Source organism: Leuresthes tenuis, unplaced genomic scaffold (genome assembly GCF_036924035.1).
Source record: "Leuresthes tenuis unplaced genomic scaffold, fLeuTen1.0.hap1 SCAF_13, whole genome shotgun sequence".
Taxonomy (NCBI): domain Eukaryota; kingdom Metazoa; phylum Chordata; class Actinopteri; order Atheriniformes; family Atherinopsidae; genus Leuresthes; species Leuresthes tenuis.
Window position 1 is genome coordinate 7,866,774 of NW_027325367.1, and position 113,632 is coordinate 7,980,405.

The 113,632-nt window shown below is 39.5% G+C and overlaps 2 protein-coding genes across 2 annotated transcripts; both read right to left on the reverse strand.

Moving 5' to 3' along the window:
- Positions 1 to 8,770: 8,770 nt before the first annotated feature.
- rngtt (RNA guanylyltransferase and 5'-phosphatase) lies at positions 8,771 to 94,413 on the reverse strand. Its single transcript, XM_072362272.1, has 16 exons — positions 93,965 to 94,413; positions 92,953 to 93,062; positions 92,769 to 92,872; positions 92,588 to 92,676; positions 89,460 to 89,535; positions 87,100 to 87,349; positions 84,261 to 84,370; positions 82,516 to 82,617; positions 69,690 to 69,825; positions 66,320 to 66,391; positions 56,110 to 56,274; positions 37,961 to 38,029; positions 26,831 to 26,931; positions 19,907 to 19,973; positions 11,444 to 11,567; positions 8,771 to 9,155 (listed from the first exon to the last, which is right to left on the reverse strand). Exons 1-16 carry the CDS (start codon positions 94,026 to 94,028, stop codon positions 8,998 to 9,000), a joined length of 1,797 nt encoding a protein of 598 aa, XP_072218373.1. The 5' UTR covers positions 94,029 to 94,413; the 3' UTR covers positions 8,771 to 8,997.
- A 2,577-nt stretch (positions 94,414 to 96,990) lies between these two features.
- LOC140267593 (interleukin-31 receptor subunit alpha-like) lies at positions 96,991 to 112,279 on the reverse strand. Its single transcript, XM_072362905.1, has 16 exons — positions 112,062 to 112,279; positions 109,890 to 110,159; positions 109,660 to 109,795; positions 109,254 to 109,444; positions 109,028 to 109,143; positions 107,797 to 107,826; positions 106,638 to 106,791; positions 104,865 to 104,947; positions 104,540 to 104,744; positions 104,254 to 104,421; positions 102,794 to 102,895; positions 102,580 to 102,720; positions 102,356 to 102,493; positions 100,201 to 100,285; positions 99,932 to 100,013; positions 96,991 to 98,751 (listed from the first exon to the last, which is right to left on the reverse strand). Exons 1-16 carry the CDS (start codon positions 112,114 to 112,116, stop codon positions 98,332 to 98,334), a joined length of 2,376 nt encoding a protein of 791 aa, XP_072219006.1. The 5' UTR covers positions 112,117 to 112,279; the 3' UTR covers positions 96,991 to 98,331.
- Between the last annotated feature and the right edge of the window lie 1,353 nt (positions 112,280 to 113,632).

A 113,632-nucleotide genomic window follows, 5' to 3' on the forward strand; every position in this document is an offset into this window, starting at 1 on the left:
TTTCCTCCTTTTGGTCAGTGTACCTCTCTTTGGTGTCTTGTGCCAGTAATTTGGTGTTTTGTACATCTCTTCCTAGTCATCATTTAATTTTGGTCATTTTCTGTCTTTTTATGGACAGTCTGTGTTTAATTTTGAGTGTTTAACATCTCTCTGTGGGCCTCTATGCAAGCCTGGGCCCAGTGGGCCAGTTCAATATTCTGTACATAGATCTAAATCCCTTTTTGTGAAAATTTAATGGCTTTGAAGTGCTGAACTCAAACTGAGAGTGAGAATGTTACTTTGAAGGAAAGAGAGCATATATATATATCTATATAAAGAAGTGGATATATCTATATATATATATATATATTTTTGGCGCATTGGTTTGAGACCATTAATGTACTAACGTGCTGCTGTTAAGCACCCTCACCGTTGAAATGTAATCATCTAATGTCCCTGGATAAAAGTAATGCTGTGTGAAGTACTCAGCAGTGCAGGGACATTTTTTCACTTTCTGGAAAAACATCAAATTCTAATGTTAAAAGAGCTCTCCAACTGTTCAGTACTCCATAAAGCCCACAGACTCGATGAGAAAGGTTCAAATAAGTATAGGCAGACTCCTTGACTTTAAGTCTCTTGTATGTTCTATAAATTTAAAAAAGATGGACAACAGGTTTTTACTAGTGTCTTGCAGGGGGCTTTTTTGTCCTTGCATAACGCTGCACCCAGATATCTGTGATCATTATTGACGTCACATCCTCTTTACCTGTGATTAGCCAGCTGTGTAAAGCTGAGAAGATAAATTGGGTTTGAACTTGTCTCCCCAGCTCTCCTTTCTCAGTCTTGATAAGATTAAGTCTGTCACTTTTCACATTAAAGCATTATTCCTCCTCTGAGTCTTGCTGTTTGGAACAAAATCAAATAAGTGAAATTGGAACTTCGGCATTTAGCTCCAGGGCAAAGTTTGGAGCATTTGTTATTTTAAAATGAAAACATTTAATCAAATTTTTACTGCTATTTTGCATATATACCATTTCCAATAAGCCCGTAAGAAATTCTAGCTAAATGTCATGGCTCAACAGAGAAGACAAATCAATGAGTTGGTCAAGTTCGCAGCAAGATTGTTTTGGTTTAAGCTGCCAAATTCTGAGGGCATTAACCGTAGGGAGTGGATGGGACATAGCTTGTGGTGCTTCTAAAACAAACTCTCCTGATAAATTCAACAGATTCTATAACTTTTAAGAGGTCTCCTTTGTGTCTATGTATTCAAGTATACTCCAGTTTTCCTTTAATTACTTCACGGGCGACTTGAAAATGCAGCAACATGCATTACTACAGCTTCACCCTTTTGTCATGTTCATCAAAGAGGGAACTGACATGATAATGTCAGCCTCACTCACTGTGCTGCTGTTATAAATGATCCCAGCAGAGAGGTTGTCACAAACAACGAGTCCTCTGCCTGCTGCGTCTGATGGAAACGGAGAACAATTTCCCCAGAAATAAGAGGGGGGCTGCCATGCTTCCTCAGTTGAAAAATTTATGCAATTAAATTTCTAATTTCCAGTAAGGAACATCTGACTTAATTATCAAAAGAAGAGTGTGTTATTAAAATCAGTCGGATAAAGATTTGATTCACAGTTGAGACTTTGGGGTGCACTGGAGTTCAGGTTGCTCCTTTTTGGAGATTGGAGCAGAACCTTTAGATAAATGCTTCTAAATAACCACATAATTAAGGACTACTACGCACATTATTTAGATAATGTCGGTTGAGAGGTGGCAGAGGGGTCGATAAACAGCACGCACCACTTAACCTCTTTAGAAAGATTATGCACTCACTAATGCTACAATTAAAACTAAAGTTTTTACAGTAGTGACACCGTGGAGATGTACAATTTAATCAGAATCAGGATATTCTTAGGAATTCTTCTTATTGTCATTGTAACAAGTACAACAAAATAAAAAAAGATCTAAAAAAGGGTGTATAAAAAGTATTTACAAAGGATAAATTAAATTAGTTGAAACAGTCATCCAGCATATTTCACACAAAAGACACATTGCACATAATACCATCTATTGCATTTAAGGTGCTAGGTGGCGTTTAATGTGCTGATGGCTGTTAGAAAGGAGCTGACCTTCAGTCTGTTAGTATTTGTCTTAACATTCCTGTATCTACTGCCTGGTGGCAGGAGGTAGAAGAGGTTGTGACCTGTTTGAGGAGTCTGTTAAAATGCTTTTTGCTTTCCTGAGGCAGCGGGAGCTGTGCAGCTCCTCAAGAGAGGGTAAAGGACAGCCGATGATCTCCTGGGCAGTCATCACGATTCCCTGGAGTATTTTCATCTGTGCTGCTGTGCAGCTGGAAAACCACACACAGAGGCAGAAGCACAGGATGCTCTCGAAAAAGCAGTGATAGAAGGACACCAGCTGTTTTTGGGGGATGTTATTTGTCCTGAGGACTCTCAGAAAATAAAGTCTCTACTGGGCCTTCTTCGCCAGCTCTGCTGTGTTCACACCCCATGTCAGGTCCTCCATGATGTGGACTCCCAGGAAACGAACGTCTGACACCCTCTCCACACAGTCCCCATTAATGTAGAATGTCTGGATTTGTTTGCTTCTTCCTGAAGTCCACAACGAGCTCCTTGGTCTTAGTTGTGGAGAACTGGTGCTGAAGCTGATGGCTGAGGAGTGGCGTGTGTGTGGGGGCCCACCCTGACCCTTTGTGTGCCGTCCATCAGGAAGAACTTTATCCAATTACAGGTGGAATAGTGGAGTCCCAGGGCCAACAGTTTACACACCAGGTGTGTATAGATGTAATGTATTGAAAGCAGAGCTAAAGTCGATGAAGAGGAGACGTGTGTAGCTCCCCTGGTGCTCCAGGTGGGACAGAGCAGCGTGGAGTGCACCCGCAACGGTGTCCTCAGCTGACTTTTTGGCCCTGTAGGCAAACTGGTGAACTTTGAAAGTGGGAGGGATGAATGACATGATGTGACATGAAGTGACTTCGGACCAGTCTCTCAAAACGTTTCATCACCACTGGGGTGAATGCTACCAGCCGGTAGGTGATGGAAGATGTCTTGGATAGAGGGACGATGATGGATGACTTCAGACAGGGTGGGACTGTGGTCTGAGACAGTGACAAAGTAAAGATCTCGGTAAAAACCCCTGCCAACTGCTCTGCACAGCTCCTCAGCAGACGTCCAGAAACACCATCAGGTCCCGTAGCCTTCCTGGGATTGACAGCAGCATCAAAAATACTAAGGGAGGAGAAAAGGAAGCTCATTGTTTTGATTAGCTTTCTATATGCTCTGCAAAAATATTAAACCAACGCTCATTATATATTGACAGGATAATGGGAAATAGGTGCTGTGATCTTTTTTGATATGCAAACATAAATGGAAATGATCCCACACTGCTTCAATGAGGTCCAGGCTCTGGGGAGGATTCATCCCTCCATAAAACCTGTTGCCACTGATTTTCAGTCCACTTCTTGTGTCATTTGGCATAGCTCAGCCTTTTCTCCATTTCCCTTCCTTAACAATGGCTTATTGACAGCCACCCTCAAACCTTTTTAAGGACACACTGCACATCATGATGAGATATGCTAAGTTTTAAGCTAAGAGCTCTTTGGGAATCACCTTATTGTCTTTGTGACAGGCTGCTTGTAACAAAATGCCTAAAGATACAATTCAAAATTGGTGCATCAACACTACTTCTTCCCTTGAGTTAGGTTTTATGCTTAAATTATTCATAGGTCAGAGTTAAATGGCTTTCCAAAAAAAACCCCACATTCTTCAGAAAATGGTCAGGTACAAGGATTGGACTGCAAAAAAGTTAAAAAGCAGGAAATGGCCAAAGAAAAACTTTAAAGACCTTCAGAAAGCTTGAAAAACTATCGAGATCACGTTAAAAGATTAGAAGAAAGTCTGACTGATTGGAAGGGAAATATAAAGCTATAATTATGAAAAAGATATAATACTAAATAGAACTGAAATGTTATTTGTGCACATTGGATGTTTTAAAATGTGCTTTTCAAAAAGACAAAAAATTGTAGATGAGTGAATAGGTAAAAAAAAGGCAGAGCAGAAGCTGCACTGAGCTCCAGCAAAAGCCAGTGAGACCTGCATAACTGCATTATTCAAATTACAGATTATATCAGAGCCACGATGGCCAGTAACTTGTCTTTGTTAGTGTAATGTATTCTGTGAAGCATCGCTGCTTCCAACACCAGAGCCGAGAGTAAGCCTCAAAATGTCTGCTGCACCACCTGTGTTCATGCAAAGCCATCGAGCGTGTTTATATTTCCAGATCCATACAGCCTGCTCCACTCTGGGGCTCATACATACCCCGAGGAAACACTATTGATGTGCCTTCATACGTTTGTGTGTGTTTTTTGGAGCTCCAGTCTGGCCACGTTTTCATGAGGAGAATGATGCAAACAACACTGCATAGATGTGTTTGGAATAAAAAATGTTTATTGTCAAGTAGATTACACTAAAAGGATGAGTTTGAGTGAACTGAAGGAGCAGAAAAATAAGTACAAATGGCAACTTCTGCTGTGAATCCTGCACCTGCTGCATGAGAGGGGGGATTTTTCAGCAGCAGCAATATCAGGACAAAAAGGTGAGTGTGGCTTTGATGAGAATCAGCCAGCTTTTATGTGCAGCCGGAGGGAAAGAGAGTCCTGGGAGTACAGCCCATCCATCTCTGCTATAAGGAGACCAGTCGCCTCAGGCAACGTCAGAGAGGAAGTTTAAACTCACTCGCATGTAGGCAGGATTTTTTTTACTCTTGTATTATACTTCACTGACTTTCATTCATTAGTTGACTTCTGATCTAAAATCTTCATGCTACATGACTAACTTTTCATGATCCAGACTTAAATAGGCACAAATACTGACTCTCAAGCCTAAAAATAAGTTCCGAGTTAGTTCTGAAAGTTGAACTTTTAGTTAAACAGTCAGGAATAATCACTGAATGTTGAATCATTTCTGTAGCGTCATCCACTGTTGGTGTGGACAGATTGTCTTTGTAAAAATACAACAAAAAATGAGTCAAATATAAAACCGAGGAAGCCATTTCATTCTGCATTTGCTGTCTGCTGTTGAAATCATTCCTATAAACACTGCAATGGGGGGAAAATGCTGCTGAAGGGTAACACTCTTAGCAACAGGCAACAATGTGGGCAGCAAGTTAAGAAAGAAATCCAAATGTTTCCTGGCAACAACATTTTCCTTTGGAATTGAAATAAAGTAGCAATGATGAGGAGAGCATGCATAAAATCAGAGGGAATTTATCATCTTTTGCTTTCTTCTCAAAGGGAGGTCAGAGGTCAAGCACAGCACAATAGCAGCTGATGGAAAATGCTGCTAAAGGAGTCTTCAGCAGAGCTCTGACGGCAATCAATATTCATCAATTTTCTTTTCTTTTTTTTTTAATCAGCGCCACCTGTAACATGTAATAACATGTAACAACTGGCTCTGCACACACTGCTGATCACTAAAATACCAGCAGAGGGTTTCAGGTTAAGACAATAATGTGTACAGATGTGTAAACATGTGAACAGATGAAGCAACTGAAAAGTTTGAGCCTTTGTCATATGCTGCATTTTGTAATAACTCAAATATAAGGACAACATTTCTTGTGTATATGATACAAAAAAAAGGGTCAGCAACCTGTAGAATAATAACTGAAGAATCATGATTCATGTTTTCACAAATCAGCACTTTATGTGTCTGTAAAAACTTCCATGAAGCAGCTCAAAGTAACTGCCTGGGTGAGACAACAGCAGTTATGCCACTGAAAATGAGTATTTATACTGCATGTATGGCTGTAGCATCAATTATGACAACAGGACTAATGGCACAATGGATTACTGATGGACTTTACACTTTGTTTCTAAAAAAATCTGCTCAGTTACTTCAGATGGAGGAACAGTCAAATCAGGTTAAAGAGTCTATCCTAAAAATAAAGCTTTTTTTTTTTTTTTTTTAACATATAAATCAAATAAAAGCCAAACTGAAGGTGTTTTTATACAGAATCACCGATTCATGGATCAGAAGGTGACTGAGTTATTTCATGCAATAAAACAATGTCATTTTTAAAATAAGCAACACGGCAAGAAATGCGTTTATGTAAAGAAAACAGAAAAGAGAGGTAGAGATAGATGGCAGGGACTTGCTTCTGTTCTTTTCTCTGATGGTGAATGTCATCAGTGATTCCCAGCCAGGCGTACAAGTACCCCGGGGGGTACCATAGACTGCAGATAAAAGACAGGCGTAGCCATGGCGTTATTATTCATTGGGTTGTACACTTGTGTTTTAGTTTGTCTTTTGTCTTTCTCACTGACAGAGAACCTCAGAAACTACACACATCCACAAAGTAGAACTTGTCAGTTAGAGGGTTGTCATGCCCAAAAATGTCGCTCATTTTTCATCTATTTTGCTCTAAATGGAACCACAATAATTTACATAATTAACATCATGTTGTGCTGATGAAGACTCAAAACTAGTGAAAGACATAAACTCAAAGAAAATCCTTAGTGTAGCAAGAACTCGAGTGAGAACTTTGACACACAGTCTTTATGCAACCAAAGGCATTGCCCCCTACTATTGGCCTTAAGAGAGTTTAAAGTAATTCAACGTTGCCTTCTGTTTCAAGACAACAAAGAGTTGACCAATTTGTCTGGTGACATGGAATAAAAAGGTGGTCTCCTCTGTCGAGCTGTTGTTAGGTGTCATGGAGCTGTGTTTCCTGTTTTTGTCAGTCCTTCTGGGATGTGTCTACTAAATGCAAAACAGCAACATGCTGAGCTTCTTTTACTGTGAGGCTACGTCCAACATTTAAGTACAGCCTATGAGGGGTTTTCGAGCTGCAGTCATGAGCAATGTGGAAAAGCTGAGCTCAACTAATAGTGTGTACTGTTCAAGGTCTGTATTTTGCAATGTGGTATGACTCGGTGTTCTCAGCAAGCCGGTTATCTCACAATTTAATCTGTTGGCAGAAGTCTGGGCTGCTCAGTTTCCTTGAAAGTGCTAAAATTTGAAAAAGAGAGGCAGCCAGCTCATCGTCACTCATTGTCGCCATTTTCTGGGGGTCACATAAGTGCATCGTGTTTAATGTGAATATTATTTAGCAACATCATCTAGCAGCTTTCTATACATTTTTTCCCCTTTGCATCATCTATTTGTCTCATCCTGTACGTGTATAAACCTTAACAGTGGAAACTGTCTACAAACTATTTGCCCGAATATGAAGAGGGATTAATGGTGGACAAAATATGGCAACAGCAGAAACTGTTCGTACAAAGTATTCTTCAAATGGAGTTCAGAGCTATGGTTGAATAAAATACTTTTTTATATCAATCTAATTAGGTTTTCTGGTTTGGTGATGACAGAACTTGATTTGCTTGTTACCCACTGAAGAATTTTTTACAGAGTACGTCCATTAGTGGAATTTGTTGTCTAAAAGTATGGATAAACCATTGCTCATATTACAAGATAGAGTTGATATTGTAAGCTTAAAGTATGACTGACAGTTTAACTGTTAGATCAGAGTCCGAGCTTAATGACCAAGTTGTGAGCTAAAACAGTAAATGTGGTTAAATTAAAGAGTCAAATGTATGAAGTTGGTCAATAATTGTATTATTTACTGAACATAATCGAGAAACTCTACATCAATAACGTATTCCAATTGCACTGATAAAACAAAATGGTGTCATGGCCTTCTAAGTGGGCGTGGTCACATGTGGAGAATGCTTTGGGGATTGTTCAAAATAAATTTTAATGTGCTTTATGCGATTTTATATGTAGAGGTATGTAGGTGAATGAGTAAATGTCAAAATCCATATTCATCTCAGTGTCAAACCTCATGAGAATGTGCAGCAGGCACACAGACAGGCATCAACGTTTCGCCAGGTCTAAAAATGAACACACACACACACAAACAAAAAAACATGTGACTGAGGGTTGTGGTCCAACATTTCCCCCAGATATGATGGGATAAATGGATTTATCATAACCTGTGTATACTTTGAAGTACTGCGGCAGAGAAAGCAGTGCAGGTCTGCTTTAAAATGAGCAAACAAGACATGAACAAGGCGGTTTGAATGTAGATGCCTCAGTCCATCTGTCAGGCTTGAGGAGGCACAACAGATGGAATCAGTTGGGACCCTTTTGTATGTGCGTTTTAACTTTGATAAAACTTTGATTACTGCCACTCAGCGTGATCAAAACTTGAGAACCTCGGGCACATGACCAATGACAACGCAAAGTCAAGTTGATCATTCCCTATAATCAGTCACCCATCTGTGGCTGGACTTCACAGTTTTCTCGTCTTTGTAGTGCTTTAGTAGAGACTGTAATCCTGCCGTCATCTCCCTGCCCACCCATGTGGCCTTTAAAAGTCCACACAGATGGGCGGCGGCAGTGCATTGTGATCTAATCCTGATCTGTGTGGTGATTGTAGAAGTAAAGACATTTGGGAAATCCCCTCCACTAAACATTCCAGGTCTAGAACATTATTCTCATAACTGAATCTAGACCTCTAATCTCTGCAGCTTTGTGGTAATCTCAATAGGATCTTTGATGATGGAAAACTAAACGCATGAAGACAGCAGATGGAGATTTGATTATGTTTACTGCTTTCAAATCAATGTAAGGAACTGGTGGACAAAATGTAAACAAGGTCTGTCAGGTGTTTCTGTAGCCACAACAATATCCTCGTTGATAAATACCAATTAGCTCTGACATAAAAAAAAGAAATAAATAGGCAAACAGTAAAAATCATAACCTAAGCATGATGTTGAGCATTTTAATAAGAACACAAGCAATCGAAGCTACAAAGAAGTCTACAAGGTAAATTAAACACACTGAGGCAGACAGTTCTTGAAGTCCTTACATGTACAGGCTGATAAAGCAAATGTTGCTACGGAAAGAATGCCTTGAAATATCTGTTTTCTGTTGGGGGGTTTTGTGGCTGGTGATGTAGATGACTGTGGGGCAGTCCAGAGGGTTCAGCTGTGGGCTACGGGATGGCCCGGTTGGGTCTTTTTGGAGGGGGAGGGGGCATTAGCTCCGAATCAGGGCGTTTCCGGCTCTGGGCCTGGACTGCCTGAGCACAGCGGTCCAGATACTCCAAAAGGATTTCCTTAGTGACAGGTTCCTTGATGCTTTTACACACAGCTGGTGAGAGAAAAACAAACACACACAAAGGGAAGGAAGTTACGACAGATGCTGACAGACTTTTCCAGCAGCACTAAATTACTGTTTTTTTTGGGCAAATGACCCATTTAAATCGAATAACCAAAGATGTTCTAACATGCAAGTTAACTAACAGAGAATTTCATATTCATCTGAGTTGTAGAGGTACTTTTTTCTTTTTTTTTGGGCTATGAAACTAAACCTCATCTCAAAAGTGTTTCAACTTTGAGTCACCTCATTGTAAGTATGGGCAATTGAGTTAGATTTTCCTTCTGGGACCAAGGGTGCTGGAAATAACTCATTCTACTTCACAGCTCCCTTGGCACATTCATGACCGTGCCACAGCACTGACACAACACATGGATTATTATTTGCAGTTGCTAAATGGAACAAAGTGTTATCAGCCTGGGGAGAAAAGCAATACTATCTGTCAAGATTTTCGATAAAAGGCGCTTTTGCCATCTGGGTTCCAATGCAGCACCGCAGCCAACCTCAATATCCAAAGCTCAAAAACGCAGTCCTATTTCTTTCATCCTTTCATTTTCAGTCAGTGCTGCTCATTCTTTAAATGATTATTCTCCTCTTTCTCGTTTTTGTTGCCTTGTACAGCCCTGTTGTGTCAACATTTAGAACTAATGCTGCAATAACAAGGCTTCTTACAGTGCAAAAACGGTTATTTTCGCATGCATTCTCCATCACGCTCTCTATGTTGTTGTTCATCTGTTTACACCAAAGGCCGATGTAGCACTTTTTATAAGACAAAGGGCCATGTGTGAAGATGTTTACTTAAAAAAAAAAAAAAAAGTTAATCTCTTTTTTCGAGTTAGAAAGTGTGAAATTAAACTCATTTTTTAAACATTTAATACAAAATACCGGCAGTTCTTCTAATAACAACAAAAATAACATAAATTAGGGATTATACAACATCTAGGTCCTAATCATTAAAAAAGTTTTATGACCAACTTCCACGATGCAACTAAGCACAATAAGTAGCCATGGTGGAGTATAATTTCAGCTCTTTCCTGCTTCTTTAGCTGGCTAATGGTCCGTTACATCAACCACGAGCAGATTTTATTCTGCTTTTTAGCTGAAAAAGGGCAGGTGGGCGTGGGGAGAATGAGCCACAAGAGTGAAGTTACAGAAAATAAAAACATCCATAAAGCTGCAGAATAAGCTGGGAAATATTTGCGGGTGGATGCCTTACACACACACAGCCATTTGACTTAATTTATGGTCTGTCACAACTCAACGCTGGTTGGCCTGAGAACTTCAGATATTTGCTCCACACAAACATTTCTTACATCAGACCTGAGCCTGTCTCATTTGTCTTAAACCTCCAACCTGACCTCCTGGTTTCTGTGATCGCAGTTGGCTTTTTGCTTCACCGTCCAGTGTGGATGTCCCAAAAAAGAATTAGATCTGACAGATGAATAACTGGGGCTGGGTTAATGCTTACTCAAAGTAATTGACTTAAATCTCATATTTCTGACCTCATATTTCTGTTGATGCTATTAAAAGACTCATTATTCAGCAAAAGTTTACTGGCAAAAGTTGAACTACCATCAGTACAGGTAAACCATAATTTGTTAGTATGAAGATAAGCATTGTGTGTTTGTGTAAAACATGGCTGTTTAGGAGGAATAGGGGGAAACAGTTAAATCTCTGAGTTTATTGTTTGCTTGCTTAAAAAGGCTGATAAATTGTACCACTTCTCTTGTGGATTTGTGACATCCACGAGTCCAGAAACGCTGAAACTTAAATCTTTTTCTCTGTGTTAGGAGCTCAGCCACGCCACCAGAAACACCAACGGCTTTAGTGGTGTTTGTGCTTCGCAGCTTGCACCACATTATTAGATATAATCATCAGTAGAACCAAAACAATTATTCACTTTTCTTGTTTTTCACATCACAGAAATGTGTTAAAAAAAGAGAAAAGCGTTTGCGGGAATGGGTCGGTTTTTCTACTTCAAAAGAGGACGTGATGAAAACAGTTTGTCCAGGTCACCGAGTACGAGGCCAGAATGTGTGTTTTCTTATACAACAGAACATCTGCTGCTACACACACACACACGCACACACACACACACACACACACACACACATCTCATAACACAGATATTTTACCAAGACAACGAGTTGATGTAAAATACAGATAAAATAAACCATTAATCACTGGCTTACTGGTGCTTTTTTACTCTGATACAGACACAGATAGAGGAGACAGTGAAATATCAATAAATAACTGCTGGAGAGGGAAGAACAAAGGCTCACCCATGGCTGTGTCATAGGAGTTGGGGAAGCTCTTGTCGACTCTCTGCCTCATGAACACCCAGCTGTTGTTGGCAAAGGTGCACTCGATGATCTTGTTGTCGTATTGCTTCAGCTCTTTGGTTGCCTGCACAGGCAGAGATGAAAGATGTACCTTTAATGTGAGTGAATGAGAGAGTAATTTTGTTTTCCTCAGGCAACATTATTGCCCATGAAAATGAAAAACCAGTGAGGCAGTTTGTCCCAGTGACATTATCTGGTTTACTGGAGTTTTGATTTTTATCTCCGGGGAGAGACTAATGTCGATCACTGGAACAGCCTGAAAATGACGTATATGTTATATACCAATGTGCTTTGAATATGCAGCAAGATATCATCTTCACTATTTGCTTTTATTAAAATTAAATTAACATTAAACAGAGTTTTTTTTAATAGTTTTGGCACCATGCGACAGCAGCCATTTTAAACCCATTTCAACTTTAAGGAATCAGACGTATAAACAACACATTACAGCTCAAATATTTAACACCACTCATAATTAATGTGTTCAGCATGAAATTAAATTTCATTGTGATATTACTTGATTTGTTAAAAAAAAGCTATTACATCAAAGAGAGACAAACAAAGGCACACATTTCAGAAGCTGGAGCCAGCAGCTATTTGAAAATCTGTGCTTGTAAAATACAGATAAAATAAGCCATTACTTTACTTTACTCACATTTAGAGGGAATATTTAATACAATTATAAAGGTACACCGGTAACTTTATACTTTCTATATTAACCAATTCTTCCTTTAACATCATACAGTCACCGGTCACTTAAACATACATGCTCCTCACTGCTTCACTCACAAATGTCTGTGAAAGTGATGGAAAGAGCCCTGGTTCATGCCAGATATTCATCATTTGTGATACACTGAAAAGCACATCAGGTGAGGGACAAAGTCCTCATAGAGCCACGTTTTTCTCTCATGTCATATTACAATAACAATTCATATCACAGTGTAGCACAAATCAGCAGTAAATATCCCTTTTCTACAAGTTTAAGCTTGTCGTACAATTGTTGAGGAGCTCTGAAAGACTCCTGACAGGTGAGAGTTAAATAGCACTAAAGCAGCAACAAGCAGTTATCAGCTCAAGAAAAATGTGATCTTTTACATGACCTGAGGACAATGTCTCCACCGTGTGTGGGACACGAAGCTGCAGCATCACCCAAAACTCTGCACATCCTCACAGATGTACTTTTCACCATAACAATTCAAGCTTTGACATTACTGTTATTTACTGATGATCATTCAGAGCAGTCTGACCAGTTAAACTAAACCGTGAATGCTGATAATAATCCTCCCAGGATTAAGTTGTCATTATGGAGCTCAACTGTGGAATGGGATAAAACACAGTAGAAGAAGACAACCACATCATTCAGGTAGAAGCACATGGAGAAGAAGCAAGGCCTGTTTTATTCAGCACAAGCACAAAGTACCATATAATGACTTCAGGAAATCCTTTTTACAAATATGACCCAAGTGATGTTGTCTTCATGACTACTGGCAGAAGCAAACTGTCTTTTCTCTATTGCAGTTCTTCCAAAGGGCTTCGACTTAAACATTAGCACATACAAACACTAACAATGCGAGTGTGTGAATGGCTTTGATGCATCTCGAAACAAAGCAGTGCAACAGGTCCCGCTCCACCTACTGAGCTACACAGGTTCAATGACTTATTACATCATGCTCCGCCTTGAAAACAAAAACAGTGCTTGCACACTGTAACACCGCACAAGTGTATGAAAATGGCACATGATACTGAAGATCAACTATGAGTCAAAGAAGACATTTGAGCATCTGTTGTTTATTCGTCAAGGGACAGTGTCTCACCGAGAGGATTTTTGAGACTTGGAAAATGCAAATCCCCGAGCTGATGGAAACGCAGCAGACAAAAAAGTGCAGCTGAAATGGCCATTTAAATAAAGTAACTAAAATCGTTATAATGTGCTCATCTGTGACCTCTCACCTTGAGCTTCCACAGGGTAAAAAAACAAAACACATAAAGACATTGACAGTTTTGACAAGTGACCATGTGACCTCCAGCCAAAGTCTGACAGCGAATGCTGCCAGGAAAGCATCAATGCTTGGCAAGACACTACAAAGTAAGAGCTTATGTGATCATGGAGTGTGGGGCATCTGGGCTCACAGTGGGGGTTGAATTCACACAGGAAGCAAGAATGTGTGTGAGGAAGGAAGACAGAACGAGCGAAGAATGAATACAGCAGAAAGAGTGTGGCATTTAGAGCTTCATAAATCACAATTTCAGTGTGTAATTTCAATTACATTTTCTCACTTTGAAGACACGGACTGATGAGCCAAACATTTCTTCATGTGGAAAAGAATGGCAGATGATCTAAGGCAGCGACAGAATCTCTAAGATTTCCTAAAGCTCAACGCAGCAAACTGCCAGAAAACTGTGAAGGGCAACACAGGCAGGCGGGACGCACAGATACCGGCTGCATCTCTCCCTGCTGGTGAGGAGGGACACGTTGGCTGCCATTTTTCATCACCACTTGCTACTTAATCCGTCCAAATCTGTCTCATTATGGCAGAACACGTGTGCCACCAGTTGTCAGGGACGTTCAAAGTCTCTACCAGCGAGTGTTACACTACTGCAGAGCAGAAGAAAAGATGCAGAAAATACCACATTCAGAAAGAAGGAGATTCGAAGGAAATCTCAAAATATCACGACGAAAAAAGGAAAAGAAAACATGCATAATTAGAGTTTATTCTTATTAAATGATCACACGCTTATTAAGCACCGATGCTTTCCTGGCAGCATTCGCAGTCATAACTGGTGGCACTCTTTTCCATAAAAGAATGAAATATTTTCCGACAACAGCATGTGTTAATAGATCCAGAGTGGTGCCACAGCGCCAGAGTGTCATCTGATATTTTCAGTAAGGATTGCTTTTCACTCTAATATGTTAATTTCCCAGAAACATGTTCTAGTTTTCCAGGATTTCCAAGCCTTTCATAATCCGTTTTCACTGGATAGTTATCCATCTTTGCAGCTCAGTTAATTGCTGACCTGTCTCAATTTGTAGCAGTTGCCAAGAGAAATGTTATTGTAGGGTAGTTATTGTATTGAAGTTTATTACTTCTAATTGTTCAAGGATAATGGAAATCATTCTCAGATGTTTAAGTTGATGCTGTATTGGCTTTATCTGGAACTCCTGAGTAACAATTAACTGTGTTTATGCAACATTTTAGTCTGAAAATCAGCTGAACATTTCATTCAGTCATTCATATCCGTCTGTGGCAGCACCAATATGAACATCTGGAGAGGGAATCCATATTCCAGCACATAACAGTGTGCACTGCACAAACACCAAACTGCACCCAGACACACAACATAAAGGCTACAAATGAAACCTTTTCCACGATGCAGGGTGATCGTTTTAGTCTTATCAAGACAAGAGGATAAAGATGTAGCTTTCGCTAAAGAAAATCTCCAAACTAGTACAGCTTTGTGAATACTTTATCATCCAGGAGTGCAGAAATTGAGATCAAAACAAACTCAAGGCTACAGGAGTTTATGACATCCAACTTTTTTTCCAACCTGAACACAACACAGTTAACCTGCTTCTTCATAAATACTTCAGTTCCAAGGGGACTGTTGCATTAGCGCTCAGTGCCACGATATATTGCATTGAAGTGAGAATGCCACGGATGAAAAAACATTCAAAGTAAGTAATTTCCTTGAATAGGTGTTTTGTTCTCTCTGGTCGACCCTGCCTTTGTTTCACTCTGAACTTAATCAGAGCCGACTCTCACGTCTGCGACTCTGCGGCACTCGGGTCCCTTTTAATAATGAAAAACTCGATGAAACAATATATAAGTGGGAAAAAGGATGTAAGATGCAAAAGATGAATATGAACAAACCCCCTCAGAGGGCATAAAAATCAAAGTTGGCCAGTATGAAAGCATACACTGAATCTTTCATATACACTGTGAGACACAGCAGTTGTCTTCTGAACATGTATAACAGCTCCTGCAAAAGCAGAGAACTCAGCAGACAGTGAATTGATCATAAAGTTAACCGAGGTGCCTCAGATCTGTTGTTTTATCTGCAATGTTTCTGCTCAGGCCAAGTACAGCAAGACCTGGCATTGATCAGTCAAGTCAGAGAACAAATAAATAGGATTGCTCATTAACCAATATGAAGTCTGATTATGGACTCTGGTGAATATGCATAATGCTGATCATTATCTCACACATTCAAATTGACTGTAGGATCAGGCACACAGAGAAGAAAAACAAGTTAATAATGTGTAAGTGAGTCAAATGAAGAGAAAGCAGGTGTGCGGCACAGTGTCAAAGTCTGGCAGGTAAACAAGACTCTCCAAGACAGAGAGATGTGTTTTAACTTTACAAACTTCTAAAGGGTTGGGTTGTTTTGAGGTGCAGCATGACTCACTGGTTTCTGTTGGCAACACTTAATTATTCTGACATTATTCATGGTTTTTAATCCCAAATCCAAGACAATAGGCAAAACCTGAGCATAGCAAGGCATGAGGGAGTCACATAAATTGGGGAGTTCAGTGACAGAGGCAACAATCAAAGTCATTTCAGCTCACAGCAGGTGAAGTGCACACTGCTAAGCCATCACAGCTTCATCAAAGCTGACAGTCTTTGACGGAGAGCAGCTCTTATCCCCTTTGCTGGTGACTACACCTGCCAGGCGCCTTTTAGATTATTTATGATTAATGAGCTGAATGCACAGGCCACATATAGCTTTGCACAGGGAGTCTACAAAATGAAAGAAATCAATAGCAATTACTCTGACCAAACCATTTTTAAAAGTTCTGGTATCTTGAAAGAAGGTAAAAAAAAAAAAAAACAACTCTTAAATGATAGAACTAAATAAGCATATACTATGAATTTAATCATTTTCATTTTCTCAAAATCTAACACACTCACTGGTGTTTTCAGGAACTCATCCAGTTAAAACCTCTGGTCAGGATAACCTGGATTTTGGGCATATTACGAAATTATTGAGAGCTGCAACAAAACTGTTATACTGGAGTCAGTCAAGTCCAATTTGTACTCAACCGTATAGTTCAAAGAAGAGGTCCAACCAAGTAACGTGTGAAAACTGTAAGGGAAAAAAAAGTAAAACTTCTAGAAGCAGTCCTACAGCTTGTTACATGTATCAGACAATAGCATCACAGAGTGTCGCTCATCATGCTTCAAAACAGAATAAATAAATTGTCTAAAAGTGGTGTTTAAAGGCTTTTTCCAACTGCTAACAAGTGGTCTGTAGTTACAGCTTCACATTAGCTCATACATATTTTAGGTAGTTCCACGGAGAGGGGTGTAAGAAAACTGTAAAAACACATCCAACAGATGACTGGACAGGTTGTAAATAAGCTGAGCTGAGATATCGCTGCATGTGAAGATGAAGTGACAACAAAGGTTTAAATGTCTTTGTGAGGTATATTTACAACAGATAGCTTGAGTTTACCATTCTGTATCATTTCTGTCACGTTCTCTGTCAAATTCTACTGACCGACCTGAAAGGCTCCTCAGAGACTACTAACTGTTGACAATCTGCAAGACCCAGATAGCAACCGCTAGTGCTGAAACTGCAGTTCCTCAGGTGACCACTTGAGGCCAAACGCAAAAGTGAATCAATCCCGAACAGGCCACATTTATGGCATTTTTTTCCATTATATGCCATGGTTTAGCTCGCTTTTGTTGAATTTTCCATTAAAGGTAGTAACACGTAACTAACATTAGCTGCTACTTTTTTAGTGCTACCTTAGCTGAGGTTTCAAGCGAGCCAAACTGAGGCTACACAGTCACGTGGAAACCGTGCAGACTGCTCATTGGTCCAAGGAGAAGATCATCGGTGGGTGTAACGTAACAACTAATCTGCACACAGCAACACGCTGTCTTGTTCTTTAAATTCGTTTCATAGTCCAACACAAAAGTTACAACATAAATCAAGGAGATCTCATTTGTGGGCATGGAAAGAGATTCAGAAATATAGAAAGATATTCAAACCCCTGTGTACTGAAAGCGTGTTGCACACTCATTCAGTTTAATAACCACTCTACTCTCCTCTACACTCCTCACTTGTAAGTCACTTTGGATAAAAGCTTCTGCTAAATCAAATGAATAAAAACACACATAGAGGGAAGCTGCCTCTGTGTCCCCACAGCTTCACACACTGATTAACAGCCGATCCTGCCCACATTGAGGTTATGCAGTGGAAAACAAAGCATGGATTCATGCCGAGCTGAATCTTACTGTGCTGAACCATGTCATGGAAAAATGCCTTAACAGTCAAAACAGACATTTAGAACAAGGTGAAAAAGACCTACTCACAATTGAATAAGAAAAACTGTAACTAGAGCTGTGGGCTAATGGAGGCGTTTGGTGTTCCCAGGCATGTCTTTCCTTTACATGTCTCTAAGGATAGTAGTGGCAAAAAAACAAACTCATGGCTTTAGAGCAATAGTCCACAAATTTCTGGGTGACATCACGACACAGTGGCAGTATGTACAGTCTGTCGTTGGAACCAAATTCAACAGTGTTATTCTCCCTTTTCTTAGACTTCATAATGTCCAAAAACAAACTTCAATCATTGTTAGAAGTAATCTTACTAAAAAAAAAAAGCTGCATCTCACAGCCCTTTGCTACATTCCTGATCTTTCATTTCTAAAAACCTGCAACAGTAAATGTGTTCAGTAAGATGCTCATCACAATGACAACATCTTCAGGTGTGCTTGCTTCCAGCCAAAATGAATTTCCAGGGAGCTAACATAAATTACAATAATAAGGGGCAAAATTGGAAGAATTGCAGCTACAATGTAGGTTTTGATAAAGAATACAACGTTTTTCAAAGGACAGATAAAGCTGGTCTGATTTCCTGCATCCACTGCCAAATGCATTTCGATAAGCTGCCAACTGGATGTGCCTCAAACTGCATTTAATCGCCACATTGGAATTACTAGCATGGCCATTAGCATGGCAATGAATATTAAAACTACTGTGTAGTGGTGCACTGCAGACTTATCAGGAACAGCGTTACGGCCAAAACCACAAGTTTTCCTGGCGTCTGCTGGCATGCTATTACTTTTTTTTTTGGTAGCTTTTTCACACCGACTGACTGTAAAGCACATCTTACAGCAAAAATAGCAACATTAAAACCATCAGGGAACGACCCAAGTCCTTGCAGCTTTTGCTCATTTTTGTTTAGAGATCAAGCAGCAAACTGAAAATACACCATGAGGCTGACACACTGGAATCTGGTACCACAGTGACAATATCCGAGGGAGCAGAAACACTCATTTACTCTGCTTCTGACCCATGACTGTTGGGGAAACTCACACGTACCACAAACTGTTTAGATAAAATGAGAAATTTCCATATAATGCAAGAATATCATAGAAATCACATTAAAGTAGAGCAAAAGTAAAATCACTGTGTGTTCTCTAGGTAGCAGCCAAAAGCACTCACCTGTAGCTCAAAACAACCACAACATTAACCACAGATGACTTTTCACACTTAATATCATTTACAGTAAATAGTTGAGTAAAATAAAGATGTACGTACAGCTGCTTTGAATGAGGAAATCAGCCACAGAGACCTAACAGTTTTTGTACCAGACTGTAAACATGTTCATGCCTGCTTGAACACTCAGATCTATGGGAGCTGAATCACTTTTGGGATCCAGCCTTAAGAGGCCATTGGAGGAACTGCAGTTTCTGGCATTCGGGCATTTTGCTTCGTTCGGCAGACACATATTCACTCCCAGAGAATTCTGCGCAAATGAATAATGAATAACTATGTACTCTGGTGCCAGTACAGGATTAAAGATTTTAGCTTTTAGCAAAACACATCAATCGTTTTGAAATCTAAATGTTAGAAAAACAGTGAAAAATGCCTTTGATCATTTCTTCGAGGTTGAGGTTAACATCCTGGAACACCAATCTCAAGTCTAACAAACAGTTGGACAGTGAGTACGAGATAAAAATCACTTGTTGCAATGATGTAAATTATCAAGGCTACTGGATATGTAAACTTAAGAGGTGTTGCAAATAGGAATGGAAGAAATGGAAAACAAAGATGTTTCTTATCCATGTGTGATCAAATGCTCTTATGAGGTCAAAACTTCAGCCTGTTTGTTGACACAGAATCGGCAGAAGAAATTGAGTGTTTAACCTTGACTTGAAAGTTAATATGTGCACTCCTCATCTACCTTTGGGTATTCAAAGAGTTGATTTTGGTTTTGCACCACAAATCTAATGGGAAATTCATTTAGGATAAGACCTGCTTTGCAAAATGCATAGTGTGCACCTTTAATTCATGACACGGTTAACTTTGCTCCAAAAAGGAAGCTGGGGGAGCACTGGGGGCTTTGGCTTGGTGGCACATGGAGGAATTCAAAACAACACATTTATTTTCTCACCCTCATATTCGCAAAGGGCCTGTCATAGTTGCCAACGTAGAGCAAGCCGACAGTCTGTGGTAGCAGCCTGCAAAGACAAAAAAGAAAAAAAAATCACAGTTAACACCAGGAAAAACACCCTCAGCACAGGATCTCAACACAAGAGTATGTGAGTGTTAACAACGGTGCAAAGAAATCACTACTCCACTTCCATTTACCGGCTAGTAACAAAACGACAGAGATGTGAATTTACACCTCTCTGAGCCCTTCTGTCTCTCTGCACAGCTTGACGCTTTGCAACCTCCGGAGAAAACTACAGCACGGGCATCTCTACAGTCCAAGACTAGAATATTTCTGTAAAACTAAGACTGAGCTCAAGGTCTGGAACAGTGTACAACTCCATCTCTGTCAATGAACGCTAAAAACTCCACTGGGATTAAAACCCCGAGGTTAACAAATGTTTGTACATTACTGAGCTGTTTTAAACACATTCAAGATAGTTTACGATGATGAGCCTTCAGTGCAGATGCACAGCCTCATGTGTAGCTGTGTGCTATTCCTTTATCATGATTTTTTTTACAAATTAAGATAAAAGGTCAACAGTTGATTTCAAGTGTGGCTTCTGTACTGAGAAACTGTTACTGCCAAATGAGCCCTCCGTGGACTGCAGCAACAAATTCATTAAACAGAGAGCTGGAGCATTAGGAGGGGCCAGATAAACATTTCGGTGCATTATGAGAAGAAAGGAACACACTTTAACTCTAACAAAAAAAGGCCTTTGATGTCCATGGGTGACAAAGAGCAGTGGATGGTCACAGTATCCATTACTGGGTAAAGAAAAACCTTTTCACGACATACAGTGACGATGGCTCTCCAAGATATGGAAATTTAATTATATCGGTGTATTTTTAAGAATTCAGTGCAAACCACCCAAAAACCCCAAAATCAGAAAGGCCAAAAAAAGTATTCTCTGAACAATCCAAAATCAACCTGTGCCCGAATAACTGTTCAAAAAGGGCTTGAAATGGCAAACAACATCCTCTGTAAGACACATGGAGGCAGCATGATGGCACGAGCACGCATGACTTCCACTGACACGGAACCAGCAGTCTTTATTGATGATGTGTCAAAAAGCAGAAGCAGGAACTCTGAAGTGTTTAGGACAAACTGTCCCCTCAGACTCAGCTAAATGCTGCAAAGTTGATTGGATAGGGCCCTCGTAACACATGACCACGATCCTTTTTTTACAGGTAAAAAAAGTGGAACATTCTTCTGCTGATGTCAAGCTGTATTTCTCTAGCTGAGGACAAAACTATAAGCAGAGAGACTCACAAACAAACTAATAACTGAAGGCAGCTGCTGCAAAACTCTGGCAAAGGAAAACAAAAGGAGGGTCCAAACTTAAACTCTTGGCTTGAGGTAGTCTTTGGCTGCAAAAGACTCAAATGTTGGAGAAAATTTTATCTATTATGTAAGCAAGTGTGTCAGTGTCCAAATATTTCCAGACATCATTGTATGGGCAGTTTTGTGCCTCACAGATCCCAAAGCAGATGTCTTAATCACACACTGTTCACTCCCCCCCCCCCCCCCCCCCCCCCCCCCCCTTCAACAAAAATACCCACATGTGCCTGCTGTTCATTCCAGACACTGCAGCAACATGTGCCAGTGACTAAGTACATTAAACATTTTTAGCACCAAAATAAGGGGGACTGAGCTAAACTGACGGCTAAACAACAATGCGGCTACGCTGTCTGATGCAGCTCATTCAGAGATCTCAAACAGAGCTGAAATTGGACACCGCCTTCCCAGCCAAGCCACTCTCACCCCCTCCTGTGTAATGACAGCGAGCAGGAGGAGGAAGGAAGCAGCAGTACAGATTTAGGGAGCCAAATAGCCATGCTTTCAAGTATACTGTCCAGTGCCAAGCCATGTCCATTTCCTTCACTGGTTGGACTAATACGTAAGACTTAGCAACCTGCAGGACTCTCAAACAAGAAAATTACCCAGATGGTGGCGGCTTCTCTAGAACAACACTAAGTCTTTCCAAGGGGCTACGGAACAGAGGAAGAAACAGTTCAGTTTGTGCAAATTAGAGAGCTGCACATGAACAAGTTCTTGTGTTGATGCTTCCAAGCTCTCCCCCGACACTAGGTTGATGTTCCACTCAGAACCAAAATGCTTGAGGGTCATATGTGAGACTGCAGCTCCTCCTGTTTGAAATGACACCACAATTTCCTCTGACATGGGGTGAATCAATGTTGATTAAACAAAAGACCTTAACAGCCAAAATCAACCAGATAGACGAGGTTTGAAAAAAAAGAAAAGAGAAAAAACAGGTCAGGAGTTGCGTAATATCAATGTAGCAAAAGACTGCTTGGACTGAAGTAAACATTAGGCTAAAGACCTTTACTGCAGCAGACATTTTGACTTGAAATTGTAGGTCCAGCGCAGTTGTATTAATGAGGGCTGAATTCCACTGAGAGGAAGTTTTGCTTTTGTGAATGTTCTATAACTAACCAGCATGTGCAGGTGGAGAAATCGAACCCTCATTAACAGACCAGATACTGAAATATTTGTTTGTATATTGCAAGTCACGTCCTTATCACAATATTCAATGACGTGGACCCATAATGCATATTTCTAACGGTGTCAGTCCTGCAAGCACGAACCATGTGGTGTTAATACTCCATAATGTTCCACATCTGCTTTGGTAATCAGCTGAAAATAGTCCCCATATGCTTGAGCGTTGAAAATAATGAATATCTGGGAACACGAGTTGCGCTTAAAATGTCACCAGAGAAGTTAGTTTTTTTTACTATAGATGATGTGTTGTTGCAAGAGCTATTGAGCTACAGTAGTTCTGGCTTTATGAGAACAGTAAAGAGTTTTTTTTCTTATTCTGTTTGAAGAATCAATATGTGTAATGAAACCTCTGAGGAAACTACTAAGCTGGTCAAAAAGAGGGAAATAGGCATTAAGTCTAGCTTTCCTAGTGGATTTCACAATGGCTCAAACCAGCGGTGCAATGGGAAACAATAGACACCTTTGTCCAAGGCAGTGGGGAAAGAAATTTTAAGTTCCTCAAACATTTTGACATTTTGATTATGTACGGTCCAGTCACTGGAAATATTGATTTCTTGAAAAGGTTTTCTGTACTCTCATGCAGTGTAGAAATGTAATAAATCTTTAGTGGCATTTGAGACGTGCGACGTTCAGGGTTGGGGGGGTGAGGCTGAAGGAGGAAACCTTCAGTCCACCAGCTTATGAAAGTCGTATATGTGGATAAAGAGCATTGGTCTTTTAAATGCATATGTATTCCTTTTCTTTCTATTTTCTGTATAATGTAATGAGTGCTTGATGGTGCACTGTGAGACTGAAAGTCCCCTCGGGGAAGGGAAAGTCATTAGTAGGGTTGTGAAGTGTAAACCACTTTCGTTGATGAGGAAGGCTTGTATTAACATGGTCTATGGCATCAGTTCATGCTACACTTGTATCTATGAATGTAAATCAATATTAGTAGTAATGTAATCGTATTTGTCCTTTAAATGTCGACAAATCATTTGTAGAATGTAGAAAAAGAAAATGCACATGTCCCCGTTATCATTTTTCACTTGGAGGAGGTCATTATGGCTCCAACTAGAAATGATTTTGTTTTCACAGAGAGGGATTTGTTCACAAGGTGTCAGAGTCCAGAGAAAGGCTCCGTGTTTGTCCAGCAGAATCCTGAATGTTTGTTCGATGCTCAGACTCGTTGCTCTCTTGGCATCTAAGAACCTTCCAATCAAATCTTCTGCTGCTTCCAAAACTGGATGATAGCAACAGCTTAAACCTTATAACTGGCACAGCAGAAAATTGGTATTTACACACAACCCCTTGACAGCATGCAGCATCTCCATAATGGATGTCTAAATGTCTAAAGAGACTCTTTCTCTCCCACATTAAGTCTGCCATCTCTGCTGACCTCGACCAACATCAGTTTGCATTTCAAGCAAACACAGGATACAGTTATCACGGCTCCCCACTCAGGCTTTACAAAGGTGGACCAGGAAAATACCTACTGGATGTTTTGTGGATTTCAGGCCAGCTTTTAACTGTTCCCTACAAACTGGCTAAGAAACTCAGCAACCATGGCTTAGGCAGTCTACATGGATCCTGGACTTCCTGAGCAACATACCCCAGAATGTCAGGATGTGAGATCACACACCATGCACAGAGGTGTGTCGTCAGCCCCCTTCTTTCCTCCCTTTTGACCCAGGATCACATCTCCATTCACCTTACCAATTAAATTGTCAAATTTAATGATGACACCCCCACAGCAGGACTGAAATTGAACAATAGCCTACAGGGAGGAGGTTCAGCATCTGACATTATAGTGCTCTTGCAATAACCTTGATTTAAACATAAAAATGATTGTAGATTTCAGGAAATTTCAGCACACTGAGCACTTTGCTCTCTTCATACACAGGAAGGAGGTGGAGAGGGTAGAGAATATTAAATTCCTTTATGTAAGCATCTCGGTTGACCTCACCCGCTCCACAAACATATCCCATCAGGTGGGGAAGGAATAACAGAGGGCTTACTTTCTCAGGAAGTTAAAATGTGCTCAGCTCCCATGTCACCCGATGATGAAAAGGGAGGTGACTTATATTGGTCAGCAATAGAAAGGCTCCTGACCTGCTGCTGCACAGTGTGTTTCACCAGCTGCACAAAAGAGATCAGAAAGGTCCTGCAGCGGGTGGGGTCACAGGTACAAAACTCAGCCACCCCCTTCCTGAGGGACATTTACGCTGGAGACTCCAAAAGAAAAGCTGCTGTATCTTAAAGTACCCCACCCACCCCGTACTTCATCTGTCCTTTCTCCTAAACTCTGGGTAGAGATACAGAACCATCAGGGCAGAAACTGACATACTGCAAAACGGCTTCCTCCCACAAGCAGTCAAATGCTTTACTCCTACTCCCTCCACAAAACCTGAGATGAAAAAACTTCTTAACTGCTCACTTTGCATTTGTGGCGCTCACTCTTACCTTCATTTGCTCTATATTATCTCCATTTTTGTGTTATCTTCTTTAAAAAAAACAACATTAAAGATATGTTCCACTGAATACTTTCACCCTGGATACAAAAGTTTCTCAGCAACTTGCAACAAAAATACCATCAGTCAAAAGCAACAACTTTACATTGTTCTCATCTTCCGTGTTTTTCAGGGTGTGTACTCGATTGGATTGGATGCAATGCTGTAATGACAGTGTAAAAAAAAAAAAAAGAAAAGTAAGAAAAGATTGGACACGGTTTCTGGAGAGGCAATCAAATCCATTCAGACGCCTATAAAAACACTGAACACCTAAGGGATGATGATGTAACCATCCTGTCTTTAAAGGAAATAATAATACTGGCTCAAAATATCCAGAATCCAAGCAATCGATACAATATTTCAAGACACCTTGCTTTGGAGAAGTGCTTGCAATATCTCTGCAACGGCTTCATCTGTCCATTTTCATGTTTTCCACCTCTTCCCTCTCACTGACACACAATTATCACCGCATGCGTCCGTGCTATCCATCAGAGAGGGTAATAAACCTATCAAGGCGTATGTATCACTGGTACGCAAAGTTGTGCTCTTGGATTGATTGGGTGGGCTGATGAATAAACAGATGTTACCTGCAAACACGTCTGTCCACGTCTCCCTTTCAGACGGAAACTTACCACAGATCTGACAACCTACACCAAGACTGAGTGAGATCTACTCCGCTGCCAGCAAATTTGATCTTTTGGGGATTTATCAGAACGTTCTCTAATTGGCAACAATAATCATCTGTGTTCTCCCACGCATAAAGGAGGAGTCAAGAAGCTTCCAGGCTGTCTGTCTTTGGAGTAGAATGGGCGACTGTGCTCTGGTGTTATCCTCTCAGTCTGTTGCTGAATGGCTGAAGGCTCGTGGCTACAAACCTGGGACATTCTCGAAGGGCAATTGGCGAAAGGCAGCTTGACCAGAAAGCTGACAGCAACTCAGGTAACATTCACAGACTTGGCTGGAGGAACTCAGCACAAAAGCATCAGAGTTAACAGCCATGTTACCAGCTCTAAGAGAGTAATTAATCCTACAAGTGACATGATGAACTGCAAATGTCAGCATGTTCACATGCTCAAATTTACAATGCAAACCTGATGATACCTGAGCAGGCAGGAAACTAAGCAGGCCATCAGTTTTGTAGCAGTAAAACGTACGAGATCATGAGTCAACCCTGCAGGAACCTGATAAAAGATTTCATGGGAATCCATTCAACTGACACCCCACCCCCACCCATAAAAAAAACACAAGGTTGCATGAGTGGAAACAGGTTCACCAAAGTGACAGGAATTCATGATTTTTATCCAGCTGATGCTGAAATATTTCACTGCTACAGAAAACTTTTTTGAATAAAATGCACAGCATCATACTTTGAGACAATTCATTTTACAACAACTCTGCATTTCATATAGTATCTTATAAGCCCAAAGGAGTTGACCATTTTGTCTGAACCTGAATTGTTTTTGTTTCATCTTATCAGAAAATGTAGCAGTGGATCTGAATAACTTATTTAGTAGAGCATTAGAAACATAACAAAGTGAGAGAGAAGGGCAAAGCTCATGCGGTAAATAAGACGTATCCGACATGACAAAACCAAAGTGGACACACGCAACGATGAAGATACGATAAATTAACGTTTGCACGCCACGGCTGTGTTGCAGTAAAAGGAATTGAACCCCAAGGGGAAGAGAAAATACACGGGATGAAATTAAACATTTTAATGTCAAAAAGATTCAAAGCATGTCATTGACAGCGATGCACACAGAATGTCATGTGCGTTTGTGGATGTCTCAGAGTACACACCCTGGTGTGGAACGAAATGATAGGTGCTACTGGATTCGACAAGCAGAGTGTTTCCCAGGCAACGGCGACTTACCCCTCTCCTCCGACTTTGCTGATCTTGAGGCGAAAATCCACAGAGTTCAGGTTGGGGGGCTTCCACTTGAGGATTTCATCACACCTACCAGCCTTGTATCTCTGCAGGACAAAAAATGACAATATTGGAAAATTTGCTGCGATCAAAATATGTTTTCATAGAACAAAAGTGACGCTTGTTGCTCCATGAGCAGTTCTTCAGTTCTGTCAACCCAAATCACCCGCGAGCTGTGCTGAATTTTGAGCTAAGCAACCAAACACACTCACACAAATTACTGTCTATTATGAAGCCCTGAAGGTATCTAATTGATCTTTGGTTAAAAATGAGCTCCTGACAGGAATAAGAGAACAACTCCAGATTGGAAATTAAACAATTGGAGTCTAAGTGGAAAATTCATTGGCTGAATCACAAGAATAAGCAAGTAAATATAAATCTGACTAATTATTCACAATGATTCAACACGGCTGCATTTTCTCAAATCTTTACTGTGTTTCACCCCACACAAACATACCGTATGACAAAGACCAAGCAACATGCTTTCCTGCATCGCTTGGATTATTCATGTGTGCCTGACATTTCGAAGGACATGAATCAAGCGCACCGAAACATGAGAAAAGTAAAGACATGACGGTTGGAGGCGGGAACAGATGACCAGATTCTGTCACTGTCAGGTTGCCAGGTAACAGACGTGTACGCCAAGGAAATGTGTGGAAAACAGACAGGATTCCTCAGGAGAACCTGCGCTGTCACTGTACATGACTACAGAAGGAGGTCCTGACTCCACCCACATATGTCCCGTGTGGCAGGACTTTAGAAGTTTGAATCACCACGACCAGAGAAACATCTCCACTACTGATACAAATGAAAACTTCACTCCTCCACAAACACTGAACCTGTTGTCTGAGTTTGGCAAGCTGCTGGGCTTTCTGAATAGCTTTAAAGCCTGTGAAACATTTTCCTTTTTAATCATCTCATAATCGAGCACATCATTTGCAGAAATTCCAGGTTTATTCTGTGATTCTTCGGGCAGTGTTTCACGTCTCGTGTCACAGTTCAGAGCTAATGTAGGTGCTAATGGGTTCTTGAAATTAATCAGTTTGTACAAAGTGTTACAAATGAGCCCGTTTAATCACAGCTGCTTGACCTCTTTGAAAACATTTAATTTCATGTGTCCATTTAGTCTAGACAATAACTGTACAAAAGGAGAAAGCTGATGCAGACATTTAAACGGTTTCTCTCTTTGAAGAAAATGATGCCGTTGGTACAGACACAAAGTTTAAATGGGCACTAGAAACAATTCAAGCCTGGTGACAGAAATGTCTACACTTTTTTTCTGGCTGGAAACTGAAAGTATTTTTTCCACTGTAAGTGCTTCACATTGAGAGGAGTTCATACACTAATAGAGACAGTGTTTCTCAGAAGAGATGTAGCAGATTCAAAGCTTAAGCCACCACAAACAAAAACGCCTTTTGTGGCTAATTCCACATCTTTTGACCACATAAAAGCAGAACCAGTGGTTAAAAACTACAACAATGTTCAGGTGCAGTTATTATTGGCTGCTCTGCATATTCACAATTTTACTTTACTGTGGTAAAATTAGCAAATAATCATCTCCACAAAAACATTTCTAACACTACATTTGTAACAATACGCAAATAAGAACGTATTTTAAGTACTGATAATTTCCACCCTTTATTTAATTAATGATCATAAAAAACAGAACATGGCTACTAGAAGTTCTATCCTTTATTGAGGAATAAATTCATTCATTCTCATTATCATTTAACGCTCATAACGTGTACCAAAAATAGTTGTTACAGGGGCACAAAGGGCTCCAGAAGTGATGTTAAGAGACATATAGTGTAACAGCTAACTAATTAGATTAACTGGTAACATGCTAATAACGTGCTAATTAGCCAACCTGAAGTCCTGACCTGATAACATTTGGAGAATTATGAAACAAAAAGAACAACAAAGGAGTCGTTGAGCAGCTGGAATATGTTGAGCAGGTGTCAGGAGACATTTTTCTTTCAGAACTGAAGCAACTGAACGCCTCAGTTCCACAACACTCACAGAGCTGTTAAAGATGAAGCGATGCACCACAGAAGAAAACCAACATTTTGAATGTTGTGAATGCCATCAAGTTCAAAGTATTTGCATATTTTTCCTAAAAAACTTTTGTCAGAGTAAATATTTGACAGGCATTCCGTTTCCGTATATTTCAAATCAATGCTGCTATAATGCTCTGCAAGCCATTGTGGAATGCTAGTTACCTTTAAAAAATAAAAAATAAAATCTATGGCCCTGAGGATCTATTCAGCCTTTGCTCCAAACTCTACATGCTGAAATATGTCTGCCGCCATTTCAAACAGAAGCAATATTTGCTATAAATGAATTCATGCCAGCAGAACCATGGCAACAACTCCATGAGAGCTCAATCAAACTGCAGGTAGAATAAACAGACAACCTTCAAATTCATTTCTAAATGAAACGTTGCTGCTTGATGCACTCGCTCTTTCATTACCATTGTTAGTCTAGTCAATAAGTGACAGCACAAAAAAGACAAGAGCGTTATTATTGAAGTGCAAAACAGACCCCCACAGCCGACCTTCCCTTCAGGAACATATCTCTTGTCTATCAAATTCAATTTCGTGTAATGATGTGCCACTGCATATAAATTACCTGCTGTTTCAAGCTAGAAATTCAGAGACTGTGAATGTCGGGACTGCAGAGGAAAAAAAGGAAAAGCTGAGGTGTGTTTCTGTGGTGTCTAATGTTTGAAAGGTGCAGAGTGCCATACAGGACGAAACAAGCGCCGTAACGACTGTGTAACGTGAATTTCTTCAATAGTATTTATCGTAGGAACATTAAACCATTACAACGACAAAACTCTGCAGCTCAAAGGTGATGTAAAAGTTAGCATCTTCACGCCTACAAAGCAACAAAAGAGGTGTGGGTAAAAAGCGTCTCCTGAAATAAAATGCCATCACTGCACTAATATCGTGTGATACTGTTGGAAAAGGTAGTTAAAGCTGGCGCCTTTTCAGCTGTGGCTGAAATATTTCAGATTTCGCTGCATGCATCTCAGGAGCTGGAACAGGTCACTCTTAGTTTGAACAGTGCCCACACACTTTACACAGAACAGGACTCTGATTGTCAAACAACCAAACCATTTCAATATTACAGAGGTAATAACTCTTCAAATGTGATGAGTGACGGAGCCCACACGTTTTTCAATGCAAAAATGCCTAATTTTGATTTTAAAAAAAAAGGATATTTTTACAGAAGTGTGAACAGAGACAGACGGGTTGACTTCTTTTCCGCATAACAACAGCAAAAGAGCTTTGCAAGAGGTTTGTGATTCATGCACATTCATAATTCCTGTTAGCGTGAAGCGAAATTAACCGAGCACCGATATTATTAACCCACTAATACAGAACATTAGTCTTGCATGAATAGAGCACAAAGCATTGTCCAGATGCAAGAATTGGCTACGTGTTCAGATGGGACATGTCTGTCTTGTGTTTTGCAGTTCATGGCCACATTTGTGAAGTGTGTGCCAGGATTTCTACAATAACATCTTTAAAAAAAACAACAAGGAGATATGGCAGTGTATACGCATGTATGAGCATGTGTAAGAATTGAGGTCGAACCCACAGCAAACATTCATTTGACGAGCGACTGGAAAGCTTCAGATCGAAGTTGCCCAATTCTTATAATGTCCAAAATTACAAGAGTGTGACAGATTATTTCACACTGCAATATAAAGTCCGACAAACGTTTTTCAGAGCTTTAGATGCAAATGCTTGTATTGGCCAAACCAAACCGCATATGCTCTCAAATGCAAGCAAACTGTTCAACACACACTACTCCTTTGTTTAACAAAGTCCTGCTGGTAACTTCTGAGAATCTCTCCGATCTTTGAGAGTACACTCATCATTTCAACTGCCTGTGTTCAAAACATCCTTTTTTCTTTTTGGCCATTATTCAAGGTTCATTGGTGAGAGTAGAGGTTACAGCAACCGGTGACTCAAGAGATTTACTTCGTTCAGTAAAGTAAATATGCCAATCCTTGATAAAACAAAAGCTTTGTAAATGCAGAGTGCCCAACTCTGCAGGGGAAAAGAAAGCTTCCTGGAGAGTTTACTTCAAGCCCTTTGATTACAGTGTTTTTTCACAGTCTCATTTTAATAACAGCTTTTTGCTACAAGGCAGACTTAATGTTTAAGTGCGCTATGGATTATAACAAAAAAAGGGACAAGTCTAATAAAGTTGCTCCCCAGAGAAAAGCCCCCTCTGTTAAAGCTCAGACACGGGCTGGTTTCTTTGAGAGACACATTGACACAGTGTGTGTGTGTGTGTGTGCGTGCTTTTGAAGGGATTTGCTCTTAAAGTGCAAAAATGGTGCAGTGGAATAAAAAAGATATGTCTTGGGATAAATCCAAGTTTTAAAGAAAAGGGGGACAGTTGAAACCTAAAGAGCAAATCTTGTGGTAAATCGTCTACAGACACAATGCAATGCAAATCACGCCGATTTCTGGGCCTCATTTTAAATACTTATCACTGTTCATTTGTAACAGAATCATTCTGAAGCTTCAATTTCACAAGGCCCACAATAAATGTCCATACAGACTTTAGTTTTTGGGTAGAATTGAAATAATCGACTAAAAAAAAATAAGAAAACAAACATTCTTCTTTGTTTTCTTTGCACAGACATCTGTACATCTGGAGAGCTTTCATCAGCCATTCTGCCATCTGTAGCAGTGGTCTTGTTATCCATTTAAAATCTGCTTGATATTCCTGAAACAAAGAAAACATATCCCAAGGACACCATGTGTTGGGTGAGATAACACACCCGGTGACCGCGACTGCTGAGGTGGTAACCTTTATCAAATATAAATGCATGTTCGCATCAGCAAGAGCCTGGTAAGATTAACCCCGAGATCATCCTAATTCCATTCACACAAGAGATTAACTCAGCGCTGGCTAGTTTAAAGACAAAGAAAAATCAATGACTTATTGACAGCCTACACATTGTTGATGGCTAACAGCAAAATCTAAAATCCTCGTACTGCATTTGCTTCAAACTGTAGTGAAAGTGCCTTTAACTAAATGAGAAATGTTCATTTACTGAAAGATTAAACCTGATCAGATATTTACTTTGAGGATAAACTTGCCAAAGATCAGAATTCTTGTGCAGAAGCAAAGCCTCGTCTCCCAACCTGATTCTAACAGCAAACAGAGGTAATCTGCAGGGCACTGAGCAATGATCCAAAAAAGAGTGTCTCTTTGTCGCAGTGAGTCACTCTTTTCTATTTCTCTTCCAGAAACGACTTGATTTGCTTTGAGAAGAAGAAGAAAAAAAGAGCATTTCAGCAAAAAGCGGCAAGTTTACACATCCAGCGGAGTAGATGTGCACAAACGCACTGAAATAATGTTTCAGGTTAGCTTTTAGCGTAAATCAGTATGTTTGCTAGTATAAATGTACGCTTATGAAGAAAATATGCTCGCTGAGGATAGTTATTGTCTGGTCTGGTGTTATATCAGTCTCTATTTCTGACTCACTGTGCTGTCTGAACAGAAAAAAGGTGAAAGTTACAATCCAATAACTTGATTAGTTGTTGGAATACTTGATTACCTATAGAATAATTTGCTGTAGCCCAATACAATACAATACCTACACAGTAGATTGTCAGCTACAGGAAACGGTAACGTTTAACAAGAAGAAGCCTCAGAGTCTGAAGTTTGGCACACTATTTCATTTGAGGCTGATAAAGATGTTATCAATTATGCTTTCATTACCATAATCAACTTAAAGTTCTGGCTTGTGGCCCGCAATGGCACAAGAGTTTAGAAAAATAAAGGGTTTTACATGTATACAATTCAATCTATGTTATGTAATACAAAAGTGCGCACAGTGAGCTCCAGCATGTCCTTTATCCACTATCATCAAACTGAATCAGCAGTAAAAATATAGATTTTTTCTTAATAACAGATTGGTCACGTTTCTAATATTAATGCAGTAACTAAGGCTGGTATCCGAGCAGTAATTATCAGAATGGGTTTCACCTGCAGCTGGTCATTTCTTCTGTGAAAGCCCTGTCATGTGAAAATGAGAAAAACTATAAAAGCACCAAAGCCAGAGCCTCTCTGATCATTAACACTGGATTAATTCAACAAACGAAAGCACTGAACATCATTTCCTACAAATGAAGCAAAGATGGTGGAGCTCTGAAATGCCCCAAAGAATGATGTGATTTCAAATGCAGAACATCAAATGCTAACATTAGGGGGTGGCATTAAGAACTCCCCACAATCCAATATGCTAATCACTACAGCTCAGCGTCCTTCAGAAACACATTTTTGATTACAGAGGGGGGCATACCAGGGCAATTTCTACCACGAGCCACCAATAAATCTAATGAGGGTAAAAAATAAGGGCAACTTAATAAGCATTAATTCAGCAAACCTCTGTCTTTTTTTCTTTGTACATGCAAGTGATTGCTGCTATATTGAAGCATGAATGTTTTTTTTTTCACAGGCTGACTGTACATGGGTTACTACTACAGATAAAGGGTACTTCAAAAGTCACTTACTTATGCCTTTAAATCTAGCCCTATCAGAATGTACCTGCCATCAGTTCAATGGCCTATTTCAGTGCCGTTTAGTTCTCTGCTGCATTTGTTTTGTCTGCAAACAGATTGTTATCGGCCCTTCCTTCGATTTCCTTCTAGATCAGATGCAGAACCTTGTTGTAACAGAAAGGTCTCTTCTGTTTTTTAAATATCTAGAGAACGCAGACGCAGTTGGAAACTTTTGTCTTTTGCCAGAGCACAGTAAGCGGCAGGGCAGACTATTTTCATATTGACCGAGAAACAGCAGGCCCACATCATTCCCATTTGCCTTACATGTGATGTGTTGTGTCAGTGTTGAGTGTGCCACCCTGCTGTTATCACCGGGCTCGTTATTACCACTGAAAGAGCATGCAAGACATGCTGAGATGATACCCAGTCCACTGTTGCAGTGTTGTGTTGCTCATAGACAGAATGGTTAGAGGGATTTAAGTAAATCTAATCCAAAATTGCCTGAAATGCTTCAAATACTTTAGCCTGAATTGTCATGAACAGTTTTTTAATCCATTCGTTTTAATAAATCATCAAAAATCTGTAATTTGTCCAATTAAGTTTTTACCATGAAAAAAAAAAACCTTTCATCCTTTTAGTATTGCTTGAGATATGAGTCCCTCGTAAATGATTTATGAATAAGATAACCTGTAGCTGCACCCATCACTACCCACTACCAACTGACACCGCCTTTCCTCTCTCTGCTCAGAAATGAACAAACATCTCTGAACCTGAGAAGGATTCTCAAGAAAATCAAAGGAATTATACAAATTCATACTCATGAGGAAATAGCATAATGGTAGTCATTCTCATTTTCTTTGCGTTTAACAGTTGATGTTAGCTCCAGGAGCGGAGCTAAGTTACTAGCACTCCCTGAGGTAGTCCTGTTCCCAGGATTATGTGAGGAGCCGAGGTACTCTGAGCCAACTGAAAGCTCTGCTTCTTACGGAAGTTAGTGGCTCCAGAAGTGGGGGACGAGCCCAGGAGCTAGCAGAACAAAGTCTCAGCTGTGGCGCAGGTATACCAGAAGCTTGCTAATACTGTTTTGTGGGAGTTCACTCTGGCAGCTCCTAGGTTAGCCTGGTCCTAATGGCTTCCATGGTTAGTTGAACAGGAGCAAGATTCTTGCTGTCTCCAATGACTCACAGAGTGCTATTTCCTTGGCCTTGTTTGTGCTGTGTTCTCCACAAAGCTTGTACTATTTTCTCCTCAAAGCTTGCTAGCTTCAATTTGCAGATGCAAATTAGCTGTAGAGCTGCACCCTGCAAATAGTTGGGATTGGTTAGCTCTGATTGCTCCATGGGGTCTATGTAGCATTTACAAGCTGTTTGCCGTTGTTTACCTGCGGTTTTAAAAGGTGCACTGCAAAATATAGCATATAGATAGCAAGCCATAGCATTGGTGGCTGTTTTCTTTTGCTCATAATATTAACTATAACAGAAATATCTTATGGACATGGTGAAAAGGCTAAACAGGATTGTAACAGATCCATGTAGACTCTGTAGACAGAAAATTAAATCTATTAGCTGTAGTAATTCCACATCAGATGGCTGAGTATTTGCATAATCGTTTAGTCGCACAAGACATGCCCGACCCATTTGTTTGAGTGGCTATGCAGACTAAAGCCAGCTGTTAACCTTCAGAATTTGGAGAGATTTCCTTCTTTCTGATACATTAAACTGCTGTACAGCATTACTTTAAATAATTGGTGATTTAATCACAAATCACTGCGAGCACAAACAGCATAATTGGAAACATGAAAATGTGTTTTTTTTCTGAAATGAGCATCAGGAACAGTGTTGCAGTGCTGTGAAGACAAGACTAACATAATGGTGTTGATAAAAGGCACCTGAGAGTAAAAATGACTTGACTGAACAATGACCTGTCCAACCTATCCTGTTGACAGGATGTTTGTAGGCTGCCCCAGCAGATTCTGCTTCAGTTTGATGAACAGCAATAATGTCAGCTCAGTAAAATAAAGCTGCCAAAACAAATCAGAAACCCCGTTTGACAGTTAAGTCCTAATCCATGACTTGGATGCTGGCGATCTTGTTGCCATTTCCTTCGCAGGTCGAGTGAATGCGCAGACATATACATCTCAACATTTGACAACATTCAATTTGTCATGACCTATGAAATTCTAAGAGTAAACAGAAGATAAAATCATCACAAATCAAAGGTTGGCAGGATCAAAACAGCAAGGAACCGCTCTCAATCCAAAACCATTTTCTGGTCAGTCTCCAGACAATTTCTCTCAGGCATAATATGCACAATAATGTGCAGCTGAAAAAAGAAACTGATAATTATACCCCATTTTCACATAAATATTGACTTCCGCAAATATTTATATAATGTTCTCCACAGTTTTAGAAATTAATCTACCATAACTCTAAGTCTAATTGGCATTCTTTCATCCCTCTGAGTGATGCACCGTAAAGCAGGCAAATCATAAACAGATATAATCCAAATTCAAATATATCCAGAAATATAAAAAGTGATTATTATACAACAAGCACAACGGAGCAGCTGCAAAAAAAGATATCTATTTTGCATTACTGATTGAGACAGTGACGCATTAGTTGAGGAGTCTTGTGGAGACGCCTGCTTGGAAATGCAGATGGTCTCTGCTTGTGTTGTGGTGGACAGAAAGTGCAGCTGGGTAAACCTGCCATCGGCAAATTTCACAGTCGAGTGCACAGAGATCGTTTTTCTTTGTCTCTATCACGTAACATTTAGAGGGATCTTGTGGCGAGGAAGCCATTTGATAAATATAATCAGGTTTTTCTATGTCTAGACTGATATTTGAATTAAATTAGAACAATCTGTTTACATCTACAAACAGTGTGGATCATCTTCCTCACAGTCCACCATGTTGCACCAACAACGGCCTTTCATGGTGTTTGTGGCCACCATAATTTCACTGATAAGCCACTAAGGGCAGGATGAGGAAGTGGTATTTTATCTGGTTGCAATCTTTGACATCGCTGGTAGTTTAAATCATCTCCCACACACAATGCTGTTAGCATGAAGTAGGTTTAAGATGTTTTAGCTCTGGCATACACCAATACCATCAAAATCCTTATGCTAATAGTAATGCTTCCACCATATGGTGATAATTACAGGAAAGCCTTCATAAAATGACGTTCAGCTGCTTAATTCTTTTGATGGAAATTACCGACTTAGAGAAAAGGGCGGTAATGATGTTGGTTATCATAACATCTCTGATTATTCGCTTTAGGACCAGTGAGAAGTTGAAGTGACATAAAGTATATGTTGACTCCAGTTAGTCATGTCTGCGAGCTGAATTAAGGCAACACAAAAACTGTCTGCCTTTCTTGTTACGATTATGAAATACTCTCAACAGGCAGGTGAGTAAAATCAGAGGCTTCAGTGAACAAAGTCTTTGTTTATTAAGTTTCCAGCAGTGAATTTTACAAACGAGTTACCAGCTTGCTGTGAGGACACAGTTTGATTCGGCACCACCATCCTGTATTCTGCTGCACCAGTGCTGGGTGTTACAAACAGTGGGACTGGAGCTGTTCATCTAAGAAAACTGTGACTTTTAATTTACCATATCCAACTTTTTCTGAACCACATTTTCTTTAAAAACTCATTTTAAATCTGTGAAAGAGTGACAGAACAAATAATCAGCTGACCCATTAAATGGGTCGATATCTTTTATTTAGAGATCATCTGCATAAACCGATGATTTTACACCATTGGCTGGAGATTATTTCAACACAACAGCAACAAAACTATCATAAAAAGTGTATTTTTTATCATTTATGTACTAGATTTTGTGTTCTTTTCTTCTTTGCTTTATCATTTAACTTTATCTTTGTTGTGAATTTACTATATGATTGAATTAAAAATGGTCTTCTGGTGGCCTTGGTGTTTGTTGCACTTTAGTGTCTTAAACAGCCAAAAGAGAGAAAAATTTTTCAAAGGTCTAAAAGTCAAACCAGGCAGCTGCTTTGCCCAATACATTAAAATACATAGACTGGTTGCAATAGCTTAACATCAAGCTGAAACTAAAAATAACAAGCCGAAACTGTGGAGAATGTGCAAGACTCTTACCCCAGGTCCTTCCTGGATTAATGATATGCAGATTTATTTATATATTGCACAGAGGAGCATGGGCCCTTCAGCTCATCACAAAAGAAGAAAAGAGGAATGGTGTTACTGTCTGAGATGAAAGTAATTTTAATTTAATGTAAATTAGAATTCCACTGTTACACGACCCACCGTGAGTATGATTTAAGGTCCAGTGTCTCACAGAGAGGTCAGTGATTTTGTGAATTTATGTAGGAGTGAGTAGAGGTTGGAGTGTAGTTTCCTCTGTCATGATAGATGACAAAACTGGGACAGAAAGTGACAAATGGCTGCTGAGAGTGACAAGCTGTCCGATTCTGATGTAGAAGCAGGAAAAATCGATGTTTGACATTCAACCTGTGGCAACGGAGCTATGGGTATGACAAATGACAGGCTGACAGAGATGGATGCTTACCCCACACGGCTGGAAGATCAGCCCATCGACTTCATGGCTGACCTGGGACGTGAAGCTGCCTTCCAGGAGCTAAAAGAAAAATAAAGGAAAAGAAAATAGGTGTTAGGAGGGGACAGGATAACAGTCCAGCAAAACTGATAGATGACGAGAGTGGTAGCTGCAAGCTGTAGCTGGAATGACGTGAAATCACGTTGATTTATGAAGTGAACTACAGCCACAGAGCCTGCAAACAGCTGACAGTTTTTACTTTCAATACATCTGGAGGCAAACACTTAGAAAATCCTCAACTTTTAAGTGTACGTCTGATACATTTTATTCTTACATCCAGATATCCCTGAAACTAAACCCTAATCTTACTTTTTTTGGACAGACAATACATAACCGAGAGATTAAAATTTGTACCTTGACAGACCAGAAGGTGTCTGTCAATCTTGAATAATTTGCTTACTGACAGCTCTTTCAAATAAACACAACACTCCACTGTCAAGGCTTTGCTCTGTCACAGAGGAAACTTCAGGATATCTAACCGGCAGATTGTCTGCATGTAAGTCCAGTAACTACAGGAAATACAATTTACCTAAAACTATTTTCTAAAGATTTTGAGTAATGCATTTTAAAAACAGCATCTGCCCAATGTGGTCCCCAGAATCTGATAAACAAGATGCCTTTGAAAGCTTTATTCCCATCTGATAAACTTAAAAGTTGAAGCGCCGGCTCCATGAGGCCTGAAAAGCAAGTATACTAAAAGTTTCCTCAGGGCTGGTTGTGCCGCAAAAGCCAACAATGATCATTTCTGCCACATCAGAGACACTTAGTATTCATTGCCTGTAGCCCTACAACAACAAAGGATGACTTTACAGCTGCAAAATACTGAAACCTCCTCCCGATTTCCCTTGATGAGCAGTTAGATACCCCACAGTCTACTCATATCATGAGAGAATCTAAATTTGATCCACCTTCTTTGTCTGATGATGTCTAATTTGAAAGATGTAAACAAAAAGTGGATGGTTTTCAGAATTAGTAAACTAGCTGTGGTACACAATTTAAATAAAATAAAATCATATCATACCATATCACTTTATATGTGGCACACCTAAAAGTATGTAAATTACCCATGAATTATTTCCCCTTTGCACACATAGACGTACATGAAGCTGAACACTGAATTGTGTTAGTTACGATGATTACAAGGACTTCAGATCATTTATCATTACCATGATGACTACCATCATTAGCATCACAACACACAGAACAGGATTAACATCAACAAGCCTTTTAATCGTGTTTAAATACAATGAAAGGAGAGAAATAAAAACTTTTCACTCAAGAAGGACTCCTATATAATGAGTCTCTGAGGCTTTAGTGTGCTCGACAGAAGAGAAACAGCCAGGGTTAACTGAGTGCTCCACCTTCAACAATGTCTGAAAATGGAAGTGAATGAAATAAGACCTTCAAATCAATGTTTCTGAAGTGAAGAAGAGGTATGAGATTAAACTGCAACTGAATCTCAATCAGAAAAATAACATGAAAACAATCTTATGTGATGTTGGTATGTTTAGTTCGTGCTCATTGTGGGGAAAAAGACACATACTACACGGGCATGAACGTTGCTTGGAAAGTTATAAAAAAATAAATAAAAACAAGTAAAAACACATCCTCTACCTTGGGGAATGTCTGCTGTAATGTTGTGCCCAACTGCCAAACCTCCACAAAACATGGAGTAGAATTTAATATAAGATTTTCAAAGGGTACACTGTATGAGAGACTTTTATGAGGAAGAAATGTCAGTATAAGCAGTGCAAAATATGAATAATGTTAAACATGACTTGAATGATTAAGTATAGTGAGAATTGTGTCTCTCGAAAAACAAACTCTGCAGCTCCTCTCAGCTCAACAGAATCCTTTCAAATCATTGTTTTGGCAACATTCAGCATTGTTTTTACAGCTCACTGTGCTGGTCCCAGAAATAAATAGTATTAATAAGTTCATTTTTTGCTTGAACAAGAATATGTCATTTGAAAAAGCACCCGTCTTTCATCTATGATGGCTATTTTTGTCTTACTGTGAAAAGATTTGCACAACCTGGGGATGAGTCACACAAACTTCATCATATCTGTGGCAGAAATGTCAGAAAAGGAATTTCTGCAATGTTTTTTGTGAAAACTGAGCTTCCCTCTTCTGTATATTCATGCAGAGACTAAATATATGTAGTCATGCAGGAAATGGCCTTGGTCAATAAAAATGAAAGTGAATGCATTAGTGCACTGCAGTGGATATCAGGTATCATATCCAAGCCATCAGGATGAAATTAAGAAGAAAGCAACGCCTTTTACAATGCAGGAAGGTACTGGAACATGGATCAGGAGTGTTGTAAAAAAAACATCCTTTTAAAAGATTGAATCTTGTCTTCTGTCGGAATGAGAGACAAAAGAAACCCATCAGCTATACCCACTTTATCCTGCAGTGAGCCATTGGTGCTGGAGCCTGTCACGGCTGAAGCTGGGGCAGAGGCTGTGTACACCCTGGACAGGTTACCAGCTAGTTGCACAGACACACACAGACATCCCTTCAAGGTCGAGTTAGAACCACCAATAAACCCAACACAAATGTCTTTTTACTGTGGGAGCAGAACAAGAAGAAAACGCAGAAGCCCAGAAGGTTCAAAAGCAAAACAGCACTGCACTACGGACCGAATAACAATGATAAAAAAAATGTAAGAGTCTGCAGTAAAACCTTGGACAGTGGCATTAATGTGAATGGACACGTTTCTGCAGACCAAGGACACACGCTGCTCTTTACCCCACCCTTGAAAACTGCTCAGGAATGGTTCAGGGAACACAGCAAACGACCCGATGCACTGACCCTGCATCAAATCTCCCCCGATGCCAATTTGATTGCTCAACAGGATGCTGGGCAGGGCGCCTAAAACAAGCTAGATGCACAGAAGCCAAACGTTGAGAGCAGAGCAGCCAAAGCTCGCTCTTAAACATCCTTTTGCTAAATGCAGTTTTACTCACCAACAGAGGTCTCAAGTCCAGCAGACGTTTTGTCTAAACATTAACAATATTATGCAAATGGCTATAATGTTTTGGCTGATCGGTGTCAATTTGAGTAATTAAATCAACATCATCTGTGTAATATTTCTACTTATTTCCTGGTTTTGATATTCCAAGAGGCAGATATGGACATTAGCGAGATGGCAAATTATTCATAAAATATGAAGACCAAACCAAGTTATGTCTTCCATCACAAATACAACAAAGTGTGGAATAAAGTACAACATAATCTAATTTGGATTTGATGCAAGGCTGGTAAATCATGCCAAATATAGAAGCCCTGTGAGACTGAGAGAGACAGAGCCTCTGACGAAGGTTCGCTGTCCAGCGTAAGACCACAGCTCCTGCCTCTGTGATGACTGGTAATCTTTCAAAAGTCTCTTTGAAGTGAGCAGAATCCACTGTATAATACATCTAATTAAATTTGCCCTAAAGGAGATGTTTATGAAGCTTTGAAGAATGAACGAAGACAATCATAAATGTTAGACTTATCAGGTGAAAAACAGAAAGGGCCAAAGTACTGAGATCTCATCTGATATGCAGTTTGTGCCTCAAACTTTTGCAACTCTCTCACAAAACACATCTTTTACTCACTTTCTGAAAACAGACATTCTGGCATTCACGATAGCACTTATTAGAAATTTTAATCTTGATAAAAGGTTAAAGGAGCCTTGAATTTGGTGCTTCTCACCAAAACATTTGGAAAGCATTTTCTTCCTCAAACCGTTCCCAAAGCCAATTTTCAGGAATATTTCATAAAGCTTCTTTACAGAAAATAGTGTAAAGCTTTGAGAAGGTGCATCATGTATGCAGAGTCCAAACAACTTTCATTTTATCCAAAGACTGATTTGGTGACCCCTTTAGTCAAGGTCTGATGAACGATGCTTATTTTTGAAAGGAAGATTTTTTTTTTAGTCATTTGCCCTCCTAAAAATGTCTGTGATTCATTTTGGAAGAGGAAACCCCAAATTCTGGTTCCACTTTGGTTCTTCAAACCAAAGAGAGACCACACTCCCAAAAACACTTGGAAATATGAAATGATAAGCCAATCTGCTCCAGGAAGGCGAATGAAGTCATCAGCCCTTCGAGGAGTGTTGAACATATCAAACTGAAAGCTACAGAAAAATCCCCACTGCCTCCTACAATATCTACAAAGAAAGCAGAGCAACATCAGTGTTCTCCAGAATGACGAATGAGTCACAGCAGATCACACAAAGCTTGACAACCGTGCTGACATGGAGAAGGCAGATAGCCAGACTAAAAAGAAATGATGCCTTTATGAGGGAAGGGCATGTAGGCGGTAAGATCTGGGAGTTCCATTTCAGTTCTCTTGCCATTTTAGCACACCCACTCACCATCTTCGGCTCGTACAGTGAACCTTGGATGGAGCGATGAGCAGAAAGAAGACTTCCTCTCACACATCCTCCTACAGTAAGGAAGTTCCTTGGAGTGATCATGCAAAGGGGGCCAGAGACCCTGCTTTCATGCTAAACCTCTTCAGGAAGAAAGCGCAAAGCTGAGCCCACTAGATGTGGGATGTGTAGGCGGAGGTGAACAGCAAAGCCCCATTAAGAGATCAAGCTTTCGCTGCAGGCTCCAGGGTTGAGACGGGACAACGGAAGCACTCGGGGAGACAAATCAACTGCTAAAATGCTAAACAGTGCCTTTCCCTGGAGAGAATTACTGACGGGGTGATGGAAGTCATTGCAGTCACCTCTCCGGTGCTTTATGTTTGCACTCATTTCGCAGTGGGACACAATGATGACTGATACCCAATTTGCTGATAGCCTGATAGCATGGAAATGACAGAAACTATGACATTCACCTTCATTCTTATTCCCACTGTAAGCTGTCCTCTGCTGAGCAGGGGCGTGCTTTCCAAAGCCAACTAAAAAGAAACATCGCTTCGGCTTCTGTGCAACACTTAATCTCACTTAATAAAATATTATGAATAATTTTCAATTACAGCAAGCACAAAACTTCCTCATTCAAACTGAATCCACATGTAATTGATGACGAATCTATGTAAGATTGATAATAATAGATGGCAACGATCATAAGCTAGCATTTTATTTAGCACATTTGGAAGAGAGACCAGATACAGACACACAAGGAAGATTAAACGACAGCCACAGTGCAGTGACGGAAGTATCTTTCATGACTTTGGCGATAGTCCCTAAGGAAAGAGCAGTGGTTCAATCCCCTGCTTGTCCTAGCTCAAGTGTTGAAGTGTCACCTGGAAAAATAATGAGCAACATATTGCCCAAGACAAATGTAGAGACAGAGGAAAAGCCCTGCATGTGTAGACAGGGCTGATGGTTGCTGTCCGTGTCGTCTTCAGTCCACGCAGAGTGAAGGAACTTTAATTTAAACAGATGGACATGCGTGCAATCCTCTAAAAACCTAAAAGAGCGCAGTTCTCCCAGATGAAGCCCTGAAAGTAATCAGGGCAGACAACTGATTTTGTCTCAAAGAGGATGAAGCATGAAGACACGAAAAGTGAAAAGCACACATGACAGAGCACTTGAGACATCCTACAACTGGCAACAAAATGTGAAAACACGACGAGCAGATTTATGAAGCGCCAACAGAGAGGCTGCCGAAACATGTCCAAAGCATAAGATGGTGACCAAACTTTGGAAGGATATACAGTACATCTGTCTCAGTAACTTTGAAAAATGACAAACTTTAACAATTACTGAAAACTAGAAATGCACAAACAGCACAGACCTAAGCCAACTCAACTTTTGGATTAGAACGGCTCTATCGGCAGGTAGTGGCAGTGATATTCATCTGGGAAAAATTTGCAGCTCGATGTAAGCTCTGAAAAGTCATTTAGTTGGTTATGGTTTCGAGTATTTTTTTCTAAACAACTTCTATTTTATATAAAAGAGTGATAAAAAAGTTTTTAATTAATTTGTATGAAAAAAACAAAGAGTTTAACGGAGAGCTGGAATACTTTGAACTGTTATCTTTTACAATGTATAGCTTAGAGTTTCCCTGGCATTAACGGGGAAAATAATCACTGCACAGGCTGTAGGCCAACAACCTAATTATTATCTTTAACATCGGTATCAGTGCATCACTATAGAAAACTGCTACAAAAAACTAGGTGACAGACCCAGAAATTCTTGTCAGAGGAACTAGAATACAAACATCTCTTGTCAACAAAGAAGCACAATTGAAGCCTGTGATTATCTTTGTTTGTTCCTCACTTTGTGTTGCCAATCTAGAATATTCTCAACATTTACTCGCAGCAAAGCCAGACTCAACTGCAAAGACTAATTTAGAGTGAAACCTCAACAGAAAGTAAATAAAGGAAAAAGGTGGAACCACATTAATGCTAACGTGGCATTGCTTTTTGTCTGTGGAGCATCCTTGTAATTATACTTATTAAAGGATTAATTAACTTTTATGTGCTGTTAAATCAAAGTGTCTCATCAAGACTGAACAATTTATAGTTGCGCTACTACATTTCTGCTACCAGGCCATGTTTGTTTAGCTGTCTCGAAACCTCCCGCGAGGGTAAATTATGGCTGACTTGACCTTGAAACTGAATTACCACTTCTTGCTGTGGTGAACGATAATAGATTTCCTGATCTATATGCACAGGGCTGAAATACAGAATAAGTAAGAATGTGTGGAATGCAAACTAACGTCTCCATTATAGGTGCAATTTACTGGACCAACACCAAGGTCAACGCAAACGAGGAGGAGTCAAAGATTTACTCAGGACCCGATGGTGATGGTCCAGTGAACAGTTTTAGTTATGAGCTGCAGTGAATAATAAATTATAATAAGCAATATGTGGAGGTTTTACGGTTAGTTATGTATATGAAATATTTCTACCTTTTATGCTATGTTGGTGTATATAATGTTTGCATATAGGCTTATGCTGCATAATGCTAATAAAACAGCAAAGCTGTGTGTATTTTTCATGCAATATCATTACTTTCTTAGCACACCTGCACTGATATTATGCTCTCGCTATCCCCTCCTGAGGCCTTTGTGTTCTCCTGCTGTCTGCTCATCCTCACTGCTGTTTGGTGGTTTAGGCACAGGGGCTGAATCAAAGCTAGAAAAGTTGGATTGATATTCCAGTCAGACTATGGGGCCATTGCTCGAGAATCCTTTCAACCCTAAAGCCAATGGCCCCCTGTAGCCAGTGTGCAGTTGCGCATTAAATGAAAACCCACATCAGACTGTCTGGACAGGGCTGGAAAATCACCGACTGACCAGGAGTCAGACGTGGTTACGGAGAATTTCTTCAAAACAAAAGTCGTCTTTTGATGGATAATGGATGTTTCATAAAAATGATAAAGACAACATCGTATGCAATCATTTGGATTGACAAGGAAAGGCGGACAGGCAATTTAAGACCTGATGATTAAACTACTACGGGATGAGCTGAGACTCTACAATAATAACTGGACTAATAATAATAATAAATGACTCTCCTTTCAAATGGAGGGCATAAAGTCTATTTAACATTTTATATCATACTATATTTTCATATCATTATCACTTGTTCTGTTGACTATGAAAGAAAAATGTCTCTGGATGTAGAAAGGACAATAAAATCTTTTGTATCTTGAGAACTGTTTTTAGGACACTTGTGAAATATGCAACAATGCATGTGATGGAATCACAAGTGTCGTCACCACCACCAGAAAGGCTGCAGCCAAAAGGTGATGGCTGTTCAAAGATCCTCCAGACTTGAAAATAAAAATGTAAACTCGCCATCATCTGAGGTAATTACTGTATATTCCAAGCACAGTTACTGGAGCCTACACCATCTCTGATGCCCCACTCTTTAGCTCTAGCAGGCTTTAGGTTTGGGAACGTATTCCTGATAGGTTTAAAATGTAAGCTACTCTCTCCTGGACAGACTAAAATCTGAGAAATTCAGCAGGTTTCCATTCAATCAAGAGTTAAACTCCTGTAATACATCTGAAAAATCCAGACTAAAATAGCAAAACATAACATGACATCCAGGTGCGCCAAACCAAAGCTGTGCAACCAGGAAACTTTGATATTAGACCATTTTATTGTGTCTGCATGCTGCATCAGTGAGAACAGCTTTATAGAAAAACCATGGTGATGAAACTTCAGATTAATAAAGCTATGGTCACTGGTTAGGTTAGAAAGTACATGAATACAGAGATCCTGTAGTTTAGTAACAAGATAAATTAACTGCATTTCATTTATCAAAATTTGGTTGGATAACAGTTATCCCACATCAGCCATGGTAGATTTGAGCTGCAAGGCTGCGGCTTATTCTTTATATGTACCACCCCCATAATAGAATTCTTTGGAAACGGACAACTAATGACTTTAAAGGTAATATGAGGTAGAGAATAAACAAGACAAAATTGTAACGGTGGAGAACCTGTGAGAGCTTATGCTCAGCTATGCTACTGCCAGCTGAACACATCCCTCGCCAGTGTCTGAGAGAGGGAAGATAAACCAACTACCACAAAAGCAGTGTTGATATCAGCCCACACACTCAGAGACATTTAGCCACACTCATACGGACAGCAGACACACATTCAGTGTGAGGAGGCAACAACTGGGAGGCAGCCCTTCACTGAGCGCCAACAAAATACGGCTGGATTTAAGCGGTCAGTGGGAGAGGAAGTTGTCTGTCCTGAGGTAGAGCACTGGGGGGTGTGCAAGTGTCTGATAGTGTTTTCTGACAAATGAAGGTTAAGCCAGGACACAAAGACTGAGAGAAAAGGGTGAAGGGTGTGAAATCAAAAAAAGAAAAAAGGACATCCCGGCCAGTCGTCAAGCCATGGCTGCTGCAGTTACAGCACTGTCATGTTCATACATATCATGACATGAGAGTGACACGTTTACCTCTGTACACCGCCACAGTGGATTCTCTCTGATCTCTGAAGGAGGTTTAACAAGAATATTGCATTTTACCATTTAGGAATTAGTGTCTCTTTTTATTTTCTTTTAAATATGTTCTCTCAGTTTTCACAGGCTAAAAAATTAACTGAACAAAGTAAGTAAAAGAAAAGCAAACTAATTTGGCAGGATTAAAGGACTTATCTTTTACTGGGTATCGTGGGGTTTATTAATTCATGTCAGTGAGTGTTGGCCGGTGTTGTAAGAGCAATAAAACAGGTGCTAATGCAGTCGGCCTTCTTCACCTGTATCAACACGTGTTTCAAATTTATAATCATTAAGCTCCCCCGAGCAGCAGCCAAATACAAATTCAACACTTGGAATCAACTCCAAACTTTATTTCTCGTTAGTTGTCATGACGTGGCAAGAGAACAGGTCTCGATTGAAGGGGAAAGTGTGTTTGACTAACTCATGATTATTTGCAAAATAATCACACTTTTAATATATGTTCTAAATGCACCTTAAAGGGATATTTTTTAATATTCTAATCGACATAGGAGCAGAAAACTACGCTTGCTTTATGCAAATTCAATTATACTTTATTAATCTCCTCAGGGAAATTATATAGCTGCAGAATTAATTGTCATTAAGGATATTCTGTAGTTATAAATAGATAACAAAATAAAATATAAATCAGCTGACAAATTTAGAAAGTTGAAGTGTAGCAGAGAGGAAGGTGTGGTAGAAATCTTCAGAGTCCATCGGTGGGTTGGGATGCTGTTTCTGTAGCCTGGCAACAACGGAGTGCACATGCAGCAGTGGCAGGTAGCACAGGTCAACTGTCCATAGACAAAATGGACAGGAACTCACAGCCAACAGTTCAACATTTGGGGTGCAGACATGTTCCTCCTCGGTGACATGCCCAGGATTACACCATCTGTTGTTAACAAGCACTTTAATCGTCCTCCCTCACTTTTACCTCTCTGTCTGCAGTCTCTGTCTGCCCATAGACCGAAAGCTGAGGTGTAAGAGTTGTTCCTGCAACCCTGCCTCAATGAAAAAATAACATTGCCTTCCTGATATTCCTGCTTTGTCCTCACCAGAGGTCCAAGTTTGTCCATTTTATCAGGGTGTGATCTCAGGCTTCCAATGACGATCAAAGGAAGAAATGGTATAACCCTTTTTCTCCATTTTGTTCTTGTTCTGCATCCTCAAGGTCTTCTTTTCAACTCATCTTGATTTAGCATCTTATTCCAGGCATTACTTGGGCTTTAAAGAGCTCAGTTAGCTGTTTCAACAGGTTAACAACATTCCTGTTGCCATGGTTATGCATCATAACAGATGGTTGCCAGAGTTACAAGTAAAAGTCCTTCCAGTAGCGCAGCAACCAAACCGGCGTCGAAAAATGTTTCAGAAATCTGTGTTTTCACAGCAAAAAAAAAAAGAAAAAAAAAGCTCAAGAAGATGCGATGAAGGACACAGTACGTCCAGATCTATTTCAGCAGGCTGCCTGCCTCAAGGGCAGCACCACTCTGGCAGTGAATATAACATTCTTTCACACCTTAAGAAAATAATCTTACAGATTAGAACTGTGTAGGTAGGGTAGTCCAGGCATCTTTGTTGCAAACTACTCAGCGTGGTCTGCTTTTGGCAACAGGGGGTGGCGATCTCTGCATCAGCTGTGTGTTTTGCTTGCAAGTGATATTTAAGACTTGAAGTACTCCAATGATAATGCAATTCACATCGATAGTAGCGACATAACTTTGGTCTGGCTAATTATTTGCCAAAGTTTTGAAGATGAACTTGCCATTTAAAAGACCCTTTTTTTAAAAAAAAAATCTATTCTAGCTACATCCCTTCTTGATATCTTGCACTATGGGGAGGACCAATAATCATATTCACAGAACGTGCCTCTGTTAATCCCGTGGCATTAAGAGGAATCTTTCAGCCCAAATGAAAATATATTGTTTCCCATCCCGTACACCAATATTAAACAGAAAAGACTTTAAACTGAAAGAGGAATTTACTATTTCCTGGGATAAAAATGTCCAATGTCAAGTTTCATGAGAGCTGCAGCTCATTTTAACTTGTTTCTGAATATACTCTAGATTGTGTGCATGTTTCTGTGGAAAACAATCGCATTAGTTCTGTATATGTACATCGGCCAAGAGGCAAACTGCATGTTTTGTAAATTCAATTCGATTAGACTGACGAAATTATATTTATTTCAATAGTTCCACATTTAGCAAATAAAAAGTTTTTTAAGATTCTATATATTTGGATCAAATAGGATTTGTTTTCAGGAATTCAGTAAACTTTCCTGTTTATCTACTTTCTGAGAAAAACAACCTTAATAGCACTGCCTGTTCTGCCAAAAGCTACATTTTTCTCATGGAGCAGACAGTTTCAATGGTTGATTGCCAAAGCCCTGGAGCTCATTATATAAGGTAAAAAACTCATTTTGCACACATACAAGGTGATGTTCTCCAGTCTGTAGGGCAACACAGAAGTTGCTCGGGTCTCTATTATAATTTCACCTTTCAGTTTGAGTCAGTAAACAGTTGCCCATTTTAAACTTTAAGCACACATGCATTTTACATGATTATTATTAAAAAAACGCAGCTGCAGTTCCACTACTACCTCATATATTGTTTAAAAGCTTGGTATTGATTTACACAGAGCACAGAACTCATTAAAAAGCTTGAAAAGCAAAATATTCTGATTCAGTTTTTCCATCATTATAGAGTCAGCTGTGCTGGTTATCTCAGAAGGACCTTTTGATGACAGGGATGAAGGCAGGGATGTCATGACACGCTCATAGGTCAAATATAGGAAGTCAACATAAAGTGGAAGAAAGCTGAAACACAGAATTAACACAACATTTCAAAGAGGTTCTGAAGAAAAGCACCTGTTGCCCCGACCTGGAGGACGCACGCTTGAGTAACTCAACTCTGAGCCTGGGAGGAACAAAATGAGCAAGCAAGCTGTTACACTCGATATTGCCTCATTTTCAGCTGCTTTGCCAGTGAGTCCGACCTTTACTGTATAGATATGGCGTGCATCATCGGCTGTTGCATAATGTCTTGGAGGCTTTGACGAAATCTAAAAATTCTCAAGGCAACAGAGGTAAACAAACGTTAGTCATCAAGTCCATGTCGTGTGTTCAACCAAGCAGCATAAGCCCTTATACAACAGACAACATGTTTCCCTCTGCGAGTGGGTGCAGCAGCAGCAGGAGAAAGAAGGTGCAGGTTACAAAGAGCAGCTTGGTCTTGAACCTAACAGAGGAGGATGCGTGTATCACAAGGGGCAGAGGTGCAGCGTGATTTTCTTCTTCTTTTTGGTTGTGTACTCCATAAAGTAGGCAGGACATACAGCTGAGTGGTGAGATTTTAACTGTATCTCCAGCCAAATGATTCCCACGTTTCGGCTGTTAATTAGAAAAAAAATCTTTAGTGTAGGTTTAAAGGTCAATAACAGATTTTATATAATTAGTTCAGCTATTATCTTGCAATTAAATCAACACGGTAGCATGGCAGATACATATGCACTAAAGCCAACGCACCATATATAGATATAGAGAGAGATATATCTATATATGGTGCGTTGAAACAGCTAACTGACACATCTATCTTATTGACCACAAAAATCCCCATGGACTACAACAGCTCAGCTTACGACCTGTGATTCAAGAACAAAAAGTATGTTTGACGTTGTTTAAAGCACTAAGATAAATGAGGAAAAAATAATTAAAAAAATAAAATCTGTAGGCCCGGGGGTCTTGCTTCTCCAGTTTCAACAGCTGGAGAATTGACAGCTCATGAGGCGCGAGGTTAGTGAGCAACAAGGACACCAGCTGACTGACACCCTGCTATTAATGAGACATGATGCTCAGGAAGGAATACTTTCTTCTATCCTGACAACTACCCACCTGATTCAAGCGGAAAAGAAAGACTCTGACTTGTTTGTCCTCGTATAACAACAACAGAACTGTGGAGGGAGGTCTGCAAATAAAGAGTCCAGAGGACAGAAGTCTTGTTACAATTTGGACTCTCACTGTAACCAAGATGTGGATTCTCTAAACACAAACAAAAATAACAGCTTTACAAGAGAACCCATGGTGTACACTGACAAAAAAAAGGATCAAAACTGCCTTTAGACTTTCAGTTAAACTCTATAGAGATTACACTGTGTCCAGAAGCCATGTCTCTCCACATTTTCATGATAACCAAAGTCATTTGCTTTACTTAAAAATAACTTTTGGTTTATCTCACATCCTGCATGCAGAATATATCACAGATCTGATAAAGGTTGAAGTCATCTCTGAATCTGCAGCTGCTTGTCAGGTGAGGGTAGTGTTGAGGCCAAACACCGCTGACAGCGAGTGCAGCGATAATACATAAATCCAATAAACGCTGCTGTAGATAGTGTCTCTTCAACCTAATAACCAACTTGGCCTGGGTGTGACTATAACGGTGTCAGGAAACACACAGACAGAAGTATGAAACAGATACTGTCTAAATCGTATGAAAAGGAAAGGCAAAGAACCCAGAGGCATCTCACTGGAATGGATTCAATAAGTGTATACCCCAGAGGGAGAAATGTTTCGATATAAAATAAGAGCCATGCTGTCAGTTATAGATCGGTCACAACCTGTGCACTGCAGGACCGGGTGTGAAACTACAATGTGACAGATATCCCCGGCATGCCTGTCATAATCAGACACAACAGACTGATTGAAATTATTTGAGTTCGCCGCGATCCTTTAGCACAATTGTGAAAAATCCTTTTCATGGTTATTAGTGCCATTAGTGTTAATATAAACAAGTATTTGAATATGTGATGCTAAGAATGTAACAGGAATCCATCTGGTCTGAGAGCACATAAAAGTAATTTGAACTTTATGTCTTTGTACAGCGCCCCAAGATGATTTCTGTTGTGAAATGGCACAATACAGATGAACTAAATAACCGACTGTGACGAGCTAAAACACAACACATTTGCAAAAAAGCAATCTTGCAAACACTGGCAGCCGTCTAATGACCTTTTGGCTAATCAAAATGTATTTCCATTTAAACTATGACAGATGAAAGGACCAAACCACGCAGTGGAGTAAAGGTACAGTTTTAGTAGCTTACTGGTGGAAATGGATTCTGGGGAGCTTGCTGAAAGACAATATGTCTTCGAGGTCTGCGGCTGCATTCTAACCAGAGTGGGGCTCAAGCAACATTACAACCAGGCAGTGTTTGGGAGCAAGTCAAAATCCTGTTGTAATTCCAGCATCACCCTTTTAGGGTCATCATAAAACTAAGATGGTCCACAGCCTCTGGTGTAAAACAAAAAAGAGAGGGTAATGTTTCAATATAGAATAAAAGTTAATGTGTTCCGTAGTCCCTTCGACACACTTAAAAGACTACTAAAAATTCCACTTTTATCACCGTCCTGTTGACTATAGGCAACTTGGAGTCCAGTCAATTACATATTCAATAAATACACAGGCAGTAAAATAATTTAACTTACTGTTAAGTATGTAAAATATCAATTAAAACAAAAAGCTGCTCTAGTGGCAGCCTGCTGGATTAGCTCTGGGCAGATTTCATTGCATCTGGATGCTGTATATATGGAATGATTTATCATTTTCTTTACATATCTGTTATGATGTATAACCATGGCAACAGGAAAGTTGGACGTGGCAGCAGCTGATTGAGCTTTCCAAAGCCCATGTAATGCCTGGAAAAAGACCCAAAATCCAGATGAACTGAAGAGAAATGTCTAAGATGCAAAAAAAGAAAAAGAAAAAAGAATAAAAAGAGAGAGAGAAGATCTCATTTTTTTTTTCCTTTGGTCATCATGGGAAATGTGAGGTTAGTGGTGGATGAAATGGCCGAGCTTGGACACCTTACAAGGACACAACAGGGATATCAGGGTGACAATTTCTTTTTTTTAAGACTTTAATGGCTGCAGGAACAACTCTAACGCTTTTCTACAGATGGTTAATCCTACACATGCGACCGAGAAGCGTCTCTGCATTCCAGATGTTGAACTGCTGGCTATAAGTTGTTGCCAAGCTATAAAAACATTGAATCTCAGTTAATACCGTTTTAGGTGCTTTAGGGTCTCTCATTGACTGATTTCAGAGTGCATTAGCCTTGAAAACTCTTCACAATTTAGATTCTAAAGCAGGTAAATCCCATTAGCTGTTTTATATTCAGGGCATACACTAAATCTTCATCTTACCTGCTGTGAGAAGGTGAGCTCCCAGCTCTATGGAATAACTGCAGTCTAATCAAGTATTTAAGGAGGTCTATATCCAAGCTCAATCTTTGTTGAAAAAGAAATTCAAGCATGAGATCTCCTCTCAGGTTAGAAAAGTTATTCTTTTTTCCCTTCATCTGGTCTCCTCGGAGGAGCTGTGCGAGGTTCTGAGGTCATCGGAGGTCTTATGGGGGAAAGGGTTATTAAAACTGAGCCTAATTTCTTTCAAGATATGATGAATGAGTGTGGGATATTAGATGCAGTGGTGCCAGATTGTCTTTACTGACAATCTAATTTCCTTCAGTAATTTCAGCATCACCTAACTGTGACATTAAGTCAGGACACACCATTTATATTAATCATATGTAGTTACTGCATTTTCTGCAAATGTTTGACTCATTTCTCATTATTTTCTTGATGAGTTTAAGTATCTTCATAAATGTTTTAAAAGCCTTCGAATGGTTTGTATTAGTTATGTGGTGCATGATTAACAATGAAATTCCAGTGAGTCATTCCTTAACTTGGATTAAAAAAAAAAAAGAACTTTGAAACGAACAGCTACAGCTCTACATCTAAGTGCATTGTCCAGATAAAAACAAAGTCTAACAAGCAAAGAAGAAGGAGAAAATGAATAAATTAAAAAGTTTTTTGATATTTTTAAGTTATTTGACTTTCCCACAGGCTGTATGGAAATAGCAAACACCCTTATCAGCTTTTGGTTGCCTGAAAGTCTTATTACTACTTGCTGTAATCCAAGAGGGAACATTCATTTTTACCTTGTTAACTCATCCTCTGTAGAAATTATCAATACTATTCAATTCAGCATGCAGAAAAATTACCAGACATTCCAGTTTTGGCTTTATTTCTAATTCGGTGAGGGGAATAAGCGGGTCTCAAAAATATATTTGTCAGCCAATTTTCCAGGACATTTCCATTTAAGAAGCATGCAGAGCACATTTCTACATAAGTTGCCTCCACATCCTGGGTAAGACTTTATACTTTGTTAAAAGGCTAAGTTCAATATATTGCTAAGTCTAATATTTGCTCTGCCTGCTGGCCCACAGGAAAATAAAGCTATCGAGAAACGTCAGCATCAACATGGTTCTCCTCAGCCCTGACGTGTGACTGGATGGGTAATGTTTATTCTGCACTTCAGCATTCATGACATGTTTCCATCTTAAAAGACAAAAGGCTTGCATATACTTTCCCATAAAAACTAATCACATCTGCTTTGCATTTATTATTGGCTGGTCTGCACAACACTTTGTTCAACAACAATGAAATGCCAGCCATCACTGAGGTTATTTGATTTTAATGCGGCAGAGAAAATTCATGTCACGGCAAAAACTGATTAGTTTAGTTATCTAAGATAAAAGCTACTACATATTTTTTCCATTTAGCAAAGGAAATAAATGTCACCATAAAATACACATGATGATGGCTTTTGTGCTTTTTTGCCATAAATTTCTGCAGTGCTTTAGGTGACAGGTCTGGTCTGTATCCAGTAAAGTCTTTTTAGGATTTATTTCGCAAACTAAACCAAACCTCAACCAAGTCAATTCATCCGCAAAAGAGGGAAATTCCCCCGAATATATCTCATTATTATCTCATTGTCCAGATGTACAAATCCTATTAAACAAAAAAAAGGGGTCTTTGTAAGATAACTGCACAAATAGAGGAAGCAAAAAGAAAAAAACGGCCCCAACTGGGAGGGAAGTGGCAGCATGAATGTGTAAGTGTCTGACATGAAAAACAGCAGCTTAGCAACAGACAAAAGCCATCATACAACTCCAGCGTGTGACTGAAACATCCCTAGAAGGAATTTCTGGTTGATATGCCATGAACTGGAGGGCTGTGCTTCAATGAATTAATGAGCGACCTTCGAGTTTTCCTCAGTTAATGTCTCATAAAACAGAGATGGGACTGTATGGAGAGCAGATGGCCGTCGAGTAGCACAATAGAGCAGTCAGAAACCAGACGCGGTTCCAGTGACTTCATTTCCAGAATATCTTCATCTATATGCAGCTTGTGGGGGTGCTCACTTATAAAGGTTCTTAGAAATGTGGATAGCACAGGGTTAGACCAAAGGTAATACCAGCCTTCATTCTGAGAACTTTACAAAGTGCAAAAACACCAACATGTCCCAACATCACGCCCTCCCTGCAGTTTGATCATCTGTGAATATGCAGCGCCAAGATTTCCGACTAATCTTGGTCCAAGCAAGACATAAAATTAATTGTGTTCTAGCCTCCCACAGACCTGTGGAAAAAGGGCATGCGTACAGACCTTTGAGGAAGGCTTAACAGCATAAAAAAAGAAGAAGCCTTCCTGGGTTTTTTAAGCCTGTGAACATCACAGTGCTGCTGCCCAGTCCATTATCATTTATTTATTATAAAACTACCACCAAAAAAAGCACAAATAAAATTGATCGAAAGGGACGAGAAAAAAATACTTTTTGCATTACTGACCAAATTCAAGCCACGCAGGAACCAGGCTCTCAACAAAAGGTCATGAAACCCTGTTTTCTACAGTACCTACAAGCTCATAGGATAATAAACACCAGCAGTGTGCTGTAGCATTGGCTCCCACATCTCGAGGGTGTGTGAGTCCCGGTGGGTAAAGGTCTACATGCCAAGCACTCATTTGTGAGTTCCCTTCTTCCTTCCTTCCCTTGAGACTGTCCTTTCCATAAGATAAAAGTGCATGGATGTGTTTCAGCTGCTCTTACTCTGGCCTCTCTCCTGGGACCAATTTGCCCTTGAAGAACTGTTACTCTGGAAAAAAGCTCTTGGGAATATAAGAGCGTACTACTCACAGACTTCATTCGAGCATACAATACGTACAGCGTTTGGGTGCCTGTGTTTCATGTGTCTGAGTCTGTCTTTGTGTGAAAAGCAGGGATGGGCTATGACTGCGTCACTTCTATCAAAGTAATGGGGAGGGGTGCGGGTTGGAGAGTGAACAGAGCATTTTGGACCAGTTTACCTTGCGTGATGCATTAATGTCAAAGAAGGGTTTATTTCGGACACTGAAAGGCTCCTTGGTTTTGTCAATCTGTCCAGTCTTCATCTTTTCCATCCGGGGAGAAATGATTTCCTTTTCTATGCATAACAGCCGAATATTAAAATCACACTGGCCAACAGGCTGTCCCTGAAACAAACAAACAAGCAAAAAAGAATCTGTTATCTTAATGTACATTTGTAGTTCAAACAACCATGCAAGACAGTTTTTTGTACTTTGCTAATAACACAATGACAAATAATTACTATATACAAGATTTAGATAAATAAAGCAGTAAGCAGTCCTCAAACGGCCTTTCTTTGGATTTAATGGAAAATTCTATGGTTTCTATAGGCAAAAAAATCGAAGAAATCCCACCGATAGACACAAGAACATTATGACCAACAAACGCAAAATGGTGGCAATCTTTTAAGATGGCAAAGCAGAGCAAAACATTTGCAAGGATCATCTTAAACCCATCCACCCATCTATTCTCTATACTCGCTTAATCCAGTTCAGAGTCATGGTGGGGCTGGATCTCAGCTGCCGATGGGAGAAAAGGCGGGTCAACAGAGACAAACAACCGTGCGCACGCACACACACACACACACACACGCACACTCACACTCACACTCACACACACACACACACACTCACTCACACACTAAGGTAAACTTAAGGTAAGCCCAACTAAGGTAAATTTAGAATCAGCAATTAGCCAAACGTGCATGTCTTTGGACTGTTTGAGGAAGCTGGGCCCCAGCTGAGATTTAAACCAGGAACCTTCTTGCTGTGAGGCAACAGTGCTAACCGCCACACAACTGTGCAGCCTTTCAGGAAAATAGAAATGTTCTCTTTATTTTTCTGGCATTTAACAGACCACAACCAAGCAATGAATGAACTGATGAATACTGGAGTAAATATAGAGTGAAAGTGGACATGAAGGACAGCTTTTCGCAAGTATTAGCTCCCAACTAGACGTGGGGCTTAACAGACATCTTCTGTAGAACACTCATCTTCAGAGACTCAAGTTTAACTGACAATAAATATACTACATATACATTTTAATGCTTTATTGAGAAACCTTTGCATGTAAGCACTACTTGAAGTGAAGAACCCAAGACATCACCTGCTGAATGAGCTTCGCTCTTTACAATGTTTTGCCAGGACTTTACGGCACCTGTCTTCAGTGGTTGTTTGTGGGTCTTTCTGCATTTCATCTTATAACTCAGCAAGTGAAATCTACCTCAATAGGATAAATACAGAATTTTTCTTCTTTACGCTCAAAAGCTCCTGTGCTGCTTACAGTGGTTGCTGTCCCTCTAAATTGAACAGCAGTTGGTAAATGTAATTCAAATATGTTTTAGCAAATAGTAAAAATAAAATAATAAAACAAATAAAAATAAAAGTCTGTCTTTCTTTTCTTTTAACCCTCTATCTGTACCTGTTAACTGCATCCCTGAATAGCACTGTGAAGGCACAGAAGCATCCCAAATGCATCCACACAACTGACACTGGAGTAGATCTGTCCAATTTAAAGCTGGTGCGCCTGCAGCAAGTCTTCGAAGGACATCGCTTTTGCTCACGGGAATGTTGACATAAAAACTACACACTGCAATGGAATCAGGATTTGGTTATTTTTGGTCACTATGACGACAGCTTCCAATCATCAGACGCACGGTTGTCCTACAAAAAAAAAAAAAAAAAATTCACCACAAGCACGCCGACCTGAACCATCCCTGCCTTTCAAACAGACAGGGCCACTGAGGAAGAGCAAAGGTGTCGTCAAACCCATCTGGCGAACCGCTGCGACTGTTAACACAACCAGCAGAACAAAGCTCGAGTTCCTGCCCCCGGTTATAAATAGCAAAGCTTGGGTGGAAAATCAAAAACAGCATGTAACAGATAAAACAAACATGACAGCATGACTGTGTCGGAGTTTAAAATGGTGCAGAGGAGTTGTGATGAAACCAGCCTGGTACAGCTCTGTCAATTAGCAATTGCCGTCTCGTATCTCTGCTGCTCAGTTGGCAAAGTGATTCAAAACAATGACTCACAGATTTTAATTTTATGCGCACAGAAAATGGAATCCTGAAAGTCAGCCAGGTGGACATGGACTAAATGCGTGACAACAAGTTGACATTTAATGTTTCTCACAAGTTATTACAGGAAAGTAGTATTTTAAACTCCAAATAAACTGCAAACTCTTTGTTGCCAAGAAATGCTTAAAACAAAAAAAAATTCACTGTGTGAAAGGAAACAATTTAAAAGTCCTTCCATGCACGGTTAACAAAAAATGATCCCATCTCCCTACGGAAACAAGACGACTTCGATTTTGGAGGTTATCAGTGAACAATCTCAGGGCCCTTAATTCTTCTGAGGTGTCAAAAGTTTCCTGAATGCTCAGAAAACTGTGAAGAACTCAGTCAAAGAAAGACGTCTTCAGATCGCTACTTTTGTCCGATCAATAGTACGAAAACCCCAAATATCACAGATGAAAAAAAGAATCATAAAGCTGTAAATCAGCTGTTTTTCTAAATGCTTTGAAAATAAAGATGATTCAACTGATGAACCAAGCAGTTGCAGGTCTAATATAAACCTTTCATTAAAGCTGTGAAACACCCAAAAACATCTGATTTTGGGCTACTGCAAACTTAAAGAAAAATAATAGCAATAAATAATAATGATAAAACAATCAAAACATGGTGAAACATTTACAGCAGAGTGTTATTAATCAATATTCTCTGATATGTATCGACAGACTCTGAGCAGGAAGCTGTGACTTGGGGGCATTTGTATTCTGCTCTGACTGTTTGGTAAAGGCCATTTCTCTTCTAAAGAGCTTTTATCGTCTACAGATGGGAGGAGGAAAAGCATTTCTCTTCCAGCTGGATGAAGAGATGACCGATAGTTTGTTACGATTAGATGGAATTAGACTACATTGCCTTACATTAAAAACAGAAAAGGAGAATTAGTTTCAGTGTTCTAGTCTTTTGAAGGTGCATCAGTGTCCCAAAGTGTGGGAACATATGCACCTATGAAGAAATGAGTGATGAACACTTTTATGTCTTCCATCAACTATCCTAGTAACAGAATAAAGACTGTGGCATAAAAGAGTGAACTCAAGGGCTGGCCAAGGTGTTGTTTGAATTTTAATTCCCATCATTCCTGCATTTTCATTTCCATAACCATCTAATATTGTCAAGAATAAACAGCTGATTAACTGAGAGAGCAATAAAAAGTAATTATTGCTTGCCGGCTTGCAGTAATGATTTATTTTTTTTTTTTTTCAAATCTACTTAAGGAGTTGATGGTCCAAATCAAGCAGAGCAAATACTACATAAGACAGGGCAACCAAATGTTTGCCAGGAGATCAGCCGGAACAATTTGATAATCAAGCAACAAGCCATGACTGTGACCTAATAACTGTTTCGGTGTCTGTCTGTCCTGCTAAATGTAGCTTAACAACTTTGTACGGGCAATCAGGCAACTTCAAATTAGATCATGGGGGGGTTTTAGCCTGAGGAACTCTCATTTTTTGTACATCCCTGGAGGGACTTGGTTTTTCTTTCAGGGTGACAGCAGTAGCCACACTACATTCTCCTGGAGCAACAGCTGGTATCGTGTCCCACACATTCAACACCATCTGTCAGCTGTGTCATCAGGACAGAACAAGATGTAAGTGTGGATGATTCAAGGCATGTGCTGTCCACGATTGTTCACGAGGAAAACACGGCAGATAAAAATCTGAAAGCTCACTTATATCAGAGAAATTTGTATTTATTCATTTCTGCTGAGACTCTAATGTGGGTAATAGACCAAGCTTCACGTGAAAAAAAATTGAATAAACTATGCTTTCATCTTCTCTGACAGGGATTCCAAAGATCCCCTATAAAGACTTCTTATAGCCCTCATATACACATATATGCTTCAATTCACATCTTATTGGGCATTGATTCATACATTTCTATATTTCCAAACTGACTCTACTGAAGAGAATTCAGCAGAAGTTTTAAAGAGGAACATATTGTTGAACATCTACCACACAGAATAAATAATAATGAGGGTGAGGTAAATTTCAAGCCATGATATTCTGTCAGTTTAAGAGAGAAGCATATCCTTTGGTCCAACAATCAAATCATATAAAACTTGTGGGTGTATTAGCTCTTCAACATAAAAGTTATGAATTAAATGAAAAAGATAAAACACATGAAACCAAGTATATTTAATCTGGTTGATTTAGTAACATTCAAAGGTCAGAACACTTCAATTAAATATCCCAATCTATGAACTACCTGGAGTGAGAGCATGAAGAAACTATGAATATCTACACACACGTGAAAAGTTAATCACCGGTGAGCAATAGTATTCGACATGAAGGCTGCTCGAGCTGGAGGTTGGCTGAAGAATGGGCTCAAGAGGGAAGCCAAAATAGTTACAGTGCTGGAATTCCTGTCATAGTTAATTTGGGATGAACAACATTATACGCTGGTGTAAAATAATCAGCAGTGGGCTTAAGGTGTTGCCTCCCTGGTGATTTTTTTAAAAATAAAAATAAAAATAGAAGCTTTTAGACTGTTCAGACTAAAAGTGCATGTCTAAACACATTGTGCATCCTCATCTGTCTTAATCTTTAAAAGCAATGGTTAGGGCAGTTTTTAAGCGTGCATCTACTAATTTGTGTGAGGGTCTTTGTGTAGATGACATCGATTTTGGCTCAGATGATGGATATATTAATAAGAAGGATGAGCAGTGCCTTCATTTTATGAATTCCTCTCTCTTTCCAGTGGGTATGAAACACTGGGGGATCAATAAGTGAACACCTTCCTCTAAAAGGGCAGCTCCGAAGAGGATTTTTTTCCCCCCACATATTATTACATTTTTACATCCACAGCACACACTTTGAACACAACCTCTTCCTGTAATTAACTTTATTTCACCATCTTCCACCTTTACACTAAGAGCTGAAATATCTCTCTTTGGCTTTGGATGAAAGTCGATTTGTGTCCAAAAGGTGGACTGACTGTCTATCTGGTTAAAAAATGAGAGATTTCCTTAGCTGTTTTGCTGTTCTATGAGTCACTTTCATACTTGGGAGGCTTGCTTACGTCTTAGACAGAAGATCAAAAAGCAAAACTGCAACTCATATATAGCACAGACCTGTCAAATCACCATTTCTGATAACAGATATTTTAGACTTCTTAAAGCTTGAAGCTTAAAGCTTCGTGACGTCTCTTTGTACATACACCTCGTAAATTGAATTATCCTATTATCTAATATGCCACATAAATGCAAGAGCACAGCACTAACTGCATCCTGTGTTGAATTATCAGGCAATTTGGTCATGTAATCAGAAGAGTTATTACCTCATAATCAAGACTAGAACACAATTATCCCAACAAAAAACACCTTACTTCTTGTAATAAATGTCCATGTTTAGCAAGGCAATGAAGGTGAGGACCGGTGTCATAATCATGGGCAAAATGCAGAACAAAGTCCCAGCAGAATGACTTTGATGTTATTCATGAGCAGTATATAGTATCTGCAGTCGTCTGTGAATGCACTGTTGGCCACGAAGGTGACTGTTACTCACTACAGGCCTGTAATAGGCCTTTTCCACAGCAGATATTACGATTTAACATAGCAGAAAGGCAAAGATGAGACGACTGTTGTTGATAGCTTAATGCCATTAAGTGTTCCAGAGTATGAAAAATACAACACAATGATCCCTTAAGTCCACCTACGGTACTGGTACAGAACAATCTCATAACCTTTCAAGTTTTCCAGATTTTTTCCAAATTAAAGAGTTTTTCCAAAGAGTTTTTAAACAATGCTGATAAACGTTAAAGCAAAGGCAGAAAGTCACTAAAAAGAACAGCTGTTTACGCTCTCAAACATTTTTTATTCGATGTTTTCACCTGTTTTGGGGACAAACATTACTGAATGTTGCCAACTTGCTGTCAAGTTTCCCAAAAAACTCTCCTGTTTTAGGAGATTTAAAGAATGCTTGAGTTGAGCACTGTAAGTTCTTTGATCTCTCTGTGCATTTATTACAATTCAGCCTGTAGGTGAGAAAATCCAGAAAATGCAGGTGAATGCCTCCACAGTCGCCTGGAATATTGATTACCCACAGCCCACACTGCTTGTGAGACTGAAAGGTTGGGTGTCTGGTCAGCAGCGTAGGAGCCCCACAGGGGACTGTTCTCTCACTGTTTATCTCTTCACTCTGTACGCCTCAGACTTCCAGTACGATGCAGTCATCTGTACAAATACTTAGATGACTCTATTGTTGTGGGGTTTGACAGTGTGTTCACCTACAAAAGACAGGGAATGCAACACGAAGGCTGTGTACGAGATGGGACAAAGCAGAATTTATTTTTGAGGAAGCTTAGGCCCTTCAGTGTTTGCAATATGATGTTGGATATCTTCTATAGGTCTGGGGTGGATAGCATAGTCTTAGAGGTTCAGCATCAGAGCCAACAATTCAAATCTTTGATTAGCTGCCACTGTCCCTCCTCGTAATTCTCGCATTCCAAACAGAGGCGGATCATCCCCGCACTACTGTGTCCCTACACACATGGAGCCAGCCGAGTGATGACAGCACGGTTGGTTAGCGTGGTGCGTCCCGGTTTGCCAGCTTCATGTGTGCAAACACACACAAGGCGGGATTGTTTTGCTTGTTACTAACCCCCTTCCACCACTGAACTTTCACACATGAATTTAAGTGCAATACAGCGACATCAGTCGTATGAGAAAAGAGTGTGAAAGAGGCTTAAAACAAGGACTATTTGCCCTCCTTGAAGTGACTTTTCATTTGGTGGATGAATAAAACAATTGAACATAAAGTGAATTGTCATGTGAGCATTAGGTGGCTAATGTTCCGCTAAGTCTACACTGTAAAAATAAATATATAAATCAATAATAAAAGTGAAAACAGGCAATTGAGGCATTTTGTTCATTTCGCAAAAATAATAAGACTGAAAAATACATAACTATTCAGACTCTTCACTTAGTGATGGGTAAAAGGAACTCTCCGCAGCCTCATGTCCTCTTGTGAATGATCCTCCAAGTTCGATTCAATTTTCCTTTGGAAGTTTTTCCCTTTCATTGAGGCAGGAATGATCAAACTCAACCAATGTAGTCCCACCTTACAAAGTAATGATAATTCCAAGTTGTTCAAGGAGCTGAAATCTTGAGCACTCTGATTGTCACTCAGGATTGTTCCAATTATCTCCGCATCCACCTTTCATCTAGACTGACTATTCTCTGTTGTCTCAATTGTAGTGACCTTTTCACAGAAATTTAGAGCTAAATTGGATGATACTGCCATCCTCATGTTTGATTCTGGGGATGGTTGTAATGAGGTGATGATCGGCACCTGGGTTCCTCCCCAAATGCAGTTGAGAACTGTAGACAAACAGCCATTCAGGTGCCTTTTAGGGCTCCCAGCATGTTGTTATGTGCCTTTTAGTGAGGATCGGCTTCTGTCTGAACACTCTATAATGACAGACTGGCTGGTGGGGAATCGCACTAATGGTTGTCTTTCTGTAAGCGTCTTCCATCTCCACAAAGATTCTGTGACTCTCGTTCATAATTACCGTTGGCTTGTTGGTTACCTGTCTGACCAAGACCCTTTTTCCTTTTCTTTTGCCAAATCTATGACACCTGTTGATGCTGACAAAATTCCACTTTTTCAGAATGACAGAGGCCACTGTGCTTTTTAACACTGTTGTAGAGATTTTCCTTTATCTTTTCAGGTCAACAGACAACTGTCTCAAGTTAATGGCTTGATCTTTACTCTGACTCCCACCATCAGCTGTAAGACCTTAAAAAGACAGGTGTTCGAATTCCAAGAACCACTGATAGAAGTTGGAAGCATCAGACCTCAGTTGCAAATGTCTTCACATGGGGCACGAAAACTTTTTGCCTTTCTTCACGTCTAAACTAGATGGTGGGGAGTTTACAAGCAGGGAGAGTCGTTACTGTCACATGTGTTCAAATCATCCTCACCTATAAATTGTCTAGTTGTCTGAAAGATCACAGGATCCAAGGTGTATATCCCTATTACAAGGTCTATAGATCACAAATATAAAGAACATCTGTGATAAACTATCAACTTGACTAATCTCCTGAAAGAGAGATTCATCATCTCCAGAGGTGGTGATAAACTGCAGATTTAAAAAGGTATATGATGGGATGTAACTGCAGAGGAGCTGTAGAAAGTCATGCCCATGTTGCTGCTGCAGGTCTGAAAGCAGTGATGCAGAACAAGCAATACTTTTAGGTCAGAAAATCCTGCATAGCTACAGAATGTACCTGAAGACAAACCTTTCAAGTGGAAGTAAATGGAACTGATGTCAGAAAAGTTGTCCTTACCTCAAAAGATAAGACCTATGTGGGGGATGTTGTATACTGTTTTTTTTTTTTTGCCCACATGTTAATAAAGCCGAGCCAATTATCTTGTCTAATTCTGCGTCTAAAGCAAGACTTTTTTAGCAAGATGAAAGATGATGAGGTCAATCAACGTGTCAGCACATAGGCGGTGATGTCAAGTGCAAAACAAAAGCTCTCTGCAAAAATGAACAAATAAAAAAAGAATGGGGACATATATGTCATTTTTGTTGTCTTGTCAGTTCCCCCACAGTGGAGGAGCTGACAGTGACAGACAACCAGCAAAAACTTTCTAAACAACATCCTTTTTTAATACTCCACTGCAGCAAGAGTGGTATCTGAAATGTCCTTCACGTCTCAGGGGGACAATCAAGTTCAATCAGTTACACGGTTGGCGAGGTAACTGTATATATGAGCACACTCATCATCAAAGCAATATAGGTGTATATGCTGACTAAAACTCCACAGAAGTCATAAAAAGCTATTCTTTCCACACAGATAAATAATCCAACACAGAAAAAAGGCACACTCATCTCATTACACCGTAACTGAAAGCACCCAACATTCCCAACATCCCAACAAGCAGGGTGTCACATTAGGCCATGGGCCGGGCAGATGGTGTGTTCTACCTCCTGCTGTATTGCTCCCCTCCCAGGACGAAGCTTGAGTGCCAAGGCGCAGCCCACCACAGGTAATGGAGAAGGCTAATAATGGCCAGCGAGGATCAATACAACAGTGCTTTACTGATGGCTTGGTGGGACTCATGTGGAGATGCTAACCCCTGCACCACCTTACAGACGTTCCCCTCACCGCTGGAGCCTTCATTGGACTGCCTTGCTTATGTGATCCAATGATCGATAGAGAAAAAGAGGCCACTGTCAAACATAATAGCCAACTCCCTCCTTTCCTCCCCTTCATCCCAAGGTATTCGTCAAGTTCTTTTTAAGGAGCAGACGCGAGGGCAAACTGGAGGCTCAGTAAGTTGTCTTAGTGGCTGCCTGTTAGGCAGATTGCTTGAGGGTGTGAATTAATTTGCAGTTCAGAAGAGTACTAGCAATTAAAGACCTTGTGTTGTCCTCAGGCTGTTCAAGGAAAATGGACAAGCTAACACAATGCAACAGGAGAAATAACATATAACACGGGAAGAAAAAAACAGGAACAATGGACTGAACACCAGGCTGATTACAGTCCAGTCCAAGTAATATAAACGGTTATGATTAACGCTTCATGAATTGCAATGATCAACAAATAAAAACAGGTCTATGTAGTGGCAAAAACTTTAAAACTTAACTTACTCATGAGTGGGTTGGACACTTTGTTCATCCATAGTATAGCAGTTAAGGTCAGGCTATTGCGAAGCCTGCTGCGTGACAGGATGTGGTGGTAAAGCAGAGCCATTCTCCCTCCATCAACATCCAGAATGAAAAAGCTCTGTCATCTCTATGCTAATGCCGCAGAGCCTGGGTGAGCACTGCTCCGCTGCCTGCTATCAACTGGGAATTTGATTTTTCAGGTTCAAGCCCTGAGCAAATCCTATTCCTAATCGATGCCTCTTCCTGACACAAAGCTCAAAACCTTTCTCTCACTGTATGTGATTCAAATGGTTGACTACAACCCAAAAAATGACAAACCTCTTTGCTGATTTAAAAAAAAAAAACAGAAAGCAAAAAAAAAAAAAAAAAAAAAAAAAAAAAGCTGCAGGTGGACGGCAGAGTTAATGTTTCCAATGTGCCCTTTTCTCAGTCCTTAACCTGGTACATTTTAAAAGGATAACGGGTCATTCTCAAGAGCTCAGGCTACTCACATTGAATTTGATGATGTCGTATATCAAATAGCGAGGGACTGGTTGACCATTCACCTTGTCGATGATCATCTCCTGCAGGGACAGAGACAACGGACAGGGTCAAGACATAAAGATCTAAAAGGATTCAAATACATACACGATCTAAAATGTGATTGAGTGTGAAACAATGAGAAAATATAGAAAAAGAAAAGTCTTGATAAAAGCAGTGTCTCAAACAGATTCTGCAACATGGGACACTACTGAGCACTCTCCAAAGGATGCGTGTTCAGAGCTGGAGAAGCCTGCGGCAATGCAAAGGATAGCAAGGAATTGGGGAGTCTTGTGGTGTGTGTTGGTGCACGTGTACATATGGGTGCCTCTGTGAGGCAGGCTGAAGGAGGGCATGAAGCAGAAATAGAACTACGCATCTATTATGCAAGGCTCACAAGCTGAGGTCAGGTGCAGCTGTGCTGAGCTGCAGGACACTCAGGCATACGACTGGTTTTAAGAGAAGTGTTACACAACCAAGAGTCGAAGTGACAGCTAAGATGCAAATGAAAGCCTAACCACCGTAAGTAAAAGAAGGGAAGCATCTTTGAGAGTGAAGGAATGAGTGAGGCACTTCATTTAGAGAACTATACTTTATCTCCTCCCCCGCAGGCGATATTCAGGAGAATTAGGCTGTCCTTTTGGGACTGACAGGTAAAGATGTAGCAAGAGAGATGATGACTTGGCTATTATGTGCTTCTAAATCAACCAGATACATAAAAATAGTGATGTTGTAGGTGGCAGCTACAGGCATGTTTTAGATGTGTCAGCAGTCAAAAATGACAGTTCCTATAAAAAGCTTAGAAAAATTGCTTAAAGCATCAAATATATCAGAACTCAAGAGACATTTTACAACAAAAGAAAGGCAAAATACAACACCAAAAGCACTTTTCCACTGTAAAAGATATTTTCTCTCCTCTTCTGGCATGCTTTGACAGAAGTTTGGGTTTACCAACGGGCTCCACTCTGCTGATCTGACTGATTGATGCTTGACCATGCGAGACAACAGTGTCATCGTGCAGATCCAGTTGACCCCTATTAGGCCAAAACAAGATTCCTCCTGTGGTGCTGTGCCAAAACCCTTGATGTGATGTGAGCGCCACTACTGTCAGATACCATTTCTAATTACATGTGAAAAGGCCTGTCACAATCAATAAACTGCAAAACAGTGATTATTGGGGAAAACAATGATCATGTCTTCATAACTGTCATAATCACTTTCACTCACATGTGTGAAAACAGCTGGGCGAAGACAAACTGTGGACAGTGTTGACCTTTTAATGACGCCATCTCATTGTACTCATGGCTAATCTTCCATCTGCAATTTTTACTTACAAACACACGACACAATTTTCTACTAACACTTCTGTATCAATTTCCAACTAATAGATTTTATTCTTATCTAATTATGATGCTCGGCTTATGCTAGCTTTGGCACCAGATTAAGCTGCTGACACTGGTTTTAACAGAAGGGAAAGTAAGACTGGGGCTGGGGTGAGATGACAAAGGCTCTGGCAAACCATCCATCCATCCATCCATTTTTAATACCTGCTTAATGAAACAGGGTCGTGGGGGCTTGGAGCATATCCCAGCTCTCATTGGGTGAGAGGCAGGGTACACCCTGGACAGGTCGCCAATCCATCACAGGGCACTATGTCAAACACTTAGCACTAAAATAGATAACTCAGCAGCTTTCTTGTGTAAATCTATCAATCCAGCTATCTATCTATCTATCTATCTATCTATCTAGTCTTATAAGAATTATCTAATTATTTCGGTTTTTCAAACAGGTTGGAAATAAGAAGAAACAGCTAGAATGACATCCACTATTGTGTTTAGCTGAGGGCAGAACTACACAGACACAAAATTGATATTCTTCAAAGGGAACTTCCGTCCAAAAAGTAAAATTTCCCCTTTTTTTTTTTTAGCCAAATTAAATTCCGACTGTGATGCCCAGCTTTGCATTTCACCAGAAAAGAATAGAATTTTTCAACAAACTTTGACAAAATGGGATATTTTAGTGGAACCAACATCTATCAGTTGTGTGCCGCCTTTCCAGCATGACAGATTGCAACATGAGCACCTGCATCCTAATGAGCACTGGTGTTGCTCTATAATACACAGTCATGAACAAAAATAATTCATATTCCTGCAGGCTGATGTAACTTTTCCTCACATCTCACAGGACAAAAAGACCAAATATGAAAAAAAAAGATAATAATTTACTGAAGACAGACTGTTTGATAGGAGAAGAGCAGTGAAGGGGAGGCATGCATAGCACTGACCGAAGGAATAGACAGACAAAATAATGGAATTCCAGAAGGCTGCCATTATTGTTCATCTGGAGCACAAAACCATTGTGGAGACAGACAGCAGCAGATGAATACATTAATACGGTCAAAGAAGGCCGCCAGGAATTCAGTCTACTTTGTGCATTCTTTCAAAATTGGAACTAAACTTGAAAGAAAGCTCATAAAAAAGTACTACCAAATAGCATGTGAAACCAGTGGTTTCAGGAAAACGATAAAACATCAGACAACACAGCAGGGCTTCTCCAAGGCTCACCATAAACTCCTAAACACAGCCTCTGAACTGACAGAATCATATATGGATGAATAAATGTGAGTCAAAACAAACTTTGTGGCAATCTAAACACACATCAGCACTGCTCCTTCAAATAGATGGTAAAAGACTGCAATTAGATGCCCTGCCTGTGTGAGGAAACTCAATCCCCCCCATCAGTCAGCAAGTGTTTAGCAAAGAGGAAGCACACGCCTGTTTTGCATAAAATTGCTTCTCAGGGCAAAACAAAAGTATGACATGTAACTTATCTCTCATCTATAAGGCAGGAATACCAAACACAAACACTGCCAGTTATTTATAATCAAACCTCCGTCGACATCAATGTGCAGCAATTTCCTTTCCTATGTTTTCCCATGAAGCAAGCGTTGAATGACTCATGCCTCTGCACCTGCTGCTGGGGAAAGGGGGCAGAAACCTGTGTGATAAAAGCCTGAGTCTGCTATTACAGCAAAAGGTTAAGCCATCGATCCCCATGCACATCTGAGCATTACAGCAAAGCACACACGGGACTCTGTGTAACAATTAATTAGCCATTTCTCCAGAACATGAATGATTATGTTCCAATCAGTCATCTTTGGCAGGCTCTCATTTCAACTACGGTTTGACAAGTGAATTATATGCAAGACTGAGCAGCAGCGGCACGAATCTTTGAAGAGGACATGCAACCCTAGTCACGACGTGAACAGGACAACTTGTAGTATTATCATGAAATACAGCAATTCAACCAAAAGCATGTGTACACGGAAGAGCAAGAACTCACCCCATCCAGTAAAGTATTTGATAAATGGACACGTGGATCTTTCCGGAAAGGAAACTCTAGGTTTGCTATGTGGAAGATCGAGTTGTCCCTGTCGATCATGTAAACTTCATTTCTTCCATTGATCAGCATCATGTACCTGCGGAGGAAAACGTTGCATTGTTATGTAACAGCTGACTAACTGTGAAATATAGTAACAATCGCTCTTCTTTCCAAATCTTTCCAAATTATGCTGTCGATCCATAGCCATAGAGGCACCTTTTGGCATATGAAATATCCTTTAAGAAATTAGTGTGAAATGTTACCACAATTAGCACATGTAGGCTCCTATTATGGGTAAAGCAAGCTTTGTGGCCCCAGAGTGAGTGCTTGAGTTCATTCTGGAGTCCAGATGGATGTTTGTGCCCAACTGGAGAACATTCCCTTAAAAGACATTAATAAGGTATGGTATCCAAAAGAAAGGAGCAGATGGATGAACAAGCTACTGATTCCAAACCTGATTATAGTCATTATGCCTGCATGAATATTCAAAATATCAAATATTGGAGAACTAAAGGCCCAACTCCAGTCCCCCCTGTGTTTTGGAAGCTGCTCCACAGCATAGGGTGCCATGCTGCATTAGACTTTTGGAGGGGTGAGTGTAAGACCTTGCAGTGCTATGATCATTATCTACAATAACTTATAAATTAGTAACATACTGTCAAAGGCACAACACAGGCCATAATAAGCATCTAAAAGTCTAACCCCTAAAGCTTTCATATGCAGAGTGTAAATGGAGCAGTAGTCCATTTTCTATGGAAAGACTTCAAACCTGGCCCTCGTGGCTCCATTTTGACGGCCCATCGACAGCTAATAGAAGGACCAAAAGGTCATTTTCAAGATGGCTTCACCAACCATCTCCTTCTTACAGGTTACAAAAGGATGGAGGCTATCGCAGCTGCCAAAAAGCAGCCTTCTGTCACATTTGATAATCATCTGTCAGGAGTGTTCCAACGACAATATGTTCACAGTTCATGACTACATAAAAGCAGCCTCTTATTATTCAGAATTGATTCAACGTGCAAAAATGAAAATTTCCCTCTCAGTCAAACTATATCCGTTTTCTTTGGGGGCGTCAATTATTACGACCCACGTGACGCTTTATTAATACATTTGGCATCGCTCTGCTCTAAGGCAATTCCTTCAGACAAACAACGGTGCCTCTAATTTTCTTAATTTTTTTTATTATGGTAATCACACTATAAAGCCGGATTGCTTTGAGCAAAGAGGATCAACACTTGAGAATTGGGCTACGCTTTGCTTTACAAAACAACAAAGTCTGTATGTCTCTAATGTGCAAATGAGTTGTGTTCGATGCGAATAAACCAAACTGTGAAGGCGTAAAAGCTTTTATTATGTCGGCGACAAAAAGAAGGTTCAAACACAAACCTTCTAATTACAACATACCACCAAAGCGACCACTTTTCCTTTTATCTAGCTTTGTTGTGTGCAAACATAAAGCCGTTTGGATCAGTTTGACTGCAAAATAAACACATTTCCCCCACTAACTTTTACCAGCCACTTCTCGTGCAAACAGCAGTTACGTGACTTTAGTTTTCTTAGGCTCACAAATACCGATCTACAACGAACTGTTTTGGGAAGAAAAAGTTACAGAATTATAAACCAATTATCCATCGTCTTTGAAAAGTCCTTAGCTGCCTTTCTCCAACACAAACACTCTTTTTATGGCTTTTAGGAGATTAGTCTGTCTTCAATTTGCCTGATTCAGCAGTGGTCCAACGTCAACTAATCCATGCAGGGCTTCACAGGTGAGATAGAGACTTTCCATAAATCCAACCTCTACACGAGTAAAAGCAGAAAAATAGTGCAATCAGACATTCTGTACCAAGTCCCATGCCAGCATCACTGAACTAGACAACACTTCAAGGGATTTAATGCTATGCCAGCTATCATATTTGTTATTTTCACCTTTTTTTTTTGGATAAAAAAAAAAGAACAATTTAGGTAAATCGGCGAGGAAAAAAGACAGGATACTGGTGGAAAATTACTTTTTCATCCTTGAGCACACTCGTCTGAGAGATTCAGCAACATAAGATTAGTGACTGTTAGACAGTTAAAATAGCTGCCAAAGTAAACCAGCCTACCAGCATGGGTCATGATACGAGTGCTTGCCTGGTGTTAATTTGACTCCCCTCTCCCTCTGCATTAAGCTCACAGGTGTGCCAGGCTTCCGGTGCATAAAGCATATAGAGCCCTCATACTTCACCATTTGGATTGCCTCATTCCTCCATCTCAATAATTATTAACTGCAGTGGAGGAGCATTTTCAAATAACCTGAGCACACACTTCTGGTGTGAACCCAGCTTTCCTACTTTGATGGATAATCTTCTCCGGGGCATACACTGTGAAAGTGATCTTTTAAGAATTCTCATTGCAGCTGATCTGTTATTAAATAAACAGTCCATACTGCATTTCGTTGCTTTGTACTTGTGACAAAGTTGAATTCTACTCTATATGAACAAGACTCATCCAAGTTATTTATAACCAAATTACAGTCATTCTTTGGTATAAGCAGCTCAATTTAAAAATATTAATATATAGCATGCAGTATGTTTTAGTTTGATTGGGGCTAAATTAGCCAACATTACACAGGTTTGAGGTCATTTGAAAATCAGAGTGGAAAAGAGGGGGGGTGGGTGGGTCAATATAATCCAAAAATGCAAGAGTGTCATCAAAGCCTTCATCCAAATGTTTACTGCCAGATCAACAAAGTTTGCTGATCACTCGGTTGGCAAATACAGAGGGGGATGTTGAAATAACTAAAGGCCTTGATCCTCCTTTCTGTTGGTACCCTACAACAATATTAAAAGAGGGGGGGGGGGGGGGGGGGGGGGGGCACCAAACCCAAAAACAGAGGCACCAGTGTGTTTCCTGTAGAAGTGTCTTCAACTGTAAGAGCAGCAGTTAGCGCTCAATGCGGAGAAATCTTTAATCAGTTGGTTTGGTATCGTTTCATTTTACTGTGTTGCTCCAAATTTTATGACTCTGAAATGTAAAGCCATTATCCAAATAGTGTGGACACACGTGGACACAATCCCTCCGACTGTGAGATCCTGCGTTGGCACTTCATCTCTGTACAGTCACAAAACTGCAAACCAGTTCTATAAGAAGAGCATTTTCATTCTAATTTTACAGTCATTTGTATTGCTAATAAAAAGCAAAAAGAAATGAATTGTGTTTGTTCTTTACATTAATCTTGTTTTATTAGTTGTGAATTTGCCATTTTAAGTTCCTTCGAAACAGGTTTTGAGGAGGAGTCGGATAATTGTGTGTAACTTATCGTCTGTAGAAATATGCTACTTACAAATGTATACAATTAGCAATGTGGTAGCCTCATGTCACTCAAAGTGCAAATTCAATTACATTTCTTAGGCGGCGGCTCTTTAACGAGAAGGCATTCAATAAAAAAAGAATGAACTAAAGTCGTAAACAGATGTCTAATTTATCTATTCGAACATTTAGTCCTGCTGTATTGCAGAATGGGAAGTTTAAACAACTAAAAACAAGTTTATAACCTCTCAACCTCAACAAATGAGCAAATTCATACCATGTGAAGTATGATTTAATGGCTACAAACCCAGACTTGAAGGGATATACACCTATGAAAAAAAATCTAATCAGATGACTGACTGCAGATTAATGAGTTCCCCAGACAAAGCGACACATTTCCCATACCTGCTGTGACTTTGTGACGGTTGTAACAAAGGGATTAGATGTAATAAACATGGCATCTATGCCAACTGGATGAAAGAAGGAAACTTGAAAAGATGCCAAGTTTGAGTGTGAGAGAAGTTTAACACCAGCCTTTAACCATCTTATTATGAGGAATATTGTCTTGTTGTCGATCTACATCCTCTAAAATCTCACAGAATGGAAAAAAATGCCAAACACAGTATCTTTGCAAGCCATCTTCAACAAACAAAGATATACTAATACATCAATTTATTTGATGAATTGCACTGGTTAGTCTAAAACCAGATAATTCAATTGATTAAGGATTTCAGCTGTATATATTGACATTAAATCATACCAACGCTATGTGAGCTCAGGGATTAAATACATTTTTGGTAGAGAGGATGGTTCTTTCTGAAAATATCCAAGAATCCCACAATTGCATAATTAGTGGCTCTTTGGTGAGGAAAAAAAAACCTCAACACACAAAATGCAAACCATTCATAAAACTAAAGAAAAGAAAGGCCCCTGAAAAAAGTATAAATGAATGAGCCAGCCAAACTGATTCAGGGACAACATTCTTTGGACAATGACACTAAGATCACACTGTGTCAGAATAGAATAGAGTAAAGAGAAGGCTTCAGACAGCCCATGAGCCAAAAGAACACACAACATCATCTGCATTCACGTGGAGGCAGTATGATGGCATGACCATTCATGGCTTCCAGTGGCACAAGTGGCGTGAATTCTATGGCTTAAAGGGCTCAGATTCAGTCAAACGAAGCGAAGTTGATTGTACGGAGCTTTTCAGGACAGACACACAATGACTAAAGACATAATGCCACAGGATAAAAATGTTGGAGACATTCTGCTGTTCCTAACTTTCTCTGATGGGGATCATTATACATTTAAGTACTGTCAAATTCACTCAAAAGAAGTCTTCAAGTTACTTGCATGGTGCTTTTATAAGATGACGCTGCCGAAATAAAAGTTGACACCTGTTGAAAAGAAACAGAAAAATGTGTGAATGAGAGCAGCTTTTCTGGGAATTAGGCTGTATTCATATACTCACAATGCCCTGTTTTGCATGAAGATGCAAAGAGATGCAACGTTAAAACGCGTGGCGTGCCTTGACCTAACTGAGTGAAGCTGAGCATATATATGCTGTGGGTGATTTGATCCTCAACTGCATTATCTGGATATGTTAGTCCAGTTTTAAGAGCTGCGATCTTATAGAATTTCAGTCAGACTTACAAGCTTAAAATCAGAGTCAGAATATCTTTATTGTCATTGTAACAAGTACAATGAAATTAGGTGCTGTCCCTGCAGTGATTAAAAAAAAAAACAACAACATGTAAATAAGATCAATGGGAGATACTTTGGTGACGTCCAAGGCTTCCAGATTCTCAACAAAAGGTATCAAAAATTAACGTTTCATTTATGGTTGTGTTCATTTGTCAGAAATTCACCAGACGTCCTTTGAAGTATTTGTACATAAAAACATTATGTGTGCTTTTAATGCATGTTTTATGACTCTGAAAGTGGAACGCACTCTCTTTAGAGTTAGTTATATTTCAATGATGTGAGATCATGAGCGAGTGGAAAGAGACGGCTTGACATATAACCCATTTATATCTCTTCTAGTCGAGTGCTTTTCAAGCACGCTGGCCAAGGAAAGCAGCCATCATGACACACTACTCGGTTAAAAAAGTACAGTGAAGAGCTCAGTGTGATGAGTCTGACTCCATCCTCCTCCAGTCAAAGACAGAAGACGGCAACGCAAGCTTTGTGATGTAAAAACAGGGTCATCCAAGGGCTTGCAGAAACTGCAAGAAAAAAAACAAATGTGGGAGGGAAAGTGAAAAAGGAAAAAAAAAAAAGATGAGTGGGCCAGATATAGCTGCATTTTTGGGGTGGGAGTAGACACAATGAAAGCGTTAAAAAAGATACAGAGGCACTGAGCACTGAGTGAGGGTACAGTAAAAGCCTGGATAGATCCGTTTAGGCATTTAATGATTCCCACAGACGGGGAGATCTTCCCTTGTTAGGGATAGTAGCTTTTATCTCACAGGACCAGTGGCTAAAAGGAAACAAACCGATAGGCTGAATGTCACAACTGAGAAGATCAGTCATCCAGTGAAGACACAACAAGTCTGCACTGAGCGGGAGTGGCTCCCCTGCTGTTTAATTGGCCAGTTCGCCATGGCTAACGCTGTCAAGTGTGTTCAGAAGAAAGCAGGGAGAGACCATTAGTTCACAGCTACTCCCAGTGGTTTCACCTGATTTCTCTCTTCTCTGCAGTTACATTAGCAGCAGACACTGTATTCTGTCCTTCTGAAAAATCAAGAATTATTAAATATAAAGTGCATACAAATGTAGGTCCCACTCTGCCTTCTCCTTAGCTGTCTCGTGTCCTCTAATGGGTGCTGTGATCTTTAGTCTTTATCCTTACCCCCCGAGCCACGTCCCTCAAGCTCTTTAGGCCTAATGAGGCACAGACAGCCGACGTGTCGGCTTTGCAGGTCCAGTCCTGCGGCATGACTGACAGCAGCTGAGCTCCAGGGGAGGGCTTAGATCAGATCCAGTCGGTTCGCACATCATTAGTGATAGTCTGCTTCTTTTTTTTTCTCTCTTTTTTCCTTTTAAAAAAGAAGCAGTCTGGAAGATATTTCCATCTGAGTTAAAAGGCAAAGAAAGTCTAGAGGAATTGTGCATTTACTGCACATACAATTACAATCTGAATATGTTAAATGATCTGCTAATCTGAAGAATTGCATATTGTTTCATTACATAAATAATTCAGTGAATAATTAAAGGGGAACTGCGGTATTTTTAAACCTAGACCTTATTTCTGGCATGAAATACGTTTATCTACTCACAGAGAACAGTTTGGTGAAAGTCAGCGTCCTTCGGAAGATATTTAGAAAACTCGCAATCAGCATATATCCATATAACAGAGTGAACGGGGCAGGGATGATGCAGCCTCTAAATAAGGCATTATCTGTCTTTATTTCACCAATACTTTAGGAAGAATGAATGAACGAACGTGTACTATAGCTCTGTTAGCTCATAGGTGCTGTTATGTGGCTACTTGCGGCTATAGGAGAGCTGTGCTGCAGCCATGTGTGTCAATGAAGTGGTCCCAGTAGAGGTGTGTGTAGAATTCCCTCCGTTAGCTTTCCTAAAATACTAAAATTCCCCTTTAAAAAAAAACGGAGTTCCCCTTTAATGTAATCTTATAAAAGTATAAGATTACACTGATTGTTTGCACTAGTCATCTTGAAACCGGCAGGGAAAGTAACATCCTGAGAAATGGCGTAGCTATGAATTCTTCTTAGTAACTGAGCCGCTCTCGCAACGTCCTAATTTGACTGAAATTCCAATTTTTGTCAGTTTTGATAGGATTTGGAAATAATTTTGCTATTTTTGCCAACATTTTTAACAGATATTGGATCATTTCACGGAATATCACTTTGAATAGTAAAACAGATTTTAGTCTCAGCCCTGCTGCATACGACACCTTTATCTCACATTAGCATGGCTCGTCTCATCTGTGAGCCTCCAGCTCACCATAAAAAATTCACATGAAGGGCACATTCCTGTTTCGGAGATGCAGACCCATTTGGTGAGAAATCCAATTGTAATGGATTCTTTTCCCTAAACTGTCAGAGGGGCAAACTTTGACAAGCTGTTGGTTTTAACAAATGCAGTCGTTTGACTCTCAAACTAGGATAACATGAAATTAACATTAGGAACTGTGCGAGATGAAATCAGTCACACTGTTTACTCTCAAGAGAAACCACAAACACAATAACTTAAAAGGAAATGAGACAGAACCAATATCGAGTTCTACCATATTTGAAGAGCAAAAACACAAATAAAAATGTCAATGAGATGAAAAGGGGAAGGTCAAAATGTATCCACTGAGCAGCTCAGTGCTTAACCCATTCAGACCTGAGGCTCTGTTAAAAAAAAAAAAAAAAGAGCTTTATGAACCCATCCCTTCAAACTTTTCATATCTCAACTTCAGAAGAAACTAGAATCAAAGCAGATTTCCAATTTCAAAAAAGAGCACAAATGTACATAAATGGCAGTAATGCAATCTGGCCTTTTATTGTTACATGCTGTGACTTGTCTCAAGCTCTTTTTTCCTAATTTTCCAGGCAAATAGACAGCAAAATATAACTTGACTTGAAAAATTGTGGAAAGCCGGTCAGAAAGAGCACTACAGTTTACAAATCTGTGGCCATGAGCAGCAAAACAAAAGACATGGATAACCAAGTCCAGCAATGAATCAAGGGCAGTCTATAGATGCAAACCACAGCTCTTTTCTTTTCCACTAAGTGAAGGTGAGCACTGAAGGGCACAGCTGTTCTGTTCACTACAAAAACATGTCAGACACTTGTACTTGCAGCTGGTTGTGAACTCCAACAGCACACTGACCACTACAGTGTGAAGTGTGAGAACAGTTTTTTCTTATTTCTGCATCACTGCAGATTCAATTGGCGCTGCTCCAATGAGCAGCTGATCCCAACCTCACTGCAGTGTAAAATCAAGTCAAGAACGGCCCAGACAAAGCGAGCTGAGCCGTGCCATGTAATTGAACAACAGGATACAAGTCCCACACAAAGTAACTCATCTTTGTGAGCACAAAGATTTGTAGAAACATCGACATGAAAGAAAGATTTTGATTTTGACTTCCAAACAAAACGATGAGCTAAGCACAAATAATCATGCTGTGAAATAACCACCAAGCAATGCCAAACATCGTGCTCAAGTCTTTCTTAATAGGACGGCAATACGTTATAGTTTCTTTGCTTAAAAGTACTGACTAAAGTGGGAGTTAGGGAGAGGAGAGCACTTTAAAGAGAAATTCAAGTTCACTTTTACTAATCAAGTCCAAGTTGTTTATTGAAATTTCCAAAGATCTAACTGCCCCCCCTACGTCCTGCTTATCTTCTTCTCTGAAGTTTCAAGCCAAGCCAGGACTCCTAAACAACACGATTAAAAACCCAACAGTCTACGTCTCCCCTCTTGATAAATTCACTTGTTTTGCTATCCTTTCAAAAGCCCATTAGAGGCCAAGCTCTTGGTAGATGGCATGTAGTGACAGTTTTATATCCACTGTATGGCAGATTTAGCATCAGGGATGGCTGCATACTATCTTTAGGTAAGTAGTTTTGCTTCAGCACTTTGTCATCATCCTGCCTGCTCTGAGCTACTGAGCAAGGCAGTTTAGCTGTCGAAGTTGTTGATGCACAGCCCTGCAGTCAGAGCTTACTGACAGCAACATCACCACTTTTAAATTGGTTTGCTCCCCTGTCCTGTAAAATATTTGACCTAAAGAATAATTAAGTCATTTAAAAGCAAAAAAATTATTTCAAGACAAAGGGAACCTTTCTGTCCTCACAAGGCTAACAAAGAAACCTGAAGGGATTCAGAAAAATCTCAATCTTGAGTAACGACCTCTGGCAATATCCAAAGAGGAAAAAACTCTCTCTCGACCACCTTGATGAGAAAAAGTTCCTATTAAAAAGCCATTTCAGGTCTCAAAATGCCATTGGATAGAAAGTGGGACATTTAATACTTAATTCTCTGCACAGTCCATGCAGTGCATGATGAGAATGAAGAAATCCTAATGACGCAGTTCCTCTCCAGTCAATAAATCTCACCGCACATGCACACAAGTCAAGACCGAGCAATCTTAAGATACACAGCAAGTTCGCCACATCTTTTTGCTCAATTAATTTTCTATCATGAAAGCGATTTCAGGATTAGGTAGCCCACAAAAATATTAACAGTAGAGGCGGTGCTTTTATAGTGTTAGACTCTATCAGTTGATAAATAACTACACTGAACAAGACTCCCCTTTGTATTCATTTTAACAGTTCAATTTCTCATCAAATTGCCTCTCAAAGTTACTTTTATGTGTAAATGTACCAAATTAAACTTTTGAAGTTTACGAACAGAGCTTTAGCCGGAGTGAATAAAGTTTAAATGATGGTCTTAAATATTTCTAAATCAGGTTTTCATAGACGAGAGCGACTGGTTTAAACAAGCTGGCCGTCACAGAGAGGCTTTTCTCTGAAGCTTTTCCAAAACAGAGCACAATCTTACTAATTGTATGTGATCTTGTGAATATCAACTAAAGTGCAATTATCCCTTGTGCAAATTATCATATCATCTATTAGACAGCAAATACTGCAAATTTTAAATGCTGTTAAAATAGACAGAAACAACAGTATCATGAAGAGGGTGCTGAAACTATAACGACAACAGGAAACTCATCACAGTTTATCATCGAGCAGATTAAACCTGATGAAATAATCTACAACAACAATACGATGTGTCTTAAACACATTCCAACCGCTCCGTGTCACGTAATGATTTCGGTTTCGGCTGTCAAATGGTTTTCTTTAAGCTGGTATTTTCTAAACAGTTTTACAAGCTCCTTTTTTTTTTTTTTTAATGCCAAACCAGTTTTACCTTATAAATATGTAAACTGAAATCTAATAAGATCATCTACTTTACACAGGGTTGCTGTAGTGCTTCTGTTATGCTGCAAAACAGAATGAAAGGTACATTGGGGCTAATTTCAGATGCAGCTGAATATATCTTTGGTGCTCCGTTGTGCATTTACATCCACAGGGCAGAGTATTGACTGGAAATGAACAGCAGTACCCCACTGCCAAAATAAGGGAATACTGTTTATCGTATTGGAATGACACTGCAGAGGGAAGGTGGGGCAATTTCTCTTCTACAGACCAAAATTACTTACTTCTTATAGTTTTATGATCTGTATAAAAATCATTATCCTGAAAACTCAGCAGAACAATTAAAAATGTCCATCTCATTTGGAGATTTTTACATCCCAAAAAATACCTGAAACACTAACCCTTTTCTTAGAGCAGCCTGATTTGATGGCTGCTGTCCTCCTAATCATTTGACTGTACGTCACACTGCTGGAAGGAGTTGGTGCTTCATATTCTTTTTCTGTTGACCTGTGTGTTGCTTTCCACTCACTTGTCGATATTGTGGATACATTTAGATACATATTGTATTCATATAGACATCAAAACAGTCATGAAGGAGCCTTATTCAACACTCTTCAAGTGTTTTGACGAATACTCTGAATTCCACGTTTTGCATTGCCCACTTTGTGCTTTAGACCGACGCCCTCCCTCGCATTTCTAGCTTAGAGACCACATTTCCTGCACTGCATCTTCTGCTGTGAAGTGCATGTTCAAACAGCAACTGCAGAGAAGCTCCGGACCCTAGTATTCATACATTCTCCGGAACATTTCAGGTGTGAAACGGCTTTATGAAACAGTTCAAACTTGATTTAAATATGATTAATAAAAAAAAAAAAAGAATCAACAACTCCAGACAACTACAGGTTAGAAAGTACAGGACTTATTTTCTCAATTCAGGGCTGGTGTATTGGTCAAAGCAATTCTTTAAGTTTAATGGTGTTTGTTTGGTGTGACCGCAGGAGGAAGTTCTTTAGTACACTCTATGTTGATGCCGTTTGGATTATTAGGCCTACAATTTTAAGCTATACGCCCGACTGACAGATGAGGTGAGACTCGTTTTTTTTCCTCTTGATTTACATTATACAATTTCTATCTAGAAGTGTTTGGAGAATGTAGCATATCATATTCTCAGTATAGTGCATATCGTGAGCCTGAGCGATGAGTCATTCCCAGCAAACTGTGCCTCTTTCTGTATCAGTCTTTCATGATTGAAGAAATCACATACCGCATCACTGCTCTCCAAAACTAGTGGCTGGAGGGAAAGCTGGGTGCAGGAGTGAGAGCTCAGCGTCTCTATTCAAATTAAGGAGTAAAACTTTTTTAAGCATTTGCGGATAAGGGCTAATTACACACATTAGCAGCACCTTGGTCACGGGCCAAATCTCTTCTCTCCCAATCTCACTCTTACAGGAAATTAAAGCACTGATATGTAAAATTCTGAAAGTGACTGCAGTCATTAAATATTCATCAGTACACTGCACATTTGCACCAGCCAGAGAGACGGGGCTTCACAGACGACTACTGGAATACTAACACCCGTCTCCCCTCACAGCACAGCGAGCTCTTAGCACTACAGACATAAAACAAAAGAAAACAACAAATTCAGAGCAAAACGTGACAGGAAAGAACAAGTGTCCTATAGCATTTGTTCATTTTCATGGATTGCATTCAGTCTCTACTGAATGCAATCATCCCTAACAGTCTGTGTTCATCCATCAGTGAGGCTAATTTTACAATTCTACAGTGAACATCTCCACTGCTATACACTGAGCACCCTGCTTGATTAGCTATAGACAGTAATTAAAACTTAATGAGGAACAGAAGTCATGTTAATATTCCTTTCCTCTCTTTACATATAAATGTCTTAATGAACAAGCTCAATCATACCTTAAAGACCTCTTGGTATCATAACACCCTCATAGCGCACTCAGCTCTCAAGGAGAGCAGGCTTGTTGTTTCCAGAGTTTCCAAACAAAGACACACTGCAGCCATCAGGCTCTTATTTTGTGAAACCCACTCCCAAAGTTGGTTTCTTGAAGCAGAGCTGTTATGATCAGGTGGAAATATTTATTTTCAATTAATCATTTAGTTAATGCTGGCTCAGGTGACCCTGAACTATCTCATTAGTTATTCTACTACATTTGCATAATCTATTTCCTCAATGTGCCCTTCTGCAGGTATCTCTGGCTCCAGCACTGCGAGTTTCTGAATTGCATTTACTGCCTCAGTCAACTTGCCTAATGTTAGTATTATGTTCCCTTCGTTCCTTGTGTTTAATTCTGTCAGACTGTTAACAAGAGTTAACAAGAGTCTTCCCTCCCTACTTCTGCCAAGTGCATAGGCTTCCTTCTACTATATAGTCTTAAGTTGACTTGGACTCTGATTTGGGGACACATAGATACATTTGCATTGAAAATCTAATCCAGGACAATGAATTTATGCCTCTGACAAACAGCTCCCCTGGACATTAAGTCACTGTATATGCTCAAAATGAGGCGATTCCAATAGATAAAGAGAAGCAAGCAGGTTCAGAGATAAAAGAGTCATTTCTTGTGAAGACTTACCGTGTGCCATCAGCTTTCCAGCTGACTTTGTAGGGATTCTGCTCGAGGAAACGAAGGTTTTGTCTGTCCATGGACACAGGTTGCGCACCGGGAAACCCAGACCTGTAACCAGAGTGAAAATGCCTTACGTATATGTTTGGTCTTATGTCTAATCCTCACCATTCCACATATTATTTGAACCTGGCACGCTTTAAGTCCATTTTGACTATTTCTCCTTAAATGCAACAAAACAAAACCCAAGACCCACTACAGTTTGTTTATCTTCCTAGGGATGAGGTCGAAGATGTCATCGTCTAGCTGCTTCAGCGAGGCCATTCTCATGTGGACAAAGCAGGCAGCACAAAGAGGATCACCTTCTTTGATTTCTTCAGTGCTTTTATTACCTTTCAGCCTGTACTGTTATGTGAGAGGATCCAGAAAATACTTATGGTTGCCTATACAATCTCCTGGATTATTGATTACCTGACAGACCACAGTTTTACCACATTAGCATCACGGGGGACTGCACTCTCACCGTTTCTCTCCACTCTGTAAACCTACGCCTTCCAGTGCATCTCAGAGCCCTGTCGTGTACAGAAATACTCAGATGACTCTGCAGTTGTGGGGTGTATCAGTGATGGATAAAAAAAAACAAGACAAAGGAGATGACGTATTTTAGGAGGACCAGGAACAAGCCAAACCTGGGCCAAAAGGCAGAGATAATAAAAGCATAAACGACATTCATAATAAAATAATTTGAGAGAAAATTGGAGCAGCTATTCTTTGTTCGAGCTTCAGCTCATTGTAAAATTGAACTAATCATAATTTTACAGATGCTGCTGGCACCGGTTTTTGTGAGGTAAAATATATCTAAAAGAGTTGCAAGGGAGCATAAAAGATGCATGTACCATGGATGATGTGGAGGCTTAAAACAGTTTCTGATGGTCTAAAATTCCCTAAAGAGATTCTTATGAATAGCATCCCAAATACAGTACGACACTGACATAACCATGAGAAAAACTACTTCTGAAGGCATTCTTTTAGCCAGTTCAGTGCTCAAGATGTTTAAGAGAACGATAGCATGGCTGTCGTCCATATTTTCTACTTTGCTTACTTCGGAATGTGACTCTCAGTGTTGGAGTTTGCTTCAAATCCTTTATACAAATCCTCTAGTGTATTCTTTCTCATTTTCACTTCCAAGACCTTTATTGGACCATTTGTTCAGACAGACAGGTGCCCTAAAAAAGAAATTAAACACCTACCAAAGTGAGTAGATGAGCTCATAAAATATCCTGGATGAAATAGGGCCAAGGCCCTAACAATGGGTACCAAGGGAGCTGCAGGTAATTTTGGTTCTGAACACTGAATAATTCTAGAAAACCGTCTATTTTGGCAAATAATTTCCATGTCGCTACAGCAAGATTTCACTGTATAAGCAGTTATGAGTGCACAGAAGTAAAGCTAAAACTATTTTGACAGCAGGTAGAAGAAGTGTGGACTCTTCTCACTGTTGTGATGAACACTGCAGTGAGAACTGCTCTCCACAATTTCATTTTCTTTATCAAAAAAAAAAAAAAAAAAAAAAAGCTACAGCTGCATATTTCTTCCAAATAGAAAAATCTATTTCCGACTCTGCCACCTGCCTGAAAGACTGAAGATCTGAAAAAAGTTGAGACAGATGAGTCACTCCCAGCACAGTACACCCACATACGTACACACAGTTTCCCAGAGGGGCATGAGGAGGGCAATTAAAAAAAGCTTCTTACTTATCCCACTCGGCCATCTCTTGACACATTCTTTGGATCTCTCCTAACTTGGGTTGGGTGGTGACCTGCGTGACGCCTTTCACTGTGATGCCTTCGAGAAATACCGCGCCCTGGGAGGAAAGAGAAACGGAAGGTTGGGCTTGGATTTACTTTAAAGAAACATTCATACCCTCCCACACACACAAAAGTATTCTGTGCAAAAGGGCTCCAAACATCTGTTTCTCTGTTTTATGAGCCCCTCTGTGTAAAGACATCTTGTGGAAATATCGCAAATCCTGCTCTGCTTTCTGACCTCCCCATTTTAAAATCTATTTGCACGATTAAAGAATCTGCTTATAAAAACAAGTGGCTCCACGTCAGCTTCCTGAAAACTTGAGCCCAGTCTCCTTACTCTTACGACCTTTCCACCTCCGTGCTTCCTCAACACTTTCTCATAAGCCTCGTTTCCAAATCACACATATCATTTTTTCATGTGACCTTTTCGCTCTCGCTTTGCACAAATGGGTCATAGTAGGTGGTACAGTATGCTTATCAATGATAGCTGGAACAGAAAAAGATGAGGTGGGATAACACATCAGTAGCATTAGCGCATATGTGTTGTGTGGCTGCAGGAGATAGTAAAGACCAGTCCTGATCACATAGATCTCCCTCTGTAACTTTCAAAACTGAAAGGATTGTGTGCATTTATTACGCCGGCTACAGCTTAATCAAATTAATCCTGGAGCATATTCATACCACATACACCTCTGGTAATGAGATCAACCGAGTTTGCAAACCAGGAGATATCACTATGTTTTGAGGCTTTTTAATGGATCATTAAAAACAAAATGCAACATTTACAGTCGGCCCAGAGCAGTAAAGAACAGCAGATCTAGGACAGATGATATGGGCTGAAATTGCTACAATAATAAAGCTCTATTTTTATGTCTCAGCATATAAAACAAACACTCTTTCAATAAAAAAAAAACAATCTATAAGGAAGGACTTTTAACATATATTTACTGGACATAATTCCATTCCAATACATAATTAAACCCATAAATTAAAGACTATGACTATGACTTCATGAAAGTCAATTAACACTCATGCAGTATTTGCTCTTAGTCTCACGGTACCAACTGAAAAGGACGTTTGTTGAAACAGTCACACTTTCAGCCAAGCAGAATCCCTCAGAGTAGCATAAATGACTTCTCCTGAAAGTGAAGGTCTCTGAATAAAACTGAGTCGAACAGAGGCCTAATACTATTACGTAATATGATTTGACAATATTAAGAAATGATAGTAGTGGCAAATGTATTCATAATTACATATAAAAACTTTTAAAAGTGACGAACCAACACATCAAAGTTAAACTAGCTCGTGTCTTCATGGCTTTTAATTTGACCTCACTGAGGGCTTTGCTTGGATTAGAACTTAAATTAGAAGCGAGTATAGCCATTTGTCACGTTACGGTAAAAAATACATGGCAACGGTTTACGTTTGGTGTTCAAAAGTAAAGATTCATCGCTTATTTTTGATGTGCTAATACAGGATAATGGGCTCCAGCGAGTCTTATCTTTGACCCTCTGACAGTCGTCTTTTTAACTTAAATCATAGTTATAGATAATATTCGATATAATATTCATCATTCTATCAAACAAAGGAACTAATCATTAGGCGCCACTCTGCTTTGGTCAACTAAAACTTTATTTTAAAGACTTATTGACTAATTCACAACAGGACTCCTTTAAAGGTTGATAATGAGAATACCGATTAATGGCTTGGCTTCATATTTGCAGTAATCTTAGTCTCAGTTGCTGGTTTTAGGACTATTTAAATGAGATAATAAAGCAAAGTATGCTTTGGACAGCGGCCTCCTCATTATGAGGACATCACTAACCTCTAGAAGTTTTCCATTGGATCAAGCACTCACTCATAAAGTCTGGCTTCAAACGAGCAAGATGGCAACGGCTAAAATGCTTCAAAAGAGGAATCTGCAAACCGGCAGGTGACGCTGCGGGAGCTACATCCAGTATTTACAGTTTTGCATTCACAGCCTGGGAAAAATAGTGGCACATGTTGACTGGAGTGGAAAAATAAAGAGTAGTTTTGCTGATTTGAATTATTAACTCCATCAAGAAAAAAGTCACGTTTTCAACAGAAAATGTTTGAGAAGCGCTTGATTAGTCCGGCTACATTACATCAATCAAAGTCAAGTGTTTCTACTTTTCACTTTAACACTCCAACAGTCTATTTAGGAAGATGTTTTCCCCTCAAAACAGCCAAGTGGCCGCAGACTCGTCTAACTGATGAAGCACCTCTTTTAACCAGAGAGTATTACTTCATGACAGCCTATCTGCAACAGCCACCTGTCCTGTGCGCTCTGCTATAGCCGTTTGCTCTACCATATTCTCCGTTAGATTTGCATTGTACTATTGCAATCTGAGAAAATGTTTCACACCTATAAATACGTTTGTATTTTCTCTTTTCACTGCCTCAGCATGAGCTGCTTTCTACACCACTGTGCTCATTTGGATCCAGGCTCCAGATAACTACTCAAATTACACTGAAAATAAATGCAAACAGAAAGAAAAACCTAATCATTAAGCAATTGGAGATGATTCAACACATCTAATTTCACCAAACAGCAGTGATGAAAGCTTTTCATAAAGGCAGGGAGACAGTTTTTATGTAATCAAAGCACCAACCTCAGCAGAGAAATCTGAAAGCGATTATCATTTAGAACTGAACATGAGTCATATCAGTCTTGATACTAAGAAGGAGCAGCATCCTACAGATCCTTCATTGCCCTGCATGTGGCGAGGGATCAGCGCATTTCATGGGGCTCTGGAAGTCTTACCAGTTTTAACTTCTCTTTCCTTCTTTTGCCAGGTGCTGACCCAGAGGAGCTGGGGCCCGACTCCTGGCTGACCGCGTTACCATCATCGTCCACTTCCCCGTCGTCGTCGTCGAAGCACCACTCAGGCAGTGGCGGGGCAGGGGGCGTGTCCTCCTCGTCACCATAGCGATGAAAAAGCTCTTTGAGGTAGTCTCCCTTGTAGATCCCTGGAGCCCGGGCCTGGGCAAAAGCAGCCACAGCTGCCTCAATGCTGATAAGGAAAGAAAAAGGCAGATCTTCAACCGTCTTTGATGTCAGACAAGGTTTTATGTGCACTAAAATCTAACTGTAGCGGCAAAATCGGATCAAAACATATACACGTACACTGGAGATGTCTTATTCATATTCATAATCATATTCAAAGTGGTGTATTTAATCATTTATTCCAACTGTCCGATAAAGAGCCAATTCTTCAGAAAGTTCAACAACTGATTAAAATCAAATACTCAACTCAGGCATTTTTCAAGAAAAACTTTCAAATAGCATTGCTTTCCATTCTCAAATATAAGAATTTCAAGCTCGAACTTGTCTTAGATCATAAAATTAATATCCGCTCAGACAAAAAGCAAATATTGAGAACAGTCCTGGGGCAGGAAGAATGTTATAACTGTGACAAATTAAAGCTCACACAATTAAATGTTATAACATCCCATCTAATGAAAATAAGAACATTTGCCATAAAAGATCAGATCAAGATCAGACAGTTATGTCATTCATTTCAGTATACGCCATTTCTTTCTTTTCAATAACTCCTGGGTTGCTTTCATATCATTTTCCATCTATACTGTTAAGGACCTTCCATTTGGCTTTGCTCCATTTGAGTGAATCTGAGCAGACAGTGTGTCCTGATAAACTTCAAAATAATAGCTGGAAAACATCTTGTTTTACCTCGAGAAGTAACTCCTTGTAAAAGAAAACATAAAACATCCAGCTACGTGTTTGCAGCTGATATGTAGTCATTTTAAAACAGATAACATCCTATACTGTTAGCTGCAGGTGGGTTTTAAGCACAACACCAGTCAATAAAAGTGGCCGCAGTGTGGATGCTGCTGTAGCATCAGAGCTGGAGTTTATTTCCTCACTGAAAGAGGAGCAAAACAAGAAACTCAGGGTTTTTCACAGTGGAAATCTGGCTCTGCTCTGTTGGTCTGATTGGGCGATGTTGGACTGACAGACGGTGATAGACACATCAGTCATCCCGTCACCGGCCAAGAATTTTTTTTAAGTTCTTACCCTCGTACGAGCAGCTTCCAGTGAAGATGTTCCAGACTGTTCTCAGCAACAAACCATATGGCGTAACAGTCTGGTTCTGACTATCCCTTTGATGGATTATTTTGTTTTTGAACCCTACGGCCTGTTTCACATTCACCGAGTGGGTTTTTCGACCGCATGTTGTGGGTTCCAATGGGAGTAGCTTCCAAATGCAAATGTCACACTCTGAATTAATTCCAGACTTTTCTATCAGCTTAAAAGATGAAGAAATAAGTAAAAGAACAGCCGACATCTGTAAAAAGGGGAACTTTTGAGTCGTGTTCGATCACATTTGATCCTGAACCCCTGAGAAAGACGGTTTCTGGAGCTGCAGTTCCAGTGCTTTAAGACCACATGTTTCCTATAGGCTTAATCCCAATGTTTTGAGTTTTGGGTTTTTTTTTTTTTTTGGGGGGGGCGCTCATGACTTAATGAGCACCTAAATATTTGTTCAACATTGTGTTTGCAGACTGAGTAATTCTCATATGCTGCACAGCTGCTGATTAGAATCCAAAATGAAATCCACTGTTGGGACTTTATGTTGTTTTTGTACTGTGCGCTTGTCCGCCATCATGGTGGATGACAGCTATAAACGCTCCCTTAATATTAATTTCACAGGAAACAGTGGGTGGTGGGAGGGTTTAATTCAGCCCCCACGTCTCCAGAGATTAGGTTTTCTCAGTCTGCATTTCCACCTCTGACGAAAGACGCATCCTAACCCCTCCTGCTAAACTCTTATTACTCAATTATTCATCTTTATGACAAGCCTGGTCACTACTGACCAGCCAGTTTCTGTGCAAAGCTTTGTGCTGATTGGTACTGACAGGAGTAAACTCTTGTGCCGTCACGCATGCAGCAACTACAGGAAGGATAACCAAGGGAAAAAAGAAAAGAAAAGAAGAAAAAAAAAAGACAGCAGGCTAAAAAAAGACTGACAGGGCTGGGAGAATGAAACCGAGGTAATGATGCAATCCACTGGAGAGACTGTGTTGTATGGTTTTAGTTATCGAGCAAGACTTCTGGAAGCGCCCTGCCAGCTGTATGAATGATCGCAGTGTGTCAGCCCTTACCTCCAGTCCATCTTCTCCACCAGGTATGCAGACATAAGAAAACCTGTGCGGTTGAAGCCGTGCGTGCAGTGAACACCTTCAGGAGAAAGAGCAGAAGCACTATTTAAGACTAAATCTTGCACAAGTATGGTGCTCCTCACATGGCATCATTATGACGGTTCTTTTTCCCTCCATTTATGCCAAAAGACTTGACATGATTAATTCAATCAAGCAGTATATGAGCAAATCATCAATAGCATCAGTCAACGTTGAGATGAGCAATGGCATTTCCTCAGAGGGGGTGCTGTCTTAATACCAACATCAAAAATCTGTCTGAAAGCAGCTGCTGGACACACAGATGAGACCAAGATTTTGATCAAACATTCAGGTAGGTGAAACGGGAACAAAAAGGGCAGCGGAAAATTCCCACTCTTTATCTTGAGGTGAATGGCATGAGGCTTTTATGCAGAAGATGATTGTAGAACAAAAGCCTCCCCGAGGGTTAAAGACAGATTTTAGATACATTCAACAAATATGCTCGTAATTTCATTACTGATATTTTCACAAATGTGAAATTTTCAGCAGGGTTCAAACTTAATCAAATCAATTGTTGACTCTAACACTTCCCCAGCTTAGGAAGTTTGACCAGAAACATAAACAAAGACAAAATAAACCAATGTCAGAATACAGGGACCACAATTACTGGCCCAACTGTTTAATTGGGAGATGTGCGCTGCGGGGCCAACAAACCCAAATCACCAGATAGCCGAAACCAGAATGCCATTGAGATGACATTCACACATTCTGCTCAGGGTTTCTTGATTGTTAATTAATGTCTTACAATAGCACATAATTGTCATAATTTCAAAATTCTTCTTTTAACATTCTTTAAAAAAAATAATAAAATCCTGGTGGACTGCCGGTGGGCTTCTAGCGGCCCCACCACCCGGCTTAGCAAGTTTTCTGGGGGAAACCCTGCTGCTCTAATGTTAAAGCTATTCGATTTACAGATAGAAGTAAAGAGCCAAACAGACAAGGTGAGGTATGACAGCGCACCCTGCTGCCAACGGTGCGAAAGTGCAACATCTGTATCTGCGTACACATTCCCTTGGATTGCCTTTAATCAAAGGGTAGTGCATCTACAGACAAAGTGTAATTAGCCTGCTTAGAAACATGACAAATGAAGCAAACAAACAAAATAAAATTATGATAATGATATTTTGTTTTCCTGAAAGACGATAAATTAAGCAAGATGTTTGACAATGTAAATGAAAACCTGTCTATGCCACATATATGCCACCTATCTTTGCCGTTAGGGACTGTTTTCATCATGCGTATGCAAACACTGAGCATCTCATGACCCAAATGGTATTTACCAGAAATATGTGCCTTCCAAGCTGTATTAGGTAAATGCTCATTACCAACAAAAAAAGTTAAGCAATTGCAACCACATCTTACAAATAAAAATGACATATTAAAAAGCTGTGAAAAGAAAATCTGCCCACACACTGACATCTACAGTTAAGATTAAATGTATTCAAATGCTTGTTGAGGTTTCTTCACCCCTTAATCTCCTACACAGTGTTCACTGGGAGATAAGTGTTGCTTCTGATGTGAAACTCCTACACTTTTAAAACCAACAACACAGTGGTTTACACAGACTGCAAATTTGAAAGTGTGGAGCTACACGCCCCGTCTCGAACAACAGAACCGGTGAAAACCTTTGAGAGGGCTGTTTTAAGCCCAAACTGCTTCGTGCAGCAGCTGCGTGATCATCTGGTGATCCTGGGGAGCTGTCTACTGTCTGATATGACTCTGTACAATTTCAACAATTTCAGTGTTTTAACTAAAAATATTTTAACAAAACGTGCAGTTTCAGTGCAATTGGCACTCATCAGATTGTGGAGAAAGGCTGCTCTCTGCTGGCCACACGAGGTAATGCTACCAGGAGTCCAGCTGAGTTCTGCACTCATGCAGAAATGGAGCAACAATGGAGTTCAATCTTAATCTTTATTCATCTTTCTGTGGTGTCAGTTAAACCAGTCATAACCTAAAGTGTTACTGTTGTCAAAGTGTGCTTCGAAATGCTATGAACAAGCTGTAAGGATGTTCACAAAATGTTTAAAAAAACTTCTGCAGAGAATATATACAGCATCTTTTGAATTTCAGCCACACTGGTGACATGTGGGCTGAGGAGCTTCACTTATACCCAATGCTTAATTTTGACACAAACACATTGTTAATTTTATCTTCCTGCTTCCCTGAACATTTGAGTCTCAAGAGAATGTTTTGTTGTGAATCTGTTGCTTTGCTGTTAACAAGCATTACTAACATTTCAGTGACGATTATAAACTAAAAAGGCAAAAAATTGTTAAATGTATTTGCATTTACAGTATATGAAATAAAATCTCTAAAACACTAATTTCATGGCATAGATAAGGAAGTGATCATTTGACAAATGAGTACTAAAGCAAACAGCTGCAGTGACAGGCTGTTTCCACAACAATGCATCACACCATTTACAGTCAAGTCAAAAAGAGGGTACACCCTCTTTGAATTAAAAGGTCTTCGGTATCGTAACATAAAAGAAAAAAAACAATCACCTGGTCCTTACCAGTTCATAAATAAGAATAAATGCAACCTGAACTTTCCTTCAAAATGATTAAAGTAACTATCTACCTATCCATCTATCAGATATGAACAACAACACATGAGTTATTACACTGTTATTATTTATTTCACAAAAACTAAGTCAAAATGCAGAGGCAATGTGTAAAGGAAAAAAAACAAAGTCATCCTCGTGATTCAACAGCTTTGAAACACCTTTAAACTGTGCTGCAATGTTGTTTTTAGAGAGAGGAGACTTTCTCCTGCAGCCCTTCGAAACAAGCCAAACTTTTCTAACTGTAGCGTCGTAAATTTTAACAATCAACATGCCAACTGAGGCCTCCAGCAGCTGCGACGTCGTTCGGGTTTTCTGTCATTTTTTGTCTGAGTAAACTACGAATACGGTCTTTTTCATACAATGTTATTGTTTAAAAAAAGACGCAGTATGACATGTCGCGTGTTGTTGTTCATCTGAGGTTACGTTTACTTAATTTTAAGACCTGGTAAAGACAAAGTGGTCGTAAAAATATCCAAGAACTTACCAATCAATTCTGTGGGATTCTTCTCTATGAAATGCTCACAGAGCCTGATGAACATTGCAGTTGTCTCCTTTGAAGGGCACTCACCGTGGCTAAAACATAAGACAATGAAAGTCCTCAGCACATTACCAAAACTACAACACTGAGAATCTGCACAATTAGATTGGTTTGAATCGGCCCATACCCTTTACACTGAAGCTTCACATAGTTAATTCCTTCTTTTTCAATGTCGTTGCGGTCATAAAAGCGAGTAGTGTTCGTCAAATCCACAAGCAAACCCATTTTTACCTGGGAAAAATAAAGGAGACACAATTAGACAAGGGTTTTCCTTACCAGTTTAACAGCTCTGTGTTTGCTGAGTGACTTACTTTCAGACTTTTTAAATAGTTGGACAACATACTCGGATGAAATCTGTTCTCCTCTGGAACTTGGTCATCATATCTGGGACCCAACATTGTTTTCATTGGCAGGAATTTACCTAGGAGGAAATAACATAAAGTAACATTTGTTGTTGCCCTCTTTATTTTGATAACTTTAATTATGTGCAATTCTTTTCTTGATCCATTCATGTCTGTTGCTGCGTGTCTATTGCTGCTTATTATAAAGGTGTGAAACTGAGGACAATGCACATTCACATTTGCTTTAGAAAAGCAAACGTAGTGAAGAGAAAGGTCTGGCTATAGCTGATGTAACCACACAGCATCAAACAGTATATACACCATGCACTACTGTAGCCCCGGTTTGTTTTGACACGTGATGCATCGGCTATGAAGTCTGTCAGTGCGAAATCTGCAAGCGCTATTTCCACACAGAAAAACATCTCCAATATATCAACCTTTGTGCTTAAATAACAAAACAAAAAAAAACATAAATGTACTAATTTCGGCGATGAGCTGAGCTATGACAGCCCATTAGCCACAGGAGTCATGCTAGCTGAGCAATGCGCGCTCGAATTGTCTGAGAAAACTTTGTTTATTAAAAACTGGAAATTAAGTTTAACTACAAACGAATGATAAAAGATTAAGAAGAAGTAAAAACATCTGAGGTCAATAAAAAACGTTTCGTGGAATAGTTTATAGTACCAACATTTACCGCTTAATTTAAAAGATGTAACCTATTCATTTGGATTAGACTGCTCACTTTATGCTAACCTTGCAGTTTTTCTATTCCAAGGAGCCAAGAAGGCAACGTGCTACTATTTCTTTTTAAGCGATTCTGAAAATCAAAACACGGACGATTAACTTTAACAGAAAAAAAGCAAGTCCTGACAATATGTTGTTGAACAGACAAAACATATCATTCTCCACGTAGCTAGCTTGTAGCACCAGCACAACCAAACTTAAACTACCTAATCAAACGTTGAAATAAGTTTTCGCTCACCTGCAACAGGCTGTCCTCTCCTGGGACAATTGCGCCATCGTGGAGGGGGTCCAGTGTGCGACATATTAGGGAGAGCTTTGCAATGTTGACTAAAACCTTGTATCTGTAGCTAGTCCGTAGCTGGATGCTTTTGTCTCACACACCACAGACCCCGGGTAGCACGCCAACCGAGCACCGCGGATTTGGGGCCCTTTGGGTACTAATTCATGAGGATTATCCAACAACTTCAAGCCCGATCACCATTCTGGCGGGCGGGAAGGCATTTACACGAAACATAGGCTGTTACGACTCACCGCGAGCCAGCACCCGAAAAGCACAGTTGTATCTTTTTGTTTCTTTTCTTTACATCAAGATTGTTAGCAAGTGGCTAACATTACCCGAATAGTCACCAAACGAGCTAGCTAGCTTGTGCTAAATCAGAGCAGCTAGCTAATCTTATTCTTCTTGTTAACATCTGTAGTCCAGACGACTTCCCTTGTCATGCTGCCGCCTGCAGGTATATACGTGAAAAGTCATTAAAACGAATACATAAATAAACTAAATGAATCTTATTCATTGATTAATTAACCTGGTTTTTTTTTAACAAGGTATCATCCATCCTTTCATCCTTTCAGAAAGCAAGATATTTATTTCCTCTAAACTTGTTACTGGGTCATTCTCCAAAGTGAAAAGAGAAGTACTTATGTGCTTATGCAGAAGTAACAATTCTCAAAGTTGTCTTAATTCTGACATCAATGACATTTGTTCAATAAATATATAAGATAAATATATCTTTTTTCAGTTGATATCCAGTGTTTATTTTTAACTTTGTATTTTAAAAGCCAAACTGTAATGGACCGGTGTTGAGGTAACATATGAAGAGAATGGAAGACAAAGAGGAAGAGAAAGACAAGAAGTCATCAAAAAAATGGAGCAGGATAGACCAGGTGAGAAGGTGGACTGAAAGATCGTATAAGAAAAGGCAGAGAAAAAGGAGAACAAAGCCAATTAAAGCTGCAAAAAGCGTTGATCGGGCCCACAGCGTCCGTCAAGTGGAGAGCAGGATGTGAGAATCCCAGTCAGGCCGAGTCCCGCCGGACGTAAAAAGTGACGTTTATGGCCACTAGCAGGTGGCGCTATAAGTGTGTGTAAGTTTGGTGATATGTATGCGTTCTGGGTGGAGCCCAAGTGCATGAAGTGTATGAAGTTTGGGATAAATTGAATAATATACGTGGGAGTTCCAAGCTTATTTGTTTTTCATGGCGAGCAAAGGCCAGGCGTCGAAAACACTCTTTAAGGTTTGAGAAAGTTTTGCAAGATTTTTTTTTTATCCCCCATGGCTTAAGAGTAACCTGGCCAAGTTTGAAGCCTGTAACATGAAATGTGTAGGAGTTCGACCACATGAGAGGTGTGGAAACAGGCAAAAATCGCGCCAAAAACGCATGTTCCACTCACAGTGGCCAACTTCCTGTGGACCTGGCACCATGGTGTCCATAGGCTTTTTTTGTGCGTCTGGGCACGACGAAGGCGTGGACCGGGTGGGTACGGCAAAATGACCCCATTGGTTTGGCGTTATTGCCATGTTGTAGGTGGCGCTACAGAGCCATTTTGCGCCGCAATGTTTGCGAACGCCAATTTGCGCTGTTTCCCCCCACGACTGGCGTCCCTGGCAAAATTGGCGTGGTTTGGAGCAAGTTTCGCAAACAATAATAATAATAACGCCTTCAGGAACAACAGGGCCTTCGCAGTTCACTGTTCGGGCCCTAATGAAGGGGAGATGGTGAGGGAGCAGGATGAACAGCCAGAGAAAAGCTAAATTGAAGGGAAACACAGGCAAGAGTCATACGAAAGACAGGAGGGATCATTTTAAGATTTGATTCTATACCGAAAAATGTATATCCAACTTATTACTATGTGTAATCTGTTAGGTAAACATCAATATCCCAAGCCCAATATTTTCTATTTGACCTATAACAGTTGGTCTTTTAATTCCATCAGCAGTTGTTTGGCAGTAGCAGTAATATTGGTTTAGGAAGCGAAGTGCATGGAACATATTGCACATTTCATAAATGTCTTCAGTCTTTACAGTAGAAATGTGATCTGAGTAATAGGGGCCTGTGACCCAGTAAGTAGGAATGCCCCTGCAGTCATGTCACTCAAATGAAATAGGAACGTTTTTTAGAAACGTTTTGAGTTCTTCATCATACAAGAAGTCATAGAGGATGACACACACAATCAATAAAAATATAGTTAGTCAGATTTGTGTTCGTAATATTGTAAATTAATTATCACATATTGTCATACTTTTCTGTCAGTGGTGATGCTTCTTCTTCCAGTGAAGTTCCAAGCCACAAACAAGTTATCACTTGTCATATGTGATATGATGGGTTTGATTTTTTTTCTCTTGAAATATTTGGTTGATTGGTGGAGTAATCATTGAATCAGACATATTTAATTTGAATATTTGTAACAGCAGTACAATATTTTTCTTCTTCTTGCAGTAGCAACGGCAAAACTTTTTACAAACATTTAATGCAGACACAACACCAGTGGAATAAAAAGGCAAATAAAGATTATAATACAGTATGATCTACCTGATATGGATGCATCTTGTGAAAGCGTTTGGTGATATTTTGTAAGGATGGGGGATGATATGGATGTTCCCCATATAATTAATATTATATTATTAATTATTATTATAATATAACCCCCATGTAATTATTATTCATTATCTCCCTAAAAACGTCTATAAATCCCATGTCTTACTTTGCCCTCTCTAACAGCCAACAAGCAGTGTATTGAAACATTTAGTACTCAGACAACAACAGCGCTTCAACAAAGCAAAGTTTATGTTCTTAATGATACTGTTGTTCTGCATTCATCTGACTCAAAACATCTGGACATGTTTACACCCGTTCATACATGTTAGATGAGGTTTATTTGAAAAGTGCATGCAACTGTTACATGTGAAACAATGTGGTATCAGAATTACACCTTTATAATAATACGGCCATGAAAACAGAGAGGAAACAACAGGAGAGGGTTGGTTTAAATAAAATCAGTAGAATACCACAATATTTAATGTTTAATATTTGAGCTTTACAGTAAAATATCACAGCACGGTTGTGGGGTTAAATACAGACTGCGCATTTTGCATCAGCTCAGCCTCGGCTGCATGATGTGAATGCACATGTTGCTGTTGCAAAACAAGATTTAAGAGTTGCAGTCTTGTGCAAAAGTCTTGAGCCATCCCTCGTTTCTTTCGATATTGTTTGGAAATAAGTGCAGCAATTTTACTGAAACGTGCAAAAATAAATGTCAATATAGTATATAATGTAAAAACAGAGTTTGTACAATCTTAACAAGCTTGAAAGTCAGTATTTGGTATGAGCATATTTATTCTTAAACACAGTCTGAACCCTCTTAAACAAACACTATTGTAATTTCTTGAAGCAGTCTTCAGGAATAGTTCTCCAGGCTTCTTGAAGGACATCTCAAAGCTGTTCTTTGGATGCTGGCTGCCTTCTGTTCCGTTCTATGTCAGATGATCCCACACTGCTTTAGTAATGTTGAGGTCCGGGCTCTGGGGAGGATTCATCCCTCCATAAGACCTGTTGCCACTGATTTTCAGTCCACTTCTTGTGTCATTTGGCATAGCTCAGCCTTTTCTCCCTGTTTACCTTCCTTAAGAATGGCTTCTTGACAACCATTCTTCTATATAGACCATTTCTGATAACTTTCAGGGAAGAGTAGATGGATCAACTGAAGGGGCCAACGCATCTCGCAACTTCCAGATACTGTTCATCTGTTGTAGATACTTTTTTCTTTAGGCCTGACACATCCTCTTTTGCTCTCCACTTCCTTAAAATGTTGAAAAGACACACTGCACACCATTCTGACATATTCCAAGAATCATCCTTTTTGAGTTAAAATACGATGTCTGTCAAACTGTGTTATCTTTGCCAATTTTGATGGATGCAACTAAAGAGATAGGAATCTTTGTGACAGGTAAGTAAGTAACAAAATGCCTAAAGCTACAGTCTAAAATAGGTTATCTGCTAAGTTGTCTGTTATGTGTGGAAACAACATTGGTTTATCACTTAAGTTAGGTGCCTTTTAATACTAACATGATTTATAGGTTAGAGTTAAGTGGCTTAACAAACAAACCAAAAAAAAAAAAACACGTCTATGTAAATGGTCATTTGGAACTACTGCTTAAGACCACTTCAAAGGATGGCCAGAAAGTCTGGCTCCTTGGAAAAAAATAAAAGCAAATGAAAGAACGTCCGCGCTAAACAAATTATCATTCCAATTTGCCTTTTCACAGTTGTCTTTGCTTCATTCAGAGCTGAATCTTCTTGACCCAAGTCTGTTTCTTTCCACCAGCTTCACCTAACACCAGCTGGTTCAAACATGTCCAAACTGACGTACATAGTCTTCATTGTTGTTTTCTCTGGCTGTTTACCAGAAGCTTGCTTACGGTGTTTTGTGGTCCTAAACACAGGAGTTTCCACAGAAGATTGACTTCGATATGGACTGACAGAGATACTTTCTGTGGAAATAAATGCTGTGGCTTCTCCAGGAGAAGATTTGAAATGTGTCTCTGTAGGTTCAGCTTGACTGTTTTTCTGCATTACTGGCACAGGAGTCATAGTTGAATCAGAGTATTCCTGTATTTGGTCCATGGCTGTATTACCAGTAGAACCTGCAGCCAATGAAGAGATGTATGATTTATGAGTTTCCTCAGTGTAGACTCGGTCAATCTGGCCTTCGGATGGATTATTGAACGGTTGGAAGGAGCACATATCCTGAAACACATGGAAAGTATGGAAAGAAAAAAAGACATTGTGTGCTGTTCAGGACATGAAACCTAAAAGTCATATTTGCAGAATTAAACTTCTATCAAGACATTGCTAAAAAATGTCAGTGACATTAGTTGTATTTTCTCTGAGTGAGAACTAAAAAGCATATGCTTTTGTACCTGCTTTTGAGGACACACAGATCAATTGTCTCTACATATATTTTCTGCAAATGTTTGTGGAAGAAGTTTCCAAGAAACCAAACAGAGGTATCAGAAACATGGTATTCATCAGACAGGACACCAACAAGCAAATGAAAACTATGAATGTGACCAAGAGTTCCTTGTGCAGAGGGGAGAACCTTAAATACTCTACAAATCAGGTCTGATAGGAGACATGAAAATGACATTTGCAGGTGTATGTCAGGCTACAGAGAAGCTATGTTGGTACAAGTTATGTTGTAAACTCTAATATTCAAGCATAAATTCCCCTTAAGACGCATGGTCAACATGGCTAAAGGGATTTTCACCACTAAATGAAATATGTAAGTATTTACATAAACGGGATATTTCAGTTAAGTATCCATCCTTGTTCATCTATGGTAAAAGATTTACCGGGGGCTCACACCAATAGCGTCGTGAGCGGCCACCTGCCATTCATTTTCAACGTAAGCTGGCGTCGTGAGCTTCAAAAGTTGAGAGAGGCTCAACTTTCTGCAAATGAGCAGTGACGCGCGGCGACGACAGCCAATTGGGGCCGACCTGGATTCCAAAGGCGGAAAAAAGCGGAAAAGGGCGGAAAACGGCAGAGCGCAAACACAAAGAAGGCTGCCCAGAGTACGATCCATGGTGAAAGAAGGAACCGATGTATGGATGGATTATTATATATGTCTGCTATTTGCTATACATATAAGCCCCGCCCCCTTTGACGCTTCCAGCTTTTCTGGCCGCTTCCGGCGGCAGAAGAAGCAGAAGCGGCGGGTTGTGAGCGGCTGTGGTCGGATGCGAGTAAAATACCTCTCAGAATACTGAATAATGCTTTAATACTTTATACTTATTCCAAGACCACCACGTACACATTGCAAAAAAGCAATGAATAATTTACCCTCTGATCACAAACAACATAGAACTGAATGTTCTCACTCCTTTAGCTAAGTTAAAATGGATGTAAATTATTCAACTGAGTGCACCTTTTGTTGACTCTGCGACAGCCACATCGCCACAGAACTGAGGCCTGGATTTGGCACTGGCTTCTCACTACATTTCTTCCATCTAAAATCAGATTAAAACATTGGAAAAATTTATTAGAAATATTTATTTCTCTTGAGATTTTGAATATTAGAAACATCGTGACCACAGCATCTTAATATCATGGCGGGCCTTTCATCATTAGTGACATGAAACTTCCTGGTTCAGGGATTTAGTTTCTCATCAGTGACAACCAAAGAATGAAACTTACTGAATGGCGCAGAATAGTCCAAGAGACAACACAAGGACTATGATGATGCCTCCACAGATGCTGAGCACTTTAATGAGTCTTGTATCTGTTGAAAGGGACATTAAGGTTGTTGCAGTAGTTTACTAAACACAAAACATAATACATTTCACAGAGCAGTATGTAGTTCTAGTTAGTAGTATGTAGTAATAGCTCATAAAACTTTCACAAAACCATTTTATTATTCTTCTTCCTGGACATAAGTTTTTCTTTCTCTTTTCACAAAAAAAGTTCTTTATGGCAGTGCAGTATTTTATCGACCTGTTACAAAAGGAATGTGTTCCATAGGAAAACATTTTTGGATTTTTCATACAACTTTAATCCAGAAGACCTGAGATTATGACCATGTTAATGTTGCAAAGCATTTTTTTAACAATTTTTTTGTTCTGTCTGTTATATACCGGTACATAAAAAGTCTTTCTCTGAATATGTAACATATGATGCTGCACTTGGGAGGAGCATCAGTGCAGTCTGTTCTGTGACACGGTGTTGCAACATGGACTGCATTGCTACCATAGTCATTTCTACCACTTGGTTTCAGTATTTCAGTCCTAAAAGCGAGGCTGTGTTATGCCATTACTTTTTCCAACTTTGATACTTTTCAAATTGTCATACTTTTATCATGAAATGATATCTCAGCGATTTGTTAAAGAGGACTGATTCTTGTCATTATAGTCCCAAGGAAATGAGAAGTGAATGTGAGGACATGCTGAGTTAAGAAAATATAATGACAAAGTAAACATTTCAATAAGTGATGCAAAACAACTTCTCAGCTTTGTCCCACTTACCAGAATTCCTTCCTGATTCTACAAAATAAAAAAAGCACTTTGACTGCTGTCTGTTCTCAGAAAGACACTAAGCTCGTTTACATCAAACTGAAAAGAATGAATCACTGTTTGTTGGATCAAAACCAGACTTTCAAGACACATGTAAACGTGTTAGTTTTATTAACACTGTACAAAATCAAGCTTGTCCAAACCGGACTATCACTACCAGATAATGCTGATCTCAACCAGACTCAAATAGACCCAGACCATCTTTTGCATCTTTTTGTAAAAATGGTTCAGCATAAGTGTAAACTAATACAGTTGAATACATAATAAAGATGATCTCACACAAAAATGTTTCTATTTATTTTGTCAGATAGCTAAATGCTTCAGAAACTGTGATTGAACTGTTAACAGTTCTGGTACATATCAACTCGGTTGCTCAAAGCATTTCCAGATTGACACTCTGCTCTAATAAAATCCTGATTTTATAATCTCAGCATCATCTGACAAAGTCACCATACAAGTAACTTAAAGACAACGTCTGTGCAGATAATTTAGTTATACTTGCATGTATTGTGATCTCTGACAGAGAAAGAAAGAAGCAGCAGAATGTCTTGAATATTTTTTCACATAGTCCACAGCATCACATTGTCAACCATACTTCAGTCAATGAATAGACTCCTGTGAAGGTATACTGTTCAGGACCATTTCTAAATGGCCAAGCTGTGCATGTAACTGTGCTAACCAACTACCCGAGTAATTCCCATAACCCCAGTTTACAAAATAAATAAATAAATATCTCCGTAAGGCTAATTGGTTTGGAGTGACTCTTAAATGTAGCCGATCCTGAAAGCAACTGTGCAAATGGTCTGAGAGTGTGTTGAAGGAAGGTGTGCATAACTGATTCAGTAATGCTCTGTTACATAATAATGCTTCTGCTTTTTGACAAAAATCTCTCCATGAACTGATGGAATTGAACATGGTAGTGTTTTACATTTTCTATCAATCCTACTTTTAGGCTTTCTATTACTCTAAAGTGTCCATATTATTCTAAACAACAGTGTAATTGCGTTTTCTTTCTTTTAAAAAAAAAAATCTTATAGAACAGGCATTATACAATTTTGTTTGTTGGGATACTGTCTGCAAACGAGACATTACAAGCCATCCAGGAGCAGCGTCTTCTCGAAAAAACTTGCTTTAGCGTGCACTATGGGCTTTGTCATTTTGTTGCCAGATAGCACAGCAAGTAAATACATTTCTCATTGTCTTCGGCTGTACTTACAGGTAAATGACAAAGAAATGTTTAAAATATGTATTGTTTATATTTGGAGTCCTAAAAGATTACTCACCAAATAATGTGGTTCGAAAGATCCTTTCCTTACTTCTGGTTTTTCCAGTGTGAGCCTTGGCTTCAACATAGACAGTGTATTGAGTGTCTGGAGTTAGATCTTCCAAAAGGACATAATTTTTACCACCCACAGTAACATCTAGAAGAAACACATCACATAAATGATTTGGTAATATGTCAAGAAAGGAAAAGTCCAAATGTCATACAAGTCTGCAGTTAACTTACTGAGTGCTCCATTTTGTGCCTTGTAGAAAACCATGTAACTGATTACAGCACCACTACATGCATCTTGAGACTTTGTTTCCCAGCTCACAATGGCACTTTTGTCGTAAAATTTAACATCTTTGATTTTAACATTTCCTGGATCTGAAGTAAAAACATTGTGATTGGTAAACATGAAAAAAATAACACAGTTTTCAGACATATTTGAAAAGTTCACCTCCAACTCTGGAGCATATCTGAAGGGCTTGTGTGCTGTGACCGGTCCTTTCATCAAGGATGGGAGTTATTGTGATATTATATGGCTTTTTATCTAGGAGGTCTTCAGGAAAGAGGGAAAGAAAATTACAAGTTACAGTGAGGCAACAAGTGATTTTTCTCAGTACATGAGTTGGACCTGACATTGTTCAAAACTGGCATTAATGGCACAGCTCTGAGTGTGATCCCAGGCTCCAGAATGTGTCTCAAGTAATCACTAGATATCAGACAATATTCTTCTGTTTTATCTGCATAAATATGTTCATCACTTGTGATTATGTGTGATAATTAAATGGCGGGAGGCACTGAATTTCTGAAATCAAAATGATACAGACTGGGTCTGTCACAAACATGCTTGCTGTGGTGTTTGTTTTGGTTTCTATGCTCTAGGTGGGGTGGAGCAGGTTCCAGGAAGTCCAGGGCGTAGTCTGGTCAGCTCTTGCTTACACACCTGTACTTCATCTGCACTCATCAAAGCTTCCTCTTAAGGACCTGCAGGAGCAACCAGACTTCGCCAGATTGTCTCACTTCACAGTGAGATAATCCGGCTTTTACCTGTGTTCTCTTTGCAGAAAGACCTCCTTGCTTTGCTTACCCTGCCTCTTGTGTTTTCAGTCATCCTCCATAGTTTCCCTTGCTCTGGCTCCCGAGACTTCACATTCATGCGGTCGCCACCATTATCCTCTCGGCTCAACTACCTGCCTGCTCACCCCACTGCAGAATCAGAACCTCTGCACCACAGCCAGCTACATCACCTGTCGTACAGCATCTGCTCTTGGGTCCTTTTGTCAGTCGGCTAGGCACTAGCCATAACAGGGTCTATTCCTTGCCCCATGTTTGTTCCAGCTGAACCAAACTGACAAAGATATTCAGCACACTTGTACTTATCTCAATAGGCTTTTTGAAAATTCAAGTCATGTGGACATATCTTACTTTATAACACTGCTGGTGCTAAATTAGCACAGACCATCTGCGGTGTAGGCAGTACTTGCACTCCAGATGGGCATTCTGACCTGTACTCAAAACCATCCGTGTGTGATCAGATCGTCTAGAACAAATTTTAATATCAAGTATAAAGAGGTCCGCATGGCCCACCGCTGTCCCTTTGTTTGAGCTGACGGGACCAAGGAAGAAAGCATGAAGCAGACCGTAACATATCATGAATCACAGCTCTCTAAAGCCTTTTTGAAATAACATCTTTCTGAGAAATGCATTACACTGTAGCTTTTAAGGTCTCGTCTAACCCCACTAATGAGTCCATTACTTTCTTCTCTCAGTCGATAGAGATAGCACTAACTGATCTGCCTATATAACAAGTTTAAACTCATAATTGCTCACTTCATGTTGTAATGTTTTATCTATTCAGCATTTATCACTGTAGGTGACATCAGTTAACCTTTCAATAACTATTCTCTAACCCACCATCCAGTGTTGTATTGGTGAAATTGCTCTCCTTCCAATAGTATTGACTTCCATTTTGGGTCCAGTCAATGATGTAACCACTGACAGGCTGAATAGGTGCCTTCCAGCTCACCACAATGACGCCTTCATCAGTTGAGGTTTGGATGTCAGTAACCTCAGGAAGGCTTGCTAATGACATAAAGTGAAATGGAGGAAAAACTGTTGAGGTCAAAGTGATGAGATGCATCAGATCATATTAGTTATGGTTTCTCCTTAAGAATGCAAAATCAATAGCTTTAAAACTCACTCTCTCCAATGGCTGGAACATAAATTGACTCCTCTGTAAACACAACTTCATCATGGGAAACTGTGAGATTTATTCTGTGTGCATGTTGGTCTACATCAACATCACAAGTCGAGGTGCTACATGAAGTGGAAATGTAATTTCCAGTCATGAGGGCAATCTGTTTGATGGTGTAGTTCATGGTTTCTTTACATGTTGAAGGAATATCCTATGGAGAAATAAAGAGAAATAAGTAGTCAAACAGCTGAATTAGAAGTTTAGAAATTAAAACAGAAAATCTTGAAAAAAACAAAAAATCCTATTAAAAGGTAGTAAGACACTTCCTTACCATCCACATGACACGGACTTTCCTCTTTCCATTTTTTCCTAGTTCAGTCACCTTTCTCCACAGATGGGGCATGACATGCTTCTCTAGAATAGGTTAAAACATGTTGAAAGAATCACACTGGAAGAAACAAGCAGACACTTGTAACAGAATATTCTGGTCCAGTCAGTTTTTTTAAATACACGCATGCTTGCGTGCTTGAAGACTATTAACTGTTGCATTTGTAGCACCTGTGACTAAACTGATCCTGGCTTTGGAGAGGCTTTGGTGAGTCACATTTCACTTTCAAGTCCCAACCCGCAGCTCAAATGAGTCAGATTTCAATCTCATGAATTATGTTTATTATCTCAGAGTCTCCAATATCTCCACATAGCACAGATAGTATGTCGGAAAATAATGCAAACAATTATTTATTCATATTAATTCCATTCATACCAAGCAGCTTAAACACTGTTTATATCTTGTGTGACCACGTTTGCATTTCAAAACTATACTAATTCTCCTAGATCCACTAGAGCAAAGTTGTTGATAAGAAGGTTTTTTTTTAAGCATTGCATCAATTATTCTGTTTCTGTTTTTGTGTGTTGTTTTTGCCAGATCATGCTGGAATGCTCTAGGAACTCAGAAAAAACTGATATTCCCGCCTTCTGTACAGATGTATCGATGTACTAGTTTCTTTTCAGGTACTCGACCATTCTCTGAGCAGTGATGCTAAAGAAGACTTTGCCCTCCACATTCAGCAGGGAAATTGGGCGCAACTGGCTGATGTCCACTGTATTTTCCTCTTTTAGGATCAGGACCCCACATACCCTATGCCAAGCTTTGGGTATGGTCCTCTTCTCCCATGCTGTTCTCATGAGCTGCCAGAGAAACCTCAGGACATTTGGTCCACCACTTCCTAAGCTGTCTCCTCTCCTGAACGAGGACTTTGATCTCCTTTTGCCTCCTGGAAACTGGTGGGATTGAAGCCCTTTTTGCATTCTTCCTTTCATTCTTTCTTGAATTCCAAAATATTCTGCCCCATACTGGTAGATTATGTCTCCAGTATGGGGCCGTAATCGTCAAAATTACAAGAAATAAAGGCTTGAAATATTTCACTCTATGTGTAATGAATCTGTATAATATTTTCACTTTCTGAAATGAGTGACAATTTAAAAAAAAAAAATTTCACGATATTCTAATTTACTTATATGGCGGGTGTCTCCAGCTAACTACAGACAAACGTGAAGCTAACCCATGAATTTCCCCTTGGGTATTCCCTCCTTCCAGCTGTCTCTCCATACCATCACAAGAACTCTCCCTTGTTGTCAGCTGATCTTTCTCAGCAGTCACTGGATAAATCCATATAATCAGTTTCATTTCATTGTGCACAACAACTGATTTGTATTAACTTATTTAGAGGGGTTGTTGGGGCTGCTGCAATAGAGGCAACTTGCTTTCTTTCATGATAGACTTGAAACATCAGCCAAACAAAAACTATCTGGTTTGAATAATCAGGATTTATACTTATTGTGTTTCAAAGTAGAAAATAAGCACTGATTAGCAAACATTCTCTTAACCCTTGACCACATTACTCTTGCTGCCAACTTGTACATCAGAACTTCATATCGAAGCCTTAACAGTTAACCTACTTTCTGTATCAAAAGAAATGTTGTACTGGCCTGTCATTCACTAACATCAATTTTCAATCACAGTCAAACAATCAATGTGATTATTTGGAAGAATTGCAAAACTTCAACATTCTTGCACTGTATTTTGAATCAGCGCTGCTCTTACTGTTTAATTTGGTCAGAACTGTCGTCTCTGGGCTCCAGTTGCTCCAAGGGGCATTGTCTAAGGCACATCGCATCGAAATGCTGTAGTTTATGCAGGATTCCACTTCAATGGTGGTGTTCCAAGACCCTTCAAAGTATAGATACTGACCGAGAACCTATGGTGGAAAACAAGGCTTTTGCTTATATAATTATAACTCAGGGGTTATTGGGAAAAAACATAATCATGATCATATGACATAATCATTATTTTTGACTGATACTGAAGTCACTGATTATCAAACACATTTATTCATTGATTTTAGTACATAACTTTTTCTTTAATGAATTTTAGCACGTGCTTCAGTGTAACAACATGACTTTTAACTTTGAACAAAAACAAGAAAATTTAAATAAATAAATGAAAATGGACGAGCAAGTGAGAAACACACAATAAAACAAATAATGATATATAAAAGTACTAAATCTAAATAAATGCTGCCAATTTACCCAATTTTTACACCATCTCAATGTGAGATGATAAATGTGTGAGACTGGTTTATCTGAATATGTAATTATTATCAATCCTACCGATACACAGTATATTCATTTTGGAATGCATGCTTTAGGTGTAAATAGGGAAAATACTTTGTGTGGAATGTCATTAAAACAGTAACTTTATATAATCTTTGAACTTTAGTCTTTGTCAGTCAGTTGAATCTCAATTGATTTGATATTAAGTTAAGATTTCCGGAAATAATGAAAGCAAACTCTATGCAAATATGAATGTTTGAGTACATCTTAACTATATTCTATGTTATTATCTACAAAAGATTTAAAAAAAGATTTGGTCATGAAACCTGCATTTCATGCATTATTTGCATTGTTGCAATCAGAAATCTACATGTATGAGTTGCAGCAACAATATTCTATCAACTAATTGACAATTATGTTGCCACACAGACAAATGTAATTATTACTCAATTTATAGATATCATCTGAATGTTTGAATCTCAGATATGTGTCTTTTCTGCAGTTTATGCAAAAGTAGCTGCAATAATTGTGACTGAGGGCTATGTTGGCAATGCAACATTCATAGTCATGAGTTGTCTTAATCACATTTGAACTTGTAAATAGCAGCACAAAGTCACAAAAATCTGCCAAGAAAACAATGTTTTATTTACCTTTGATGTGTCTCCTTTAGACAATGAAGCCTTGAACAGAAAAGACAAAAAAAATGGCCCCAATCAGTCACGAGAGATATTTCTTAAAGCAGTGGTAGAATCTAAATCAAGTGATAGTAGCTTGATTCCATCTTTCTATCCTCAATGGGAACAACAAATACGATTAGACAATTGTCTACATGTCATATTTGTCTTTTAGTACGATTCTTTGGTAGGAGCAGCATGTGCAACTAAAAAGAAGATGTATTTACCCAGTCTCATGACAATTCATGACAGTGTTATATATCTATCATTTGTGTTGGTACCAATGCAATAAACAAAAATTCTGTTTAACCAACACAAAACACAACTTTTAAATTACAACATGCACATTTTATGAGTCCAATCAACATATTTCAAACATCTTGTGTGACATTTTTCATCACTTTGTCTCAACAGTTAGGAAATAACCTTATAACCCCAACCGCAATGACATCTTGGCACCTGTGGCTAAAGTTGTGTCACATGCGTCTCAAATGTTTCACATCTAGCCTTTCTGACAAGTCAAGGACTATGATTTGGGCTTATGCTGTAGTACATTCATATTAGATAGATTTAATAAGTTAACTAACACATTTATCCAAAGTGGCTTCCAAGTGGGTAAAAACAATCAAGCTAAAAAGCAAAAGTAGAACAGGTATAAAAGTACACAGTAGGCTCAGGTTTGGCATATCCGAGGTGTAAGAGTTGTAAGTAAAGAAGGTATGAGTCTTCAAGAGATTCTTGAAGGTAGAGGAGCACTCTGCTCCGATACCATTTGGTAGCTCATTTCACCAACATAGAACCCCAAAAGAAACAAGTCTGGACAGTTTTCATTCTCAAGAATGTCATCTAGACAACGAGGAGGCACAGTAGTCAAGAAAGAACATGGCCAATTCAGATAGCTGGGTGCAGACCCTGCAGTCAATCTGTAGATTGACTGATTTGGGCAACCAGATATGCTGAATGAGGAATGAAGAGATATCTGTTCTTTTAGGCTGATGAAACACCAGACTTGACTGATTTGGGCAACCAGATATGCTGAATGAGGAATGAAGAGATATCTGTTCTTTTAGGCTGATGAAACACCAGATGCATCAGCCCCTTTTATTAGATCTGCAATCAGTAATTAGTTCAAATTGCACCATTTTCAACTGGTTTCACAGCTGTTCCCTAATAATATTTTCCAGTGGCTGTCATAAAATGTTCTTACCTTGGTGTATTTAACTTGGCAGGGATGCTTTTGTGGAATCAGTCTTCCAAGGTCCCACTTAAGCAACAGATATTCAGAGAAGGCAGTTACTGCTACTTTCGGGTAGTAAATTTTCACTGGGAGAAGACAATCATGTCAACAACATCAGAAGATGTATATATTTATGCACACACACACACATATATATATATAAATAAATGTACAAAATTTGATTTATGTTTCTTACATGTGTGTTCAGGGTAAAACTCATGAGGGTCAGAGTCAGCCTCCCAAGCAGCAGTTTCAGCTCTAATAATAACAACAACAGGGACTTTATCTGAATAGAATATATTTCTAACTATAGTCACATCTTTAGATGTGCACTGTGGTTCATTTGACATGCAGATCTCACTCTTCCAGTTGTCTACAGAGGGGGACCTGAAAAAGAAAAGTTTTCTATTAAATACTGATGGAAAGACAAAGAAGTGCATTAATTCTTTGATCAAATCTATGATCGTATTACATTAAATTGGATTCTAAGTGGCTTGAATTGGACTGAACCTTTGAAGTGCCTTGAGATGACGTTTGTTGTAATTTTGAGAAATAAGAATAAAATTGAATTGAATTGAAAATGAAGAAGGTACGAAACTTACTGTTCTACAAGTACTGCGTAGTTTATTTTCATTGAAGGATTGGTCTGATGCTCCCATCTGCATGTGAAGAGATCCGGGGAAGACATAGCCTCTCGACTTTTGTAATGAAAGTGACATGATATATTTCTGGGCTTTGCTGAAAACAAACAGAATTGGGGACATATTTATCCCCTCACTGCAGGAATCAAAGGCCATGTTAATAAACAGAACATAATGAAATCACTTCTTACAGTATGTTCTTATGATGGTGCCTCCAAGGACCTGTTTATGAGCACTGTGACACTGCAGTGTCGCACTGGGGTAAGTGAAGTTTCTCAGTAAGAGGACTGTGTGCGTGGAGTTGATAGTATTTGACAGGCTTTCGTTGATTTTTACAACGTTGTTCAGTGTCCAGAAAACTTTGCCATTTACACATGAAGTCTGGCAGAATATCTTGGCACTGGATCCCACTTCAATGTACTGATCTTTAGGGAAAACGTTGCAGGTGTTGTCATGCTGGCCTGCAGAAAAATATATAGTACTTTAATCACTTTTTAGAGTGAAGCAGATTGTTAGATAAAGCAGCGTCAGATAAGAAGAAGAATACGGAAACAGATTGCATCAGATTGCCTCACTATCTTTAGAGGGACTCTGGTGAAGATTTGCTACCACTGGAAAGAGCCAAGCAAGCAGTTCCCCCATTTAACCAACACCCCCCCCCCCCCCCTCCCCCACCCCAAGAATCTTCTCTTAACTGTTGCTTAGAAATAAAAGCAGTATCAAGCTTTCATCTTGTTCAAATGCTGATGTACATATCTAAAACACCTGTAAAAAGTCAAATTAGTTGACACAGGAATAATTTACAGCTAATAACATGAATACACAGTCCATTCTCTTAAGCCAGCTCTTTGTCTGAGTTTTTATGAAACACAAAAGGTTTTAAGTGGATTTACTCCATAAACTCAGAGTGATATCTTTATGTTATCTTCCTCCCTTACATTCATGCTATGCTAAGAAGGAAAGATGTCCATCGTGGTTGCAAAATAGTTGCTTTTATCTCTTGGTGTGATTATGTACGTTTGTCTCCTTTGCTAATTTCTGTTGTCTTTTCCTGCATTCTTCACTGAAGAGTAATAAAGTAATAAAGTAGAGTAATCAATTTGTCAGTGATTATCAGTAAAAATGGTTTGGATCAATTTCTTATGAAAGTGACACAACACTTTCCTGGTGCTGCTCCACAATCAACTGCAGGTAGAGGCCATACAGTTTGAGGTGGATATGGGGAAACACTCTGGTTTGCAAAGAGCACATCAGCACAGCATCACTTTATTACCACATCAACATTATGGGGAGATGAGTAGATGTGTAGAAATCTGAACAGGAGTATAAGCTTGAAACAACAGTCACATTTTACAAAGCCAAGCATTAATTCTTTCAAGTGAATAGAAACATGCACAGCATTGTTCCACAGCTGGTTTGAAGCAAGTCTCTGATCTCTAGAGTCATTGCATGTGTACACAGTAACCATCCATGATGGACTTTTCTCATGCTTTCCGAAGTCTGAAACCCCAAAATAGATTGGGAACTATAACAAAACAAACAAACAAAAAAAAGAATAAGCTTCTTTTTTTACTGTCTGGGTATCCACTGGGTAATCATGACATTTACAGTATCACACAGTGCACAACAGGCTTTTTGGTTTAGTTTTTTTAGCTCATCGCACTTGTTTTAGAGTTAGTTGCTTTTCAGAAGATTATCTTGCTCTTGTGAGCACAATCAATAAGATTTTACCAAATCATAACTTCAAACCAACTCCAGAATGGATGCAACCCAACAATAAATCAAAGGAATATCCTATAAACTGGTAATAAAACTAACTGAAGTCATTATGAGTGATTTCGAAGTTCTATCATTGTCTGATTGGTCCATCATTTAAACAAACACATATAGTTCCGGGGGTTCAGCATTTAGTGGGGCTGCTGATTTTCAGTTATACATGCAGGATTCTGGCAAATTCACCTTGTTAAAGAAAAGAAAATCCTTTTCACTGAAGAGTTTTGTGGAAGCAAAACGTTTTGAGACACTAATAATAATGGATATGTCAGCTGCATTACCGACGTTGAGAACTTGAAACATAGTTATATTAAACTGCATGCCAAAATTATTTCTAAAGCACTGACCAGACCTAACCAAGATAAAATGCACGTAAAGCTTCTATTCAGATGAATATGGAAATTTTTAGCAATGGACTCTGTTTTTTTGGCCTATTCGAGATTTGAAACAACTTGCTAAAAAAAAAGATCGAATCAGAATGAATACGAAAGTATGAATATGAAACGGTTTCTCAAAACTCCGCAAATTAGAGGATCCGCATATACTTTTTCAACAAGCCACACGAGATACTTAGAAAATACTTCTCTTACCTTTACAAATGGAGGAGATGAAAACGATGATAAATGGGACAAAGAAGGGAAACATTATGTCCCTCTAGAACTGTATAAGATAAAATGAGCTCAATCGTATTTGTTGAATCTGTGACAGCAGCCTGTTCGCTGCACTGCATCGTCGTTTAATCTCCAACTCTGTTTCAGACACTACTGGAGAAACTGAACTGAGGAACTGACGCAAGGAATGGAATAAACGGAGGGTATTGCTCAATTAGGAAGACTGCCGGAAAAAAGGGAAGTGAAGAAACAGCCTCAAAATCTGTTCTATTTAATTCTCCAGCGTCGCTCTCTCGTGTTGTTATTACTCGCACATTAGATCAGACAATACATTTAAATGAATAATAACAATAACATGGCATGGACTGTGAGGAAACGCAGAACTATTTATTCAAGTGCGTCATGTGTTGAGCGATTGGGAAATAATAGGCTGATAAATCGAAAGTGTTTTTAGCAAGTAAAGAGGTTCTGGGTGTATTCTACAACCAGGCACATTTCAGTACAAGTAAATCCAGTATACAACAGGAAAAACACGCACACACATGTGCGTGTATACACAAACTTAAAGGGGAACTCCGGTATTTTTAAACCTAGACCTCATTTCTGGCATGAAATACGTTTATATACTCACCGAGAACAGTTTGGCGAAAGTTGGCGTCCTTCAGAAGCTATTTAGAAAACTCGCAATAGGCCAGAGTGAACAGGGCAAGGACATGCAGCCTCTAAATAAGGCATTATCTGTCTTTATTTCACCAATACTTTAGAAAGAATGAATGAATGAACATGTACTATAGCTCTGTTAGCTCATAGGTGCTTTTATGTGGCTACTTGCAGCTATAGGAGAGCTAACAGATGGATTTCTACACAGGCACTCCATTATATGGATATACACCGATTGCTAGTTTTCTAAATAGCTTCCAAAGGATGCTGACTTTCGCCAAACTGTTCTCAGTGACTAGATAAACATATTTTATGCCAGAAATAAGGTCTAGGTTTAAAAAAAAAACGGAGTTCCCCTTTAATATTAGCTTGAAAAAAAAGAAGCAAAATTCAATGGATTATCAATCCATCAAAGATTCAATGGATGTATTTCACCAAGAGTGGAGGATTGATTATGCCAAGAGCTGGAACCTACTTGAGGATTAACATTAAAAATGCATAAAGCTACATTAATAGATTTAAAAAAAAACATTGGGTTTTGATTTTGTTTACCAAGATTTCTCTTGCAAGCCCCACCTTGCTATCTAATCTCGAGAAACGTTTCAGTTACTGGTCTTCAAATCCTTAAAAGTAGTAGGGATGGCGACTTATATCGCCTCTTTTTTTTTTTTTGCTCCAATAGCTACATCCAGAACTATAGAGCTCTGGCTACATCTAGTGTTTGTTCATGTAAAGCACAGACGAGTACAAAACACTGCCAATGAAAAATGATAGGCCATCATCAATAAAAACAATAATGATAATTTTGAACTTATTTATAAGCTCCGATCATGTTGCTAACGTAGTACTAAAAGAAAAATATCAGATATATTGTATAATGTGTTTATCTT

Excerpts from the sequence above, each read along its gene's own strand:
- rngtt (XM_072362272.1), bottom strand. The coding sequence starts at position 94,028 with ATGTCGCACACTGGACCCCCTCCACGATGGCGCAATTGTCCCAGGAGA. Across the intron at positions 19,974-26,830 it reads AGCAAAGTCGGAGGAGAGGG|GCTGCTACCACAGACTGTCG; the intron begins GTAAGTCGCCGT and ends TTGTCTTTGCAG. Across the intron at positions 11,568-19,906 it reads GGCCCTTTGCGAATATGAGG|GCAACCAAAGAGCTGAAGCA; the intron begins GTGAGAAAATAA and ends CTGCCTGTGCAG.
- LOC140267593 (XM_072362905.1), bottom strand. The coding sequence starts at position 112,116 with ATGTTTCCCTTCTTTGTCCCATTTATCATCGTTTTCATCTCCTCCATT. Across the intron at positions 104,422-104,539 it reads TGTTCCAGCCATTGGAGAGA|CAAGCCTTCCTGAGGTTACT; the intron begins GTGAGTTTTAAA and ends TTATGTCATTAG. Across the intron at positions 102,896-104,253 it reads CACCAATACAACACTGGATG|ACCTCCTAGATAAAAAGCCA; the intron begins GTGGGTTAGAGA and ends TCTTTCCTGAAG.